At 37.6% G+C, this 144,179-nt stretch overlaps 2 protein-coding genes and 1 long non-coding RNA gene across 5 annotated transcripts; all 3 read left to right on the plus strand.

Annotated features, from left to right (window-relative positions):
* The first annotated feature begins 269 nt into the window (after nt 1–269).
* Nucleotides 270–96,317, plus strand: rasgrp3 (RAS guanyl releasing protein 3 (calcium and DAG-regulated)). 3 transcript variants are annotated; one of them, XM_040139675.1, is made up of 17 exons: nt 270–525; nt 32,957–33,094; nt 33,809–33,911; nt 48,107–48,169; nt 48,767–48,898; nt 49,331–49,478; nt 52,698–52,871; nt 57,813–57,929; nt 63,441–63,719; nt 71,196–71,276; nt 71,556–71,669; nt 71,796–71,911; nt 73,056–73,203; nt 73,524–73,560; nt 92,433–92,582; nt 94,255–94,643; nt 95,218–96,317. In XM_040139675.1, the coding sequence occupies exons 2-16, from the start codon at nt 33,025–33,027 to the stop codon at nt 94,641–94,643; spliced, it is 2,121 nt and encodes a 706-aa protein (XP_039995609.1). In that variant the 5' UTR covers nt 270–525; nt 32,957–33,024; the 3' UTR covers nt 95,218–96,317. The 3 variants fall into 3 exon arrangements, with proteins under 3 accessions (XP_039995609.1, XP_039995610.1, XP_039995611.1); XM_040139676.1 differs by having other exon boundaries at nt 94,255–94,631; XM_040139677.1 differs by lacking the exons at nt 270–525; nt 32,957–33,094; nt 33,809–33,911; nt 48,107–48,169 and adding an exon at nt 48,331–48,353.
* Nucleotides 96,318–103,456: 7,139 nt separating this feature from the next.
* fam98a (family with sequence similarity 98 member A) lies at nt 103,457–114,450 on the plus strand. Its single transcript, XM_040139195.1, has 8 exons — nt 103,457–103,635; nt 105,625–105,773; nt 106,178–106,312; nt 110,616–110,797; nt 111,203–111,283; nt 111,380–111,496; nt 112,365–112,532; nt 113,136–114,450. Exons 1-8 carry the CDS (start codon nt 103,598–103,600, stop codon nt 113,778–113,780), a joined length of 1,515 nt encoding a protein of 504 aa, XP_039995129.1. The 5' UTR covers nt 103,457–103,597; the 3' UTR covers nt 113,781–114,450.
* Nucleotides 114,451–115,013: 563 nt separating this feature from the next.
* LOC120796395 lies at nt 115,014–119,589 on the plus strand. The gene is made up of 3 exons (XR_005708378.1): nt 115,014–115,102; nt 115,746–115,805; nt 117,335–119,589. It is a non-coding gene; the product is annotated as an uncharacterized LOC120796395 (long non-coding RNA).
* The last annotated feature ends 24,590 nt before the right edge of the window (nt 119,590–144,179 follow it).

A 144,179-nucleotide genomic window follows, 5' to 3' on the forward strand; every position in this document is an offset into this window, starting at 1 on the left:
ATGTATTTCTCTGGACATTTACTGGTCAACTGTTGCTGGGATCTGAGACAGGAAGACACAGAAAAAAACATGAACGTGTGCAAAAGCATATTGTGATACATTTCCTTCTCTGCTCTTTTCCACTTTACCTTGTGTAGTCCCTATATTTAGCTCAGTCCAGGGAAACCAACCATCACAGGCAGGAAAACTAAGTTTGGAAAGAATTGAAGGAAGTCTAGTGACCATTTAGACAAACAACTCACACACACACTGGGATCAGTTCTGGCTGAATATGCAGCAGTGATGTATATGACTGAGAAAGACAAAAGGCCTGACACACAGGGCCTGAAGAAAGAGTTGGGAAATACTTTGATCCTGCACTTAGGACTGGACAGCTATGCTGGGTTTAATAACACCTTTGTCGATCCAGCTGGTCTTGGGTTTTGATGTGGATTTGAACAGACAAAAGGTGGATCCATATATGCACATGTTTAAAAGGTGGATCCATATTGTCTAGATCTTGGCAGATTGGAAGTCTCAGATGAGGTAAGGCGCAAAGTGGCTGCCTAAATGTTGGAATGATATTCAATGTATCAATTGATATTAAAAACCACTGTCATCCATAAATACTACCTGAATGGCTTTGTAAAATTAGGCCCAAAAATGTCTTTCTGATATTTGCTTTAATTAGAATTTTAACTTGCACTGCGCATATAATGACAATTTTGTGCTGGTTTGGAGTGACACTTATCATGTAAAAACGTGCCTGTCCTTGCACACTCCCATCTATCAGACATTTAGAGGGATAGCTGTCTTTTCTCAGGATTTACTGGGATTATACAACAGCTGTATATGTTTGATAGTCATATGGTACTGCAGGTGTATACAGGTATACCACATGATATGAGTACACAAATTACAGTTAGTGTTTTTTCTAAATCAAACTACATACTTGCACTGTAGATGACAGTATGTATATTTTGTGATGCACTTCATTGCATAGCTAGCTGTCTAAATTTAACATTAATCAGTGTGTCGCAGATGAGGAGTAAAATGGAGTGAAGTCCGTTGCATTCGAAGTGGGTAATTACCCCACTATACTCACAGTCAGACATTGGCAACACAACGCTGTTTCTTACTCTATAAACACAAACCTTCATGGCTTAACAATAACAATAAACTAACAATAGTTTTGGGTTTGGACTATTGATTGCAGTATAGTTGCTTTTAGTTATTTACTGTATATCTACACTGGTATACTTACAGTATATTTGCATATTTATTAAGGCTGCATTAAAAGACTTTGTCTTTAGTTGGCTCTACATGCATGTGAATTAGAAGCCTGAAATATTTGCTTTAATCTTTTAAACATTTTGCAGTTGTAAGAAGCTACCTTTCAACATTCAGTAGCACAGCAAATCTGTGATTTATCTATTACTATTTTAATTTAGTAAGTACTATACTCATAACAAAATAAGGACCAAATAAATGTTCTGTTTATGAGTAGTTTAGTTGGCTAGGTAAGAAGTTATACAGCAGGAATTTACAAGCATTTATATTTGCTGTAGGTGTGTAGGTTGGGGATTAGGGCAGGGTGGGAGAATATCTTATAAATACAGTGTGTATAAAGAGAAATTACCTGAACTGAAAGATACATAAGTTTTGAGGGGACCCACAAAAAGACTGCATCTTGTAATGTGCCACAAATATGTGTTTTTACGTGTTTCTGCAGTGTATGTGTTGCTCTGGCATCAAAATGTCAAAGGGGACATGGCTTTGGACAAACATTCTTTTAATGGGTGTTTAGCCTAAAGTGCTGTGAATAAGACATAATTAAAAATCTAATTGGCAGATTTGCAATACAGCACTTTTATCCTCCTTAAAGATTGAAGTCTCCATTTGAGACACATTATGACTTTCTACTACACCCATTTTTATGACAAAACATCAGTTTTGCACACAAGATATCCATAATCATAATACGCAGATTGCCATGACATTTGCAGGGTCAGTCATGTCAATGAATTTTAATGTCATTCATCTAACACCACCCTCAGGACAAAATTTTACACTTTGAGCCCTACTACTGGTAAGAATCCAAGAGCAGAATGTTGCGCATTGTGTTCAACACTGTAGGGTGTCATCTACAAAGTAGCCTCTACAGAAGTCAGAAACGGGCCTTTGCATCTACTTGGATCTTGTAACTTTTGGACGTGAACTAAATGTTGATCCTAACTAGGGAGCAGAAAACTTACTCTACTGTTTGTTTAAATTATAAATGATTCAAGCACTATCTTTGTGGTTGTTACATATACTGTACAACCTGGCCTTTCTTATTCTTGGGTATTTGCAGTTAATTTAAATTGCACAACTCAACGTTACCAACCCACATAGCTAAATTACAGGACTGAAAAAATTTGAAAAGGAGACAGTATGCACATTTACTGTAACTCTCTCTCACACAGACACATAAACATTAAAGCAGTTAGAAGTAACAGATGGCATAGTACATTGATGGACACTGTCATAGAGGCTGTGGCAAAGTCTCTGTTTATGACACTGCTGCATTTTCTAATTCAGAAGCAGTTTGTCGGACTGCTTGATTCATTCTCAATGGGGTTTTATGACCACAATTCTTTAATACATACAATTTATAAAGTATGTCTCAGTCTTAACATGTGTCCAGCTTTTGTAATAAAAAAAAGAAGCACTCAGTGCCTCTCTTTCAACACAATCCACAAGAGTTGCATACATTCATAACGAACAGCAGCACGACTGACACATGCAAAATCCAATTAGCATAATTATTTCATTGGTTGTCACCTGAGACTCCACAGAATAGACTGGTGATAATCTGACTGCCCCTATGAATGTTTAAAACAATTCAATTTATTCATAATTCCAATTACCTGGCTGCAGTTTGTCCACAGTGCAGTTACCCTTGGGTTTGATGAGTGACCCTCATTGACTGCTGCAGGACCACTGTAGCTAGGTTTCCATCCAAATGTGGTGTGAATTTAAGATGAATTTCAAGAAAATCGTAATTAATGGGCTTTTCCATACACTACCACTAAGCAAATATTAGGAGACAAACAGTTGATGGCACTAATTTTCCAGTCAGGTGCCATTAAACCATTGCAGAAGATGGCATAGAAAGAGGACAAAAAGATTTCCAGTCAAACCTCAAATCTTGAAAATAATGTAGAAAACATTAGCAAAGTATGGCATTTCTGTTTGTTTCATGTTTTAATTTGAGGAATGTTATAGTCTTATCATTTCTCCACACAGATCTCATGTTTTTGTCTGCCACTAACTTTTGTCTCCTAGTGGAGCAGATTCCTCAGTTGATGTTTAATTCACATGCTTCATGTACATCATGATTTATTAAGTACATACACACACACCATCAAAACGTACACATAAAAACTGCATATGGTCTATTAAGTTGATTTGATTGATAAGTTTAAGGTCACTGCTAACTGGTCAGTGTTGTAGATATTGTGGGCTGGGCTAACTGAGGCTGCACTCTGATATTGCTTACCCTCTATGAAGTTATGAAAAAATACAGAGACAAACAGTCAGCATTTGTTTTGACCTGTGAGTTTTCAGTGAGATTTAGTCTTAGTAAAATCTACTAAGAAGTTGATTAATGAGTTTTAGAGACCTGAAACTTGCTTGTGTTAGATAATCTGTAGCAAAATATTGTTGCCAAAGTTACATTGTTGTTGGAGACCTCACATCAGAAAAAAATGTCAGCTTTGGTAGTTTGTTAAAATACTGAAAATACTGTGTCCATGTGAATGATGAATGTTGTTTTTGATAATTACATCAGAATATAGCATCTTATTGTTAAAACACTATAAAATATAGGGAAGCAGTTGGGGTGGAGGCTGGTTTCATTTAACCCAGCTCAATAGCCGTCAGAATTATGTCCACATTGGATGATTGTGCACCTCACTATTTATGGCCATTGCCAATGTTCAGTGCTAATACAGGAAGCTTTGTGTCCTTTATAAAGTGTATCAGAAAATTAACTGTATGGCGGTCAGGGTGGTGGATATGTAGCGCATCAGCCTTTCATGAAGGAGATCAGAGCTCGTGTTCTCTCACAGAACTGCACCTAGCATTCGCTAAAATTTAATCATACATGAACCAAAGTTTATTTGTCACAAACAGTCTTTCCCTAACCATAACCGTACAGTAAATGTCATCTGTTGATACTGCAGAGAGTGAGAATTTTAAAAATGTTGACATTGGAAGTGAAAAAAATGTTGGCACTGAAAATAATCTATGGTTTGGCAGAACTGTCCAATATTAAGAATACTGTCTGGCAAAGAGGGATTTTTAACCATGACCAAGATTTTTCCTTAACGTTAACCCAGTAGTCTGAGTTGCCTAAACCTAAATCTGTGTTAAAGTAATGCACTCCAAACAAATATTGCTGAATCTATTTTAAATTTAAATTAAAATAAGTTGTTAACACAGCTGGAAGTGTTCATTGGAGTTCATTGGAGTTGTTTTTCTGGCCACCTGGAAAATATAAGTTCAGGTTTTGGTCTTTACACACTCCTGAGGGAAATATCTGGCTCTTTAGCTGCTAAATGCTCTACTATATTCACCAGCTAGTCGCTAACTCTATCTGTCTGTCTCTTTGTTGGTGAGCAGGTAGTGGACAGTGAAACTGTCATTCAGGGTCCAGGCTAGTTCCAGTGCATAAGTCCAGGGCGAAATTTCTTTTCCAGTCCTACCATTCGGTCTCCACCATTGGAAACCCTCACCGATGTTAACGCAGGTCTTCCCCGTCGCCTGATCATAGCCCTTTTTTCAACTTTTGTTTCTCGGCCATGTCTCCTTCTCTGTTGTTTAGCATGTTACCATACACTGGAATTTACCGTCTCTCTCACTTCCCTTTAATATTCCGTCCCCCTCCTTTGCATAAGCATGGTGCTGATTGGCTGGAATTGTCCGGAACACCGGATTTTTTTCAGCACACTTACTGAAGGGACAGCTACCATGGGGAGATATTCGCTGAATTTGACAAAAAGAATCTTAGATTAGAATCGCTTACTCTACCTTTAACTCAGATTTCTGAAACCTCATATCTTTGGCTGAGCTTTAAAATGCATTTTTGCTATGAGGATTGTGGATTTTGAACTTCTTCATTTTCATTAAAATTGCTTTAGGAAGGGATTGTTTCATGGCCAGTACAGAGATAAGGAATGATTACAAGGATCAAGAAATGTTTCTAAGTACATACTGTACTGTATGGGCATCTCTTTATATCTGATTAAAGAATAACTAAACGCAGTGATTAATGGTCAAAAGTTTCAAGCCTGTTTACCCTCTGAGGCAGACTGATGGATGTGGTCAGAAGAGTGCTTTAATGCACCTGTAACCACACCAAACAGTGATGTCACAGGGTCATGGAGTACATCTGTACATCGCTGAAGTAAGGTGAGAAGTTACTGGACATCAACAAGATATGATTTTCAGGGGGGTGTTAGTGTGCTCTTTAAATCTCAAGGTAACTGATATGATTTACATACAACAAGGTAGAAGTCCTTACTTTGTGGAATGATCCGAAATGGAGCCGCGAAAAATCTATCCAAACCCAACTTGCATAAATTAAGTTTCAAGAAAGAGTGCAGCCAGATCTGAACCAAATAGACCTGATCCAAAATGCGGCTGACTCGAATAGACCTAACAGAGAGAGAACAGCAAACAACAAATACTATGATGCCCTATAAGTGAATTCAATCAATTAACAAGCAGCTGTGGTGGAAAAGAGCAGCAATATAGTAATACTAGTCTCCGCATACTAAGGACCTAAACAGCTACAGCCGGTGGCACTGACATCACACCTGATGAAGACAGTGGAGAGGCTGGTTCTTGTCCATCTCCACCCCCTTGGTGATCATTGGAGGTGCTACATTTTGATTATCGACCTGGCATTGGGGTGGATGATGCTGTCATCTGTGTCCTACATACTGTCAATCCCTCTCTCACCTAGAAAAGGCTGAGAGCACTGTGAGAATCATGGTTTTTGATTTCTCCAGTGCCTTCAATTCCATACAGTCCACACTTTTGAGTGAAGAGTTGGCACAGGGGTGGACCATCACCTCACAGCATGCATCACCAACCAACCACAGTATGTGAGGATATGGGACTGTGAGTCCAACATGGTTGTCCACAGCACGGGACCCCGCAGAGTCCTGGCTGCCTTCCTTTTAACCCTAACCCTGCACTGGTCTGACAATACAAACACACTCTATAAGAAAGGCCATAGAAGAGGAGACTCAGCAGATAAACCTGCATCTCGACTGCTGACAGGAAGGAACTGAACAGACTGGTTAAGAATGCCAGTTCTTAACCCAGTGGAGGTGGTGGGAGAAAGGAGAATGATGGCTAAACTATCATCACTGATCGAGAACATGTCCTACCCCATGCATGACACTCTGACAGCACTTGGCAGCTCCTTCAGTGACAGGCTGCTTCAAACACTGTGTAATGTTAATATTTCCTAACTGCAATAATGTGACTTCAACCATTAAGTCTGTTTACTTTTTGTATTTATTTTACTTAATTATTTTACTGATGCTCCTGCTATTGCACTATCCCCTTTGCTGCTGTAACACTGCAACTTTCCCCACTGTGGGATTAATAAAGGATTATTGTACTTTATCTTATCTTATCTTAATCTTATTTTATCTTACTAATGTCCTAAGAAGGAATGTTAAGTCATATAAACTCAAATAATTTGTTTATAAGGTTTAAAGAAAAATGTATATAAATAACTGAAAGTCCTATTTTCACCTTCTACACCAACAATAAATTCTGTAGCCACCTGGTTGATAGATGGACAAAAGACTGTTCTAACCTATTTAATATCTATGAATCAAATTCCAAAAAACTGTCAATTCAAAGTGTAAATCTTGATGATTTCCTAAAACACAAGAAAGCTAGATGCATTGCATCCTTGTCTGATTTGGTTTAATTCCATTTAAAAAAAAAATCGGAACATACAGTGTTTGACATACACTTATAAGCCAAAGCATTAGAACCAGTTACCAGTTTTAGATTTAGATTTAGATTGTCTTCCTAAAGTATTTTTCAAGCAGTCAGGTGTGCACTGTTAAAGCATAATCCTCAAGAAAAAAGTTACACCTCTGTAATGCATTTTACATTGTTTACATCTGGTAGCTTAAAAGCACAAAGTGAGATTTGCTTTAAAGAGAACAACCGCAGGAATTCATTTGTACCTTTAACACAAGTGATGATCTTTTTATTGGCTAAAGTTGTATGGTATTTAAATTTTCATGTCAAAAGGAGGAAACCTGCTTTCTTGAGTCTTTATGCAGGATAAAGTCTGCACTACTCAATTTTTAATGGATCAAACTACTATGTGTAATGTGTTAATGGTGATGATGAACCCAAAGCCAATTATCACCAACACTGCTTTTCCCTTTCAACTCTACAGGCCTTTTAACCACTTTGAGATTGTTTTCACATTATTGTCCCTAAATTCCAGAGAATAAGCAGGCAGCTGTTTTCAGGGAAACAGTTCTTCTAAACCAACTGTATACTACCTGCCCAGTACCAAACAGCAGACTGACAGAGTTAGCACCTAGCTGATGAACACTGGGGCTTATTGGCTTCATGGCCGCATACAGTATTTTTCTCAGGAGTTGGTGAAGAGCTAAATGTAGAACAAGTTAAAAGGAGAGTGGCTATTGGACTTCTATTCGTCATTCCACCAAAAGCACAACTCCAAATGAATGGTAATGTTGCTCCATATCTGCAACTGTTTGCTAAAGTTGTGTTCAGACAGAAAATGAAACAATTTTTCACCATGCAACATCCGTGCGAATTTGACTTCTGGATTGTTTCTGCAGCCTGTGTTTATTCGCCCCTTACAGCCGACATACCAACTGCCAACTACAGATCTTAGCTGTAAGCTAGCTAGCAATGGAAGCACTGACTGTATGTGTGTTTGTTTTTAACTGCAAATTGAAATTGTGTTTTTTTCCCTACGCTTGAGTTGAAACATTTGCAACTTGTGCAGTTCTGTCTTACTTTAGGGTGATGATTTAAGATGAAATTGAAGTCACTTTCAAACTTGCTCATAAATAATATGGCATAATTGCATGATAACTGTGAACCCATGGCTGTTCCTGACTTTTGAATCCATTGATTGTTGTTAAACAAGAACTGACTTCTCAGTAATACAAATTGTGTAAGTGCCAGTAAATTTTCACTTGGTGGATAATGATTCCGTCTTAGCTAGGGAGAATAAATATCAATATTTCCAGCTTGTTCTACTGCAACCAAAAATAAATTTCATGCAGATTTAAATACGTCTTTTAACTAGCAGGTGAAAGAAAAACGGGTAAAAAGCATGGTTTTCATGGTAACATGATATCTACAAGGCTATGTGTAGCATTTGTAAAGTTAAGTTAGGATTATGATCTGGGTTAGGTGTTCAGGATGCAAACAAATGTAAACATTTAGAAAAAAAAGGATTTCAACTTCCTATCACAGAAATGTATGGATTGACCTTTGACGCATGAATTAACACTAATTGAAGTTATTAATGGTTCACAAATGTTAATGTTAAAAAAGGTTAAGAATCAGTAAAATGTTCATCTTACTTATAGATCACACTCAAACTATAGAAGATATATATAAATAAAATTATGAAAAGAAAATACCCATTTAATTAACGGTTTTTATTAATTTGTGTTCCTTTGTTCCTCCTCTGAAAGTGTTCAAGTTAGGATTTAAACACGTGCGTGTGTGTGTGTGTTTGTGTGTGGGTGTGTGTGTTTGTGTGTGTGTGTGGGTCACATGGCAGGACAGGCAGGACTGCTGCTGCTCCAGGCTGCTGTGTTTACCAACAAGAGGAGGAGGAGGTCATAGCATAGTATACGCTCCACTATGGGAGTCTCTCTGCTGGACAGCGAGTAGCAGACTGCAGCATTCAGCAGCAGTTACAATTATTTAACTGAAAAGACAGAACTTTAACTTGGATGGTTGCTGAAACGCTGCTGAATAAGGGTAAGATTTGACTGTTTTTGAAATATAGATTTCATAGTTTGTGTGACATTTATTATTGTTAGTGACAGCAACAACAATATTTAAAGGTTGGTTGTTGCCTTCCAAGACGAATGAACAACCTTACAGTTGACTCTTTTAGAAAATAGTTTTTCAGCTATGGCTTCATTTTGTGTAATTAAGACTAGTGTTAAGTCAGTGTTTGGCTGAACCAGCGTGTGTGGTAAGAAGTACAAGTCAACAACATTATATTACAGTTGTGTCTCTGACTGTTAAATTGGTATCTTGTGAACAACATTAAACAAACCTTAACATGAGGCAGGACTTTTAAGAACAGTATACTGAAATTGTGTAAATGTGCATCTTTGTGTGTGCACCTATGAGCAGTGTATGTCACTAAACTATGCATAAGCACACAATGATGCATCCACAAACCAGAGGCAGAGACACAGTGACCCATTGTGGAGCCAGAAAAGCACAAGTCATGCTAAAGGGCACAGCTGACTGTAACATGCACAGCTGAGCTGTGAAATTTAAAGGAGGAAAATCATAAGAATTTGTTAGTGTTTGTATCCCATAGAAATTGGCATATAATGCATTAATGTTTGACACACTGTGAGAGCAGAGTGATGTCCAAACAGATAAAGTTAAAGCGAACACTTTGAAAGTTTCAGAATGGCCTCTTTGTTGTTTGTGATTGCATGTCTGCGTCACACTGTCAGTTGCAAGCTGCATTAAGTGTCCTTGCTTCAATTGTGCAGATTTATTGTCCCTATTCCATAATTTTACTTTTATCAGTGCATTTGTTTAACATTTGATTTATAGTTAGACTTAGGACCTATTTGTCCAAGACAAGTCCAAGCACTGTTAAGCTCATGGAGTAAGAACAAGAGTCAGCTATATTATTCACTCAAGAAATTTCACTAGATTTAAATGTGTGATAAGAATAAGCAATCATAGCTGTTCTAGTCTATTGTGAAATTGTGAAATATTGTCTGGCTGGAGGGCCTTTCTGCTTGAATTTCTGTATGGTTTTCCTCTTGAGCCTCTGGTTTCCTCACATGAAACACACACAGACGAAAGACATGCAGGGTTTGGAGACTTCAAATTACACTTAGGTGTGAATGTGAGTGTGTGTAGCCTTGTGGCTAAAGACTGGTGACCTCGTTAGGGTGAACTTAATAGAATGAAGAATGAAAATGGTTAGGTAATGTAGAACTTTCTATGAACAAATTGCATACGAGCATGCAGCACATGGCTACTAGCATTATCGGAATGTACAGCCACTCATAAAGAAAATTTACTGGATTATTTGCACTTTATGTCTCCTCAGAAAAGCATAGACAAACAGGTCAAATTTACTGCTTTAGAATGGACATGGTTATGTAATGCACACCATGTCCTTCCAATGTTCAAAACTTCTTTTGGATGTGTTATTCAGTGCAGACATTAAAGGATTAAAGTTATGATGATAAGGAAATGCTTTCTTATCACTTGTGTATGGAACATATAGCATATGTTATGCAATGGCATAAGGCAGATGCAGTGGCCTTTTGTGGTCTTCTGTGTCACTGGCTTGAAATTCTTTATTCTTTTTCTTATACAGAGGTTTACGCAATTAAGTTGAAAGTGTTCCTATGAGTTTGAAATTATTTTCTGGTATTATACCACTCTTTTAAAACCATGATTTTGCATGATAGATGAAGTTTGATTTTATAATTTTTCAATATATCATGGCTTTTGCACTCATTTCCAATCCTAGTCTTTCACATAAAGTACATCAAGTTTTAAAGTTATATGTTTAGGGACCATAAATCTCCAAAACAAACGTAATTAGCCGCATTTATCAGCCATATTTTATATTATCTGTCTCTTCTCCTAACTTTGATTTACATCTACAATTATTTGCTTTAGTCAAAACACTATTGTAGTTGTAGTCCATGAAAAAATTTAAATTAAATCCAGGGTTGGTGTCTGCGTTGGTGCGTTATAAACTTTAATACTGAAAAGAACATGCTGAAAAAAAATTTGATGCCACTTGACAGTGAAAAAGGTCAAGTACGTGACTAAATCAGCTTCTGAAGAATAGTGTATTTTGTGGCTGGGAGGGTATTGGTGTTTTATTAATCAGAAGCATTCAATTTTATTAATGAGTCCAAAGATTTGAAAGTGAATGGTGACTGAAATTTGTACACTTGCCTGATCCACACTGTATAGTTTTTTCTTTGTTGATGAAAAGTATACTAATTTCACCATAGTTTTTCATGTTACTTTTTACTTTTATTTTGTCTTGTCAACAGTGTGGAAAAATGTTGACAGTAATCATTTTTCATTTGTTTTCTTGAACGCTAACTTGAGGAGGATGTTTTCATCTCCTCTGATGGTTGCTAGTGTGGACCTGTGAATAGACTGGTGAATGCTTTGACATAGATGGATTTGACAAGTGCTTGAATTTCTCAGCAAATTCTGTTGCAGGTGTAAATAATGGAAGGAAAATCTATTTGGAGCCGTCTCTATGCTCTTGGAGACATGATTCAAAAGTATGCCATACTCACATTCACATAACAAATTAAGTGAAGCCTGTGAAGTAGTTCAGGCAGCCCAACTTGAGTCCGCTGCTACAGATCACATTATATACTCTTCTTACTGCAACACATATCCAACACACTCTTTTAGTCATGGTGGTATTCTTAAGCCACCAGGGCTCTGGTCATTCTTTTGCTGCATGGCTTTGTAAACACTTACCCTGAAGATATGCCAGTGCTTGCTACATCTGCTGCTGCTGCTACTGACGGCATTTCATAGCCCCCCCTCCACCCCATCATTCACCTATGCAGTCTATGCGTAGTTGAGCTCTTTGTTTGCTTGATAGGAGCATCAAGGTTAAAGCCTAGACACGAAACATTAATGCTGTGCACATTCTACATTTACATAATAATATATATTCCACTTGAACTGGCTGAATGAACTCTTTTTTCTGGGATCATGCAAATTATAGAACCTTAAAACAAGGTCAAATACCAGAAAAGGCTGTAACCCTGACTTTGGCTGCTCCTTTAGAGTCCAGTGATCTCCTATTCATGTTACATGGCTAAACAAGGATTTGAAAAGGATGTAACCAGTTGATGAGAAAGGCAATGTCATCATAGAAACAATTCCCGTACAACCATCTAGCAAAGCCAGTCATTAAGATGAATTTTGTTCTTATTCTTTTAGTGTGTTTTATATTATTTGTTATGTTAAAAAGTGCTCTATAAATAAAATGTAATTTAACAGGAAAGAAGCAAAAACAGATTCACTTATATGACATAAGACAATATACATGTCATCATGCTTCTTACTTCTTACCTTCTAAGCTAATTAGCAGGTGGGCTTTTGAATTCATCCTCATAGTAGCCTGACTATAATATTTATATACCTTATCTTCAGAGAGTATTCCACATAACCCTCTAGCTATACGCTGGTGTCAGGAAACAGGATATACATAATATCTGTCTTAACAACCTTGCAATTGCTTATGGTTGGACTATGGAGCTTTAGTGAGCAATAAAGTGAATTGATTGATTGGTGAGATTAAATTTGTCACAAGCAAGCCAGACTGTGAACAACGCCAGAAAATCTGACAGCGTTTGTACCACTGTCATAACTGTACAGGTATATCTAATTATATGTCAGCTGGGATGTCCTCAGCTGATCCGCAAGAATGTTTTCAGAGCTGGTTAAGACTTTAATAATCCCAATGCTGACGATTATATAATGAAATTCAGGCATTTGTTTCCTACAATTTTTCAAAATTTTTCCCCAAAATTTTTCAAGCCTGTCTTAAAACAAAAGTCAGTTTCCCATACGAAAAATTGAAATATTTCGCTTGCTGTAATCATTCCTCCTTTCCATTCTGACCCCGAAGAGATCTGTTCCCAATCAGTTTTAGTGGAAGGTATGTATTGCTTTCAAAATCCAGAGTTGTCGTTCTGTGTAAAAGTACACTCCAAAGTTTTTCTGAAGCTAATATGAGGCTCCATTAGTCTGTATTAGACAAATCAAGTGGATATCTTCCAAAGTTTCAGTCTTTTAAGTACAAAATTCCCTCTTTGTGTTAATAAAACACACTGCAGCTCAGCAAGGAAAGGAAGGAAAGCAAGGAAAGATCTTTTCATGCCACTATGAAAGAGAAGAGTGATTAGAGTGAGGAAATCCTGTTGCAGTGTTCATACTACTACTACTTTTTAAAGACAGATCTCAAAAACTGTGAACCTATCCTTTAAAATATTCCTATTAAGTTTTACTACTATACCTTTAATGCTCTAATTATATATATTTATATATGTGTATTTTCCTACATATGTTTCAATGTGTAGGAAAATACACATATAAATCTATATAATTGCATATATGGATCAAGTTGTATAGAAAAATATAAAATGTAAAATTGGAACTTGGTAGCAGCAGATGCTTAACATAGTCTTAGGCCAGAATTTGATATGTAATAGTTCTGCCATAGTAACACGGTGGAGTCACATCTTGAAGGCACATGCACTTTTACATATTTCTGGTTAAAAGAGATGTTTGTGAGCTACAGAGCCCCCAAAAGGTCACGGTGAGATTTTTTTTTCTGAAATTTCTTTGCATTACCTTGCAATATGTTTTGCATCCCCTCTGATGCATAGAAAAAGGCTGAGCTGTATTGGTAAATGGACTGCACTTATATATTATTATTATATAGCTGTTTTCTAGTCTTATCAACCATTCAAAGTGCTTCACTTACATTCCACATTCACCCATTTGTACACACAATCATGCATACTGATGGCACAGCCATCATGGAGCATGGGGTTCAGTATCTTGCCCAACGACACTCCGACATGCGGACTGGAGGAGCCAGGATCTAACCAACCAACCTTCTAGTTAGTGGAAGACTTGCTGTACCTGCTTAGCCTCAGCCACCCTAAGTATTATGATATAGTATTTTGATATAGTATTTCGTATTGAAATTGGTACGTAATAGACTGCTGTTTGTTGTGACCACAGTGTTGGTGGACATTGAACCCTCGGCTGTAGTGGAGCAACTTTACCTAGCTCTCTCAGTGACTGCTGCTGAGGCTGATTGAGAAAGGCTGTAGCTGTGATCATGACTATAGCCACATGATGACAGCCTATGTTTGGATTGTGGCTGTAGACATGGTTGTGCTTTGGTTGTTATTACTGTGACACATTAGTTTATAATGAGTGTAACTTGGTTGTATGTGTGTGCAGTGAATTGACATGGTGGTGCTGGCAGAGAGTTGTATTGAATCTACTTTATTTCTGAACTCCTGTGGTGTATTGGTAACATGTCTGTCATACGTGATAGAAACACCATGAGGGAAAATCCTGTGTCGCTTCATGATGCTTTCTCTGCTAAAGTTAATAGGAGCAGTTAAGAGTAGTCACAGTACAGCTATTTTAAGCATATCCATAGCATCATATATTCAACCACAGTGGCAGATATTGGCAGAGCAGAAACCATATCCACAGCCACAGCTTCACCCAGCACAACCAGGCAGAGCAGCTGCACCCAGGCTCACAGCCAGTGACTTTATGTCAGAGCTCTGTCTTTTGAATGAAGGAATGAGCAATAAATGCATCATGTAAAGTGTCATATCATCTCTCCTTTCTGTAGTATCTGCAGAGTGTGGCAGCGTATTATAGCTGTTTTGGACCAACACATTAACTGTCACTATGGATTGATCGAATGCAAAAAATATTGCAAGGGAATGCAAACGTAATGCAAGGTAATGCAAAACCCACTGTGGGGAAACACAAAAGTAGTTTAGAAAAAAAATTGCCATGGTGACCCTTCACAGGCTCTGTGATGAGAAGTGGTGGAAAGTACATCTATTGAACAACTACTGTTCAGTTTTGAGGTATTTGTACTTTACTTGGATTATTTTATTACACTTTATACTCCACTACATTTTAGAGAGAAATATTGTACTTTATTTGAAAGTTATTGTAACTTTACTAATTAAGATACATTTACACCTGCAACTAATATTTTTTCCTTGCTTAATCAGATAATCGATTAATTGATTGTTTTGTCTATTATCAATCACAGTTTGCCCAGGGACAAGGTGACGTCTTCAGATCTCTTGTTATGTCTGACCAACAGTCCAAAATCCAAATATGTTAAGTTTACAGTGATATCAAAGAAAGAAAAGCTTACTGCTTTTGTTTCTTTCATATCATTGGAAAAGCTTTGAAAAGCTGGAACCAAAGAATGGTTTCTGCTTCTACTTAACAAATGATAGTTGATTATCATAATAGTTGCTTATTTAATTTTCTGTCGATCAACTAATTGTTTGATCTGAGTTATATATATGATGTACTGCTTGACATAAAACTACAAACAGTGTATAAAGTAGTTAAAAAATATATCTCCACCTCCACCAACATTAAATTACTGCTAATGTCTCATAAATAATAATCTAATGATAGAGGCTATTAAGAAAATTTATCTGATAATACTTAGATACCTCTACGCGAGTAACACTTTGAATGCGGGACTTTAATTTGCAGTGGAACATTTTTACATTCTTGTATTGCTTTAAAGAACAATGAATCTAAGTACTTCTTCCACCACAGTTTGAATAAATACAGAAAGGGAACATTCAGAACTGTATGATTGTGCAACAGAAACTGTTTTATTTGCTGGGAGGGTCAACAAGTTTCCCCTGAAAGTACGTCAGCACCAGTTCTTTTGCTTTCTATTTTGGTTAGCCAGCTGTATGCTGATATGATATGATGTAAGTGGCTGAAGCTGAGAAAATTGTAGGGTGGAGCTTTAGCAAGACAAAGGTCACAGTTCACATTACTGAAAACTGCAATAGCCAGTGATGGAATTTTACACTGACAAAGTCAATTTATTATGGGTTTGCTGACACAGATGAAAGGACTCTCATTTGATTCACTGTTTCAAACACCACTGCAGTTCCAGCAAAGACAGTGCAAAGAGAATTTGTTCTGACATGGTTTTATTGTTTGGAACACATGCCACAAAACACCCATTTCACAACACAACAACACAACAAACGACCACATTTCAGAATACAGAAAGGATGCGACAAGACTTCTTGTTTTTGATTGGACAGAACCCAAGTCAATAGTTTGTTTGCATATAATGTCATGATGGAGGGTAGGAAATGATTTTTGGGAAAACACTCAAACTCGCAAAATGCCTATGGTTTGCGTTGTTTATGGTTGTTCAAATTGATCAAACTGAAAACCACAAGGAGCTTTTATCAAGTACCAGAAGTTGTTGGTCATAAGTGCAAGAAATTGACTGAAAAGCTCTTGCGAACCTTCACCTGCGTTCAGGAGGAGCGGAGTTGGATAATGCTCGTGTGTGCAGTGACTTGTCAAAGGTAATGTAACTTATGTGGCTATGTTTAGTAGTTTGTAGTTAATTGTTTCCTTACTTTTTAACATTACACTTATTGTTTTTTCTTTGCTTTGTTGGAGTTTGTACCCCTATAACTGAAAAACAATTTGTAGCAACAATAACTACTGCTAGCTAACTACAAAGTGTTTTGCAAGGTGCAACCTTATTGCTCCAAGCTTTAAATTACGGTTTTGTTGTTTTCTTTTAGGCTTCCTGCTTTAAACGACATTGAGTCTGTAGCCTGGGCTCCTACAGTTAACCTCAGTTATCAGTAATACAAGGAGAGGAAATGATGAAGTCCGGAGACAATCAACAAAGAAGATACAGAAGGTGCAGAGGCCTTATTGGATCTCCACGAGTCAACTGAGAACCCAGAGCTAGAGGACATCATTGAGATGTTACATGATCGATAAAGCAAATGGATTGTATTAACAAGTGTTGCCAGTATCTTAGATTATAGTTGGGTAAGACAGACGTGATTGTAATAAAAATAATATATGTTAACTTTGAATCAAGCTTACACATTGTAGATAATTAAGTTCTAAACAGTGGTGGAAGAAGTATTCAGGCCTTTACTTAAGTAAAAGTACCAATACAGTAAAGTAAAGAAACTCCATTACAAGTAAAAGTCTTGCATGAAAAATTCTACTTAAATAAAAAGTACATAAGTATTAGCAGCAAAATGTAGTTAAAGTACTAAAGTAAATGTATTGGTTTGGTCCCCCTGACTAATATATTATTATATATGACATCATTAGATTATTAATACTGAAGCATCAGTGTTTAAGCAGCATGTAAATGTTGTAGCTCCTGGAGGCGGAGGTAGTTTATTTATTTTATTTTATTTGTTTTTTGCATATATGTATAAAAGACAGTTAAAAAAAAATTTGAACATTGCGCAGCAGACGTTGGGAGCCAAAAATGGCTTATTAAGATCCCTCCCCTATATATATATATCAATTGTCATACTTACACGAGGAAAAGGACAAAAACAAGACTGTGTAGTACTTCAAAGTTTCAAGAAGATACAAAATTAAGAGAAATGTACAATTTACAAGACATTTTATGTTTACAAGTTAAGATGCATTATAATTAAAAGATATCATAAGATTTTATAAATCTTTCTTGATTAGAATCCTTTTCAATTTTTTTGAATGAGGATAATGTAGATGTTGATTGTGGCGATGGAAGTATATTGTTTCAAAGAGAAAATTTGCAAAAACTGATCCTTTATTTCTGAGGTTGCCAAGATCACCACAAACCAAAGACATGGACTAAATCATCTAATGCTGGTATTTCCCACTATCAGCCTCTGATGACAGACTCAAGCACTTCCCTGAAAGTGGAACAAGTTACTAAGTTACCATCAAACAATGAACAGGGGAAGGAGTATTTCAGTGAATATTGATAAAGAGAAGTCTGCCAACATGGAAAATGAAAGTCCTTAGAGTGTTTTGGAGTATGATGGAATGTCTGAGGAAAACATAGAAAGATTCTGGAAAGCATTAGTTAAGTTATGAGTTAGAAATACATATTTATACATGCATACACAAGTCTAGTTCACATTAAAAATTAATAAAATTTTGTATTTTCTGAAGAGAGGAGCAGATGAGTCACGTCTTTCAGTAAATCTAATCATTTGCCAAAAATGTTTTTGAATTACGTAACTCTTATAAACATAACTTGGACATATGACAGTCCAAACAGAATTACTAAGTCAATATACAGGAATGATTAATCAATGAATGAACTCTACTGATGATACCAATTGACTTTATAGTCATTTTGCATACAAGGTCAATATGGTATTTCCATGTTAATTTTTCCTCTACTATGACTCCTAGAAATTTAGTATCAGAAAGTATAAGGAGTTATTTCTATTTGTCTATGATTATTTTAGCTTTTTCTTTTGTGTACTTTTGGGGTCTTTTTTGAATGAGAGTTTGTTAATTCAAAAAAAATTTAGAAATAGATTTAGCTCCTGAAAACCCTAGGTGTGTCATTCATGTAAATCAAAAACAAGACAGGCCCAAGGATGGAATCCTGAGGTACCTGAGTCTTGCTCTGTTTGAATTATGCTTATTAATAGATATGCACTGTTTTCTGTCCTTTATATGATCAAGCAGCCATTTTAGAGCAACATCATGAAAGCTATATTTTTGTAACTTTGCATAAGGATGTTTGAGATACAGTTGTGGTATGCAGTGTCTGATTCTGGTATATAGTGTCAAAGGCCAAATACCATATTGATGGCTGTACAGTATTTTGCTCTTATCCATGTTTTTTTTAATTCTGGAATATATATATATATATATACAACAGATACAGGACTATAATAAGCATGCTAAAATCACCTGATTTTAAACAGTGGTATGACTTTGGCTACTCTAAGATCATTTGGAACAACACCTGTTTTCGGGGATACAGTTAAAACACGGGTAAGCGGTTCAACGATATAAGTAGTTTATTTACAAGACTAGATCTGATTTCACCTACTACTTTATACTACTTTATATACAGTTTTATATACAGGAACACCAGAGAAATCTGAAGGTGCATGAGATGATTAATGGGAGAGGAAAGAGGAAAAAACAAAGTTCTGATATACATATCTGTTTTCAGGTTTTGGACTTTTTCTGTAATCTTTGATTTTTGGTGAGATATTGGATCATTTGAACATTTATTGAAATGAAAACATGTGAGAAGTTTCGAGAGAAAAAATACCATTTGGTAGAGCTTTTAAAAACTCATTTTGTAGGACGTAAGAAGCCAAAAAGGTTGTAAACCACTGGTTTAATCCTTATCAACGTGTTGTATTTTACAGTTTTTGATCAATACTTAGAACAATTTCTTAAACTATGGCACATTTTGTCAAAATTTAGCACACAAAATCCAAGGTCACACACACAAAATGCAAAGCGTCACAGTTATTGAAAAGAAAAGACTAAAACTATTTGACCTCTTGTCAAAATTGTATTTTTGCATCAAAACTCTACACACAAATAAGTGGCTGTTTCTACATGCCAATTAAACACTGATGTGATAAATGCAAAACACTATTAACTTGTGTATTTTGCATTTTCAATATGGAATTTTTTTTTAATACAAGGGGAATGTTTTTTTTAATTTTTTTTGCCATGAACAGTAACAGACAACACATGCTGTATATTAATAGAAAATAACAAAATAGAACAAAAATAGGTTTGTTACTGTGAACTTAAGGAAAAAATAGGGTGGATTCTGTCTCGTTTTTGGGTCTGGCCATAGCATGTCATAGACATCACAAGCAATGTTCTCTCTGGCCAGACGATGGGGGAAGTACCATTTGGAGTGATGTAGCGAGCCCTGGCATACTCCAGCATCAATGTCACCACAGGCCTTCTCCATCACCTGGAGAAGGGGCAGGCATGGTGGGGTCTCCGATCATAGACCATGCCATGCAGAAAAGAACTCTTCAATTGGTTTGAGGGATGGAGATTATGGTGGAAAGTGAAGGATCAAAAATTGTGTGTGGTCAATGAAACAATTGCGTACCAGACCAGCCCGGTTGAAAATAACGTTGTCCCAGACCACAACAAATCTGGCTGCTCTGGACCATTCCCCTGGTCACTGGGAAAAAGTATGTTGTGTAGGGTGTCAGGGAATGTCATGATGTGGGCAGTATTGTAGGGACCAAAAGTGGCATGATGATGAATGACACCATTCTGGCTAATGGCTGCACACATTGTGATGTTACTCCCAAGTTGCCCAGGGACATTGACAATGACACAATGTCCTAGGGTGTTCCTTCTCCTGTGCCTTGTTCTGGCAAGGTTAAAGCCAGCTTCATCCATGTAAAGGAACTCATTGTCCACTGCAAAAACATCTGCCTCCATAACTCTCTGAAACAGGCAAGACAAAACATTACACTATTGTATGACAGTATGAATACACATGAAGTTGTCAATATTGTGTTGCACAGTACACTGGAATACAGTACCAATGAGAGGATAGCATAGCTTACTGGCAGATATTCATAGCGCAGTTGTTTCACTCTGTTGGAGTTGCGCTCAAATGGTACCCTCTGTTTTGGTAATTGGTAAATGGGTGTGGCATTTGGCATGTCGGTGTCTTCCAAAAGAAACACAGATATTTACGTTTTGAATGCTGTGTCTAATGAGTCAGTGGTTTCAATAACTGTGCCACAAGTACCAGATTTTGTGTCTTAGGAATTGCAAAAAACTGTAAAAGCTTGTTATATTATCCATTGTGTAAAATATTCATGTTAAAAGTAACTAGTAACTAAAGCTGTCAAAAAAATGTATTGGAGTAGAAAGTACAATATTTCCCACTGAAACGTGGTGGAGTGAAAGTATAAAGTAGCATAACATAGAAATACTCAATTAAAGTAAAATACCTCAAAATTGTACTTAAGTGCAGTACTCGAGTAAATATACTTACTTTCCACCACTGGTTCTCAATTAACTCCCCGGGTTAAATAAAGATATAAAAAAATAAGAATCACATAACTTGAACCTTTTTAAGAATGTTGACAACTAAGAAAATAACTAGACAACAGCAATTCATATCATTAATAACTTGGAGAGAAATTTGAATAACTAGTCCCTCTCCCTACTGCCATATATCGTATGCAAATACAGGATGCCAGACAGACCTGAACATGGATGACATTGAGAGGATGGAGAATGTTCTGAAGCAAACAACAACAGAGCTGGGTGATCTTCGGACTAAAGCATCCGACACACAGCTTAGCCAAGAGTCTTTTCAGAAGAATGAAGACAAGACAAAGTTTTACGCTGGGCTCGCCAACTTCCCAGTTTTAATGCATGTATTTCAACTGTGTGAGCCTTATACCACCATATATATATAAATGTATATCTATATATATGTGTGTGTGTATATAAATGTATATAAATATATATATAAATGTTTATATATATTTGTGTGTGTGTGTGTGTGTGTGTGTGTGTGTGTGTGTGTGTGTGTGTGTGTGTGTGTGTGTGTGTGCATTCAGAAAGTATTCAAGTATTCAGTATTTCAGTATTTTATTTTTATTTAAAAAAATCTGATTTTGCTTCGTCATTATGGTGTACTGAGTGTAAATTGTTAATGGAAAAAATGAATTTAAATGATTTTAGCATAAGGCTACAACATAACAAAACATGAAGGGTCTGAGCCTTCTGGTTACACTGTAATTATATATATATATATATATATATATATATATATATATATATAAATTTGGGCTCCCCTGGTCAAAATTTCTGTTACTGTGAATAGCTAAGCGAGTAAAAGATCACCTGATTTCCAAAAGGCATAAAGTTAAAAATGACAAAGTTCTTTAATATTTTCAGCAGGATTACTTTTATTATTTCAATCTTTTACAGTTTCAAAAACACAACAAAGGAAAAGGGCCTGAACAAAAGTTTGGGAACCCTGCATGGTCAGTACTTAGTAACACCCTGTTTGGCAAGTATCACAGCTTATAAATACTTTTGTAGCTAGCTAAGAGTATTTCAGTTATTGTTTGGGGGATTATTGCCCATTCTTCCTTGCAAAAGGCTTCTAGTTTTATGAGATTCTTGGCCTGTCTTTCCACAGATTTTTGGTGATGTTTAGGTCAGGGGACTGTGAGGGCCATGGAAAAACCTTCAGCTTGTACCTCTTGAGGACTCATTGTGGATTTTGAGGTGTGTTTAGGATCATTATCCTTCTATAGAAGCCATCCTCCCTTCATCTTCAGCTTTTTTAGAGACGGTTTGATGTTTAATTCCAGAATTTGCTGGAATTTATTGGATCCATTCTTCCCTCTACCAGTGAAATATTCCCTGTGCCACTGTCTGCAACACAAGCCCAAAAGCATGTTTGATCCACCTCCACGTTTCCTTTGCAAACGTATGATGTTGGATGTTGTGGTGAGGACATAAAAAGGTTATCTTCTTCTGATGAAAAAGATAATGGTTATATATGTGCAGGTGTCACTGCACAGTCGAACAGTGCACCACCACTCCAGAGTCTGCCAAATCTTCCTTTTGCAGTCAAACAATTTGCTTGTCTAGCAATCCTATAAGCAGTTTTCTCAGAAAGTTTTCTTGGTCTTCCCATCCTCAACTTGACTTCCACTGTTCCTGTTAACTGCCATTTCTTAATTACATTACGAACTGAGGAAACGGCTACCTGAAAATGCTTTGCTATCTTCTTAGAGCCTCTTCCTGTTTTGTGGGCATCAATTACTTTAATTTTCAGAGTGTTAGGCAGCTGCTTAGAGGAACCCATGGCTGCTGATTGATGGGGCAAGGCTTTGGGAGTCACAGTATTTATAAAGCTTTGAAATTTGCATCGCGTGGGATTTCCTAATGATGACAGTGAACAAGACACACCCCTAGCATGTTAATTAAGGTTTGAGACCTTGGTAAAAGTTATCTGAGCGCTCAAATCTCTTGGGGTGTCCAAACTTTTGTATGGTGCTCCTTTCCTTTTTACACTCTAAAAATGTACAAAACAAATATAATGTTATAATCCTGCTTAAAATCTTGAAAGGAATTTTTCCCTTTAACTTTATGCCTTGTGAAGAGCAGTTCAGATCAGTTCAAATATAGTATAATGCGGCCACACCCATCGGACACATGGCAACAAAACCAGGCAAGTCATTGATTGAAAAGACTGGAGTTATTTGCTGTGCCCTGTCAAAATTATCAGTCTGTTGTCCCACTGGAGTAAGAAACTACGAAAACTAGAGAAACATGGCCTATAGGCTGGTCATGTTTGGTAAAAGTAATGCTACCAAGTGGTTGATTTGTCATTTCAAGGTAAAAGAAACAAAGCCAAGTAGTGCAAACTAATGTAATAATTACTGACAAAAGCTATGTAATAAAAAGAAATTCTGATCATTAGCAATGATTAATAGGAACTTTTCTGTCTAAGGAACATGCTGAGCTGAATGGTTGAGATGTAATGTCATGGTATAAAAGAAAATAAAATGACAATTGTTACGAAATAAATACACTTTGGACCATTACCTGCTGTTAATATGACTTAAATATATGTTATATAAAAATGTTGGTGTAATACTAACAGAATAATAGCAATATAACAATATATCTTGTTTTTGTGATATTTATGTATAGCCTATAAGCTCAATTAAATCAAAGGTACTGCGAAGTCCTGCAAAGTTACCCACATGGAAGTAAACCCCAAATTAGCTGTACTCAGTTAGACTGGACGAAGGTTGACAGGACAGTTGATCACAGCTCCAAATCAGAGCAAATACACAAAGCGCAAATCTCTGCTATAATCCTCAGTAACTTTGATTGAATCTAGTCCTAGGTCTGAAAAGTTTGGACTTTCATGAAATTGAATCCAATTTTTAGGTGCACACTGTTTTAGTTCTTGTAAATAAGAAACCATTTGTTGTATTATTTTATATCAATAAACATCTGGTTGCCCAAAAAAGATACATTCATGTTAGTCATGTGTTTTCATTTGCAAAAATACACATCGGGTACCTACAGTCAAGGAACAATACCTTAATTCAATCAACACTCACACACCAGGACAAACACACAGACACACGGATTGCTGATGTGGATGCAAGCATTAAAGAATAAATAAGACGTTGGCCATTAATGTCTTTTTCGCCTGACCAAGGTGATGGCAGCTGATTAGATACTGAGCCCTTAACAAGGTCCAAACCCCCCAACTCCCACAATGCAATTCTAATCCTCATAAAGCTGCCTGAATGATGTGGTTGGTTGCTGACTCTGCAATACAGATATTCCAAGCAGCCCAGTCAACAAACCACAGGATTAAATTGAGTGTGAGATTAATTTTAAATGTCCGAATTTTAGACTTTTTATGGAGACAAGACTAGATTTAATCCTGTAAAGGTTTATTTTCAGCAAATAGGTTTTTTCAACAGTGGCATTTGGGGAGAGAAACCAACCCTTAAGAGCATAGAGGTTTTGGTCCTTTTCTTGGTTAGTAATCAGGATTAATTCACAAATTGGCTTAAATTTTTGAGCTTTTTTATTGAAAATTTATTGAAATCTAAATAACATAAAAAAACTGAAAACTGTTTCAAGATGTTAGGTCTCATGTCCTGTTCTAAAATAGCTATATACTTAGAGAACACATTTGTGAGAGCATGTATGCATGTGGAGATTAAAATAGAACCAATTTAAAAACCAAGTATTGAAGTGGTTATAGAATGAAAAAGATGTATGTACACAAAATGAATTTTGTCATTTTTGCAGTCATTGTGTTTTCATAACAAGGTAATTGTCCGACCACGGACTAATCACTAGACAAAACTTCATGCCAGTATATAAGAAAACTTTTATATCACTTAATTGGAAAACATGATGATTGCCTACTGGTATTTGAGTACTGTCCTATTTGAACATAATAACCATGAACAATTTACTATTCAGTTAACAGAATACAGACATATAAAAAAGACATTGTATTAAAAGATATGGTAACACATTTTACAGTATGTGAAAAGTTGGAGTGAAATATTTGCAATGGCTTCAATTTTGTTTCCAAAATATATTGTAAATATATCTTTTACATTATATAAATACAGTACATATGAATATCGATTTCAAAATATATCTATGTCGTTTATCAAAACAAAAAACGTTTGTTCAACTAGCATGGAGCTCATTTGTCATCAAGTGACAGGAAGTTGTCTCCATGACAACTGAACCAACTCCATCCACCGTAAGACGAGAGGTTGCTGAAAGCTCTCGAAAAAAAGCTGTTAAGAGGACTTTGAGCAAAGATTTTTTTTTGTCAAACACAGAAAACAGGTTCATGTCTATATGTCAGCTTTTGATTAGAGTACTGTACGTAACTGACGCTTAAAATATGTAATGTGTGAAAACAGTCGCAAATGCAACGGAAAACCTAAAAACATAAATAAGCCCTCTATTTATGGAACTACTGTTTTGTCTATGAAAGCCAGATTCGAAACATCTTGTACAAACCTTGTTTCTTAACTGGATGAACTGCCAGTGTTGAAGAGGACACAGGCTTGTCTTTCCCCTGCACCTGTTAAAAGCTAACTACAGTTAGTTTAAATGAATGGGAAATGGAACACTCTGGGGTTCCCAGGAAGTATTGTAAATGTTACTGTTAGTGACCTTACAATTAAAAATGTTTTTTATTTTTATTTCCAGCACTGGAAACTGTAAATCACAAAGAAAGAAAAAAATATATTTATACTCTAGTAGGAAAATGTAATATGTTACTTATAAATTCCCTTATTGGAGCAAATGCTTTTCAAAAAGATTTTTATCTGACAGCCAAAAGCTGCTTCCACTACAAGGACTTCTTGAAGAGGACAGTTCAGCACAGCTGAATTATAATAGAAAGAGAGAAATGCAGAGAAAATGTAAATGAGTGTTTGAGTAAAACAAAAGATTAAACTACTGAATTCTTGTGTTATAATAAAAATAATAAAAAAACTGAAATTACAAAACTATTTGAACCCTTTGCTGTGGCATTCCAAATTGGATTCATGTGCATTCTTTTTGCTGTAATTTTCCATGAGATGTGTCTACAACTTGATTCGAGTCCACCTGTGGCAAATTAAATTTATTGGACATAGTTTAAAAAGGTGCACACCTATATCCTTATATATAATTGTCCCGCAATTAACACTGTATGTCAGGACAAAAACCAAGCCATGAAGTCTAAAGAACTCTCTGTAGACCTCCATGATAAATTTGTGGTGAGGCACAGATCACGGAAAAGGTATATTTTTCATTTCATTTCTAAAGCTTTAAGTGTTCCCAGGAACACAGTGGACTCAATAACGGCCAGGACTCTTCCTAGAGTTGGCCATCCAGCCAACCTGTGTAGCTTGCCAAGAAGGGCCTTGGTCAGGGAGGTAACTAAGAACACAACAGTTATTCTAACAGAGCTTCAGAAGTCCTCTCCAGATATGGGAGAATCTGCTGGAAGAACAACCATCTCATCAGCACTCCATCAATCAGGCCTTTATGTGGTGGTTAAACGGAAGCCATTAAAAGGCACATGACAACCCACTTGGAGTTTGTCATTTAAAGGTCTGAGAGCGTGAGGAAAAAGATACTGTGGTCTGATGAGACAAAATCTGTACTTATGTTGGATAGAGCTCCAACCACTATGTCTGGTGAACACCAGGCACTGCTCATCACCTGGCTAATACCATCCCTAACATGAAGCATGGTGATAGCAGTATCATGCTGTTTCAAGTTACATTTTCAATTTGCACATAAAAACACTGATTGGAAATGCTGCAAGTTTGAAAAAATCTTGATATATCGCAAACAAGTCTGAGGTGGAAAAGTTGGTATATCGAGAAAAGCAAAATGTGACAAAATGCAATTGAAACAGAGTAAGTGACTAAATCATGAAGTACGTGACCTAAATGTTCACTGAAGAAATTGAAAATAGCGGCGGATGAAACCTCATATCTGTGTGGAGTTGATTTTGAGACTGTTGCGTTCCTGAAATTGGTACAAGAAACGAATGAAAATACTATATTTCGATCATGATTTCTACATTGTTTTTCACCGTTTGAGATTTGACTTGCACTCTTTTAATTACGTCACCTCGTTTTCGTCTCTCCTTCTGCAATAATTTAATGGCACCTGACTGGAGCTATAGCGCCACCATCCATTGATCTTGACAAACCAACTTGTAATATTCACATAACAGTGGTGGATGGATACATACAACAAACCGGTCCCAATGTGAAACTAATAATATAGTTTATTTTTAATAAAAATAAAATAATGGCAAGTAATGGCAAGTGGAATCATTAACTGCTCTACACAGTAGACATTTTCACATGTTAGTAGGAAAAGCACAAGTGTACTTAATAGTAATCATGAGCTTGAAACAAATATTAGGGTTCTGCAGCTGTAAGTGCAGGAAAGTACTTATGTTAAGTACTTATACTTTATTTGAGTGTTTTTTATATTAATGGTTGAAATTATTGGCACCCCTGAATTTTAAGTACAGAATTTAGAATATCTTCAGAAATAAATGCAAATGAACCAATTTTGTATAATCAGAATATTTAATAAAATGCCCATATTTACTGAACAACAACAAAAAAGTTCCTAAAAAAAAAAAAGACTCACCCTATCTTAATTTCCACCATTCAGAAGACCTGAATTAACCAAGGAATGATCGTTTTACTGCATAAAAAGGGGCTGACTCTTTCCAGTCTCTTTTTCACAATTGCAAAGACAAGAGAGTAGTCTGAGAGCATCAGAAATGCTATAATCAAAAAACATAACAATTCCAAAGGCTACAAGGCAGTTGCCAACGATCTTGACATCCTTGTTTCAGACTATAGTCTTTATAGTTATATTTACAGAGACCCAGCATTCCCACATTAGTAAGCACTTGGCGACAGCAGCAAGAAAAAAACTCCCTTTTTACAGGTAGAATCCTTGAAAAGAGCCCGGCTCATGGTGGGCAGCTGTCTGCCCTGACCGGCTGGGTTGAGAGAGAGAGAGAGAGAGAGAGAGAGAGAGAGAAAGAGAGAGGGAGAGAAAGAGAGAGGGAGAAAAGGGAGGGGGGGGCATAGCACAGTAGACATGTGTAACAATAATGAGACTAATAATACAACTAATAACAATAATAATAGGTTGAATAATAGCACTAATAAAACTAAATATAATAATAGGTCATAATAATAATATTTGAAGCAGTGGGTGTTGAGCGGGATCATGGGGGCAGTAGGTGGTTTGCAGTCACATATCCAGCATCAGGGGCAGAAATACCAGTAGAAAGCGACAGGAAGAGAGAGGAGAGAGACGAGAAAGCACAAAACTACGAGAGAGAGAGGTCAAGTTAGTAACGAGCATTGCTGCCATATGAATGGGTGCAGATGGAGAGGAAGAGGAGGAGAGAGGAGCTTGGTGCATAATGGGAAGTCACCCGGCAGTCAAGGCCTATAGTAGCATATCTACGGGATGGTTCAAGACAAATCTGAACTAGCCCTAACTATAAGCTTTATCAAAAAGGAATGTTTTAAGCCTACTCTTAAATATGGAGAGGGTGTCTCCCTCCCAGACCAAAACTGGAAGATGGTTCCACAGTAGAGGAGCCTGATAACTAAAGGCTTTGCCTCCTATTGTACTTTTGGAGACTCTAGATTTTAAATTCTATTCTGAATTTTACAGGGAGCCAATTCAGAGAAGCTAACACAGGAGAAATGTGATGTCTTTTCCTAGTTCCTGTCAGCACTCACGCTGCAGCCTTCTGGATCAGCTGGAGAGTATTTAAAGATTTGTTGGGACAGCCTGATAATAAGGAATTACGATAATCCAGCCTAGAGGTAACAAAAGCATGGAATAATTTTTCAGTATCTTTTTGAGAAAGGATGTGTCTGATTTTTGCAATGTTAATTAGCTGAAAAAGAGAACTCAGAGATTCCTAAAATTGGTGCTGGAGGCCAGGGCAAAGCCATCCAGAGTAACTTTATCATTAGATAAGGTGTTTCTGAGGTGTGGGGCCAAGCAGAGTAACTTCAGTTTTGTCTGATTTTTACAGCAGAAGGTTACTGGTCATCCAGTTCTTTTGTCCTTAAGGCATGCTTGAAATTTAGCTAACTGATTGGTTTCACCAGGCTTCATTGACAAATACAATTGGGTATCAACAGCATAGCAAAGGAAGTTTATCGAGTGTTTCCTAATAATATTGCCTAAAAGAAGCATATATATAAGGTGAATAGAACTGGTACAGCACAGAGCACAGAACCTTGTGGAACTCCGTGACTAACGTGAGTATATGGCAGATTTATCGTTAACGTGCACAAACAGAAATTGATCTGAACCTAAACCAGCTTGGAGCGGTTCCTGCAATGCAAATTAAATGTTCCAGTCTCTGCAATAGGATATGATGGTCAATGGTATCAAATGCAGCACTAAGGTCTAACAAGACAAGTACAGAAACAAGTCCTTTGTCCGATGCAGTAAGAAGGTCATTTGTAACATTCACCAGTGCTGTCTCTGTGCTATGATGCACTCTAAATCCTGACTGAAAATCCTCAAATAAACTATTATCATGTAAAAATTCACACAACTGGTTGGCGACCAGCTTTTTCAAGGATCTCAAGAGAGAAAGGGAAGGTCAGTTATGGGTGTATAGTTGGCTAAAACATATGGATCAAGAGTAGGCTTTTTAAGAAGAGGTTTAATTACAGCTGTTTTAAAGGAATATAGGAATACATGGATCAATAGAGCTATGACTCTCTGTCAGCCCGGCTACAGTGCTGAAAAGAAACCGAGGGTTGTTTTTATTTCCCCTTTATTTCCCTAACTACTTTATCTGTACTAAGGACAAAACTTGATAAAAAAAAGACATTTACGCTCATTTAAATAACTGTAAGAGAACCTAAGAGGTCATATTAATGAGTACTAAAATGTCTGTGAAGATTTTCAGTCATCCAGGACATGCTTATTAAAGAAGTGTTGAATCAAGGGAACTGGTTTTTGTTGTACCTCTGTGGGGTTGTTATGAAGGCCATTGATGTCATTCAGTTTGAAAGTGCTCTTGGCTGTTGTAATGACAATGATGAATTGTTGGGGTCACCTGAGGCCAAGATTAAACATATAGTACATATACATATCATGAATAGAAATACCCTTGTTGTGGATAGAAACATCACTGACATGAATAGCCGGATCGCATCTAACACTTTGGAACAATAAGTAGGTAACATGAAATGGATTCAGTTAAGAAGTATAATCAGGTGTTGAATTAATTTTAATTGTTGTATCACATGAGGTGCATCACAAACATCAGTGCAACTAACTGCATCTTAACCAGTGTAGCTATTTATCTTGGGCAATGACAAAGAATGAAATAAAGGCTGTCCTACAAAGGAAAGACCGGATGATGTGGAAATTGTGGGGAAAAAAGGGTTTGCCATAAATAGTTTGGACATGGCTTGGTTTTTAAAACTTTTAAAACAAACTTTAAGAATGCATACCAGCTCAAACACAAGCAATCAGTAGAAATTAATCTGATCGTTAAATAGTGCACTTGAACTGTAAAGCCCAATTTATAATTTCTGCACCCATTGGGTGAGCGTTTGTGCTGCGCTGACAATTTTGAAGATTAATCCAGCTTGGTCTCACCAAATGGCGTATGAATAACATGCCAGTTCCCTTAAGTCATTTTGCATGCTGTCACCACGCATTTTTTGCTTTTTGTATGTTATTTCTTGCCACGTCATGTCTGCACTTACTTACCCCTAACTGTCCTCCTCCCCCTCACCTTAACCAAATCGACATTAAATGACATGCAAAAAGATGGCTTGGCTTAGCGGCCGCTACTCTGGATCCAATTCTTCTTCATAATATTATATATGTTTCTAAAAAGTGGGTTTTAGACAAAGCAAAGGGCAATTTTTTCCTCTAGAACACATTAAATGTATGGAGAATTATTAGGAAGATAGGGACTCAGGAGGATTCTCTTTCTGTCCTCAATCCCATTAATTTAAGTCTGGATTTCTTCCCTCGGTCTTGAGGACCGCACATTTCTTTTGTGGTCTGGGAAGGGTATCTGTAGTAGAGGACTTAGTGGCTACTAGTACTGTTAAATCTTTTAACCAGCTCAAGGAGCAGTATGACCTTCCCACAGCACACTTTTTAGGAACCTGCAGATCCGTAGCTTTGTTTTCTCGGAAGTAAGGTTACACTTGAGTGGGTTCTCTTGCTCTTCTGTAGAGGAGGTCTTGCAAGAGCCTGAGCGCCAAAAATTGACTACCAGGTTTTACAATCTTCTGTTCCCCCCGGCGGAGGGCATGGGTCTTTAAAATCTCTTTGGGCATGACCATCTCAGATGATGGACAAACATGTGGTTGTTTGTCCACCAACAAAGTCAAGGAGTTGCAATTCAAAATTATTCATAGGCTACAGATTACCACAGTGCTACAGAAATAACTTGACCCTCTATTTTCCAAATAATGTAATAAATGCAAGGTTTGTGAGGGAGTCATACTTCCATTGTAGTTTTGATTGTCCTCTTATCAAAAATTTCTGGGGAAAGGTTTGTAAAGAACTTTCTGAAATGTTTGGTAAAAATTTAGATCTTGTATTCTTGGATTACATTCTGCGCTGAACCTTAAACCCTATATGTTAAAACTGCTTGATGTTCTTTTGTTTGGTGCCAGAAGGTGCATTGTACTTCAGGGGATCTCTGACAAACCTTCCAAGCCCTCAAAATGGCTACAAGGCATAATAGAACTCATCCCTCTGGAAGCCATAACCTCAAGGCTCAAGGACAAAACCTTCATTGTTCTATAAAATTTGAGACGCATTCTTAAATTACATTGGAACAGAAAGAGCACAGACTTTGCGAGAGGCCTCTATGGACTTGTCTGGACAGATATTTCTAGAGAGGCCCATACCTGAGTCTTAATGAAGCAGTATATTAACACTTTACTGAATGGATATATGGTAATCCCGTTCAATTTGAGAGATTTTTTAAAGAGGACAGCAGCCAGCATTAGAAGCCAAGAGTGTCATCAAATTCAGTCAGCTGATCAATACTATGATTCTCCAGGTAATGTGCAGTTCCAAACAAATATTACAAGAGGAAAAAGGTAGAAAAAAAAGGTAGAAAAGACTTCTTCTCACAGGCCCTGTCTGACTTCTTCTCACAGGCCCTGTTCATACCTTGCATTAAAATGCATCTTGGGTGATCCAATCACAAGTGGTAAACTCTAATTACAGGTGTGAATGCACCAAAGACGCATTGAGGATGCATTGAGATCCAATTGCTCAGACCACATTTGGAGGTGGTCTGGGTTGCATATGGCCACATTCTTTTAACAATGTGTATACAAATGTGCCGTGGGCCACATTGAAGGACCACCTCTCAACTGACATCCTCTGCGTAAGCAGATGTACCTACTCATTCGCAAACAAATATAAGTTGTTCAAATCGCCTGAGCTGGCTCTTGCCAGTTAAAACCAACAAGGCATTTGGTCTTTGCAAAAGGAATTGATGTACGTGTTTATTTGCATATAGAGTGGGGAAGTAAGATTGTTGGCAGAGTTAGAATTCACAAGGTTCTTGCCACACCTCACGTGCCATCTTATCACTCTCTGATAGCGAGTCACTGTAGCTTCCAGTCTGCCCTGAAGAAGTAGCTCTGCTCAGAGGGCATATTGTATATAACCACTTATCTTGTAAATGAAATGATTGCTCAAGCTCTTGGTCAGCGACCATAACCACCACCACTCCCACAAGAGACCACGTTCGCCGGCAGAGAAAACTTACAAATAGCACCTTTAAAATGGACAAATAAAGATTGCATACAGATAACTGTTACTCTGAGGTTAATTGATCTACATAAAAAAGGATAAATGCTTTATTACTTCTTCACTTTAATAGTAATAGTGTGGTCAAACCACACTATAACTATTACCCAACTATAACAGAACAATATAACTTTTATTCCTAGCTCTGACTGATGGCTCTCTCTCTCCTGCTCCCAAGAAAATCCTGAGTGGTCCAGAACCGTGAATAGGAAGTGTTGACCTCTGCCCTTCCTCCAGCTTGGCACAATGGGATCATCAACATTGGGAAAGGCAGCATCTCTTGATGTGCTCTTAAATGAATGCCTTCAAGAATTTGGTAAGTATACAGAGTATCCAGCCTTCATCAATTTCAGTGAACATGGTATTATCTAAACCTTAAGAGAAAACTATGGTTTATTACAGCTTTGGGTTTTTTTTTCTTTGTTCCAGCCTTTGGTTTTACCAGTTATATCATGGTACTCAACAAATTAATTTATTTGATATTTTTCTTGTTGTCAACAAATCCCAGGAAAAGTCCAAAACCAACAATATGGTAGGCTAGTGTCTGTGGCTCTTAGCCTGTTAGCCCTAAGCCCATTTGTTCCAACTGAGCATATCAATCTTTAAACATGGTTCACAAACAATTAGCTTAATTTCTTTAAAAATACTCACTAAGTTTTCTAAAACAGCAGTTTACTGTAGTTTTTAGGAAATATTACTCAAACCAATGAATTGATAGCATGGGACTTTAGTGGGATTTATTAACAATTGGAAAAAAATGAAGAATATCACCAGACTTATCCTTTGGTATAAGTAAATCAATCCAATTCCATTCAATTTTATTTATATAGTGCCAAATCATAAAGCAAGTTATCTCAGGGTATATAGAGCAGGTCCAGACCGTACTTTTTATAGTTATTTAGGAGACCAATCATTCCCCCATGAGTTTTCGTGGCTAGGAAAATAACATGATTGCTTCCCTCATGATCATTACCATAGTGCTGTTACAGTTTAAATTTGGTGACATTTTTTGACTCACTTCTTTTCATAGATGACAATGGGGAGCTGCAGGCCAACCTTCTTCCTCGAAGCCTACTGCTGATGCATCGCTGGTATGTTACATCCTCAGAACTGGCGGGAAAACTACTGATGATATATCCCATCTGGTAGAATACTGCAGGAACTACAATGATTAAACAACAAGTGCTATAACAGTTTGTAGAAATACTGCAGGCTATTGTATTTTCAGCTGGCTAAAGACTTGAACTTTGAATTCAACTCACTATAGAGTGATGCCTTAAGGGAAATCCAACTTAAATCTTTTATTTTGCTAATGGAATTCTAATCAATCCCTTTCACTGATGATATCATAGCTTTTTATGTTTCATTTCTCTTCAGTGACTGTCTGTCCCTCAAGCTTCCTTTTGCTGTGGTAATTTATGTTAATATAAAATGAGCAGTATTGAGCTTATCTTAAATTAATATCCTTTCAGCTGCTCAGTAGGTGGTCTGTTGTGCTGTCAGATGTCGCAGGATAGCTTCCTTTGCCTTTACCTTCCTAAAGGTTCCAACAGTTATTACTATATTTTGCCAGCATCTAGTGTGAACAGGAAGGCAGAAAGAATCCCTTTACAGTGGTCTGTATCTACAGTTTACAAAGCTTGCACTAATCACTAGTATTTTTGCAATATTTTAAGGGATAGAAAGCTTATCTTATGACAATTATGTTTGTGAAAATTAAGGTCAGCAACAAAAATGATACCAATTCATAATTTAATCTATAGTTTAAGAGACAACAAACAAACAAACAAACAACAAAGTTATATAATATTGTCTTTTATTTCAGTACATCACTTTTGTTTTGTATGTATTCAAAGATACTACCCGAAGGGTCTGCCATGAGTGGTGAGAATAGTTGTAAAGACAAGTTTTCTTGAGCTCCCCCAGTGGGTGGATCGTCTTTTCTTTCCTCTGAAAGATTCACTGAGATTTGGTTGTGGGTTTGACCTATCTCAAACGTATTTCGCAGTTCTCTTTTAATGGCTGCCAGTTCTCTTTCTTTAATTTGTTGCTGGCAGGCCTCCCTAACCCTGTCCCTGTCTTTTGTTAACTGCTGTTGATCTGCTGGATCTGACTTTGATCAGCTTCTATATGCAGCTCATAGTTTTTGTTCTTCAATTTCAGATCATCTATTTCTTGCCTGACAGATTAGTTTGTGGGACTCATTGCAGGCTTTACTCACCTTATCAAGTCGGTTTTGTGTAACAGCTAGCTCCTGGTTGTGTTTTAGGAGCAACTGCTCTAAATATTGGTTTCTACCTTTACACTTAGTTTTTTCTTTTTCTGGTTCATTATGTTGAGTATTTAGCTCATTGATGTGTGCTTCGGCCTTAGCTGAAGACTGTTGAGGCGTGCAGTCAACACAACAGCCAGGTTACCTAACATTTGGTCAATGCCTCGTCTTCCGGGGGCTTAGTCAGGGACTCGGCTATGAGATCTGACATTATCGGTTTGAGTTCCAAAGGGTTAGTACTCAGGATTCAAGTTGCATAGCCAAGTATCAAGTCTTCAGTCATGTCCACCAATGCAATTACCAGGTTCTCAAAAGTATCATCGTGGCTTGACACTTCTGATGTTTGATTAACAAGGGGTGGTCATGTAGGTGGTTTGGTTAAAAAGCTTGATTTATTATTTAAAAATCAGAAAGAGAAGCAAAAAGAAAGCAACAAAAAAGTGTTAATTTCGCAGGCAGTTAGTGTTGAGTTCTGTGTGACTCTCAAGTTGTACACAACTGCTCAAAACCTGTGTGTTTCAATTGTTAGTCTCTTTGTTATAAGTACTTGAATTAGTAGGGTTTATGAGCAACCCAGTTTGAATTGTTCTTTGTTCAGCAATGTATTATGTTGGTGTGATAGCCACCAGAGGTAACTAGACCTGCAGTTGCCTTGCCTTACAATCAGCAGTCCCCAGCAGTGAGTAACTCTAAGAGAGTAACTCGAAGAGATGGAACTCAAAGTTGAACAGTTAACATTACTGTGTCAAAATAGGAACAACCTGTTGTGGGTAGAACTCAAAATTGACCAGGGACAGGTACAGTAACTCCCACAATTGGAATATCCAATTGATGGGGCCACCCTATAGTGTCGAAGCCGAGAGCAGTGCAGACTGAGGTGCATGGGCACCAGGACCAGTCACTCTTGAGGAGAGGATTAGTTAGAAAAGGAAGTAACTTTTGACACTACCATGCCACAATGTAATGCCTTATTACACAGTCAGCAGTCTCAGCGGTGAGTAACTCTAAGATGGATGACCCTCAAAAAGATGGAACTCAAAGTCTGACAGTTAAAGATCCACGTTACTGTGTAAGAATTGGAGCACCCTGCTAGGCTGTCACTTGTGAGTGGTTATCACCTTATGGATAGAACTCAAAATTGACCTGGTCCAGATGCAGTAACCTCCAAAATTGGAACATCCAATTGATGAATCCACCCTCTAGTGTCAAATCTGAAAGCGGTGAAGACTGACAAACTTAGGCAAAAAACTGGCAAGCATTACAGTGAAGTATAGGATAGTATAGGATTTCTATGTGGTAGGAAAGAAAACCAAAATTGAAAAGTTGTACAGTGTATCAAAATAGTTTCCTTAATGCTTTTACTATTTGTACTAGGTTTATAAAACCAACAAGCAGTTTAAAAACAATTTGGCTTTAAGTTATAAAAGATTATTACACAAAACCTTAAGGTTAACTGGTGTTCACTTAAAGTGTGTTGAAACTTCTGATGCAGCTGAAGCTGCCATGTTTGGTTATATAATTCAAGTGTGAAGTTAAAAATGTATTAGATTTAAATCTGTTACATGCAAACAATCATTGATTGAATATTTCAACCCTAAAACTCGCCAGATTTTTATTTTTGTTTGCTTTACAAAGCAGGGGAAGAGGAAAGATGGGGGAGGTGAGGTCAGTAATTGTGACCTTAGTATTGCTAACTGGAAGACCTCGACTACTCAGGTGGAAATGATTAGTCTTGCTCAGAACACAGAAAGTGCATCTTCTCAGCTCAGGCTTTTTGCCTTACCATAGGTCATGGGAGCAAGAGGCCCCAAGTATGTGCTCACTGAATGGGTGGTCCGTCGAATAAATTCTATTTTCCAACACAAGTTGGAAAATTGACAGCAACGGTGGACAGCAACATCAAGTTCACTCATTAAGATGTCAGTGGAAATAGCCTAGCCTTCTTGGATTGTGCGGTGCACATTGAGAATGACAGAAGCCTCAACATTGAAGTATACCGGAAACCAATACACACAGATCAATACCTAATGTTTGACTCTCACCACCCACTGGAAAACAAACTGGGGGGCATCAGAAGCCTACACCATCGGGCTCAGAAGGTTCCCTCAAGGTCAGAGGGGAAAGAGAAGGAACATAAACACATCAAGGAAACACTTAGAACTTGTGGTTATCCCAACCGGGCCTTTGTCAAAACCACTGCAAAAAACTGCAATAAATGAAACATTGTCATTCCCTACGTTTTTAGATCATCCAAAAGATTCAGGAGGATCTTCTACAAACATAACAAGCCCAGTAACACTCTGAGGCAAAAACCTGTCCACCGTCAGGACAAAATACCCAGGCACAAGCAGAAAAATGTAGTTTATGCAGTCCAATGAAGCGAGCAATGCACAGACCTGAACATTGGGGAAACTAACCAACTGCTACATAAGCGCATGGCACAACACAAGAGAGCCAGTTCTTCAGGTCAGGACTCAGCACTCCACCTGCATCTTAAGGACAAAGGACACTCTTTTCAGGACAGAGTGATGGTTTGAAGGAAGTGTGAAAGAAGCAATTTTTTTGCATAGTTCTTACATAATACCATGACCTGGATGACTGAGAATCTTCACAGACATCTTCCATCACAAGTCCGTTCTGGGAAGTTCAGTCAAGTACTTCAAGCACAAGGGGCTATTATCGTCCTTTTAGTAACAACAAATGTGGGTGTTGGACCCCACCACACACAGATATAAGCTCTCAGTGCTGCAAGCAGCTGCTAGCGTATCAGGTAGTTAAGCTAATTGGCTAGCGCACAGGGTCTGAAGCAGGCTAAGTTCTCCGGGACACACAGACAAATTACCCACACTCAGGGCAGGATAAGGACCCCTGGGACAGGCAGTAGCTATTATTTACTAACAGGCCTTTTCAATAAGCCTACAATCACACTGTTGCGATATTGTAACCCCAAAGGGATAGAAGCCTATTGTTTTTGTGTGGGTTTCTTCCTCTTCTTCTTATTATTATTATTATTGTTCAAGCCCAAAAGGGGCATTACCCTATTGTTTTTTGTGTTGGTTTATTATTATTATTATCATTGTTGTTTTTGTTGTTGTTATTATCATTTAAATTATTATTGTGCCTTACTCTGCATTGGTAGAGTCATGAATGGATATGTACTAAGTCATAATGGACATAAGGACTTCAATGAATGGATGTTGTGGCAGTGTAAAACTGCTGTTAGTGTCACAACATGATCTTTGGCAATTGCTTTATTGTTATTTGCCTTTCATATTTATGATTGCTGATGAATTGCACACACACAATTGTGAGGTTAATTCTTTCACAGTGAAAAATATGGAGACCAGTGTTGACTGGTAATGCATGTCGGTTTATTATTATTGGGGTTCAAGCCCCAAAGGGGAAGAACCTTATTGTTTTCGTTTTGTGCTAATTTATTATAAGCAGACATATTATTTTTTTTGAAAAAAAGGAGAAAAAAAAAAGCTTTTGCTTTTTTTTCAGGGAAATTGAGCCATTCCCCTGAAATGGCTCAATTTCCAGCGAGCTGCAATGAGCAGGAAACACGAAACTTGGCCCAATAACTGTAAATAATGTGCAAGTGCTTCCCAAGAAATATGAGCCCAATTGGCCACATGGGCTGTAATTAAGGCCAAAAAAATCAATTTTTGAAAGGCCAGGCCCTTTGCACCCTAAGTCGGATTGATTGGAAATTTGACACACAAGTCCAGCTCCATGTACTCTACAGAAAGCCTCCTGGACCTATAGACTGTATATAAAAATTCATGTAGACTCGTGGTCTGAAAAGTGAAGTCAAGTGCCTTAAAGTGCAATACCACTCCTTCTGATCAGTGTTCTGGTGGTCCTTCTGAAAGTGATTTCATAATTAATTAGATATTGACCTCAAAGAGGGGTCTGTTTGGGGGCATGTCTGGATTTGATTGACATGCCTGGTCTTGAGCCAGTCTGGAGTGACGGACAGACAATCCATTTGGACAAGGCCAGAAATGTAATTCACTGATGAACACGAATCGCGTACATTGTTTTGATTCATTTGTGTTGTAATTACTGCTATTACTCTATTTGTCAGTGGAGTAGGTGTTTTCTAATGACTGTTATTCTAATCATTAGCTTGTAATAGGTTTTCATTGCAGTTCACCGTATTTATGTCGTGTACTTTGGTTAGTTGTACCAACAGACCCTCCAAGGATTCTGGTATCCACTTTTTTCGGTAAGTAAATGTTTATTTTCATGATGGATTCCAATTTTAGTGCACTTTATATGCAATTTTGAGTTAAGTAAGGTGTACAATGCATCCAAAAAGTCGGTGCGTTTTTTTTCCTAGGTTGTTTGAACAGAGAAGGGGAGACAATTAGCGTCACAGTTAATGTGAATTCATGATGCACCTTGCTAACCAAGCTAGCTAGCGTTAGTTGATGATGGAAACTGAGGGACACGAGGGAAAGACAAGAGGAAATGAGGATGCTAAATAAGCAAATGGGATACACCATTATTTACTTAAATCATAGACATTGATTCTTAAGTTTGATGTAGAGCAAAAACCTATTCACAGGTTGTAAGACTTATTTACTTCACTGTAGACTGGAAGATTAAACATTCACAATATGATCAAAGTAGTGACTGACACTACAGTTAAATATACAATTTAAATTGCTGCACAGGTGAACTGGAGGAAAGAAAATCACCTTTGACCACCTCTTGGAAAGCTCAAAAAAGGAAATCTTTCCAATATGTCACTTTGAATTTTACCATTGTTGTTATTAATGTATTTAACTGTATCCTGTGTTACACTGATTTCTTTCTTTCACTTAGGTGTGTCTGATATTCAGTATGAGGGTACTCTTTTAAAATACTGTTCATTCACACAATAATCATATCACCAAAAAGTTAAAGAAGTGTTCTTATATACAATACAAAATGTATAGAAGAACATTTATCATTTAGGAGTTTGTTCATATTATACAGTAAGTTCATACATGATAGTCCTCAACTGAAGCAGACATTCATGCACCTATTCTGACAAGCTAGTATCTATATGTGATTCACTGTGATCCGCTATGTCTTAACTAATGTGTTTCATGTTTTACTGTGATTCAAAAGGAATCCACACTGTGAAAACTAAATGACCAGTCCCAGCAGAAGGAAGACCTCATGTATGGAGCACTGATTTGGTGCCATTCATCTGGCTGTGGAGAAGGGAGACTGCATGGACAGCATCCCAAGTTCTCAAATGGGTTGTGATGATGTTGACAGAAAATCACATCTAGTTCAGCTTCCATTGATGAAAGAACAGACCAACTTTTTAGAAGTTTATTATTCTTTGTCCTTAATATTCACAGGTTCAATTTCTTGCCTTTGAGTTCATTTCTGCTGTTGTTAGATAGATGATGGCAGTAACATTTTTAAAAACAGAATTTTAAAAATATTACACTGTAATTAAGTGATGGATCAACTCCAGCAGGCATCACAGGTGAAAGTGTTTCCCAATTTTACATTAAGAGTCTTCAGTTAGAAACCGCTGGAACTGGCCAACCAGAATTGCACCCAGGAGAAAAATGTGACTCCTACAATAGATGTCTACTACTCTTACCACTTTAGAAGTATGTTTTACTGAAAGAGAGTGTGTACAGAAGATTTTACAGTTAAATTCAAAGCAGTTAGGTTAAACAATTGATATTGCATGTCCTTATATGGTTTTTAATGTGATAGACTTCCAAAATGTAATTGTAGTACAGCTCATGTACATTAGTTTTATTCATAACTATAGTTATTGTAAATGAAAAATGTTTTTAGTTTGCCTTTGCAATTTGTGATCAGAATTTTCTATTATATTGAATTTTAAATAAACCTATCATGATTTAACGGCCCTGAGTGCATTTTCCATTAACTATAGAATGCTCTTGCCTGATTTTTACAAATTTACCATATGCCTCATAATGAATCTAACAGGACACTTGAAGAATTAGTGTTTCCAGTGTTATTAAAATTGATAGGTACATAAGGCACATAAGGAAAGCACAATTTCTAATATCTGTCTTTTGATCCTTTGTTGTCAATGTTCAAGGACAGCAGCATTTAATAAACATTTCTATTAAGTTGTTGGTTAGGGCAAACATAGCAATAGCCTTGTAATTGATTACAAATTCTTGGAAAACCTCAATCAATGTGTTCTTGCAAATTACAATATTGTGCATTTTGCTATTGTTAAAATTCATACCAGGTATACACCATAAAAACCATGAAGGGTAATAGGGTAATAGGGTAAAAGCTTCATAAAAACCTTTATGGCAAATTAGAAACTGCATTCATTTTAATAATTTTATCATAATTTAACAACACCAGAAAGGTGTATAAAGGAATGTAATAAACTGATGAATTAAATAACTACTTAACTTTAAAAAATAAAAAATGACAGCTGTGGATCAAGGTACAGCTGAACTTAACTGTCACAACACAAGTGTGCAGAGGTAATTACCTCTTTCAATTACCTCTAGAAAGAGGTAATTGAATCTCCAGTGCAACATAATTTTTGGTAACAAGTATAAATTACAGTAGAAATGCTAGACATGAGAAACCACACTATAAAAATAATACTTAATATATAGTTTACGGCACTTGGTGCAGCAGTCTGCACAATCTGAGTAAAGTCCAAAGCATGGGTGAAGGAATAAAAGCTGCCTTTACAATTAAAGTGGACATAGTGCAACAGTTTGTAGGTTGGCTGTAATGCATAGTTGAAGAAGCTATTGCAGCAGTCCATAAGCAATGGAGGTAAGGTGCAAATGGAGCCTTTATTCATCATGAGTCCTTGTGTGTGAGACAGTTGATATATAGCAGGCTCACAGCTTGGGCAAAGAGGCTGTTCTGAAGTCTATTCATATTTATCATTTCCTGGTTTAATTAGGTCATTATGATAGGGAAAAAAAGACATAGTATAGAGTATTTGAATGTAAATTTCCCCCAGTAACAACTCTCTAAATAAGTGATACACTTTGAAGGGCATGCTGAATATTGTCCTTTAGAGCATTTATTTGCAGAAAATGACAAATGGTCAAAATAACAAAAAAGATGCAGTGTTTTCAGACTTCAAATAATGCAAAGAAAACAAGTTCATATTCTATTTTAACAAACGATATTTATGTTTTAACTAAGGAAGAGTTCAGAAATCAATATTTGGTGGAATAACCCTGATTTTCAATCACAGCTTTCATGCGTCTTGGCATGCTCTCCACCAGTCTTTCACATTGCTGTTGGGTGACTTTATGCCACTCCTGGCGCAAAAATTCAAGCAGCTCAGCTTTGTTTGATGTCTTGTGACCATCCATCTTCCTCTTGATCTCATTCCAGAGGTTTTCAATAGGGTTCAGTTCTGGAGATTGGGCTGGCCATGACAGGGTCTTGATCTGGTGGTCCTTCACCCACACCTTGATTGACCTAGCTATGTAGCATGGAGCATTGTCCTGCTGGAAAAAACAATCTTCAGAGTTGGGGAACATTGTCAGAGCAGAAGGAAGCAAGTTTTCTTCCAAGATAACCTTGTACGTGGCTTGATTCATGCTTCCTTCACAAAGATGCATTTGCCAAGTTCCAGCCTTGCACCCCCAGATCATCACCGACTCTCCATCAAATTTAACAGTGGGCGCGAGACGCTGTGGCTTGTAGGCCTCTCCAGGTCTCCGTTTAACCATTAGATGACCAGGTGTTGGGTAAAGCTGAAAATTGGACTCAGAGAAGATGACCTTAGTCCTCTATGGTCCAATCCTTATGGTCTTTTGCAAACCTCAGCTTGGCTCTTCTTTGCTTCTCATTGATGAAGAGTTTTTTTCTGGCTTTACATGACTTGAGCCCTGCCCCTAGGAGCCTGTTTCAAACCGTTCTCGCCGTGCACTTCACCCCAGCTGCCATTTGCCATTCTTTTTGTAGGTCACTTGATGTCATCCTACGTTTGCTGAGTGACATTCAAATGAGTTGACGGACATTTTGGTCACTGGACAGTCGTTTTTGCCCTCTGCCAGTCTGTAGCTTTGTTGTCCCCAATGTCTGCTGCTTGACCTTGTTCTTATGAACCGCCATCTTAGAAATTTTAAGGATGGAAGCAACCTGACGCTCACTGTATCCCTCTGCCAGTAAAGCCAGAATTGAACCCTTCTTTTCCTCACTCAAAACTTTTCTTTTGGCAACAGCTATTTTTTGATTCCAATTACTTTTGAGGTACTACTAGCACTGTTTTTGCCATCCAGCTGGTCCTATTGCAAGAGGATAGTGATGAGCACAGCAGTGGTTTTTATACTTTTCCTCATTAAATAAGATTTGGTTCAGGTCATCACCTAATCAGTACCTCATTAAGAAGAATGAGGTGTCCTCGTGTTGGAATTCAACAGACACTGGAATGGAATGGCTGTCCTATATGTAGAGATGCTGATTTCAGAAAAAATTTGAAGTGGTCCGTTTATTTTTTTCAGAGCTTTAATTGAGAAATATGCCATATATGAACTATGAAGTCTAATGTTTAAAACTTTTCACAGTTTTTTAAAGCTACATCCATCATGAGGGCACAGAGTGTCAAAGACTATGTGGTGGGGTAAGACTGGGGTGTTAAGGGAATAAGAGTGGGAAGGGAATAGGAGAGGCTATAGGGAACAAGGAAGGGCATAGCTGCTAAGACTGAACAATGTTATGGCCACAAGTGTTATATAAAATAGAATATTAACAAAAATAACACTCTTCACATTAGGCATGACACTGTGGGCTATGTTCAGGGCTAAAAAAATCCATTAAGACTCAATTTTAACAGCAAACAAACTGTCATACGTGAACATTTTGCTGAAGTTAGGCTTTAATTGACTCAGTCAAATTGTTCAATCATTTCCCCTAGTAGTAAAATTAACTCCATTTTGCAAAAATATCCTAAGGGTATCAAACCTTATGTGAGGGTGATGTAAAAAGCTGCCACTTAAACAGTGAACATACAGTAAAGAGCCATAACACTATTCATAAACCTGCAAGCCTTGTCAGTCTTCCCCAGATTAGCACCAGCCTTCCACCTGCATCTCTGGGTCGTGCCAAAGAAGGGGATCTTCATATCTGGATACTACAGGTGAAGATGGTGTAGGTCCTCCTTCATTGCTGCATCGAGGTTGAGGCTTGAGACATCCCCCAGGTCATTCCCACCGTAGTGGATGAGGACGACATCCAGTACTTCTCTTCCTTGTAGGGACTGGTTGAAGAAGAGGAGAAGGCTCATCCACCTCAGACCAACCCACCTGAACCAATGGATAGAGATACCATCAACACCAAGGCTGTTCCCTATGGTGTCTGTAGCTCTTTTGGGCCCCATGCCAGAGATTGCTTTTCCCAATCATCCAGACCATGGCTGGAAAAAAAAAAACGTAATAGTGAGAAATATATCGTACTATAGGTTATAGAAAAAAAAGGCAAAAGAAACAGCACTCTTATTATCTGTGCTCCACACAGTTATCAGAAAATACATAAGTTGTAAAAAAAAAAAAAAAACAGTCTGGTGTACTGCTTTACATTAAATAGCAATAGAAAACGAATACTCACTTTGGTAGCATTTTGTGGGTGCAAATGCAATAATCAATCCCTGCACACAGTAATGTTGCTTATTCTGAATGAGAGATAAAGAAATTGCAATAAATGTTTTGGCGCCCGTCATCAATGAAATAAACAGGAGTTGCAAACAATATCCTTTCATTTGATTGTGAGAATACACATAAATAGTGTTCTGTGTTATAACGTTAACTTAGTTAAATGAGCTAATTTCCTCTGCTGGTTGTGGAACAAACAGTACGTTAAGACTCCAACAGTTAACTGTGATAACGTTATCATTTTTTAACCGTATCTTATCGACATTAACAACCTGATAACACTAATGTTAGGTAATGTAACCTTAGATTTTCAGAACCAATTTTAAAACACAATGTTTTAATATGTTTTAACCTTTATACAAAGTCTAGGGTTTTACCACAAGTTTTTAAACACATTTATCTTACGCCCCCTCTAACTTCAGCTACGATAACATTACAAGGTTACTCCTCATATATGTAACATTTGCCAAATGTGGATATGTGTGCATTTAGCTACTGTGAATACTTTAACAGCTATGAAGTTTACCTCGAGTTAGGGGAGCTAACTGAGTTAGCAACTCAGCACGACGCAGCCGAGAGCCTGGTGCACTCAGGTTGCCGGTATAGGCGGACGTTCATAGTGTCCTTGGTTTTTTGGTCAGATCCACCCCTCACTCCTCCCCAGTTCCACCCTCTCATCCATATTTGGTTACTTCTGGATCCAAAAAAACAAGATGGTGACGACCAAAATACCAGATTCGTGGCTTCAAAACGGCAGTTCAAAAACCAATGGGTGACGTCATGGTGGGTTTCCACTTGCTTGGACCATGATTTATTCTCCACCATTTAGAATTTTTTGTGTCATATTGATTGGTTCAAGTGGGCGTGGCTTATCATATATTTGATCATAACTCAAGATGCCCTTGAGCAATCCTGATTTAGAATGTAATTTTGTAAAGGCCATGCCCTTCGCAACATAAGTCCAATTGACTTAAAAGTTGAGGCACAAGTGCAGCTCAATGTGCTCTGCAAAAAAGCTTATTGGACCACAAAAGTCCACCACTATGAATTTCCTGCCATTTTGAATTTTTTGAATAACACATTTTTGCCATCTCCTCCTAAATTGTCAGTCCGATTACTACCACTACTACTTCTGTAGATCATAAATGGACCAAGCTCATCAAAAGTCGCATAAAGCTTGTTGATATCTTATTTAGTTTTCAAGATATTCACCAATAAAGTTCACAAGGGGTGGGACTTAGCAGGAAAAAGGCCATAACTCATTAAGAATTTGTCATATCCTAAATCTGGGTACATATCTTCAGACCGTGCTTGAAAATATGTTTAAGCAAAGCATTTTGAGCCTGAACCATAGTGGTTTTAACCCAGTGGTATTTTGACCCATGTATGGACTACAAAACCAAGGTTCACGCGGAGGTTCATTGGAATCTGGGGTGTTGAGTGTGTAATTATTGAAATGCTGGAGGCTTTGTGATGATGAAATAGTGTGTGATTGGTCTAACTCCTTTTTTAAACAGAATTAGCATTTTCTAGTTATCTATTAACAGGTTATGATTGTTATAGATTCCCTCAGATATCAACCATAGTAGCGTGTATCAGACATTCCTCATCATGGTAGCAATAATATGAACCGTAGGGGCGTACCAATGGCAGGCATACTGGACCTTTGTCATCATAGTAACAATAATATAATCCATGGGAGCACACCAGAAGCAGGCATACTGGACTTTTGTTGTTATGTTAACAACAATAAACACATTATTAAGGTTGTGGAACAGTCACAGTTTGGTTAGGTTCATGCATAAAAACAACTTAGTAGGGTTAGGAAAACATTGTTGTTTGGGTTAAAAAGTACTTTGTTAAGGCTGAAGGACCTTTGTCGTCATGGTATCAATAATAAACATGTGGTTAAGATTGTGGAATGATCATGGATAAAAGAAAGAGCGCTGACTATAATTATCACTTCCTCCTTTCCTCCCATTATAATTAAAAAGGCTGCTAGAGGTCAGCTAACAATAGATCACAACTATGGATCGTAATTTATCACACAGTTGATTTATGTGGTCACTTTTTACAGGACAGTCTCATTTGGAAGGAAGAGCAAGAGACTTAAAGGCTGCCTGTGAAGTAGTCAGTGAGTCAGTCAATCATGAGCAATGATTGGTTCAAGTTTTCATTTCATAATTTCCATCGGTAAATTATAAAATCATAGATACTCTAATCTATAAGGATGTGTAATATTCTGTTCAATTGAGCACCACAAAGCTGCATTACAGGACTTAAGCCTGACTAATACAGTCTAATGGCAAAACTCCATGCATAGAGCTCAAAATTTGGACGCGAGATACCACCTTCAGATTTGAACCTACTGTATAAAGTGTTGATATTTTAACCTGTTTCCAGATGCCCCCATTTTTTGCACAAGCACGAAAATAATGTATCCTAAATAAAAAGGTTACTGTTATTCTACCCTTTTGATCAAAGCCATAACCCTGGTCCTCTTTCAAAAGCTAAATATTTAAATGTTAAAACCAAAATTTTAAATATAAGACATACTGAACCAAAGTTACAAACACAAACATGGTAGAAATGCAAGTTGGTTTTGTTTGTTTGTTTTTTTGTTTTTTGCCTTGCCTGTAGTAGTATCTTTTGTGTGGAGAGGACTTAGCACTAGCCACAAGTCTGAAACAATTCTTTGTCAACAGCTGTTGTAGTGATATGGGGATTTTAAAATGCTTTGCACAGATAGAATCAGGAGACTTAGGACTATAAAACAAATTTTCATTTGTCAAGGTTGTGTGAAGATTGGGTATAGTACCGACCAAAACACACCTAAAGTAGCAGTGTGATGGCCAAAGCATCCCACGGGTGGCCTGCCGTCACAGAGAGGGGCAAGACACCATGAATTGTTCAAAAACATTCTTAGTGATGTACTTGGTTATACACACAAATAGTGAAAAGTATTTGTGTAAAAAGAAAGCTTGAAAGAGAAGTTCAAACCCTGCTGCTCTCTCACCGCCACGCCCTTGGCCAGTCACAGTGTAGACAAGGTGTGAGTGATGGGTTATTTATTTTGGAAAGTTACAAAAGCTTGAACAAACTCAGTTTATCTCTGCATGAGGATGTTGCTACACATCAGTCTGTCAGTCTGTCAGTCAGATTAGCATTAGCCACTGCTGAGGAAGTGCTTGGGGAAAGGACAAAACTCAGGCTACTCATAAGCTTGAAGACTATACAGTAGCAGCTGCAGTTTCAGCTGAGATGATTATGAATCTTGTGAAGAGGATAGCCTCCTATTAGTCAGCCACGGACAGCAGCAAATGAAGAATTTAAGTGTAATTAATTATTTCCTTAATGTGCTGATTTATTATACATTACAATGTATTAGTTTATCAAATCTTGTAAAAAGGCCTTAACTTAACCCCACGTACCGCGACTGCAAAGGTGACAACTGCCAGAGAACCAGACTGAAGATTTGTTATTTAATGAGGTAAGGTCCTACATACGCATTCATCCATCCCAACACATTAAGACTTTTCACACTGGGCTTCTCAGCCTCTGGGAAATCTGAACCCACGACCATAGAAAAGCCAAGGCTTACTTAACCCCACGTACCATGACTGCAAAGGTGACAACTGCCAGACAACCAGACTGAAGATTTGTTATTTAATGAGGTAAGGTCCTACATATGCAATTATTCTTTCCAACACATTAAGACTTTTCACACTGGGCTTCTCATCCTCTGGGAAATCTAAACCATAGACTTTGGAAAAGCCAAGGCTAAATTAACTTCATTTCACCTAATTTCATTTACTGTAGTTATTAACCGATAGCTTACAGTTTCACATACCATTTTAGTTTATACAGTATAAAGGTTTCACACTTGAAGATCAGAGGCAACAATTAGTTTTCGTCCTCACAATGCTCATTGCCTGTGTGCCTTGTTAAATTTTACAAGCTGTAGAGAATTTCATGCACCATACCATTTTTTAAATGTTTTCCACTCTGGCAGAGGTTCATTATATCACAATCTTTTCACAGTCAAAATGTTTGCTAGAAAAGTGTAATTTTGAATGTGTGTATTCAGGTACTGGATAGTGACATTCCCTGCAGAGTTCAACTTGGACTTGGGTCTGATCAGGATAACAGAAGAGTTTAGAGTCGTGGCCGCCCAGCTTGGCTGTGAGGAGCATTTCAAACTCATAGACATCTCCACCATGTAAGATTTTAAATGTGTGCAGATACACTTGTAGAACTGACAGGATCAGTATTAGCAAGAATTAGTAAGATACTAATTGTGCCAACAGTTTAACATTAGTCCCCACCTTAAAGTAAAAGTAATCCCAATTCCAATCTTAACCCTAAACCAAAGACCTGATCCTAAAAAACTACCATGATGAACGAGTGGTAAAATGTAAGCATACATAAGCCCATTTTTTCTTGTGTTGCAGCTGCTAAATATGACAGGACCTACAGAATTGAAAACCTACATACGGATAACTCAAACTACCCATAGCCTTAATGGACCAATCACCATAGTGATTCAGTTTTTAGTATTAGCTACAAATAGTTTATAATTCACATTTTCTAAAGCATATCATACATTGCTTGATTGATTGTGCTGATTGTTTATAAACTGTTCTCCTTGTAGTCCGTCATATGACTGGATGCGTAAACTGACCCAGCGGAAGAAGCAGGCTAAGAAAGGAAAGGCCTCGCTCCTGTTTGACCACCTGGAGGCCATGGAGCTGTCTGAACATCTCACCTTCCTAGAGTTCAAGTCTATCCGGAGGATATCGGTAGGTCTACAGACAGCTTTGCTTTTGTACAGCTGTCCAGTGATTTTATGTTTTGCCACACTAGCACTGGGGCTCAAGGGTCGATCAGTCCTTCAGTGGGCCTTACCACCACTTTGGTGCAGACTGAAATATTGCAGCAACTATTGAATGGATTGCCATGACATTTTTATGGCAATCCTTTCCATACATTCATAGCTTTCAGAGGATGAATCCTACTGACTTTGGTGATCCTCTAACTTTTTGAATTTTCCTCTAGCGCCACCATGATGTTGACATTTTTGGTTATGAGAAAAGGCCAATTCATGGTTTCTGCTTGCTCTTGGATGGACGTGGACTGTGGATGCAGACGCGCTTCTATTCATACTACATTCTAGGGTATGCGTACGCAGACACATTCCACACATGGGCACTAGAAAACATGATGGTGACCTTTTGACAGCAAGAATAGTTTCTTTGCTTGTTGTATTTGGCTGAACAACATAAAAAAGTTGGACCAAGGATGAAAAATAAACAGCACATACATACAATGCTCTAAATAAGTGTCCAGTTTACTTGTATGGTACAGGTGGACGTGTATGGCACAGGTCTGTGCACTCACAGTGTGGACAGTCTGGGCTGCATGCAGACTTCCACACAGAATCCGCACAGACCCTTGTGGACTTGGGCAGCTGACGGAATTTATATCACATAGACGCATGAATTGGCCTCAAAATATTTCCACAACACTGGAAGAAATTCCATGTTGGTACAGATATTAGTATTTTCCACACAAGTGTAAAAATTTTGTGATCCTATGACTTTTCATCTACGTCCCTCATCAAGGTCAAGATTTCAATTTGATTTATGATCAAATACCTGCAAAACTAATGACATTACCATCAGCCTCAGTTGAATTTTGTTTTCATAGCTAATTAGTATATGTTAGCATGCTAGCACGCAAAACTAAGACAGTGAACAGTGAAAACTTTAACTGCTAAACATTAGTTTTCAGCTCAAAATACTTAGACATACATGTTAGAGAAAAAGTAAGGAATCTTAAAGGTTGTTGCAGGCACACATTTGGTTTTGAATATTTTTACATTTATTTAATATATTTTATTTCCTTTGCTGTCGTCTAATGAAATATGTGTACATTGCTGCTTTGTAATAATTTTAATTATTTGAATAGCCCTAAATATATAGGTACTTTTACGTCTAAGGCTGAATCCACATGTGCACCCTCCAGATTTGCAGATTGAGCCCTCATTTCAAAGTGTCTTTCAGAATGGTTTTGAACAGTACTATCGACAATTTATGCATGATATGTGCAGGTGTGCTGCTTGAAAAAGTAGCCATAACAGATATGGTCAGAATGTTCAGTAAAATGTCTAAGGCTGAATCCACATGTGCACCCTCCAGATTTGCAGATTGAGCCCTCATTTCAAAGTGTCTTTCAGAATGGTTTTGAACAGTACTATCGACAATTCATGCATGATATGTGCTGGTGTGCTGCTTGAAAAAGTAGCCATAACAGATATGGTCAGAATGTTCAGTAAAATGTTCCCTTTATATGAGCTGCCAAACACAATATTATATCAACATTAAACCTTCAACTGACGATCCTGACACCATAGATGGACAAACAAAATCTTTGTCCATTTGGTTTTGCAGATTATAAGAAATCTGAATTATTCAGCATATTCATTGCTGTATGTGTAATATGAAGCCTTATTACATCAATAAACTTGAAAACAGCAAAAATGAAAACAGCAAATGTCTTAAAAAATAGATATGGTACATATAATTTATTTATTTATATATTTATTATATTGTCAAATTCATATTGGATTATGGGTAATTTTCCAAGCTAAATCTGGTTAAGTCCGCACCCTGTGCAGACTCTCTGTAAGACCAGAGAAAGTCCGCTTGAGGCTCCTTGTGGACTTGATGAATCGTAGATCTGGACACACCTCAGAACTTACAGACTTCCTGGGAACGCATCCATTAAGTCCGCAAGTCAGCGAGTGTGGTGAAGGCCAGATATTTGAATTCAGCCTCACATATTGTATAACTCAGCATGCAACCATTTACTGTTATGCAAGACTATGTAATGTTAATTTTGTTACTATGTGACAAGAAGATGCTTCCTCTTAAATGTCGAATTTATAAGAAATAAAATACATCCTTGTTCAGTTCAGGACACCCTGGGGTTTTGCTTCTACAGCCTCACTTGGTCTTTTATGGCAAGTAGCTTCTGGTGGCTAATGACTAATGGTAGTTAATGCTCGATAGATAATGCTGTGTAACTGATATTAGTGAGTCTGTTCTCCTACTTGGTTAGAACTAGGTTAAATACGTTGTCTTTCCATGAAGTTTTGTAAACAACATTTCAAAACCCTATGAAATATGAATTCTATAAACTATATGCAGCATTGATAAAAATGTTCCTGAAAGGCACATAGGAATTTGAAGACTTGCTGCCACACTTTGATGTGAAGCTAGCTGGCCTCTGGGTGAACATCCCTGTTTTCACTGGCCAGGTGGTTAATTGGTAACAACATGAGTAAGAGAATCAAAGTGTATAGTCAGGGAATTATTAGAATTGGGATATAAACATGAACTGATGAAATGAATATTTTTTGTGTGTACATGAATATTTGTCCTTGAATTGTGGAAAGATGCTGCTTCAATTCACAAGTAGTCATATTTTCCGACATTTGGCAAGATTTGCCAAAAAATCATTCACAATCTGAATTTCCAAGTGATGTGTGTGTGACCCCCTGGTCTGGCTTTAGTGCTACCATCAGGCCAACTTTCCAGTTGTACATAAGAAATATCAAAAACTCATTGGCAGATTGCTATGAAATTTACATCAAATCTTCTCACAGGATGAGTAATTTCCATTTTGGAAATTCCACTTTCCTCAAGCAAAATTGTCAGGTCAAAATATTAACTTTGTATAGAAGATATTTTACAATCTAACAGAGCAATGAAATCTAAAAAGCTCCCAAGGGGATAAATCCTTTTAATTTGGACAGCGTTTTGGACAGCTTTTCCTATACCATTGCCCTCAGAAACATTACTTTTTTAAACCATTAAGAAAAGCAAAGTGTTAGTATGGAGGAACTATCTTGCTGTTTTTAGCAGGCTTTAGGGGTCCTTTGAGCCTAAGGAACATATAAGACCCTATAGATTAATTTGAAAAATTAAATCTGATCTGTAATTGCCTCTTGTTCCTAGTTCACTGATTACCAGAGCTACGTGATCCATGGCTGCCTGGTAGACAACCCCACTCTGGAGCGCTCCATTGCGCTGTTTAACGGAGTCTCACAGTGGGTCCAGCTCATGGTGCTCAGCAAGCTAACACCTCAGACCCGTGCAGAGGTCATCACCAAATACATCCATGTGGCAAAGGTAAGACAGGGAGGAGGCTGTCCCATGCAGAGCATTTCCACCTTCAGTGTTTTCAAGGAGGGTTTCTTGTCCTAAAAACATGAAAGTTACATGGCTAGCATTCTGTTCATCCAACACTGTCAAAAGAAATATACTATATGCAAGGTCCCTGATGAAAAGAGAACTGAGGAAGCAGGCTGATTGGTTTTCACATGGTAAATGGCAAATGGATTGCATTTATATTGCGCTTTTCTAAACGGACAAAGTGTTTTACAATTTTGCCCCTCATTCTCCTATTCACAAACAATCACACTGATAGCGGTGCCATGCAAGGTACTAGCCTGCCCATCAGGAGCAACCATGTGGTTCAGTGTCTTGCTCACGGACACTTGAACATGTAGACAGGAAGATGTGGGGATCGTACTTTCGGGCCTGCAAATCCTATCATGAACTCCTCTCCGGCCAAAAAAAGAATCCTCCTGCCTAAAATGCACATGGCTCTGTTTACCTACACAAATGCAAAATTAAAATCTTGTTGTCTCCTCACAAAATCCACTAAAACAAAGTAGCTAGCCTCATTGATCTTCTCTTTTAGAAAAATTGGGACTCAATATGGAAGCAGATTGGATTCACAAAAAAAAGCATAATTTAAAATTTAGCATAATTATGAGATTATGAGATATGTTAAGGTTTTTAACAACCATCACCAATTGAAAAGACAGATAAGCATAATAATTAGTATTTCACCATTGCATTGCATTGCATCTTAAATCTTCAAATCTAAAATATATATTATAATTACGGCCTTGGTTATTGGTAATTGTGTTTGGGTATCTCCATCTTATGAGGGGGCCAAAAAGCTTCTCAATTACTCCTCCATCAGTATGGAAAGGAATGGATCAGTGTCCTGGTGACACATGCATAGTGAACCTGTCTCCTATCATAGTAGCATCTGTCTGCAGACAGGCTCAAGAATGATTTAACACAGTATTATTAGCTGTATGAGTGTGCTTTACAGAGTATTATGGACTGGTGTTTAAGACTGTTTTATCAGCTAAAATTTCAAGAGAAATTATGGCATTTATCACTGGTCTGTTATTCTCAATATCCAGTCTTTTGCTGTTGGCTACATAAACTCTATGAGTATTGTAGCATCATATTAGCCTTGATCAGTGGTGGAAATTAACTAAGTACATTTACTCAAGTACTGTACTTAAGTAAAATTTTGAGGTAATTTTTCCTTACTTGAGTATTTCCATGTTATGCTACTTTATACTTCCACTCCACTAAATTTCAGAGGACAATATTATTCCCTCTATTCCACTACATTTATTTGACAGCTCTAGTTACTAGTTAGTTTTCAGATGAAGATTAATGATATATTAATAATAATATAACAAGCTTTAAAATACAACACATTGTTAAAGATTAAACAAGTGGTTTCCAACCTTTTGGCTTCCAACGTCTTCCAACGTCTTAGTGTTTAGGGATCTCACTGAAGATGTCTATAAGTTATAAACAGCTCCACCAAATAGTAATTTTTTCTCTCTAAACATCTCACATGGTTTAATTTCAATAAATGTTCAAATGATCCAATATCTCACAGAAATTTAAAGATTATAGAAAAAAAAACTGTATAAAAACTGTATATACAGTAGAACAGTATATATAGTAGTTTAAACTCCAGCAGCTGTGTCAGTAACATGCTACTTACAAACACTTGGTACAATCACTTTCTTTCTTACCTGAAATCTTGATTTGTTCAGTCCTGAGTAGCCCCCTGGTCCAGAATCTGATCCCACATCTAATCCAATATTTGTTTAAAAATGTATGTATTTCTACATACCATTACAAAAACCACAGTGTTTTTGTCATTACAGCTTTCCTAATGTTCTTTAACATTTTGTATTATTTTCTGTCTTCTTTTGTGTAATATCTGTGAATAAACAGATATTATTTGCGCACGTCACTTCTTTGCTGCTATTGATTTAGTTTGTGCACTCCATAGTCCACTTGCTCAGAACCTTTGCTTTAGGGAACATTGTTTTAACAGAGTCTGATGGTGCATTTGATAGGTGGTGTACTCAGAGCATAATGAAATTATCAGAAATTGACTGAGCTTTATATACAGTCCTGGTTGAAATTCTTGGCACCCCTTAATTTTAAGCACAGAATTTTAATATCTTCGGAAATAAATTCAAATTGACTAAATTGTTATAATCCCAATATCTAATAAAATGTCAAAAGTTACTGAACAACAACAAAAAAATTAACTTTCATAGATAAGCCACAGTCTTTTTGGGATAATGTTCTATGGACAGATAAAAAGTAGAGCTCTTTGGGAATGCAGTGCCTCAGTTTGTTTATGGGCGACGAAATTAAGCCAATAAGGATAAGAACACCCGACATACAGTAAAACATGGTGGAGATTCTATCATGCTGTGGGGCTACTTTGCTGCCTCTGGTACTGGAAGCACTGAATGTATCAAAGCAATTATTAAATCATAAGATTACCAAGGAATTTTAGAGCAAAATGTTTTACCCAGTGTCAGAAAACAAGGTTTGAGGCTAAGGTCTTGGATCTTTCAGCAGGACAATGACCCAAAGCACACATCCAGCAGCACAAAAGAATGGTTGACAAGGAAAAGATGGAATGTTTTAAACTGGCCAGCAAAGAGTCCTGACCTCAATCCCATTTGAGAGAACTGAAATCTGTCATCACAAAAAGGACTCCTGCAAACTTTAAAGACTTTGAACGCATAGCAATGGAAAAATGGCAGAAACTACCAGCAGACAGGTGTAAGAAGCGTCTAGATGTCTACAAGAAACGTTTAGTTTTTTTAATTTTCATTTGTTCAGTAACACTGGACATTTTATTAAAATATTTTGATTATACAAAATTGGTTAATTTGGATTTATTTCTGAAAATATTCAAAATTCTGTACTTGCAATTCAGGTAGTCAATAATTCCAACCAGGACTGTAACAGATACTGATCTATCAAAAAGGTCAACCTACTTAACTACCTACCAGTGGTGGAAGACATACTCAGACTTTTTACTTAAGTAAAAGTAGCAATATCACAGTGTAGAAATACATAAGAAATATGTAAGTAATGCGTTAAAAATTTAACTTCAGTGAAAGTACAAAAATATAGTTAAAGTACCAAAAGTAAAAGTACTCATTATGCAGATGGCTCATTTCAGAATAATATATATTAAATTATTGGATTATATTAATTGATGCATTAATGTACGTACCACTTTGAAGTTGCAGCCGTTAAAGGTGAGGCTAATTTTAACTACTTTACATACTGCTTGGTAGTTTAATCTTTACCAATACATTGTAATTTATTTGTTGATTATATGTTGTACTAATAATGAATTTCCAAAGTAACTGGTAACCGAAGCTTTGAAATAAATGTAGAGGAGTTAGAAGTACCATATTTGCCTCAGAAATATAGTGAAGTATAGGTATAAAGTATCATAAAAATGGAATTACTCAAGTAGAGTACAAGAACCTCAAATTTGTACTTTAATGTACTCAGTTACCTTGCACCAAAACTACGTATGAACCTTTTCATTAGTTCAGGCAGAGCACTGAAGTTGTGCTCACAATAGCAGTTTAATGTCAGCTGTCTAATTTATGATCAGTATCATTGGCCTATTAATCTGTCCACCTGTCCTACCAGCTGACAAGTAACATCCAATCACATTCATACATGTACCAGGAGGACTCTATAAACTGTAAGTTCTAACTATTACACTATTATTGCTGATCCCTAATGCCGACACTGCTTGCTTCTGAAACTCTCCATCAGCCCATGCCTCTTCTTTTTGTGATTTAAGCTGTAATGTTCATATATATTTTCACCTAGGTAGTTCTGATTCTGTGTCATTATGTTTTTTGAGGATTAGTTCTCTCAGCAAGGTCCTCACTTCTGCACAGGTTCTTTGAGAGCTCCCTCAAAGAGCAAGGCCTTTCCCACCAAATCTAACCACCAGTAGTGGAAAAAGTACTCAGCTCCTCTACTTAAGTAAAAATGCTTTAAAAATACTCAATTACAAGTAAAAGTCCTGCACTGAAAATATTACTTAAGTAACAGTACATAACTACTATAAGCAGGATGTAATGGAATGATCAGAAGTAAAATTTTGCTGGTAGTGTTACACAAATATCAGGGCTATTAACAGCTACAATTGAAACACTCAGGTCATGTTCTCTAATTTTCCAGGGAATCTGGGGGTTTTAGCATCCTAAGGGAAGATTATACTCTAAAATTAAAAACTTAGACATGATGGGTATTTTATAAGCAAAACATTTAAATTTGCAACAGTTTTAAGGCAAAACTTGAGCTTTTTGTGTGTAACACTGGGTAAAATTAACCCATTGCCTATCAATACTTTGTCGCTATAATGACCCAAATTGAGTGAGTTTTGACCCATGCAGTGATCTTTTAATGTGTACTTATAGTCCAATGATTAAATAAATTATTTAGCATTTATCCAGAATTTTAGGCTTTGAAAAAACATTTCGAAATTCATGTTGGGAAATGAAAATGATTTTAAAAAAAAAATAGAATTGAACTGTACATAAAATACAAATATTCAAATAACTCACGACTTTGTAAAATTTTGGTTATAGCCCTGACTGTTCTTGGAGTATTGTTCTTTCTGATGTACTAATATGTAAGTACCGTGTCACTGTCGGGGTGAAGCTCATGTAACTACACTTGATGTAAAATTGCAGTCTTTAAAATAACTAATAACTATAGCTGTTAAATAAGTAGAGTGGAGTAAAAAGTACAATATTTCCACCTGAAATGTAGTGGAATAGAAGGATAAAGTGGGATACAAACAAACAAACAGACAAACACAAGAAAAGACACCAAATACTGTATGTTTGACAACATCAGCAGTGAAGAAGAAAAAGTTAAAATTTCAGCGTCACTCTCTCTCATCAGAAACTTCTGCAGCTGCAGAACTTCAACACTCTGATGGCGGTGGTGGGAGGACTGAGCCACAGCTCCATATCTCGACTTAAGGAGACTCACTCTTATTTGGCTCCAGAAGTTGTGAAGGTACAGTGATACCAGCTTTTTAATGCACTTTAATGTATATCCGATCCAGCAGTAATTTGTTTTTAGTTCAACCAGGCTTTGCCATGCTATGATAGTTGCAGTCTGATTTCTTTAATGGCCTTTAATGATACACTAACTTTTAGAAATAAATGCTGCAAATAATGCATTCCTTCAGTGTCATAAACTGCCAAATTTCAGTTCTTTGGAACTTTTTCTTCCAGGTAGAAATAAGTTTTCTTTGTTAGTGTAATGTGTGTCGAGGCCATTTCAGAAGATCTTTGTAAAATAAGCAAGAATTCAGCTCTTCTCACAGCTTCTTTGTACTGGCAAATGAAAGGCATGCAGGTATGCATGACAAAAGAGGTTTTCAATTCAACATTTTTTAGGAAGAACAGAGCATTGTTTCAATACGGTGTAGGCGTACCAACACTGTTTGTCATGTCTGTATCACAAAATAAACTAAGGATTTTTTTATAAAGAATGTTCAATATGGCAGATGTATGGTCAATCTATATCTCTGATTGGCTCTTCCTTCCCTAAGCGTACACATCAATCATGTGATCACTTGAGAGTTGCTCTTCAAAGTTACTTTTACACTTGGCTATAAGTAGGAGGAAGTCTTTTGATGAACGTGTCTTACTTTTCTACTCTTAAGTTGGTACTTTAGAACATTCTTAAGTGTAATTCATAGAAGCTTCATAAATGCAGGCCCTGGGGCTGTGCTCACAGAACATCCTGTCTACACAGAAGGAATTTCCGCTGCATTTTTCAGATACACTCCTATTTTAATTGATCAAGCTGTCTGCACAGAGTACATAACCACTCGCGTTGAACTCGTGCTATACACCTGTAAATGTGGCTCAAAGTGTATTTTCAGTCTTTAAGTCTATTTTCATGCATTTTACATACGTAACTACAGTGATTGTGTTGGGCTCTGAATGCTTCTAAAACACAGGTGACTTACAACTCAAAACACCTCCTGTATAGACATGCTATAGCTATTGTTGCTTCTCTGCTAGTGTGCTGCTCATGCTACACACTCTGTGTGTAAGGCTAAAAGTAGATCCTAACTAGTTAAAAGAAACTCCTAAGCATAATGGACTTGTCCTTCCTAACTTTTAGACTCCTAAGCTTTAAATCTAAGAGTAATTCACAAAGAATTTTAGCTCTAAATCTAGCTCCTAAGTCAGAGATAAGTTAGAGGCAGTCCACAGGACTCATAGGTTACTAAGACCTGCTCACAATTAGTCAAAGGCAGGTAATGAGCCTCAATACATCACTGTTTTAAAAAAATATAAGAATTAATGACCTTGTAAAAGTAGATTTTGATGGTGGTTGAGTTACTAAGAATCAAATCACCTCACAAACAAATGGAAACAATCCAGTAACACTGGAGATGACAGTCTGCATTCTACTTGGCTACTAGAAAAATGCAATTTGCATTACTAATGAACTTGAAATATATCAGCTAACTGTAAGAATTATTCCTCAAACCACAAAAAAAAGAAAAAAAATATATATATATATTTTTAAATTTGATTTAATTAAAAATTTTATTTACATTTAATTAAACTTGATTTATTTAATTTAATCAATGTTTTGTTTAAATTTGTTTTAAATTCAATTTTATTTATTTTTTTATTTAATATGTAAATACTTTGATTTCTTATTTATTTGTAAATCAATTTATTATTAAATTTCATTTTATGTAATTGAATTACAATTTACAATTTAATTTAATTTCAGTACAAAATAAAATTACATTTAATTTTAAATTGAAATTTACTTTGATTTATTTTAATTTATCTAATCTAATCCAGTCTAGTTCCTTTTCATGCTCTTGTGTATTGATGAATTTAATTTCACCATCACTGATACAGTCCATTCATTTGTCAAACAATCACTGAAGACATAAAGTTATTTCACAAACATGATGTCATCCCTAGTAACAGGGTCAACCCCACCCTTTCTTTTATTTCAGCAGTTCACTCAGCTCCTTCATGAAAGTTGGTCTCAGCAGCTTTGTGAAAAGGTCATAAACTCTTAGGTAAACTTTTAGGGCCATTAAGGAGGACTCTTAATGGTAAGATAAGAAACGGTGGGAGTATGGCCCCAGAACAAAAAGCCAACATTGTGTTTTTTTTTTCCTTGGTCTAGACCATCTATAGTTCAGTTGGTCTAGACCAACTGAACTAAAACTATAGATGTGAGAGCAACTTCAAAGGTGCTATATGTAAGTATTTTAGTTTAAAATATTCAAAAATTAACTGAAACTATCAACAGAATGTGAAGAAATTATCGTTTTGAGGTTATGTCAAAGACGTCTATGTTTTGTAAAGTAGAGATATCTACTGACGTTAGCATGATAACCAGTAGGCTCGACCCATCTCTAGTATCACAAAGTGATACTAGAGATGGTGATAGCCAGTCACTATCGCGTCCAGTCTGAGAAGATGAAGAAATAGCCCTGCCAAAGTCGTTATGGGCAAGTTTCGCCACTTGGCGACCCCTGGGCAATTATTTCAGTCTAACAAGACCAGGCCCCTATCTAAATGAATGGGAAGAGAACCACAACTTCCCCTTCAATGGTCACATAAACTTTCAATGGACATAAACACAGCATGTATAGAAGCACCAGTCTAATCTGATCGAAAAACAGCTTAATAAGATTTGTGACTTTGCCCCGGAATAAGGTTTAAAAAACTTTTTTCCACAAATTATACTTCTACTATGCATGCACATATATATGCAAATATGTGTCATAAGCCACAATCTTTGGTGTTACAGCTTTTTTTATCCAAATTCTTTGAGTGGTTTGTGTCCTCATGTATACTGTCTCTGGCGCTGCCCAGAGGGCAAGAAACATGTAAGGCAGCAAAGAAAAAAAGTGATAGAAATAGAAGCAAAACAAGAATTAACGTTGGTGTTGCTTTCCACCACTGGAGACAGCTCTTGGCGAGTAAAGTAATGAAGTTTGATGCTGAACTTGCAACGTTTCTTGCATGTCAGCATCAGACTGCAAAGCAGAATGGCTCCCAGTAACCAGTGTTGCTGGTTATAGAATGGTGCACACATGTCAGACACATAAAATGACACGTCCAGCAGCAGGTGGCGCTATAATCAAGGTGAGCGCATTTTGTCAAGTAATTCCCACATATTACATCACACATTCAAAAACCTTACATGCACGTTTCCTGAATTTAGCTGAATCTTGTGATATAGGCCACGCTCATTTCTGCCTATACATTTTTTTCACAAAATTGCGAAATGTTTGAAACCAACTCCTCCTAGGCTGTGAGTCCGATCAGAAGGAAACTTTGCAAATAGAATCTATGAACTCTTATGATCAAAAGTTGTTCAAAGAGCTTTGGTAATCCACATAATGCACAACTTATAAAGGAACAACTTCCTGCAAAGTTGAAAAACATGCAAAACCAACTTTTTCAGGCTCATCTTAGGTTGAAGTCCAATCTGCATAAATTGGTACACATAGCATCTAAGGACCCTCATGATTGTTGGATCACTTACCCCAAAACCTTAGGGGTAGGCACAACAGGTTCATTCATCCCCAAGTCTAGGGTTTATGCCAGGCTAGTTTAACCACACTTTTCGGATTACCCATCAGAAACATTCCAACCTTAGTGGAATGTTTTCCAATGTCTGTGCTGCTCTCAACCTGAGACTTGCATAGCACCCATGGGCCTGCAGGTCCGACTTGCAACACCTTGATGGGCTGCCGGTTGCAAATTGCGCAGGACTTGGACCCCGTTAACATCTGCCTGCAGGTCTAATTTATTAGGGGTCCAAGCACGAGGAGGCTGGGGGCCAGGCATGCAAAGCAGCGTGGCTCTCCAATGCACTGCAAATAAGACTATTGGACCATACACGTCGACCATGATGGATTTTCCACCCTTTTTAATTTATTGACATTTTCTCCTAAACCATAGGTCCAATTGCTACCAAATCTTCTGTAGATCATCGTTGGTCCAAGCTCATCAAAATTTGTGTAATTCATGTTGATATCTCTTTTATGTTTCAAGATATTGACCAATAAATTTCACAAGGGGTGGGGCATAGCATGAAAATGGTCATAACTCCTTAAAGATATGTTCAATCAGCATAAATCTTGGTAGGTAGCTTCAGTCCATGCTAGAGAACATGCCTACCAAAGCATTTTGAGCCTGACCCATAGAAGGTGCCACAAATACCAAAAGCATGTACCTCAAAATCTTACAGACAGAATCTCACCAAATGTGGTGAAAATGATGTGGGGCAATTATTAACCAAAATCTGAAATGGCATATTAATGGCGTGGCCTATCATATATTTTCTTATAAATCAAGATGCCTTTGAGCGATCCTGATTAAACTCACTGGAGACACCCTAAGTCTCATGACTATACACACCAAGTTTGGTTCAAATCCAATGAAAAGGGGGCAAAAGGTGGAACTGTGAGTGCACAATTATTTAAATGCTGCAGGCTTTGTGATGGCGAGTGTGGGACTGGTCTCTCTCCTTCTTTAAACAGAATTAAATTTTGGCTGATTGAACTGCTTCCTTCTATTGAGTGTAAAATGGCCTACCAATGCAGAAAAAAGCAACTCCGTTTATGCTCGCTCCCCTTCTGGATCTAGCTAAATGCTGATGTCAAGAACCGCAACAAGTTTATTGACATCTGCACACAGAACACCAGGCTGTCCACAACCAAAGTTCATTTCTCAGTGACTGTCAACCAGTGATTCTGCTCCTGTGCTCTTCTCTAATCACACATATAGAGCTGAACTTCATAATAACATTGTGGATTTATATTTCAAAGCTATGTATGTGTTCCTGGATAAGCAGGGCATCGCTTCCTCTGCAACAATGAAGTTAACAGGACCATGGCCTTGTGTGATGATCTGCGGGGAGGGGCTTCTCTCCTGCCTGTGTGTGCACTTATGTGTGTGAGTGTGTGTGTGTGTCTGCTTGTCTCTCTCGCTCTGTTTAGATACAACTGACAAATACAGTATGTGGAATAAGCACGTAATTTAAAAAACACAATCACAAAAAGCAGTGATACTACTTTTAATAAATATAGTGGATGGGCAATTTTTGAAATTTCATCATGTGGGGAAAAATCGTGGGACTTGAAACTCCAGGAGAACAGTGGGGAGAATGGCAGGGAAATCAAAATCATCACATAAAAAATGAAGTCGTTTGACATTATTATGTATGAAACTGCCAATCAGATTTATTTACTTTTTAACTGAAGATACCCGCCACCTGGGGGTAACGTAAACAAATTACAAAGTAACAGTCCTTGATGCGTAGAGGATTGATCGTCTTCCACATAAATAAAATGTAAACCAGTTAAAAATAGTTCCTGACAGGCCAACATGCTGACTTAATCTATTTAAAAGAATCTGTTGGTCTACAGTATCAAAGGCAGCACTCAGCTCTCATGAATTTCTTTACCTGACAACCTGTGTTTTGGCCATCATACTTACCCAAATTTTCCACTCCCTGCTTCAGATCTGGAGTGAGATGACAGAGCTGGTGTCTTCCAGCAACAACTACTCCTCCTACCGAAAGGCCTTCAGCGAGTGCCAGGGTTTTAAAATCCCGATCCTGGGTGTGCACCTCAAGGACCTTATTGCAGTGCATGTGGTCTTTCCTGACTGGGTTGACGACAGTAATAAGGTGAACCTGGTGAAGATGAATCAGCTCTACATGACCTTCAATGAGTTGGTGTCGTTGCAGAGTGCAGCAGCCCAAGTGGAGCCCAACATGGACCTCATTTACCTGCTAACGGTGAGGGATTACCACTCCAGATAACGCAGCTGTAACCTAGAAACTTTAAGTGAAATATTGGTCTAAAGTGAATAAGTGTTACTGGCCAAGTAAGTATACAAGGAATATGCCCTAAGTACTAAAGTTTGCAAAACAGATAAAAGAATCACTATTTTCCACACAACTGACCTCTTTACGGATTTATGTCTCTTTTGTTCCTGCTCTTTATGGTTTGTTTTCAGTTAACCATTAATAAGATTCACTAAAGCCAGTTCTCTGAGTGTTTGGTACAGTTAAGGTGCTTTCAGACAGTGAGTGGTGACACCGCCTCTGCTGTTTTCTGTGTAAACATGGCAGCACAGCAGCAAGGAGAGGGATGGTGGCTGCCGCTCACGTGAACATGCACACCATTTCTCTGCTGTTTCTGAAGTTTATGATGATTTGACCTTTTCAACTCACTGCTGTGGCTCACTGTGGGACCATGGCAACAACAGAAACTACAGCGAAGGAAACAATACACAAGCCAATTTTACCGTATCTGAGTTCACTGAATTATACACCTCTTCACCAGCAGAGAACAGACAAATCAATAAAGACAAATGGTATTGGAGCCACATCTGCATCAAAGTATGATTATCCAATCTACAACAATAAACATCATTTACGATACTAATTAGCAAAACCTGCTGTATTAATTGTGTCAAATTTATAACCATTTCCTCTATTTTAAGCCAGAGGTGTATAGCTGGTTTGAAAGGAGGTAGTTGGGAGCCATCGCTGTGGCAACCACTCACTGTCCGAAAGCATCTTAAGCAGAGACTGTAAATATCAGGGCTCTACAAAGTATACATTTTGGGAAAAATATCAAAACTTTGAAGAAAGTTCATGAACAGTATTATGGAGACGTGCCAGAATTTCAAAATCTATTGTGAGACTAAGTCGAAGCATGTTCAAGAATGTGAGAAGAGGAGTAAGTAGGAGTATGTGTTGTAATGGATTTACAGGCATTCTGGGGGCTTGAAAAATACACGTGCATTTCTTTGTATCCGGGGGAGGAAATAAAAGGTCTGATATTTTTGATATTTTTAAAGATTGAACGCAGTTTTGATTATATTCCTTATATTGTACTGTATTGTACATGGCTGCAAAGTTGGATCTGTGGCAGTTATAAGAGAAAATAAAATACAACAATCAAGGTTAAAGTATGGAGAAAGAAACATTCTTCCATTATATTTGTTACACCCTAAAACTCATCTAATGTGCATCAGGACTGTGTGGGTGTGGTTTGATTGACAGTGGTATGGCATAGGTTCACAACTGTTACCAGTTGGTGGGTGTATTGGTACAAAAAACATGACAGCATCACCTTTTTCTGAATGAGCCCCATCTACTTCAAACCAGTGAGAAGACCACAGACAAAAAAGCTCAAATAGACATTTCTCAAATAACCAAAACCTTTCTAACTTTGGCAGAAATCTTTTTCTACATCGCATATAGTCAGAAGCTGACTGAGAATATACAATAGGCCTTAATGCAAACTAGTTCACAAAATCATCAATCATCAATCAGAGTCCAGGGATTTGGCTTGTCTAGACTCCACACTTAAAACACCCATGTTGCAAAATCTGTTATCGTCTATAGTTGATCTCAAGTATGTTTTGTACTGAAAAGCTTCTTTAGTACTTAGCAGTACTGAGATGGTGACTGCTATTGTGCACAATCTAAAAAGCTCAAGAAATATCTTCAAACAGCTCAATTAATTTTGTCAGATCAACTATGCTAGTGGGGCTCACTATGCCTGCTTGTGTTTTCCTCTTCAGATTCTTTTCATCTCGTGCAATTCATGTCTGAGGTCTTCAATGTTGTGGACAGACACAAAGGAAAACAGAGTTTATCATTGCAAAATTTGGCACTTGTAGGATTCAAGACTTGGAGCATTCAGTTTAGGGGATGGCTTTTACAGTGTCAACAAGAATCAGATTAAGGCAATAAATGTTACAGTGGATATAAAAGGGAGAGAGTTCTTGCCCCAAATACATAGACTATAAATAGAAGTGCAATATACATAGAATATGAAGTTTATATTCTACTACATATCTCTCAATTATATGTAATATCTTTTCCATCTGCAACTTCAAAGATAGATTTCCCTTTTATAGCTTCTCTGTCTTTCTTTTTCACATCTTTGGTTTTATATGCCATAAAGGGCAAAAATTAGACCTCACTGATAAGGCTGGAATGCACCCATCTTTCTGTCTGTGTGTCCAGCATCTTGTTTTGGATTCGGTGGGTAGTGTATTTCCACTCTCCTTTCAGTTTATTTTTAACAGCTGGGTCATGGTTACCAAGAAATTCTAATATAGCAAAGAGGGTTCCCTCATTATCTGAATCCATTGTCTCCCTATGACTCCTTTGAGCAATATTTTGGGTAGCAGTTAGGGGCAGCTGTGGCTCAGGAGGTACAGTGGGTCATCTACTACCCGAACGTTGATGGTTCGATCCTTGGGCAAGATACTGAACCCCAAATTGCCCTGATGTATCATCGGTGTGTGAGTGTGTGTGTGTGTGTAGAAAGCGATGTATGGAAAAGAGCACTGTATGAATGTGTGTGTGAATGGGTGAACATAGTGGTCGATAAGATTAGGAAAGTGCTATATTTACCATTTACCACTAAAACTGCAGGTACACTTTTAGTATAATTATGATTTTCCTGTATCTGTTTGGTGTGCACTTTTAACAGTTTACTCTTTAAAAAGGCTTTAGTTTTTTCTTCTTTCTCAAATTCTGTCCCTAAAACCACACACAGTGTCCTGGCTCTGAGAGTCTATCAATGTGTGATGAGAATACCATGAGGTCTCTTCACCTGTCCCCCATGATTGTCCTCAGAAATACTGTAAACTATGGCTGGACTGATGCTTCAGCTTGAGATTTGGAAGACGAAATATAAATCATTTCAATTATACTTCTCAATGTATTTGTACTGTAGGTGCCAGGATATTAAAATCAGTCTCATAAAATGATTAACCATACATTTTGGAATTTTAATAATTAAAATTATTAAAATAATTGGGAAATCTGGTGACATTATTAGTGTCTGAATTTTGCTTATAATTATATTACAACCAGATCCATAATACCACAGATATAACAATTTATTATAGATAGTTGGAGTACTTTGTTGGCAGAAGATGGCTTCAGATATTACACCAAGAAAAACAATACAAACTGTTTATTAAAATATCAAAGGGTTTATTACACACTAACGTACACAGTAAAGTACTGTTCAGGTATAACAAAGAAAGGCACAAATGGTGAATCCTGGAAAGATTGGTGAGACTAAATAGGTGTGTGTGTGTGTGTGTGTGTGTGTGTGTGTGAGTGAGGGAGAGATAGAGCAAGAGAGAGAGAGAGAGGAGAGAAAGAGATTAAGAAAGGGTTATGAACATGAGACGGGAAACGTAATTTTCCAACCAAGCCTCAAACAAATATTTCTATATGCTCGCTACTAACACGGAGATCCCAAATATTTAAGTGTGGATTCACAGTCAATACCGTACATCCACAGGATTCAATTTATTTTGAACCAATAAAAGTTGGGCACGACGTGTTTAAAGGGCTATATCCCCCACACAGTTCTTTCTATATTGATGTAAACCTACTCAAATTAAAGCTGAGACTTGGAACTAATGTAATATCCATTGTTTTATTTCAAATTGAATGTGATGAAGCTAAGAGCATGAAGAACAAGACAAGACATGGCACAAGAAAAAGTTTAATTGTCCCAATTGTTCTGGTCTTGACGGTATGTGGCACATTAGTAGAGAGAAAGAGAGAGAGGGAGAATGTAAAATGTTGAAACACAGTATTAGCAATGAGCAAATCTGAGTTAAAACCCAACTTTAACAATGAGCAAAGTATCTAGGTAGTCAAAGACCAGACTAAAACACAAACTACATTCAGAAAAAAACTACTAATCATCCAGCATTAAAATGCACCCATTTAGCATCAATTTACTAACTTTGCCCAGCCTTACTTGATTGCACTTGCAGACGAACAGATCTGTGTCTGTTGTCCTTTCCACGAAATAGCACTGAGCAATTCCAGATCCAGATCCAGATCCAGATCCAGATCCAGCAGAAATATGCTGTTCTGTTTTTCCTGGCTCGTCAGCTGGCTCTGGACCTTGTGTCTTGTGTTTAAATTATTCACTTCACTTTTATTTAATTTGAAACTGTGTGGCTTTGTATTTAATGTTAGCCAGTTACAACAACTTATTACTACATGAACAATACTAGACTATTTTACAATAAAACTGTAGCTAGTGGTAATCTAAGAAAACATGGTCCTTTGTTCTTTGTCCTTGTTCTGTAAAAAAGGGGTAACTTTTTCACGCCAGTGTGGGGCACAACAGTGAGAGATGGAAGTTAGAGTGGCCGCTGGTTTTATTGATAAAATTATGTCATGGGTCATTGAGTTACTATACCAATGGCATAGGATTGTGGGAAACTGAGTCCATATGGACACATGTGAAGCCCTTGCAGTATGTATGCAAGTGTATGACTGTTGCAAAAGTCAGTCATAAACCTGACTTCAGTGAATGCTTCTCACTGAAGGCCGATTTGTGTTGTCATTCTCTTGATAATGCATATGAAGTCTTTCATCTGTACATACATGAGTTAAAATAATCATAGTAACAGATTTTGAGTTGATAAACATTGTTTCTTAAGTGGTTTCTTGAAATGTCTTCTACATCATTTGTTTAGGCGAATAGTAACACAATCTCTACAGTATATGCTGCATACAGTGGCATGAAAAGGCACCCCGGGTCAAAATTTCTGGAACTGTGAATACCTAAGTGAGTAGAAGATGAACTGATCTCCAAAAAGCATTAAGTCAAAGGTGAAACATTCTTTTTAACATTTTAAGCAAGATTAGTGGATTATTTTTGTTTTGTACAATTTTAGAGTGAAAAAAGGAAAGGAGCACCATAAGAAACGTTTGGGCACCCCAAGAGATTTGACCTCTCAGATAACTTTTTCCAAGGTCTTACACCTTAATTAGCGTGTTAGGGCTATAGCTTTCACAGTAATTGTTAGGAAATACCAGGTGATGCAAATTTGACTATAGCTTTCACAGTCATTGTTAGGAATTACCAGGTGATGCAAATGTGACCGTTCAAACCTTGTCCCCTCCTCTAAGCATACCTAGCAGTCCGAAAATTAAAATAATTGATGCACACAAAGCAGGAGATGGCAAAGCATCAAAGCACAAGGCAAAGATAGCAAAACATTTTCAGGTAGCCGTTTCCTCAGTTTGTACTGTAATTAGGAAATTGCAATTAACAGGAACGGTGGAGGTCAGGTTGAGGTCTGGAAGACCAAGAAAACTTTCAGAGAAAACTGCTCATAGGATAGGTAAAAAGGCAAATCACAACCCCTGTTTGATTGCAAAAGACCCTCATGAAGATTTAGCAGAATTTGGAGTGGTGGTGCAGTTTTACTGTGCAGTGAGACCTACACAAATATGACCTTCATGGAATAGTCATCAGAAGAAAACCTTTCCTGTGTCCTCACCACAAAATTCAATGTCACCTCACCACAAATTCAGAAGCTTGCATAGGAACATCTAAACAAGCCTGATGCATTTTTGAAACAAGTCCTATGGACTGATGAAGTTAAAAAAGAAGTTGAATTTTTTGAGCAAAGGTATGTTTGGAGAAAAAAGGGTGCAGAATTTCATGAAAATAACACCTCTCCAACTGTTAAGCATGGAGGTGGATCGATCATGCTTTGGGCTTGTGTTGCAGCCAGTGGCACGGGGAATATTTCACTGATAGAGGAAAGAATGGGTTCAATTACATACCAGCAAATTCAGGGAGCAAACATCACACCATCTGTAAAAAAGCTGAAAATAAAAAGGGGCAGTCTTCTACAACAGGATAATGATCCTAAACACACCTCAAAATCCAGTGTACAGTGGTCTAGCATAAGAGGCGCAAGCTCAGGGTTTTGCCATAGCATAGGAGGTGGAAACAGGACTTTGAATAATTTTATATAAATTTGTCTTTGAATTATTTTAGTTTCAATGACTTTATATTTGTTGCATTTTATGAAAATTAATGTATGCATATCGGATTCGGGTAGGTTTTCCATGGGGCTGTGGGTCCAAAATTTTGGACCAGTGAAGACCTCTAGACTGAAGTAAGGTGTTATCTTTCTCTTCTCTTTCCCTTCTCCCTGAGGTACAAAATGAAAGTATAGGCAAATTAACATTAATATGAAAAGTACAAGTAAAGTTAACCACACAAGCATGCCAATGAAATGTGAATGTGTCAGCTCAGCTGTGATTCACAGTATGTTACTTTGTCATTAAAGGCTTATTAAAAGACTGTGAAAGGCACAGAAACAATCATTATACTGTATGATAACTGTCGCGAATAAGGGGGAGCTGAGCTAATAACCTTATATATAACGCTTTTACTGTATAAGCAGGTTTTGTACTGAATTGAACGTGAAAGCTTTAACTAGCAAAAGACTGAACCTATTACTGAACTAAAGACAAAGTGGTGTTCCCTTACTGTTCTTACTGAAGTGCATTTTAACAGTTATGCATTTGCTTACTTAAATATGTGCATTTGAAACATTGATGCAACCATATTGCTTAGGAAAAAAGTGAAAAAAATACAAAGTGACTACAAATCTTTTATGCATTTGCTTACTTACATATGTGCATTTGAAACACTGATGCAATCCAATAGCTTAGGAAAAAAGTGAACAAAATACATAGTGATTCACTGTTTCAACCTCTAATATGGAATGTCCACATGTGTGATAACAAATTACAGAGAGACACAAAAAGCCCTGGGGCCACTTTCACCAAGATAGATTTGACTATGGTTTAGATGTCACTAATAGTCAGCCTTCAAAGAAATGTCTAAATTAATCTGTTGCACAAAGCTGTTTAGTTTACTTGACAATCTTAAGTGAAACAGTCTAACTTGCGTTAGACTAAATTAAGAACACTACAGAGCAGTCCAAAATATGTTTGTGATACCAAGAACCAGTTTAAAGCTGTGCTTGAGAACCCACTCACTTCTCCAACCTATTAGCCAGAATGTTTTTACCACACTAGGGAAGGCAGAACTTAACCCCAGAACACCAAAAACAGCGAGTTATCTTCAGTACTAAACATTGTTCAGAAATCGGATTAATACTTCTAAGAGATGTTTTTCTTCCAAAATTTTGCTGAGAGACTGCAGGTTGAAAACTGCTCCACGATATAGTGCTCTTTGGATTGCACTTATGGAGAAGGAGCACCATATCTCTGTAATACAAGAGAGAAAAGTCAGTAATGGAATATTCCATAGTGCTGTCAAAACATATGAGGTGATTTATCACAAATATTCAGTAGTCTATCTAACAAAAGTTTACTATGCCACTATCAACTTTACAATGATTTTTTTGAACTAATTATATCCATAATCTTTATATTTTTCAGCTTTCTTTAGATCTTTATTATACAGAGGATGAAATTTATGAGCTGTCATTGCTAAGGGAACCACGTAACCCTAAATCATTGGTAAGTTTCATCTGAGTTTGGTTTGTATTTTGTGGTCAGGTTTGTCCACACGGTGTATCCCAAGTTTCGACAAGCTTGATGTTTATGTTAAAAGGTTTTAACCTGCTAGAGACCCTTTTGCACTGTATCATTATACTTCTTTTTCACAACATACAGATATTTTTTACCTGTGCTGTCATTTGTCCCTATTGAACTATTTGTAGCATGGAACATTCTTACTTGTGGTGTAACAGATGGTTTGCTCATCTAATACCTGTGTATATATATCCTTCTTCATAGCCTACCTCTCCAACGACTCCCAGCAAGCCCCTGGCCCCACTAGACTGGGCCTCCAGTGTCGCCACCAAACCAGACCCCTCTGTACTCAATAAACACATCAGGAAGGTGGTAGATGTGAGTAGACAACATCCCTTTTCAAATAATGCTCACACAATACAGAAAAACAACTCCTGGTTTGACATGTTGCAGTGTGTATGAAATATTATTGGATTAATCTGTTTCTTGTCTGGCTCTGGGAAGTCTGTGTTCAGGAATTATGACCATGACCACGATGGCTATATTTCTCAAGAGGACTTTGAGAGCATCGCTGCTAACTTTCCCCTCCTGGACTCTTTCTGTGTTTTGGACAAGGATCAGTGAGTGTGGAAAAGTTATTAATATATGTTCAAATAATTAACCAAAGTAAATGTATTTTTTAGCTGTAATTTTCTCTGAGTCCTACCTACTCACAGCGGGAGGACCTGGCTTGCTAGGACAGTGTTTCTCAATCCGTGGTTGCAAACCACCAGTGGTATAGCCCCAGGCTGTCTGACAAATGACAAATGCTGGAGAGTAGCGATGTCAAATATAGCAACACTGCTAGTTTAACCACATTTCCCAATAGATTTCAGGTAGCATAGCTACTTTCACAATCATTTAACATTTCCAGTTGGAGGCTATTTTTTCCATTAAGTAATGATTTTCTCTGTACCACACATTCAATTCTCCACCATATGCAGATTCTGCATCAGCACCTGGAATCTCTGACAACCACATTCATTTGTTTTGTTGTGTTATAACCTACACCACAAAATAATAAGTGTAGTTTTTTAGTCACTTTACTTAACATTAGACGTCCCCTGTTGTGAAATAGCTTCACTTTTTAACTAACTAAACTACAGTGCAGTGCATTTGCAAATACACTGCAAATAAAATTCATAAAAACAGTAATTGAAATTGAATTAACTTGTGTTGTTAAAATTGAAAGGACATACAATTCCTTAATGTAAAACTATAAAATTATAATTTTACATTTTTGTAATATAAATATTGTTTAGTTTCTTTTGCATTGGTGCTCTGCACATACAACCTGCACCCTGCCTACTTCTTGCATTTAGAAACAGCTTGCACATCCTCTAAATACCTACAGTATCATACCTGAAAGGATCCAAAATCCAAAAAGAGCAATGTAATCTCCAACACAGTTGTGGAGATTTATTTTTTTATCTGATTCTGTTAGCATTGAGGTTGAGGTTTGTTTTGGCCCCATGTAAGGTGCAGGTGTGCTTAGGTGTGATCACAGGTAGTGAACCACTGTGATAAAGAAGCAACTGGAGGGAAACATTAGGGGAGAGCACACTACTTTGCTATAATACTAAATTTTTTGTCAAATTTTAGAAATTAATATAAAGATACATTTTGTCCAACTTGGTAGGACTAGAACACCTGTTAATGACTATCGTCTCTCTCTTTCTGACGGTCGTCCTTTCCTTTATCTCCCTTCCTCTGTCTTTCTCTCAGAGATGGATTGATCAGTAAGGATGAAATGATTGCATATTTCCTTCGGGCTAACCCACTGCTTCAGTGTAAGATGGGACCAGGATTCATCCACAACTTCCAGGAGATGACATACCTGAAGCCCACGTTCTGTGAACATTGTGCTGGATTTGTGTGTATCTCTAACATCCCGTCACTACACCGTTTATGCTTCTTTAATTTTCCTGCTAGCATTGAAAATTTACAGCGTAACTGACTGGCCTTTCTTGCGCCAAACAGCAGAACTGACAGTTAGGCCTAACTCTGAGCATGGCAGAACCAGACACCATGTGGTCATGTCCTTACAATAGACACAACAGGAAGAGGATTGTGTCCTCTGTATGACCCAGTCATGTTTGTCTTTAAAATATGTAGCTTTTCTTAATTGTCTAATATTATTTTTCATATTTTCTGTACCCACTTCCCCCCTTCCTCACATTTCTGGACCTGGAGCTCTGGGGAATCATCAAACAGGGCTACAAATGCAAAGGTACAGTTTCATTGGACTCTCCTCTGAAAGCCATTTAAATATTAAAAAATTAACATGTATCATTTAACTTAAACCTTACCCAATTATTTAAGTAACACTTTATATTAAGGTCCTTGTAATAAGCGTAAGTTAATAGGTAATAAGTATACATATACATCCTTATAAGATGCTTAGATAGTTAATAAGACTATATAAGTGTTAATAATAGCATAATAAACACATTTATTATTAGATTACAAGAATTCTTAAGCACTTGTTCATAACTGCTTAAGAATGTTAATGTAAGCCTTATGAAGTTCTTCCAATTGTTCTATAATAACATCACAAACACATTCATTGAGTTTAACAAACTTACCTATTGTGTCATTGTTAAACCTTTACTAAGCTTTTTTTTAAAGATACATACTTTATCATGCATTTATTAGCAGATAACTATGCACTTATTAACAATTAACTATGCTTTTTGCAGCTACCGGATCTAAAGCGAGAACATTGCCATCAATTTATTAAGGTTAATAAACCCTTCATTTTACACTTATTAAAAGTTACCTGTGTTTTTAGCAGCTCACCGATCTGGAATGAGCACTACATTTTGTCAAAGTTGATAAGATGTGAACAAAAAATTACATATAAATAAAATATTTGAGCAGTGAAGCACAAAAACACATTTTAAGACAGCTCTTTTGAAAAATTGTTTTTTTTTAACTTCTCAACACTTTCATAAATGGCAGCCACATGCAGCCACAAAGAGAATGTTCTATAAAACATAACCTCAAACAGGCCTTTGAAAACATTTTTTGGGGATTTGGGGTTCAGTGTCTTTCCCAAAGCCACTTCTATATGCAGACTCGAGGAGGTGGGGATCGTACCTCCGTTCTTCCAGTTAGTAGACAACCCGCTCTACCTCAGCCACAGCCTCCCAGAGTACCACAGTACATGAATGACTACAGTAGACGGACTCTAACTCAGTATCTCCTGAAGCTAATTCAACCAAGAACTCATGACATTAGAAATTTATAGACAACAGTAGTGGCTTGTTTCTAAATAAAGAAAGAATATAGAAATACAAAACACCTAAATGCATTTGTTTAACTGCACAACTTGTATAGTTCATACATACATAAATGAACAAAATATACTTTCACAAACATTCTTACATGATCTCAAAATAAATTTTTCATAAGAAAGTCATGAAATCACTCTCAATCCAGTGTGCAGCCTTCCCACTAAAACACACACACCTGAAACTCAACACAGCATTCTATCTCCCTAAATTAGGCAGAGGCATACAAAAATGAGAGGCTGCTCACTGCAGAGGCAATGGGTGGAGCTAGGCCTAGTCCAGCTCCACCTCTAGGTCCAGCTGCACCCCAGCTCAGGTCCAGCCACACCCCAACTCACTCATACAACTTGGTAGTGCTAGTTTAGTGAGTACCACATGGAAAAGAAGGCACACAGACAGATAGAGTCACCCCTATAAAATCTTTTGAGAATAGTTTATTCTTATAGTTTTAGGTTTCATGTAAAAATTCTTGGTTTTTAACGTATTAAAATTTTGTAAAAAATTAGTGTTATTGAAACTTAATATACTAAAATGAAATTTATTTTTTTTAAATTTCCCAGTGTTAATGGAAATAAAATAAATCCAGCAAAACTTGGAAGACAATAGAAGAATAGGTGACCAATAAATTGTTAATTAATGAACTCTTCCAGTCTACTCCCAAGTGTTGTTGGAGTGGTTGCCTCACTACCAGTCTCAGAGCACACTTGTCTTCTTGTTTTTGGCTGGACCACAACAGCCAAAAACATTGCGTGTATAGGGCCAGCACTATACAGTCAAATTTCTGTGACCCTTCTAACTGACTGACTGAGTGCATGATAAAGTTGGTCAGCTGAATGCCGCGTGAGTGAGGGCTGATGTTAAACCATTGGTTGACCGGACAAGTGTTGGAGTTTCCTCATTGGCTGTTGCTCTTTCAAAATGAATTGGTGCAAACAGTTTCTATTGTGTCATCAGGGGGGCATTACAGGCAGTGTTGCCAAGTTTTTGCCCTTGCCGCTTGATTTACTGACTTTTCACGCCCCTTTAGCGAGTTTTCTTCACAAAACCACCTAGCGAAAAATCTAGCCGCTTTCTGGACAAACCTTAACTACTTTCCGTAGAAGAGAGTCGCCAGTAATGCCCTCCGAGCGCAAGTTCTGGCTTTCCCCCCTTTCCGCCCTGCAAAGAGAGGCACACTTCTCTATGCATTTCATTTAACCGACCACACGTTTGCTGCATAGATGTGAATGAGCTTCAAACTTTCTCTCTGTGTGATCGTTTTACAAGTAAATATAGCCGAAATCACAGCACAGCCTCTGTTTTAACTGCATATGGTGATTTTGTCAGATGATTTTGCAGTTACAAAATCAGGATTTTTAATATTGCAGAGCAGCAGCTTAGAAATGGCTTTGAACGGACTGCTGGTTAACATGTAGTCTCATTGGGCCAAATTTCAGTAACTATTTTGTACTTGTTCCATTTTCTGACAACAGAAACAGAAAATAGAAAAAACAGAAGACAAAAACAGCAGACTGGCGTAATAATTTTTTACTTGACCTGCAATGGCAACTAAGTTCCAAGAAGAACAAAGTATAATGATCATACCAAACTTGTGACAAGTTAGCCAAGTAAAAAAAACATGAAATTAGCCAAATTATAACATGTTCCTCAAATTTATTTAACAAGTTATTAACAAATATCTTAAAATGAATTTTAAATTCTGTTTCCCTTTTATTCAGCCCCCCAAGATCAAATGTTGTACTGCCACAGACATTTTTATCTGAAAAGCAAATATCTTAAAATCTTTTTCCGAGGATGAAATGTTATGCTGCTTTTATCAAAAAAAATCTTAAAATACATTTTTGATAGTGTTTCCCCTTTGTCCACGCTGACAACCATATTGTCAGCTGAATGGCAATGCTCCTGCTGTTTGACTTTTTTGGATATGGTGAGCTTAAAAAGATTTCCACTTTTCCGGAAAAACTGTTACTGCCCTTGTAGGAGCTCTATAAGGAACCATGAACAACTGTCCATGGAATTGTCCATAAAATTGCAGAGGGGATTCTCAGCATTTACAAACAGGCAGTAAGCCAACCCTCCTATGATGAACTGGAGACCATCAAAGAAGGGTTCATTCACCTGGCAGGTACTCTTGCCTATGCCACGTAGCTTGGAGTATTGCTCACTCAATTCAACTACAGGCTATCTGTGACCACAAAGATCGCTTCATAAACATCTGCCTGGCTCTGCAACACTATTCTGGGTCCCTAGCTTCAGCTCAGTATTCATGCAGAAGTTGCAGACCACCTGGCTGGTACATCGTTTGTGATGGAGGTTATTCTTGCCTTACTTCCCCCATCTGTTTAATGACACCATATAGAAAGCTTGATCAGAACACTGTGCAGGCAAAGAACAGGCACCTGGAAAAAGTAGGGTGTGTAAGTGAGCATTTGGGGCGATGATGGCCCAGTGGAGATCGACCTTCTTGGAGGCTCTTGAGTGAAAGAAAATAAAACATATGTATGTTTGACATGGCATATGTGCTTATGAAAATTAATTATGCACAGAAGGACTAGATGTAATAGTCATGAGACCTTTGGTGCTCCCTAAGTAGGTATGCTGAAAAGCATGATTGTGTCTGTACACAGTTAAACAAGAAAAGCTAACATCTGCACCAGTAGATGTGACCTGCTGTGGCTTCCCTGCAAAACTTGTGTTTTTCGAATAGTAATGAGGAACCATCAGACCCAACAAACAAGTTACAATTGAGATCTATTCAACAGTTAAGGTTTTCATCAGAGCAACTGAAAGGGATCTTCTTGGCTTCAGATCAGTACTGCATATCACAAAGCTTGACAGTTGCTTAACAGCTAAGTGATACAGTGAAAACTCCTCTCACATAACCTCTGCTCAGGTCTGCATTTTGTAAAAGTTGTCCGAATAATTTAACAACAAGGCTGTTGCCTCTTTGAAAGATAACTACATGGTGATATCTACTGAAAAACAAATCTATTGCTTGGCATTTTAGCTTACAGCTCTGCTTATAGTTATCCCACACACGTGAATGGCTGAACTTAGCTTTTTAGCTTTCTAGCTAGCTATTGGTATGACAGTTAATGAAATAGTCAGCATACACAACTATGAGATGTTTCTATCCATCAGTGTACTTTATTACAACTCCAACTGCCCCGCTGTTCAGTGTTGCCCGCAGTGTGGTGGAGATATTATACACCTACAACATGTTACCAATCCACAAAAATTGGCAGGAATACAAAATCATTATTCATCAACCTTAGTCTTCTAGCTTAATTATACAATGCTCTGCTGACATTGGTAACTATTTTTGTATTTTATTGGCGTTTATTAGGATATTTATCCTACACACGGCAAAAATACAGACCTCAGCAGTCATTAGTTCCCTGGTACTGCCGCTTCCTTGTGCCTGACGTCTTATGGGAGCTCCGCACTCTTGCGTGTTCTACCCAAGTGGCGACCCACTGTGCCGTCACCAGTTGGTTTGTGGAATACCATTTTGAAGTCTTGAGTCTGGCATTTTGGCTGTCGTCATCTTGGGTTTTTTGGAGCCAGAAGTAACCATATTTGGAAGAGAGGGAGGAGCAAGGGGGTGGATCCAACTGAGGACTCTATGCACGCCCACTTATACCGGCAACCTAACTGTACCAGGCTCCAGCTACGCCATGCCAAGTCGCTGTTAACAGAATTAGCTTCCATAATTCGAGGTAAGCTTTATAGATAAGTTTCAAAGTAATTTTAGAAGCTAATTGCATACATGTCCACATTTGGCAAGCATTAAGAGGAGCAACCTTGTAATGTTAATGTAGCTAAAGTTACCATGTGTAAGTTAATGTTAAATTGTGTGCAACCACATATGGTAAAGCATATTCTAACATGTTTTAAAACTGGTTCTGCAAATCAAAGGTTACATTCACCCAGAGGTGCAGGTCGAAGGCTGGTGCCAATCCAGGGAACATTGACAAGGTACACAGGTTTGTGAACACTGTTACAGATACATACACCAATCAGCCATGAAAAACCATTTACCAGTTTTAATGTTGTGGCAGAATGTTGTATATATACACCATTGGTGGCATTAGTGGCTGATCGGTGTATACTTGTTTCTAAAAATTATGTTGTACTAGAGATTCAACTACCTCTTTTTGTTATGCAAATTTGTCTTGTGATAGTTAAGTTCAACTTTGCCTTGATCCACGGCTGTATTTTAATTTCAATTTATAAGTTACAGTTGATTGTAAATTGTGCACTACATTATATAATTCATCCACTTATTACAGTCTTTTATAAATGTTTCCAGTTTTTTTAATGGATGATAAAATTGTTGAAATTAATGCAGTTTTAATGCGCAATAAAAGTATTTATGAAGCTCTTGCCTGAAGTTTGTTGGTGGTTTTTATGGTGCATATCTGGTATGAATTTTAACAATAGCAACATGCACAATATTGTAATCACAGAGGAACACATTGAAGGAGGTTTTGCTAGAATTTGTAATTAATTACAAGGTTGTTTCTATGTTAGTTTTAATCAACAACAGAAATAATAGAAACCTTTATTAAATGTTGCTGTCCTTGAACATTGACAATGAAGGATCAAAAGATAGATATTACTTTGTGCTTTCCTTATGCATTTTATGTAGTTATCAATTTTATTGACACTGAAAACACTAATTCACCAAAGCGTCCTGTTAGATTCATTACAAGGCATATGATAAATGTGTAAAAATCAGGCTAGTGTTCTGTAGTTAATGGAAAATGCATTTAGTACCTTTTAATCACGATAGGTTTATTTAAAATAAGCGTAATAGAAAACTATGATCAAAAATTGCAAAGTCAAATTTGACAATTACAATAACTGTAATTATGAATAAAACTAATACACATGAGCTGTACTACATTGACATTTTGGAAGTCTCCATCAAATGAAAAAACATATAAAGACATGTAATATCAATTACTAAACCTAAATGCTTTGAAATCTAACTGTCAGATCTTCATTATACTCTAAAGAGAGTTGATCTGTCCTTGCATCAGAGGAAACTGAACTGGAAATGGTTTTCTGGCATCATCACCACAACGCATTTGATAAGTAAGGATGTTGTCCATGCAGTCTCCCTTCTCCACAACCAGATGAATGGCACAAAATACACTGCTCCAAACATGAGGTCTTCATTCTGTTTGCACTAGTCATTTAGTTTTCATGGTGTGTATACCTTTTGAATTTCAGTAAAGGATAAACACTTTAGTTAAGACATGGTGGAACACAATGAATCACATACTTACCAGTTTGTCAGAATAGGTGCGTGAATGTCTGCTTCAGTTGAGACCTATCGTGTATGAACTTACAGTATTACTACATGTTCTTCTATACATTGTGTATTGTACATAAAAAGACACATAACTTTTTTTGTGATATGATCATTTCGTGAAAGAAAAGCATTACTAAATAGAGATCCTAACGTGTCTATGAGTCATCTTAAAACAGTCGCCTGCACTAACAAAAGGTCCTCATACTGAATAGCAGACACACCAAAGTGTAACAGCATCAACAAGAGTGCTTAATTTCAAAGTAACATCTTGGAAAGATTTCCTGTTTTGGGTTTTCCATGTACTTTAAGAAAGGGCTGTAGTCACTTGACGTTGGTAAAAAGGAAAAAGTTGGCATCATGATCATCATAAAGGGTGATGGATGATTCAATTTAATATAGCTATCCACACATTCAGATACATTTTTTATTGAAAAGTCACCCCATGTTAGGTTTTGTTTAATTAAAATTTACTGGATCATTAGTGCATACAATAACAATGTACCTGTCTACCTTCTGGTCTGCAAAGAACTGCTCCTCCTCAAAGTGCGTACTGCACAGATGTGACGTTTTAAATGACGTCCTGTTCTTTCTCCTCACATTCATTTACCATTGCTTCAGCCTGTCATCATCACCTAAAGGAAATCTCTTTGGGGAAAAAACATTCACAGCATAAGGTAAATCATGCAGAATGGCAGCACACAAGCTTGTAGCATAGAAACACACAAAGCATAGCATAAACATCAATATGACAACACATCCAAAGCATTATTAACTTACATTAATGCAGCGCATTACACTAACACAATACACTTAAACTTGGTCACGTGCCAGAAACACAAAACAAATGTAGTTAACTTAACTTTGATTAAATTTAGCTTTTTATTTGTCTTATACTAAATAGCTACCATTACGTTGAAACATGAGTTAACAGTCCATGGTTAACACAGGTTGACAGCCTGGTGGGGCCAGGTACCATTACCATAGTAAACACAAAGTTATCAGCCAAGACCTGGAGTCTACATCCATTTTTATATACAGTCTATGGCTCTACCCTTAAGCTGACCTTAAACTGACTGCCTTACCTAATCCAAAAGAAACAGCTATTACCGCCCTAATTCCAAAAGCAAATCATACTACGTTATATAAACAGCCCAAAAACACTCTCTACTCATTGTTAACCTGACTACACCTCATTTAATGTTTTTTTTTTAAATCAAGACCTACCTCAGTTTTTAAGTTATGATTGCACAATTTTGTTGATGTGTTTAGATATAACTTTATAACTTTATAACTTTTTATATGATAATTTACCTCAAAATTGAAAGATACTGTAACTGTAATAATAATTGACCAATTTTTTTTTTTTTTAATCTGTTTAAAACTATATTTTATCAAACATTCTCTTTGTGGCCACTTTGGCTGCCATTTATGAAGATGATAAAAAAAAAAAATTCAATTTCATCTCAATCCTCTCATTTTTTTTTTTTTATATCAACCTTGACAACATGCAGTGCTCGTTCCAAATGGGGGAGCTGCAAAAAGCATAGTTAACTGTTTACATAACTATGAAGTTTTCTGAAGAGATTATAGTGGCATTGCTGGCTTCTGAAAAGGCTGACACTAAACTGCATTGCTGGCTGCTAAAAAAAGGCTGAAGTTGAGCTTCATTGCTGGAGATGCTGTAAACTAATCTGCATTGATGGCATTAATTTGTATGAAGGAGTAGATGAAGGCGTTTCAGTTTTTTTTTTTAATCGACATATCATTACTCAATTACCATCACTTTTTTTGGTTTACATTGTGAAATTCTATTTAAAAAATGTAAATTACAGATGAATAGCAATTGGTGAATGTGTGTGTGTGTGTGTGTGTGTGTGTGTGTGTGTGTGTGTGTGTGTGTGTGTGTGTGTGTGTGTGTGTGTGTGGAGCCAGGTAGAAGAACCAACTGAAATTGGTTGCTGAATGTCTCCTGACTGAAACTGTACCAAAACATATTTCAAGTGAAATATGTGGAAATGTGTGTCAATCCATGTGCCTTGTATTCATTGTGAAAACAGTATGTAGCAGGACTTTGACAGAAATGTCAGTCAAGTGACATCAGAAGTAGTCAACTCAACTGATCTGAATCAGCTATTGGTTCCCAACTGCACTCAGAGGTTGTCATGGCAATTTTAAGTGCTTAGTTTTTATACTGAGTGAGACTCAGAGATTTGGTGAGATTTGGCTCTCTCGAACTCCTGCTATTCAGTCAAAAACTGTAACTCCTATCACCAAAGTTTTTACACCGGGAACGCTATAAGAGAATTTTGTGTTCCTTTTGTCAATTATGTGGAAAATGCAGCATGCTAAAAAACAAAGGGTAATTTCTGTTTTTCTCTGAGAATTCGGTTCTTACTTTGTATTGCAGTCTATGGGGCAGCTGGACGATACTCAAATTCTGTAAGTCACTGTGCTTTGGTAGTCACATTGCCTGAAAGGGCACACATTTCCCTACGTTCTGGCAAAAAAAAAGATGTGTAAAGATTTAAATATGTGGCCAGGACAACGAGTTTAAACTTAAATTTTTCAGAACACTTTAAAACCTTCACCCACTCTGTTTGTGATGTCACCCACTCTAGCCTCTGAACATGCCGTCTATTGATTTTTATAGGGAAAAACTGCAGACAAACATCTAATATTTAGGAAATAATGAGACATATTGAGAAAAGCAATGCCCATCATCTCCCGATCAAGTCACACGTTTTAAAGTTTGAATGGACTTTCTAAGACAAACAGTGCAAGACTAGTTAGGTGCCAGAATAGTGAGCAGAAGAAAAATAATAACTAGAAATTGCATTTCCCAAAGGAAATGCTCTGTAAATATGTAAAATGGGATTAGGCTAAGAGACAGCGCTCAGACTCTGGTTTATCACTCAAAGTCTGTAATTCCTATCACCTAAAGTTTTAAATTGCGTGAGAGAGGAGACTCTGCTAAACGCAGTGATATAAAGTATTTCTTTCAAAAATGTGGGAGATACAGCGATTTTAAAAATGCCCCCTTTCTGTTTTCCTCATGATTTTCTGGTCTCAGTTCACTTTGGAGTCAGTGGGGCAGTTTGATGGTACTCCTGTCACTCAGAGTCTCCTGGAATAAAAATGTGTTAGTCTGTTTGCTTAAATAGTTACATTTTGTAAAAGAAGACAAATTTGTCTACATTCTGGCAACTGATGTGTGAACAGTGAAATTAGTGGCCATGAGGACAGTGTACAATCAAGGGTTGCTATAAAACCAATGTGCCAGACCCATGCCCAGTTGCAATAACAAATTGAAATACTATTTCAAACATAAGTGCAAAGTTTAGTTGTGTTTTGCACATCTTAAAGGCCTCTGAAATGTATTTGTAAAATGAAAATTGACGTATAATGCATCCAAAATTTCTGACTTCCTGTCTGGCAAAAAAATTTCCAAAGATTACGTATTATGTCCAGATTGATGAGAATAATGACTGCCCTGAATTTCATGCACGTTGGGAGTGCTGGCAGGATGCCGGTTGACAGAGTTTTGCACTTTTGCGACCATTGGAAACTGCATGGACATTTTTTATTAGTATCTGTGTCCAGAATGGGGCTCTAGAGAATTAGCATCAAACATGCATTATGTTGTTCTGTATCAACTGTAGAAAAGATATCAAACTTTTATGCAAATAAAATGATGATTGTCAAACAAGGCTTACTTCCTGTTGCCAGCAGGTGGTGCTATTACTGTGATTCAAGATTGGCCTGTAGATGTCTTCAGGCTAGGACTCTTATCAAACATGAAATTTGGGAAAGATCCAATAATGTGGATTTGGTTAACAACAGTTTCTGTTTACATGATAAAACATCGAAATTCGCTAAAGAAATTTGATTCAATGAAAATTCACACTCTGTACAAAAAAGCACAATCAAGTTCCTTAAGTTTTTCTGACCATGTTTGAAATGGATCTGGTCAACCTGCTAGGAGCAATACATTAAAGTATAAAACATGTCATTTCCTGTTGCCAGTAAGTGGCGCTATAACTAAAACTGAATATTGGCATGTAGATATCTTCAGGTCGGGATTTTTATCAAACATGTGAAGTTAGGGGCAGATTGGACAATGGATATTTGAGTTACATCAACTTCCTCTTTCATGCCGAAACATCGAAATTCACCATGCCACCACAGACACATTGTTCAACGAAAACTGAAAAGCTTTGCAATTAAGCATCACAAAGGTTTTTACATTGCTCTGACCAAATGTGAAGTCTATCTGATCAATTCTCTAGGAGGAGTTCACTAAAGCACAATTCCTTTAAAACACATAAACTGTGCCAAAATTGCACAGTAAATTCAAAATGAGTGCCTTCCTGTTGGTTTTAGAGTATGGCTAGACGAGGCTTTTTTGTAAGTCTTGGGATGTTACATGTGCCTACCACATTTCGTATATGTAGGTGAAATGTACTGCAAGGGCTACTTCATTGACATTTTGTAGGCGTTATACCAAGCCCTTTACAACATCCAGGCACAACACTCATAAAATATGTAAATTTTCACCACGTCTGACACGTGCAATGTTTTGTAAGTTTTCGAGTACCTTTAGTCCTTAAAAAATGTGATTCATTTGTCCTAATCATAATAATAATCATAATAATAATAATAATAATAATAATAATAATAATAATGATATTATTGAGCTGCCTCCATCATGTTTGACAGATGATGTGGTATGCTTTGGATCATGAGCCATTCCTTTCCTTCTCCATACTCTTCTTAAGTTAATGTTAGTTAGTCTTGGTTTCATAAATCCAAATAATCTTGTTCCAGAACTGGGCAAAGATGTTTTCCGGCAAAGTCTAATCTGGCATTTCTCTTCTTGAGTGTTACCAGTGGTTGCACCTTGTGGTAAACCCTCGGTATTTACATTCATGAAGGCATCTCTTGATTGTAGACTTTGACAAAGATATGCCTAGCTCCCCGAGAGTGTTCTCAGGTCAAGAACTGTTATGAAGAGTTTTTTCTTCACCAAGGAAAGAATTCTGCGATCATCCACTTTAATTGTCTTTCATGATCTTCCAGGCGTTTTAGTGTTGCTGAGCTTGCCAGTGCATTCCTTCTTTTTAAGAACATACCAAACTGTTGATTTGGCCACTCCTAAAATTGCTTCGTTCTGATAGGTCTGTTTTGTATCTGCACTTGCACCTCTTTGGACCGCATATTGAGAGTTCATATGATTAACTACTGTAGTAATAAAATACCCAGAAAAATACTCTGTGTGCCAAGATATATTAAGTATGTTAAGAAAATACTCAATACAGTGTGTTACAGTATAGACCAGAATGTATTGGACATTGATCAAATGCATTTTAATGATATTCAAATTCAATCATTAGGCCTGCAGTGAATAGAAGAAGTGTTATGATTAATCTGAGTTAACAAAAAGATTGCTATAATACACAGTTTGGAAATATTAAAGTTTTTTAAAAATATAGCCTAAGACGCCTTGGAAATAATGGTGTCAGGATATGCCCAGACTTTCCCAGGCAGGCCAGGAGAGTTAGGGGGTTTCCAACGGGTCTGACACAGTTGTTTCCAGGTGGATAAGGAGATTGTGACCAAATATGAAAAGTATGACACCATTATTACCTGAAGATGTGAAGTTAACCTTTTAGAAAACTAGGTGGAGAACCCACCAGCAAGGTGGAGTGAATTTAGGGTATAAAAGATGATGTCTAGCTATGCTTTCTTCATTTGGGTTCTGGAGCCAGCTTGGGTTTATCTCTTGTGAAAGAATAAACTCTGTTGCATTGAACTCTGATCTCCAGTGGGTCTTTGGAACTTTTTGAGACTCCAGGAACTCATCACTTTCGCTGAAGGTAAGTGTTGGAAAAGAGGTCCAGACTGTGGCCCTGATCTGGGCATCTTACCCTCCAACACTTCCAAATGCAAATTCAACACTTGGAACAACTCCAGTCCTTTTATCTGCTTAATTTATCATGAAATATTGAGGGAACAGGACATACCTGGACATAAAAGTGATTGTCAGTCAATTTGTTCAATTACTTTTGAGCCTCTGAAAATGGAGGGAGTACTAATGGCTGTAATTCCGAAATGGTTACTGTCATATTTCTGTTAAACCCCTTGAATTAACACTGAAAGGATTAAATCTTGATGGCTTTGTTTCAAATCCATTATGTCACCACACAATACCATTGTATCATCGTGGTGGTGTACATAGGCAAAACTAAGAAAATTTTTTCATGACAAATTAAGCAGATAAAAGGAGATAAAAGGACTGGAGTTGTTCCAAGTGTTGAATTTGCATTTGGTAGCTGTTTGTAAGAACTTTCAATATGCGTTCCAAAGAATTGTCACTGCAAGTGAAGGAGGCAATCATTAGGTTAAAAAAAAAAAAAAAGACCTATCAGACAGAAGAAATTTTAAGAAAATCTATTTTTCCTTGGTGAAGAAAAACCCTTCATAACATCTAGTGTTCTCGACCTCTCAGGGAGCTAGATTTATCATTGTCAAAGTCTAGAATCGAGACGCCTTCATGAATGTAAATACAGAGGGTTTACCTAAAGGTGTAAACCACCGGTAACACTCAAGAAGAGAAACACCAGATTAGATTTTGCCAGAAAACATCTAAAAAAGCCTGCCCAGTTCTGGAACAAGATTATTTGGACAGATGAAACCAAGACTAACTAACATTAACTTAAGAAGAGTATGGAGAAGGAAAGGAATGGCTCATAATCCAAAGCATACCATATCATCTGTCAAACATGATGGAGGTACTGTTATGGCAGGGGCAAGTATGGGAGCCAATGGAACTGGGTCACTGGTGTTTATCGATGATGTGACTACTAGAACAAGTAGCAAAATGAATTTTGAATTGTATAAGGCTAGAGTATCTGCTCAGATTCAGCAAAATGCTGCAAAATTGACATTTTCTTCAATGGCCAAGACAGTCACCTGTCCTCAACCCAATTGAGCATGCTTTTCACCTACTGAAGACAAAACTGAAGGCAAAAAACCCCACAAAGAAGCAGTAACTGATAGTGGCTTTAAATGCCTGGCAAAGTACCTCATGGGGGAAACTCAGCTTTTGGTAATGTCCATGTGTTCCAGAATTCAGACTGTCATTGTGTGCAAAGTATTTTCATCCAAGTATTAAAAATAATCCTTATATTTTTATATTTGGAGGGTGTGCTGTACAAGCAATCCCACTATATTTTCTTCTCAGCCCAAACAGTTTATTTTTATTTGTGTGATTGATTTGTAAGCAATCCTGGTATATGATCTTTTCAGGCCAAAAATCTTCTCTTTATTTTTATTCTTATATTTTCTGCTCACTTGTTGGCACTAGTCTGGCATTGTTTGCCAAAACTCTTCAAACGTCAAAACGAGTGGTTCAAAAGGGAGACGCTGGGCATTTCTTTTCTCAGCGATGTGTCTCATAATTTCCGAAATATTCAACGTTTTGTTGGCAATGTTTCTCTATAGAAAAGAATGGAAGGAATGTTCAGACACTAGAGTGGGTTACATCACAAACAGTGCAAAACTGTGTTAAGTGTTCTGAACAATTTATGTTTAACTCCATATCACAGCCACAAATTTAAATCCTCATAATTTTTTGCCAGAATGTAGGAAAATTTGTGGTCTTTCAGACATTGTGACTTGCAGAATTTGAACTATGGGCCTCATAGTGGCAGGAGTATCATCCAACTGTCCCATAGACTGCAATACAAATTAAGAACCAGACTTTCAGAGAAAAACGGAAATTACCCTTTTTTTTACTTGCTAATTTCCATATTTTTGATACCAGGAACACAAAAGTACACACATTTGTGCAGCAAAGTCTTGTAGTGCTCATGGTGTAAAAACTTCGGTAATAGGAGTTATGGTTTTTGACTGAAATAGCAGGAGTTCGAGAGGTGCACTGAGGCAAATCTCACTAAAGTCTGAGTCTCACTCATTAAAAACTAAGCACTTAAAATCACCATGGCATCCTCTGAGTGCAGTTGGGCACTAACTGATGTCCGTGGTGTTTATAAAACACTTGATTGACATTTCTTTTAAAATCCGGAATGCTCAGAGGCTATAGTGGGTTCCATTGCTCCAGCCACAGTGTCCTCTCCGCTCACGCTCCTTCTCCAGCTGTCAATCCTCCACAGATTCCTGCTCCCGATCTCCCCCGCCACCTGTTCTACAACTTTCTAGACTAGAGCAGTTTTCGGCAGACAGTGAAATGGATCAGGGATTCTCCTATCTCCTATCACAGGGTATTCTCCAATACCCTGTGCAAGACCTTCAACCACACCACAGTGGCTGGAACACCTCTTTCCTTCTCTCGCTTTCCACCATGGACTTTGCAACCCCATTACAGACCAGTCGGTGTCCATCACCCCCCTTATTGCCCTCAATATTAACATTGATAATTTCTTTAGGGAAAAAGAGAAAGAGAGGTACATTTGCACCAATTCTCCACCTATCCAGAGGGGGCACACTTCCGGCAACAGGTATCCACCACGAAATTCTCCACCACAACACATCAGACCCCTGTGTCCACAGCCCCCCCAGTTGTCCCAAAGGAGCCCTTGCAGCTCAGCCGCGTCCAACTCACTCCCGAGGAACTACAGTGCTGCATTCGGGAGGGCCAATGCATCTCCTGTGCCCAGTTAGGCAATTTTGTGGCATCGTGTCCAGTAAAAGACCAGACTTGCCAGTAAAGAGGAGGGCACTGATGAACCAAATAACTTCCCCCGCTTTCCCTTTCAAGTCTTCTCACACAAGTAAGGATAAACTCTTCTTCCTCATTCTCTGTCACAAGGTGTTATTGGACTCTGGTGCAGTCTAAAGTTTTATGGACTGCAGATTGGTAAAGAAACCGGGTGTAGTCATTACTCCTCTGCCCATTTCGTTGGTCATCTTCTTTGCAAAGTCACTCACGACACTCAACCTGTGGAAATAATTACTGCTTTTGTACATACAGAACAACTAAGTTTTCATCTTTTCAACTTGCCCATGCATCCTCTGATTCTGGGAATTACCTTGCTCCAGAAAGACAATCCCCACCTTTACTGGTCCACTCCTGGTGTAATGGACTAGGAAGAGGGTTGTGCTTTAACTTGTCTTTCTTTAGTCTGTTCCCAGAATTCTCCCTCTTCCTCTGGTCTGGCTTTCCGCTGACTCTCCCAAACCTCTGGACAGCCAGCTGTCCCGAATCGCCAAAACCTCCAGAGTGCCAGTTATCTCCCGAGTTCTTGGACAGGGAGTATCCAGATCTGTGAAAAGTGCATCTTTGCTATCACTACCTCCTAGAAGATTTCAGCAAGCCCCACACCACTTCTCTACCTCCTCACTGTGAATATGACTGTGCCATTGACCTGCTGAATGGAACATCTCCTCCTAGATGGTATCTCTACTCGCTTTCCATTCTAGAGAGGGAGGCCATGGAAAAGTACATCTCTGCCTCATTGGAAGCTGGTATTATTTGGCCTTCCTCATCGCCTCCTGATGCAGTCTTCTTTTTTTCAGACAAAAAAGACAAGTCTCTGCACCCTTGCCTCCACTATCGTGAACTCAACAACATAGCCATCAAAAACAAGTAGCCTCCCCCTCTAATTTCTTCTGACTTTGAACTCTTACAAGGTGCTAAGGTCTTTTCTAAGTTAAATATTAGGAATGCACCATCTGGTGAGAATAAGGGAGACTGCCTTTAATACCCCCAGTGGATATGCTTAACACTTTTGTTTTTGTCTATCTGAATGATATTCTGATGCACTGTCTCGCCAGTTTGTGTCTTCCACCTCCAGCCTATGCCCCTCCAATACTGCCTGTTCTCTCACAACCCCACCTCATGGAGTAAATACCTCATTTGGCCTGAGTGTGTGCACAACACCCTACCCTGCTTTGCCTCTGGACTCTCACCTTTCCAATGTGCTTATGGTTACCAGCCACCCTTTTTCTCGACACTGAAGTTGGTGTGCGCTCAGCCCAGGCTCTCATCCAGAGGTGACGTAGGGTGTGGAGACGGGACAGACAAAAGCTCAGCAGGACCGTGGCCTGATGAAAGAGGACAGCGGACTGGTGGCGGGTTCCAGCTCCCGCTTACCAGCCCCACCGCCAGACCCCCTCCGCCCTCACAGATCATCACTGCTTTCAGCACAGTGTCCTCTCTCACATGAAACTTTAGGCAATAGGAGTTAGAGTCTTTCAGTGGTGAGCCTGAGTTCGAGAGGTGTCTCTCAGCTAAATCCATGTCTCACTCAGAAATTAACAGCAGTTGGTGGATTCTTAACTGACATGTCTATGCAAACGGTTATAGGCGGCAATCAAAGTTCAAAGTTAAAACTTCGAATGTTGAGGCTTTAACGGAGTTTAGTTTCCACTTATTACTTTATTTTCCAGGTGTTCAGCAAGGCTTTGCCCTTTTCTTTTTTCTTTTCTCTTTTATTTTTAGTTTAGTGGCAGTTCAGTCCTCCTCCTAGTACTTAAAATCATCATGGCAACCTCTGAGTGCAAACAGCTGATTCAGATCAGTGGATTATACTACCACTCTGTGGTTTTCGTCAATCAGTTGACTGACATTTCTGTCAAAGTTTGTGGATTCCTAACTGGCATGATAAACAAACACACACAAACAAACACACACACACACACACACACACATACACACACACACACACACACACACACACACACACACACACACACACACACACACACACACACACACACACACAAAAATTGCTATTTCTGTGTAATTTGGACTCTAGTTCAATAGATTTTCACAATGTAAATCAAAATAAATGATCGTAATTGTGAGGATATATAATATGTAAATTTTCAAGCTTTCTGTATTTAAAGCTGGAACTGCAGAGTGTCCCTGAACACCTTCATTTACTCCTTCATACAAATATATGTCAATGCAGATTAGTTTCCGGCATTTCCAGCAATAAAGTTCAACTTTAGCACCCAGCAATACAGTTTAGCATCAGCTTTTCCAGAGGACAGCAATCCCATATCTTTAGAAATTGCATAGTCTAGTTATAATTATATTAGTTTGTCCAATTATGTTTGAGCCTCTTAAAATGAGGGACTTTGTATAAAAATGGCTGTAATTCCTAAATGTTAATGTTAATAAGTAACTTATAAGAATTTATAAGCGCCTTATTATGTAAAACCGATGCTTATTACAAGGACCTTAATGTAAAGCGTTACCTCTGGGCACAAGATGTCTCCTACTTCATTGAAGAGTCAGTTCTCAATGTATGTGCACTGAAGGCTTCAAATTTCCACATCACACTTGTTAAGTGTCATACTGGACCCTGATTAGCTCTAAACTAGTTTTGATATCACAAAATCCTGCTTGTATGTATTGCACATGTTATAAACTGAGATTTAAGATGCGCACAGAGAAACTTTCCTCCTTCAGATGATTAATATGAGAACAAACTCTGCACATACAGCACATCATTGTTCAAAGGGAACATCAAACATTCAGTTAAAAAACAAAAAGCAAAACACATTTCTGAGTGTTTTACTCACTTTTTGTGGAGCTTTCAACCATATCACCTAGTCTTCATCAGCAGATGTCATTTTCTCAGTTTCATGGAATTGTAGATGTTTAAACTTACCATGATTCTGAGCACCTTTAGGATTTCTTACCCATTAGCTTAAAAGCTGAGCTTGACAGTTCAAGACTGTCAATACCCTGTGATGAAGTCAAAGATTCCAGTACAAGAGAGTAAATGGACCTTGAATTAAGACTGTCTTGTCAGTTGTTGTTTCCAAGGTCAACAATGAATTCTCAAGCCCAGCATGGGATTGCCAGGTCACTTACCTGTTTTATTCTGCTCTTACCAACAGAATCTGCCATGCTACCTAAAGAAACAAAAGCATTGCTTTTCAAAAACCATTATAATTACTTGACAGTCTAAATTTTGGGCCAGTGAGACAGTTTTTGACTTGTGGACCAGCTTTAAAATACTTTTTGTTCATCTTTATGTAAATCAAAATTACATTCTCTTCACAAATAAGAGGTAGTTACATGTTTGCCAACTGTCAATGTCTTCACAAATTAAAACATAATAATACAAAAAGATATACATTCAATGCATGCTACAGAAATGCTGTGCTTCCTATGGAAAGCAAGATGTGCAACAAACTACACCTGGCAATATATATAACTATTTTACGTTGTAAAAGGACATAAATCACTTGACCAGGAAACCAGGTAATTCGCTCATATATCTATGCACATTACTTGATTACATCTGCTTAGAGTTTGAGATGATTTGGGTGAACTGACCCTTTTAACAAAATGTGAAAACACCTTTCAGCCTAACTACCATGACAATACAGATTCTTATATATGATCGCTAGAAGATGCTTCCCCATTCAGACAAAGACCCATATTAGCTGTGTGTCTTGAAGCTTGGAACACTTTTGGACTGAATGAAAGCTGATGTGTCTATATTTACTTTGCAGACTGTGGCATTAACTGTCATAAACAATGTCGGGAGCTGCTGGTTCTGGCCTGTAGGAAGCTCATCTGCTCCGGCTCTCTGGGGAGTGTTTCCCCTGCCAGACTGACTCACAGCTCACTGCCCAGTAGCCCTGCACTGCCCACCTGTACAGGTCATTTTCAGTTACAGTTACTAAACATGATTAACAAAGTACCATTAAGTGAATAATGTATTTGCAATGGAATTCATTTATGGATGGCTTATGTGTTACAGCAAGAGGCTACCAGCATAACTCTAATGAGATAAGTCAGTGCTAATTGGGACAGTAGTCAGAAATTGAACATGAGAAAAATATGCTGCCAGATGTTATGGATGCCATTACTCCTGGTCATTAAGACAATTTTATTACCTTTGCAGGGCATCCCCTGGGTGCAAACCGACTGTTTGTTCATTATTTTGCCATGTTAGAGATACATAATTCCCACACAAAGTTTAACAAAGTCAAGATAGTTTTTATGTATGCTAAGCTGAATTCAGCTGAATGCACTGAAGTTTCAGGAAAACGGATTCAAATGGGCAGACCATTGTATATAAAGACAAAGCACAAAAATTAATCGCATATACAGATGCGTTGCAAGTCAAACACAAAAATAGTTTTCTGGGGGACACTAAAAATGTATGTAAACAGTATGTAGGCCATTCATCGATAATGTTCAAAAATTTACTCACAATCTTTATTTAATTTTCACATTCTGATTACATGATTTCAATATTACTGAATATTGGCTTTACAGCTACCAACATTAGCCTTTTACTAATAAAAGGGGAATTGCTCTAAAAGTCTGTTTACAGATGAGGGGGAATAGGCCTACCACTGCATGAATGAAAAAAGTTGTGAAGTCTGATAAATGTCCTGAAGGATGTCACATGAGTCAGAGTCAATTTGGACTGAAGACTACATCTTAACATAACACACTCTCCAAATTAACTGTCGGTGGTTGATTTGCATTATGGGTAATGTAGGCATCAGGTTTTGACAGGATAGCAGAATGCATGGAGAAAAAAAAGATGATGCTATATCTCTGGTTCTGCTGCATCAGTTTGAATGTTTTTTTTTTAATGTATGGATATGCTTGAGTTATAATTATTTGCAGTGTTTTCTTTTCTACATGCTGACCAGATGTTGTCAAAATGTTGAAAATATTTTCTTCCACGCTTGTGTTTTCTCAAGTTACAGTGTGTTGAGCTTTCTCAACCACTATAGGAAGGCAGCTCTGCTCTGCTCTGCTCCTTACTTGGTACTCAACATTTTTACACTGAACACTACAATGTACTTTTAGCTTTAATGTCTGGATATGCTTGAGTTATAATTATTTGCAGTTTTTTTTCTAAATGCTGACCACATGTTGTATAAGTGGTGAAAATATGTTCTCCTATGCTTGTGTTTTCTCAAGTTACAGTGTGTTGAGCTTTCTCAGCCACCATAGAAAGGCAGCTCTGCACTGCTCCTTACTTGGTACTCAATATTTTTACACTGAACACTACGATATCAGTGACAACTTCTTTTACACCAAGTTGCACCCACTGTTACCCAGGAAGAACCTATACTGTTTCAAAGTTGTTTCTTCTTGTGTATCTTTTTATCACATTCATGTTTAAAAGACCAAAATTTAGTGCATTCAGTGTATGAGGTGAGAGATGGTGTAACAATGGTCAGCCACTTTCTAATTTATATTAACTTATAGATGATGTTTTTTTATATATTGAATTTTTCCTCAAATACACCAGGATGTATACCATATAATAATTAATTAGTTCATCATTTTCTGTGTTCCCTCCTTCAGATGAGGATGAGGTGTTTGAGTTCCCAGCTGTCACATCAGCAGGTCCAGCTCTGGAAAATCAGTCCATCACCATGATGACTGGTTCAGCCCAGAGAATCTCTGTACGCCTGCAGAGGGCCACCACCAGCCAGGCCACCCAGACTGAGCCCCTGTGGCCTGAACACAGCTGGGGGGCCATTGAAGGTCGCTCCCATACCTTCCCCAAAATGAAATACAGGACTCACAGGAAAATATCTAAAAATAAAAGTTTTGCCTTCTGGGATAACCAGAAAGATGGGCAGCACCAGGCGGTTTCATCAAAGTGCAGCTTGGAGTCTCGGGAGAAGTTAGATGTCTCGGGCGAGCTTGTACAGAATGGGATTACACTCAGAGGGGAGGTAATGGAATAGGTAGCTGTAGATTTTTATTTAAATATGATGCTTAACATTTTAATACCAAAAAAACATTGCTATATTCATCTTGAAATAACCGTAATCCGGTAATGACAAATGGTGAAATTAAATCTCTGGGGGTGGAATCAGTTACTTCAAACATGGGAATGGAAGTCCGTTCTTGACTTTGGCAATAGTAGCTTTGCCGAAATAATTGTAACTCAAGGTCCACTTACTACCTGTATCCGGAACTATCACCCTTTTCTCACAGTTCTCATCATTGAATGGTGTTGTCAAACTGTAAAAAATCAAGCCATCTCCATGAAAACAGAGCCAAGGCCATTCACTGCTGAGGACCGTGAGATCATTTTGTTATTTTGTTCCTGTCCAGGATATAAATATGCAGAGCAATTTCAGAAAAGATCATAAATGCTGTACAGGACATCATTATTCAGTATGTTGTCAGAAATTAATTTAAACACAATGAAACCAAGTCTACAATGAAAGACATGCAAGAACCATTGTTTAGTAAAAATGCAGATGCCAGAATACCAGATACATATGACTAAATGTCTCTCCTCTTCCCCTCCAGGACAGCTGACTTGGTGAGGGCCAGTCCCGAGGGTCCAGAAAACCCCTAGTAGCAGGGACCAGGAAGCTCTTCTCTCTGGGAAAGGTGCTGGGCTGCCTGAGGTCCCCCTTCTGTGACCCGAAGTTATCATATCCTCTCTAGATTTCAACACAGACAGAGCTACATGTGGACAATGTGTAGCTGCATCAGGGAGAGGAGCTGAGTTGATTATGGACTAACAACTGCTATGAATCACAGGGAATGACACATCCATCCTGGGGATCACCTAAGATGTAACTTAGGTTTGGGTTTTGGTCCAAGATTTAAGTAAAATCAGCACTTGAAAAAATGAGAAGAAACATATTTTAAACTTCACAGAAGTGTGGAATGGGTTTAGTTTAGTGGAACATTGCGGGCCAGTTACTTTACAACAGCTAGTTTCAAAATCCAGCTTCGGTAGAGTATGACGAACTACAATCCAGGAACAAAAACTATCTCCTGCTTGAGCTGAAGAAAGCAAAAAGGAAGGTTTTAGTGGTCACTTTCCAAGTTTGAACGATTAGAAAAAGCATGGTGTATGTCAGACAGTGTGTAAATATTTGTATGTGGAGTTGCAAATAAAGGGAAAGTCAAAGTGAAAGTTCATGTTAAGGGCATCCAACCTACAATCAGACAGCAAGTTGGTATTGGACAATTCTGCAAAACATATGTTAAAAGGACAATTATTTAATCTTTTGTCTTTAATAACTCAATTAACTGTTTTTCATTGTGACATGAATTTTTCATGCCACTTTAAAATCAAAATACAGGTTACCAACTGTCTGCTTGTTCAGCCTCCTGCAGCAAAATCCATCCCTTAAAACAGTTGATAGTCACTCACAAATGTAACTAAATGTACAGACAGTAGCACTGTCCCTCCTGCTAGCTAGCCCACAGGAATCTGTTTAATGTAAAAGACTGTCATGGCTGTCATTAGTTTGTGCAGGGAACTTGGTCCTGCTGCCAAGTGAACAGTTGATTGTTTTCGATTTTTGCATCAATGATGTGTCTTTGTCTCAAAAAGAAAAAAACTCCCTCTTAACTCTTGATGAAAACTAATCACAGTACATTTATGCTGCCCATTTATGCTGAATAAAACTAAAATACAATACACTTTTTCCTGTTGTTGTCTGTGTTGTGATCTGATTTTAATGTGGCATGGAAAATTCACATCACAATGAAAAACAATTTATTCAGTTTTTAAAGACAAGAAGAAATATAATTGTCATTTAACAAATGTTTTTCATTTAATTATTGCAAAGGAAATGTATACATAAAAAGCAAATACATACAAGAATGTGTGTGCTAATGCTTTAAAAAACAAAAATGTATTTTTGTGACTCAGGACTAAAAAGTCCAGGGGCTTGTTCCTATGTAGGAGAAATGTGGGACAATTTACATATCTTTGCCTAGGGACCCATTGTTTCATAAATTGCACACCTTTTCTAAATTTTTGCAGACAAATTAAAATTTCTAAAATGTCACCACACATTCCAGTACAGACAGTACACAACAAAACTGAGTACACCCATGTTCATTATCACTAAAATATTAAGTAATTTTAAATCCTGTCCTTTTAATACAATTTTATTTGAGTTTTAGCCAAAGCCCAAGAAGAATGAACAGTTCATTTGAAAAATAAAAATGTTTGACTAATTAAACCATAATGACAGGCCATGCTGGACCCCATCTGAGAAGACAAATTATTTTGGTGTCATCTGACCAAAGAATGTTCTCCCAAGATTCATCAGGCTTCTTTTCATGTTCTTTGGCAAAGTTTAATCATGCAGTTTTGTGCAATTTGTAAGCAATGGCTTTCCTCTTGGACACCGTCTGTAGAGTTTGACTTCATGCAATGTCCTAATCAGTCACGGAATCACCAATTTCCACAGATAATCTTTGTGCCAAGTAAGAAGCACTTACTCATCTGTTATTCAATGCAAGGTTATATATATATATAGCAAACTGTGCGTGGTGTCATTTTTCAAGGATGCCAATGTGCCTTCTGTACGACACCGTATAAGAACCATTATAGGTATATAAAAAAAAAAAAACAGCCAGGGGAGGGGGGGTGATATTCTGAGAAAAAAACTTTTTGAGATTAAAGTTGTAAATTTACAAGAAACAAACTAATATATTCTCTGAGATAAAGTCATATATTATATATATATAATATTATATCTATCTATCTATCTATCTATCTATATATATATATATATATATATATATATATATATATATATATATAGATAAAGTCATAAATTTGTGAGAAATAGTGGGGTTATTTTGTATGTATATATATATATATATATATCAAATGCTGAGTTTCCTCCCTTGAGATGCTCTGCCATGCCTTAACTGCAGCCGCCTTCAGTTGTTGCTTGTTTATGGGTCTTTTTGCCCTCGGTTTTGTCTTCAGTACGTGAAAAGCATGTTCAATTGGCTTGAAGTCAGGTGACTGACTTGGCCATTGAAGAATATTGCATTTCTTTGCCTTAAGAAGCTCTTGGGTTGCTTTCACACTATGGTTTTGGTTTATTATCCATCCATACTATGAAGCACCGTCCTATCCATTTTGCAACATTTAGCTGAATCTGAGCAGATAGTATAGCTCTATACACTTCAGAATTCATCCTGCTACGTCTATCAGCAGTCAAATCATCAATAAACACCAGTGACCCAGTTCCATTGGAAGCCATATATGCCCATGCCATAACACTAGCTTGACCATGTTAGACAGATGATGTGGGATGAGCTGTTCCTTTCCTTCTCCATACTCTTCTCTTCCCATCATTCTGGTACAAATAAGTATTGTTTAATGTGGCCAAAGAATCTGGTTTTCTGGAAAAGTATAATCTTGCCTTTCTGTTCTTGAGTGTTACCAGTGGTTTGCAACCTGTGGTAAACTCTCTGTATTTACGTTCATGAAGGCATCTCTTGATTGTAAACTTTGACAATGATATGCATACCTCCTGGAGAGTGTTCTTGACCTGGCTAGATCTTATGAAGGGATTAACCTCACCAAGGAAAGAATTCCACTTTAGTTGTCTTCCGCAGTCTTCCAGGCCTTTTGGTATTGCTGATCTTGCCACTGCATTCCTTCTTTTTAAGAATGTACCAAACTGTTGATTTGGCCACTACTAAAGTTTCTGCTATTTGTCTGATAGGTTAATAACTTTTTGCAAATTTATTAAAAAGGAAAAACTGAAATTTCACATCGACATAAGTATTCAAACCCTTTGCTATTACATTTGAAATTTATATCAAGTGCCTCCCATTTCTCTTGATCATTTTTGAGATGTTTCAACAACAAATTGATTCCACTTGTGGTTAATTCAATTGATTGGTCATGATTTGGAAAGGCACATGCCTGTCTTTACAAGGTCTCAAAGCTGACAATGCATATCTGAGCAAAAACCAAGCCATGAGGTTGAAGGAAATTCTCAGAGACAGGATTGTGTTGAGGCACAGATCTGCAGAAGGCTATGAGAAAATCTGTGCTGCATTGAACGTACCCAAGAGCACAGTTGCCTCTGTAATTCTTCAACGGACGAATTATGCCAAACTGACCCATTTCCCATCTTTATGAAGTCTCATGATCTGGTTTCGTACTTGTTTCAGCTGTTCCTTACCATATGGAGCCATGTTGCATTAGACACAACCCAGGCCAAAACTGAGGAAGCCGTGGTGTCCACAGGTTATTTTATAACCTTCTTCATGCAATTGGTCTTAACTGAGAAGCACAGGTGGTCAACTTTGTTGCAGTTATCACAGGTGTACTCGCTTTCGTTGTATTGAGGTTGTACTTTGGACCTGTATTTTCAATTTAGTCTATCTAACCTTATTGTTTTTAATTATACTTCAGATCAAATGCCTTTGCAGTGAGCATCAGGATACTTCGCTGTAGATGTACATGTGTCATTTGTGTAGATAATGTGAGTAATGACCGAAATGTTGCAGTTTTAAAAATGCCCACATTTGTGTTTTTGCTCATTAGAGGCAGAGGTCATTTAACATTGGAGTCTAGGGAGCAGTTGAAGGCTCAAAGGCTGACTATTCCATAACCGTCAGGCCTATTGCTTAGATAGTCACACTGTGTGAAAGAGCAAAAATTTGTATACAATTTGATGTATGTATTGTGTGTGAGAAAAGCAAGTTTTGGGAGCTCCAGAGCTTAAGTACACAATTTTAGAATAGCAGAAAAAAACTGAAGTTTAGTGGGTGACAACCTGCTTCTATAGACCACCATTATAAACTCAAAAACTGTCAGAAAAAAGCATATAATTTAAACTGTGATTAATCAAAAAACTTTACAAGATATCAAAAAGCTGAGTGAGAGTTTATTAGTTGAAAGTCTTATGACACGTTTAAAGCTGAAATGAAGTCTCTAGTTGAAAGTATGCCGAAGTAGTTGAATTTCAAAGTGGAGAAAGTTTTAGAGGATTTGAACATTCCATCCTTTCATTTCAATGGCAGAATTTTTTTAGAGAAAGCTGCATATTTAAAAAAATTTTACAGAGTGGAAAAAAGAAAACAATAGGAGAAATGTTAACCAACTGATTGGTTTCCCCAGCCTTCATTTACAATTACAATTGGGTGTCATCTGCATAACAATGGAAGTTTAAAGAATATTTCCTAATAATATTGCCTAAAGGAGGCACATATAGGGTGAAGAGAATTGATCCAAGAACAGAACCTTGTGGAACTCCATGACCAACTTTTGAGTATATGGAGGATTTATCGTTAACATGCACAAACTGAAATCGATTTGATAAATAGGACTTAAACAAGCTTAGAGCGGTTCCTTTAATGACAATTAAATGTTCCAGTCAGGATGTGATGGTCAGTAGTGTCAAATGCAGAACTAAGATCTGACAATACAAGAACAGAGACAAGTCCTTTGTCCGATGCAATTAGAAGATCATTTGTAACTTTCACCAGTGCTGTCTCTGTGCTATGATGCACTCTAAATCCTGCCTGAAAATTCTCAAATAAACTATTATTATATAAAAGGTCACACAACTGGTTGCCGACAGCTTTTTCAAGAATCTTAGAGAGAAAGGGAAGGTTTGATATGGATCTGTAGTTGGCTAAAACACCTGGATCAAGAATAGGCTTTTTAAGAAGAGGTTTAATTACAGCTACTTTAAAGGACTATGGTGCATAACCAGTTAATAAAGACAGATTGATTATATCTAGTAAAGAAATGCCAACTAAAGGTAAAACATCCTTAAACAGCCTAGTTGGGATGGGGTCTAAGTGACAGGTTGATGGATTAGATGGCGTTTAGATGATAGTTTAAGTGGGAGTCATATTGTACGAATGATCTAAAGTACCAGGAGAAGGGCTGAACTGCAACTAAGCTGCCACTAAACTAAAAAGAAAAGAAAAAAGGAAAAGGCAAGCCTAGCTGAATAGCTGGAAAATATTAGAATAAGTGGAAGCTAAACTCCGTTAAAGTCTTAACTTTCATAAACTGTAAAGTTTTAATGAAGTTTATACAAGTATGTAAGAATGCATAGGAAGAGGATGAATAAGATTGGGCTTGAAAGTTTGTCTTAGTCACTTCCATGGCAGCTAAAGTACATTGTTTCATATAGACCTGGAGCTAAACTGCAATGATTAACGGACGACTGGTGCTCTGGGCTCTTGTTATGGCGGTGCTAGTTTACTTGTACATTTAGATATACAAAAACCAACGAGTTAAACATAATTTACTGTGTCCACGAGTTGCATATTTGTATCATGCATTAAAAAAGGGACGTCCAAAGATAGTTCCTAAAATGGGCTCGAGCCCCTTTCTTTTGACCTTACACTTGACAAGCTTCACAATACAGCGTAATCAACGTCTTAGAGGTTTTCTGATCTAATGTGACATGGATCTGGTCAACCTGCTAGGACGAGTACATGAAAGTATAAAACGTCATTTCATGTTGCCTGTAGGTGGCGCTATGACTATGGCTGAATACTGGCATATAGATGTCTTCAGGCTGGGAGTCTTATCAAACATGTGAAATTTGGGAAAGATCTTATGATGTTGATTCGAGTCACAACAGTTTCTGTTTTCATGTCAAAACATCAAAATTCTCTGCACCGCCTGGGACAGTCCTTTCATTGAAAACTCACAAACTTCACAATAAAGAATTATTAAGTTCTTAAGGCTCTTATGACCACATTTGAGGTGATAAACATTGATGTACTGTAGGAGCAGTATATCAAAGTATAGAAACTATCATTTCCTGTCACCAATAGATGGCGCTATGAGTATTGGCATGTAGATGTCAAGAGGCTAGGACATCATGCCGTAGATGTCGTGAGTCAGAAACTCTTATCAAATGGGAAGTTTGGGGCGACTGGACAATGTATATTTGAGTTACAAAAACCTCCTCTTTTATGGTGAAATATCGAAATTTGACATGCTACCACGGATATGCTGTTCAAAAAAAACTGGAAAAATTTAGCATCGCAAAGGTCTTTAGATTGGACTGAGCAATCTGACTAATTCTCTAGGAGTAGTTCGTTAAACCAAAGCACCAGTAAATCACAAGAAATGCGCCAAAATTGCACAATAAATTTGAAATGGCTAACTTCCTGTTGGGTTTAGGTTATGGCTCCTGAGGCTTTTTTGTAAGTCTTGGGTTGTTGCATGTGACTACCAAATTTGGTACATGTAAGTGAAACTTACCGCAAGAGCTACTTCATTGAAATTTTGTAAGGGGCACTATTGAAACATTTTTGCTCAATAGCGCAAAAATTCCACAACAGCATGTTGGTGTTGAATAATAATGATAATAATATTACAACTGCAAGCAGCATTGAACGGGCCCTCAAACTTTGGGCCCATGGGGGGAGTGGTATACTAGATGTTAATGCAGATTGTATTACATTGCTCTGAATTTGCATGATCATCGGATACAAAACCAATGAGTTAAACATAACTTACTGTGTTCACAAGTTGCATATTTCTATCATGCTTTAAGGCAGGGAATTGCAAAGATAGACCATAGTGGCTTGGGCCTCTGTCTTATGACCTTAGACTTGTCAAGCTTCACCATATAGCATAATCAAGTTCTTAAGGCTTTTCTGATCAAATGTGAAATGGATCTGGTCAACCTGCTAGGCGGAGTACATGAAAGTATTACACGTCATTTCATGTTACCATGCCAAGACTCTTATCAAAATGTGAAGTTTAGGGCAGATTGGATAATGTATACTTGAGTTACAACAACTTCCTCTTTCATGGCAAGACTTTGAACAGACACACTGTTCAGCAAAAACTCATAAGCTGACTTCCTTTTGGTTTTAGGGTATGGCTCCAAGAGGCTTTTTTGTAATTCTTCTTCTTTTGTAAATTTCTTAAGGGGCGCCATTGAACCATTTTGTGATACCCAGTCTTGAGACCCAAATCAGATATCAATTTACACCACTTCTGATATTTGTACGAGGTTTTGTGAGTTTTTCAGCATCCCAACCCCTTAACAACAACTTCCTGTTTCATAGCGAAACATCAAAATTTGCTATGCTGCCAGGACAACACCCTTCAATGAAAACTCACAATTTTCAAGGAGGAGTTTGTTGAAGTACAACGCCTGTAAATGGCCAAAACTGTGCCAGATTGCACAGTAAATTCAAAATGGCCGGCTTCCTGTTGGGTTTAGGGTATGGCTTCAAGAGGCTTTTTCGTAAGTCTGGGGATGTCACATGTGCCTCCCGAATTTCCTACGTGTAGGTGAAATGTACAGCGTGGCCTACTCCATTGAAATTTTGTAGGGGGCACTATCAAGACATTTTGCCACACCCTTACGAAAATCCATACAACATGTAAATTTTCACGACGTCTGATGCATGTGCAAAGTTTCCTGATTTTTTTGAGCACCTTTAGTGCCACAAAAATGTGATTCATTTGTCTTTATAATAACAATATTAATGATAATAACAGTAATCTTAATGATAATAATGATAATAATAAACACAGCAATTTCAATAGGATCCTTGCACTGGTCGTCGCTTGGGCCATAATAATAACCTCTACAAAAACAATAGGTTCCTTGCACCTTGTGTGCCAGGGACTGTTCCGGTCCTCGAAACATAGGTACTCGGGCCCTAATAAACCGACATAAAAGCAATAGTGTTCCGACCATTTGGGCTTGGACCCTACTTGAATCACTTGAAAGAAACAGGCGTAGTCTTTTCACTGATTCACACTCCAGTGCAGTAGGTGGCGGTAAAGCTCTCGTAAACTGAGTCGCCAATAAATTCGAGAAAGAAATAGAAGGAGTAAATTCTGTATCAGCTGAGCTGGCTGATGTGAAAACCTGATTTCATAGTACGTGGTATTACAACTTAATTGTAGATTACAGGGATGGAGAATGACATTCTTGTCTCTCTTGAAGATTTAGGGTAAGTTAAAAATTAATATGTCTGCAGCTGTATGAACATTATGTAGAAAAGCTGACACTTTTATGACCAGCTTTAAACGTCCTTCCTATTTTAGCCAGCGCAATGCTATGTAGCTTGTTGTAGCTAAACGGCTAACTTGTTGTTGTGAGTAACGTCGGGATGACGGTGATGGAAATTCTCTCGACTGTTTATGTACATAACAGCTATCTATCTATCTGGGCATATCGGTATTAAGAGACCTTTCCAGGGTCATTTTATATGGTGTGCCATTAAGCTGCGTCAGCAGAAGCTGCTCCCGCCATGATTCATATCAGGACAGCTCCAACACATTCCTTTCTATTAACAAATTTTAGCCCCAATTTCTAAAAATGCACGATTTATTGGTTAAGTGTTTCTGGGTTAATTACGTAAATGCTGAGATATCCAGTAACTTCTTACACGTAATTGGGGGGTCCTGAGCCAATTTCTGTGGGGCATGTGCGTTTGGGAATAAGCAAGACTTCCTTAAATAACCAGATATTAAAAGATAGTTGGGCTATATGGGTGAATACTGTTGGTACTTGGTAAGAGGGCTTGAGTGTCAAAGTGCCAAACCTGTCTTTGCATACAAAACGAAACCTCAGTATTACTTATAGACACTGCCAAGGGCGTAGGTTCGGTTTTTATTTTAGTAGGGACTTTTTTTTTGTCTCACAGCCAAAATAAACAGTTGTACACACACACTATCTCTCCCTCTCTCTCCTTTCTCATTTATGTACACACATAAAAAGCCAGTTTCTGCAAAAAGTTGAGTTAATTAATATGTATTTGCTAATATAACTTGCCTTAAAACAAACTTCTATCATGATTTTTTAAAATCTGATTTTAACATATTTTACTTTTTTTTTTTTTTTTTTTTTGAAATAAATGAAAATAAATTGATTTAAAAACCTGTAGGGAGTGTGCTACTATGTCTCAACCAACTATCTGCTCTGAGCCATTTTCAAATCTTACCTGAGATATAGCTCTGTCCTATTTTCAGTTTGTTGATTTAATACTCAAACTAACTTTTAAATCATGTCATGTTTTCATTCAGCTCCTGAATTTATGGTAAGATCTTTCCATATGACATCAGAGCTCACCTGAGAGCCTGCACCTCACCTGTCTTTAGGTGTCTGTCACTCAGGGTCCTGCTGACAGGAGTTTGAGAATAAAGGGATGCCTGACATTAACAAACAAATCGGTACGACAAGCTGTGGCTAATTTACCTTATAAATAATGTTGATGTCTTAATGACCCATGTGCAGTAAAAATCTTCATCGACTCAGAAAATGGGAGGGAAACATTACATAATAAATATTTCTCCAGCTAATTTAAAGGAAGATAAAAGTTTGAATTGATTATAGATCATTAGTATTAGCTAAGATCAGCTGTTACTTACACTTTAGTTCTTCTTTAAAAATGACTCAAGGTCTCAATTCGTTTTGGGAGGCATTTTCACCTACAGTGATAAAGCTATTTAATAAAATGACACGTCTAAACAATAATCACAAATTAGATTATGTTTGGAATGTTTAAAAAAACTACAGATCCTTACCACTTCGGATTCATCACCATTCATAACCAACTCCACCACTGCTACTGCCAGGCTGCAGCTATTCAACAATTCATGAAACAGTTTGAAGTTGAGGGTTGCAAGATCATAATCAAGTATCCCTCATATCCAAATCTTTCACTCTTTATCACAATAACCACCATTATGCAGAAAGCACACAAACATGGCAACTCTGCATAGATCTAATCGGTATCACAACGTGAAGTTAAAATGGCAAGATCGGTAAAAATATCGCTTAGGAAAATTCAGCCACACCTTGATTTTGGTAAGGACATGACACTGCTGTCCATACCCAAATATACACCCATGGTCGCCACTTTGCTGTACTTATAAGGGAAGCGGAGAATATTGGCTCAGATTGAATTTACGTGTTTTTGTGCGTGTCTTCACTGCAGGTACCAAGGCCCTCTTTTGGAGGAAGGGGCTCTGGATTCTGCAGTGAGTGGAGGAGCAGGTTCACCTGAGTTTACTAAACTATGTGCCTGGATTGTCTCAGAGCTTAGACTCTACTGCAAGTTGGAGGAGAATGTCCACGCCACTAACTGTAAGACGTATTTTATCTCTATTAAGTAAAGTTGCCCCTGATAGGATTTAAGAGCATATATTGAATAGTTGTACGGAAATGGTTCTACTAGTATAATTTCCTTTTCTTGCCAGTTGAAAGTTGATAACAATGGCAAAGAAATGAAAATAAGTAAGCCATTAGGTTGGATTGCTAAAGTTTTAACTTACGGTAGAAGGGAATAAAATCTACATTTTGGACATTTTTAATCACCGTTGTCGCAAATTCCGCAGTGCGGGTTACTGTTTGAGGTCTGCCCAGTTGCTGCTAATACAACCAACTCAACTAGCTGTGTTGCATAGACTGGGTATGTGTGAGATCAAATCAGACTATTTGTCTGTCTTGTGACATCCTTTTTGATGTGTTTGTCCTTCTGCCCCTCCCAGGTCCAAGTGAGGCAGAGGGCTTCCAGCTGGAGATGAGTGGTTTACTGTCAGAGCTCGCCTGTCCTTACTCTGTGCTCACCAGCGGAGACATCACCCAGAGGCTTCTCAATAGGACAGACTGTCTGCTGCTCCTCAGTATGATAAGTGCTTTATAACATCTCTAAAAAGTGTAAATCTTTTATGGAAAAAAGCATTGCTGCATTGACCTGTGAGCTGAAAGGTTAAAGTCTGTTGTACCACACCCACCTGTGATAAAATGTTAGTCATATATTGCAAAGTGCTTTGTTGCATGTGGTGTGGACATAGCATGCAGTCACCACTAGATCGCAGCATAAGCAGCTTGTGTCCAGTTACCTTTTCCGTTCCCCTGTGCAACCACATGACACAGACACAGCTGTTGTCAGTTATACTACCAAAGTGACTGACACAGTGACAGAGGTTAAGCCCATGTTAGGGGTCTATCTGAATAGGTCAAACCACATCAACTGACCCTCTTTCATGACCCTAGTCCATCCTAGGTTTGGACCTGGTTTGGATGTTGTCCGGCTTTGGTGAACTGGCATTGATACCAGGAATAGTAATTAATTAAATTAATTAACACCATTCTCATGCTGTGTAGGGCCTCCATTTGTGCTCAAAACTGTGTCAATTCTTTGATGCATGGATTCAACAAGATGTTGTAAACATTCCTTTGAAGTTATGGTCAATGTTGACATGATTGCATTGTGACATGTTGTGTTTTCATGCTGGAAATAGCAATTAAAAGATGGGTCAATTTTGGCCATAAAGGGATGCACTTGGTCAGCAACAATACTTAAATAGACTGTGGGATTCAGATGAAGATTGATTGATATTAAGGGGCCCAAATTCCCCACACCATGACACCATGACCACCAGCCTGGACCTTTGGCACAAGACAGGTTGGGTCAATAGATTCATGCTGTTAATGCCAAATTCTGACCCTACCATCTGCGTGCCTCAGCAGAAATCAAGATCATCACACCAGGCTATGTTTTTCCAGTCTTCAGCTGTCCAGTATTGTTGAGCCTGTGCCCACTGCAGCCTCAGATTTCTGTTCTCGGCTTACAGGAGTGGAACACGATGTAGTCTTCTGCTTTTGTAGCCCATCTGCTTCAAGGTTCGACGTGTTGTATATTCAGAGATGTTTCTCTGCTCACCACAGTTGTAAAGAGTGGTTATCTGAGTAACCGTAGATTTTCTGTCAGCTCCAACAAGTCTGGCAATTCTCCTCTGAACCCTCTCATCAACAAGGTGTTTCCGTCCGCAGAGCAGCCACTCACTGGATTTTTTTTGTTCGTTTTTGGCACCATTCCAAGTAAACTCTAAAGACTGTTATGTGTGAAAATCCCAGGAGATCAGCAGTTTCAGAAATCAGACCAGCCCATCTGGCACCAAAAGTCATGCCACAGTCAAAGTCACTAAGATCACATTTTTCCCCAATCTGATGTTTGATGTTAAGATTAAATGAAGCTGACTGCATCTGCAAGATTTTGTGCATTACAATGCTGCCACATGACTGGCTGACTGGATGATTGCATGAATCAGCTGAGGTGTGGCTGTGCCATGGAAGGCCCCACACTTGTGTCAGAATTTTCTTTTGTATAGTTTAAGTCGGTGTCGGTCTTTGCTGTCAGGTTGAAATGGGTGAGGTACCTTTGCTACTTTATTTTAGTAACTAACTAACTCTGACACTGCCCCTCAAGTCTTTGAGTCTCAATAATGAGCCCGGCCATTAATTTTAAGGTATATTCACATTACACTTCTGCTCTACAAATATCCATGGCCTGTCCTGGTCTTAAATCATTCACAGCAGAATGATTCAAGCATTTGTTCCTGTCAAGAAACTCTGATGTGCTGTATTTGGACATATAGAAGTCTTTATTTTAGCATGTTCCATCACCATGCTCAGGACAATATTCCACTATCAGACTATGGACTGCAGCATTGCTCTTACAGACTGTTTACAGTTTGTGAAACCAATGTTTATAAATAACCTAGGCCAGAAGATATCCTTTCAGGGGGTTGAAATCTGGACAGTTGCTGAACGGAAGCTTAATGTAACTGTACTTTTACATTGTCAAGTTTGGTGACCTCACTTAATTCCCAGTATAGCTCTCCCCAACCTCCACCTGAGTAGATGTACTGATAACTGAAAACTCAGTGTGGCCAGGACCTTTAAAGTACCACGCCTTTTTTACAGCAGACACCTTGGCTGTTTATAGCAGGAAGAGCATATGTAGATAATACCATTAATGATGGCACTGTTCCTTTTAATGATTCCAGTGAACAAGCATGCATAATACCCAGACTCTTGAACTCACACATCTAAATGGAACACAGCCATCAATTTCATTATTAATTGCCTCTGCTTTTCCCACCATTACATTTCTTAATGTCTGTTGTGATAAAGACCTATACAACTTTTAAACAGGACAACTATTAGTCGCTAAAGTTTCCATTTTAGATTGTGAGTGACAGTGTGCCACTTTTATTGCCTGGTTCTGTTTCAGGTTTATTGTCATTTCCACACATATGTTTGACATACAGTTAGGTACATGTTTACATGTACCCAACTGTACAAACAAGTATTTGGACATTAATACAATTTTTGTAATTTTGCCCCTGTACACCACCACAATGAATTTGAAATGAAGCCATCAAGATATAATTTGAAGTGTAGAATTCAGCTTTAATTTAAGAGGGTTAGAAGAACAGTTGCATTAACTGTTAAGTAATTACAGCCACTTTTATACAGTCCCTCATTGTGAGAGGCTCAAAAGTAATAGGACAAACCAACATAATTATAGATATAAGGATAATTTTTACTGCTTGGATGAAAATCCTTTGCAGTTAATGACTGCCTGTAGTCTGGAAGCCATAGACAACACCAAAATGTCCTCAGTAAATGAAAAACATACTCAATTGGGTTGAGATCAGGTGACTGACTTCGCCATTGAAGAATATTCCATTTCTTTGCCTTGAGAAGCTATTGGGTGTATTTCTCAGTATGTTTTGGGTCATTATACATCTGTACTGTGAAGCATCTCATCTGAGCAGATAGTATGGCCCTATACACTTGAGAATTCATACTGCTACTTCTGTTACCTCATCAATAAACACTAGTAACCCAGTTCAATTGGCACCTGTACATGCTTTTGCCATAAAACTGCCTCTACCATGTTTGACAGATGATGTGGTATGCTTTGGATCATGAGAGGTTCCTGTCCTTCTCCGTACTCTCTTCTTCTCATCATTCTGGTACAAGTTTCATCCGGCTATTTGAATCTTATTCAAGAACTGGGCAGGCTTTTTAAGATGTTTTCTGGTAAACTCTCTGTATTTACATTCATGATTTACATTCATTTCTCTTGATTGTAGATGATGATATGCTTCGGGAGTACTCTTGACCTGGCTAGTTGTTGTGAAGGGGGTTTTCTTCACCAAGGAAAGCATTCTGAGATCGTACACTTCAGTTTACTTCCGTGGTCTTCCAGGCCTTTTGGAGTGGCTGAGCCTGCCAGTTTTGTTTTTTCCACCTAATGATAGCCTCCTTCATTTGCATCGACACCTTTTTTGGACCACATATTGAGAGTTCTCCTGAACATCTACCAAATGCAAATTCAACACTTCGAAATAGACTCCAGACGCTTTATCTATTCAATTTGTCATGAAGTAACGAGGTGACAGACCACAACTGGCCATGAACCTGATAGTCAGTCCATTGTCCAATTACTCTGAGCCTCTGAAAATGAGGGTATAAAATGTATAAAATAGCTGTAATTTCTAAATGGTTAATGCGATATTTGTTTTGAACCCCTTGAATTAAAACTGGAAGTCTACACTTCAGTCGCATGTGATGGTTTCTTTTCAGAAAAAAACTTAATTGTGTCACTGTCCAAATACTTGTGTCCCTGACTGTATATCAGCGTCATCTAACCTTTACCTGCTTGCTCTCAGGTCAAGTTTCAGATTAAAGAAATTTGACAAGCAAATCGTGGCAAAAGGCTTGAAATCTGCACTAGCCCTTACTCTCACACCTAAATAGAAAAAGCTACCATTAATGTTGTTATTTACAGCTGTGGTTTTCCTTCTGTGACAAGTCAAAATGTTTGGCACTGGACATACAGGTGGCTTACCTTTTACAGACCATCTACGACAGTGTTTATGCCTTAGCAAACACAGCTGGATTTCCTAACTCTGAACTAAATTCCTAGCAAGTTTTTTGTAAATTTTTTGCTTTTTTCATTTGCTGTTTTCACTGACAAAGCAACAGTTCTTGCCAGATTTCTCAATTTTTTTCCCAAGTTGGTCTTATTTAATTCCAGATAGCACTAACAAGATTTTAAGTATGACTTTGTGAAATATAAGCATCCATTAACAGCAATTACAATTTAATCAAATACAATTTCTATCTTAGCCTTTCTGGTATCTGAGTTGGAGGCGTCAAGGATGATCCTAGTTAACAAGCCTCAGAAGAGAGCCCAGGAGTCAGGCAGCCCTTTGTTCCAGGAACTGAAGGGCATCTGTATGGCGCTGGGCATGTCCAAGCCTCCTGCCAACATCACCATGTTCCAGTTCTTCAGTGGAATTGAGAAGAAGGTCAGTTGGTATGGTGACAGAGAGATTGGTGTACACTCACAACAAGAACTGAACAGCATCTAGTAAGGTTAAATCTGTATTTCATGCTGGCCATTCGCATTCAGTTCCTGACAATGGCAACCAAGTTGGATTGTAATGTGTCCCCTACCATTAAATCTGGATTGTTTAACACTGCAAACCCCACACACATTTTTTGTAATCATAGTTTTTGTTATGCATTTTGTATTTCATGATGGTCTGTATCTTTTTCACAGGATTGTTTGTTCTCATAGTAAAAACCTTTTTTGTTGGAATGTTCTGGCATTAATATATATACATGTAATGATGTGCAATTTATGCACAAAGTGTTATCAGGTTCAGTTGTTACCTATGATTTAATATGCTGGATCTATCAATTTTTGTTAGCTGAAAGAGGCCATAAGTAGAGTCCCACCAAATCACGTAGGAGAGCCTTTGATGAAGAAGGCCCTTGGACCTGTGCACCTGGTAAATATTGAAAATGATGAAGAAATATATACAATTGGGGAATACTGCAGAAGTGGATGACTCATCTCTTGTGCTTTTTTTTCTGATTTTTGCCAGGAAAAAATTGAAGCTATAAACCAAGCACTAGTAAATGAGTATGAAGTGAGAAGGAAGATGTTGTTGAAACGTCTTGATGTGACGGTGCAGTCTTTTGGTTGGTCTGACAGAGCAAAGGTACGTGGAAACTTGGAATTTTCCTAAATCCCTTTTTATATTTAAAAAAAAAAAAGGGGGCACAATGCACTGATGAAACAAAGTATTATAAACAGGAAGTCTTTGTACACATTTGCTTCAGCAGAAGTTTTGCCACTCTTATCCATTTCAATGTGTTCTTTGCCCTGCTGAGAGGAGAAAAAAAAGTAGACAGTTGAGTTTGTCTAACATGGAATGGATTGGAATGAAAAGTGAAAAGGGCCAAACATATACACTGAAAGCTTGTTAACACATTTTCTAAAGAGAATTTTTCTTTTCAGGTGTGTGAGCAACACCACATAAGGAATGCTATATTGAATCCATCTCTCCATCCCCAAATTGCCCCCGATTTATCATTGATGTGTGAGTGTGTAGAAAGCGCAATATGTATAGAAAAGAGCGCTCTATAATGGTTGTCACAGTTTTCTAGAGTTTTAGGGGACACCATCAAATGGCTTTTTTTGTCTGACCAACTGTCTAAAATCTAAATATATTAATTCCATTATAATATAATTGAAGTAAAAACAACAAATCCGCATAATTTAGAATCTTTACCTGTCAAATATCATTTGTGCTTGAGAAATGCCTTAAAAGATTGATCAATTATCAAAATAGATGCTGACTAATTTTCTGTCATTTGACTAATCAGTTAATTGACTAATTGTTGCACTTCTAAAAATTATCATATTCTGACCTGAGTACAGGTCAAGTGTACATATTCTGACCTGTACTTGGGTCAGGGGGTTGTTTTTGCTACTAAAAGTATTTTGTTTTGGCATATGACTGATATACTTGAAGTATTGCTTTCCAAAAATTAATCCAAAACTTTGTTTTGTATCTCTTATCACAGACACATGCTGAAAGGTTGGCCAAAGTTTACCAGCCTCTGCGTTCTGCCCTCTGCACCACAAGTAAAATATCTGTTGCCCATCTTCTTGCTGCTCGACAAGACATCTCCAAAATCCTACGCACAAGCAGTGGCAAGATAAGAGAGAAGACTGCTTGTGCTATTAATAAGGTGGGTTAAATACAATGTAGTTACAGCTATTTTTTTGTTTCATATGTTATTCAGAGTGTCTGAACACTGCTTCTGTTTATAAAGGATGTGCAAAATTCCATGTTCTCATTACTGTTTTGTGTTGTCTAAACATATGTTTGAGTATTTGATGTGTGCTAAAACTTGGAGGCTATAGCAGAGGCTATTTTGAACTAAATGTTACCATTACAGATGACTCGTATATTTTTAGCAACGGAGGTGGTAATTGTGAGTTTTTATTTATGTCACAGTCTCTCTCTCATACATACACACACGCACAAACACGTGTACGTGTTTATATTATAAATAATATAACCAGTTACTGGTTTTAATGTTGTAGCCTAGTGGTGTAGTTTCATATTTTCAAGATCTGAGCACCCCTTAAGGAATCCAGTAATGGAACCCCTGAATAATTGACGCACCAGCCTCTGTTAAATTGTTTTATGGCCCTTTCCTTAATACATCATGTTTAGAGAAACAGACAGAAACTTAATGTCATGCCAACAACAACAAATAAAAGTGGTATCAAATTTGGCCAGTGAGAGTCCTTCTAACCATATTTTTTTTAATGTATCCTTTTCTCAGGTTCTAATGGGCCGTGTGCCAGACAGGGGAGGCCGACCCTGTGAGATTGAGCCTCCTCCACCAGAGATGCCCACCTGGCAGAAGCGTCAGGATGCTCCTCAGGTTGGAGGACACCATGGCGGGGGTGGGCACGGAGGCAGCAGGGGTGGCTATGATCACTACTCCCAAGGTGGCCGTGGAGGCTATGAGAGAGGAGGAGGTGGACATGGAGAAAGGGGAGGTCGAGGAGGAGGTGGCAGAGGGGGGAAGGTGCAGGGAGGCTGGGGAGATGGAGGGAGAGGTGGTTACAACCAGGGCCACTATCAGGATGCAGGAGGTCATCATGGCGGAGGAGGGAGAGGTGGTTACGGAGGAGGAGGGAACAACCAAGGAAGCTTCCAGGACCCTGGGTATCATGGGGGAGGAGGCGGTTACCATGACATTTACCACCAAGATGGAAGCTGGCATCAGGAGAGAGGCGGCGGTCGAGGAGGTCGTGGGGTCAGGGGAAGGGGAGGCCGAGGAGGAGGAGGACAAGGGGGAGGCTGGGGAGGAAGAGGGGGCCCCAGTTTTAACCAAGGAGGACAGTTTGAACAGTTCTTCCAACACGGTGGGCAGCACTACAACCAAGCTGGCTTTAATCAAGGCAGACACTACACTAGTTGAAGACAGTGTGGGGCATTGCAGCAGAGTCCACACAAAGATCAACTACTTATCATGCATGAACGGATTTAAAATTCCTTATCATCCTATCTTTAATTTTCAGCCTCTTTAATAGTTGACTAAAATGTTAAATGAGGAGTTAAGACATACAATCGTACAGATACTGTATACACTCAGTATAGACTGTTTTGGAATAATGTCTTTACTTCAAGAGGGTAGTTCTTTGGCTTTTTCATCCAGGTGTGTTAATTTTTTCTTTGCTTCCTATGTACAAGTATTCAAGCCAACAGCTCTGCTATAAATGGTTAGTCGATAAGTTGGACTCTGCTGTTTTGACCTAATTTTGCCACTTGATTAGCCTTATATTGGACATTTTTTGATAGCCAGGGGAAGGTTCCTAAGATTTCAGTGTTGGTGCACGTACTGTGTATCTGACATAAGTGGAAAAGCATCATTACATGTAAATGTTGAATTTGACAATTACTTGAAAACAGCTTCATTTTTCCAGTCTTCATTTTGTTTCAGTAGATTTGACTGGAATCTCCTTTTGTTACTTATTTAAAAGATGTCATCTTTTACTGCTCATGGAAGATTGTGTGCATACATATTGGATGTTGGAAGGCTTGCATGAATGTATAAATAAGCAATAAAATCTAAAATGAGAATATCACTTTTTCATTCAGTCGTCTGATTATCTGAGTCTAGGAACTGTAAAATGCTATGTTAAGGCCAAATTTAGAATTCTGTAGACAGTTCATATAAATTATGACTGTACAAAACAGAATAATTGAAATAACAGACACCAATTCAAAAGTAAATATACAGTATACAGGAGTACTTTAGTATCAAGTCAAAAAGCATTGGGGCAAATGGTAATTATTATGACTTTTCCAAATTTTATCAAAATACTGGAGTTTATCTAAGCATACATTTATTAGGATATTAATTAAGAGTACATTGATTCATTCCTTACAACACACAGCTAAAGTAATTGCATTCTGTCACTGAGTGAATACAAGGGAAAACTCTTGTTTTGAGTGGACCTCTATACGAATATTCTGTCCAGGGATATACTAACTCATTACATACTAACTCCTGCATATGAATTGATGTTGTTGATTATATAAAGTAGTCTTAAAATATATCAGATTTATCTTCGATGACTGACTAAATTCCTGAGAAAACGTACCCCTTTATTTTGAAATAATTGCTCCGGATGTTTTTCTATGTCACTGTTGGATATCCGGTGGTAGCAACAGTCACTGTACACAGTGGAACCAAACGGGTTATAATAACGCAAACATGAGTAAACGTCGTAGACCACTGTGAGTAGTAGTTAGCTACAAATGTAGCTACCAATTGTAAACGAGGAATAAACTACGGAGTCCCATTAGGGTCACCTGAGTAAAAAAGGGGTGATGTCTGAATCTATACTCTCGGTTTATGAATCCGTGCGCACTTTTTATGAAACGTGCTTTCGGGTTCTTAATCGATGCGCACGGATTATAAACTTTGATAAAACAAAACAATACTAAAGTTACCTTCCAGTTCGCCGCTTCAAATTTGGAAAACGACAGATCCTCCGTTTTCTCCATGATTTTACTGCTTTTATTCACACCTACACAACACAGATTGGACCAGGTCCAGATCAAAAATCCCAATTCTTAAACTGATCAAATGCTCAGAGAGGCTAAAGATTTTTTTAAGACATAGTTTCGTAATTGTCAAACATTTATTCAATTTGTGAAAATACAGAAGAAAAAAGGGAGAAGTCACTGCTTTCTTCACGTCTAGATGACATTGGACCCGGTCTCTTTCAAAATCCACAATACCTACACTTGTCAAATCGGGATTTGATTATCCCAGAGAGGCTAAACATTCTTTAAAATACATTTTTTGAAACTTTTATTCTATTTATGAAAATGTAAAAAAGGGAAATTTCCTGGCTTTTTTTTTTTTTTTTTCCAGTGCTCCAGAAGCTAACTTTTGCGTCGTGGGTGGTGGGAGACATTACCAAGAAGTGATGAAGTAAGCGCTATCTACTGAAGTAATCATTCACATTTTTTGTGAGTGATCACACTGTGGGCCATACAAAATAACTCTGGTAAAACAAGACTTATAGCGAATGGATTTGAACTGCAATTTTCTTATCCTCCGACTGCCATCTGACAATGTAACAGCAATTGGCTGCTTACCCAAATTTTTGTCCCGTTGGACATCTGCAGACAACTCACTTTCCCAGTGGCTGCTAGTCAGTTGACTGAGTTACTGTTTAAGATGATTACCTCTGAAAGACTCACTATAGATGGACTCAAAAACACTCACTAGCCTAGCAACATAATAAGGCTACAAATAACCCATAATGCAGTAGCCTTTAAAAGACCGTATTTACACTAGTTCTCTATCAATTCAAAAAGAAAATCTGTTGTAATGAATTAATTTGTCTACTCGTGAAATATAAGACACCCCCCCAAAAAAAAAAAAAAAAAAAAAAAAGTTTCAGAAAAAAAGTTTGTCTTATATTAGGGTCAATATGGTAACCATTCTCTCCAGAGCAGTAGAGAACTTTCAGCATAGTTTTTTCAGTTTATTCCGTTTTGGCCCTAAATCTTAAAATTGTAGGGAAAACCCTGACATTGAGAAACTGCAAAACATCCAACACCCATGACAAACTCAGGAACATGTAATCGTCCCTCCTTCATGAAGGCTTTGATTTCCTCTCTTTTCTCTTGAGAACATTTCCCCTGACAAGCCAGTACATTGCTGTAAAGTACATCATATACTGCTTCAATTTCCTCCAAAAAGGCACAAAACTAGTGGTGCTGTAATGCCCTGGATCTGAAGAAATATGTATTTTACCACAACTTACTTAACGTGAAATTTCAGGCACTTAAAACCATTTGTTTTTGATTAAACCATGCAGAAAGCCCCTGATTACTGACACAAATACGACCCAATCTGTATGACCAAAGTAGCTGAATGTGGCAAGATATAAGTAAACTATACTTACAACTTAAGTATAGACACTTAAAACAGTGGCTACAAAGGTAGAGAGTGCTGTTTGCAGCTACAATTGAATTTTGGTCCCCTCATACCACAGAACCATTGTTATGCATGCGACTTCATCAGCATCCTGTCTACCGTGCAGTTGCTGGCAGCCATACTGCAAAAGTCATTTGACGACATACAGTGTGGTCAGATTTGTCAGCACAGAATGGATCAGCCACTTGCATGGGCTCCATGGGTTTATGTAGCTGCTTTACATCAGAATGGGTAAGTCAGCAGAGAAAAAATGTTTGTTTTACAGAAAAAGAGACTAGATTGTTTGTTTTCCATGCTTTTTCCATGCCACATATTATTACATAGGTCTCAACTATTATGCATCCTAAAACTTGCTAACTACTTGCTAGTTAGTAATTAATACATCTCTTCTATTAATGTAAAGTTATGTTTTTGCTTCTTTTTTTGTTACTGTGATACATATTTTAATGAATGTAATATCTGGTCAGAAGTTCTCAACAGGCAATGTCCAGCATGTTGTTTCCCATATTTTGCAGTGAAAAATATGAAGGGATCAAGGATTGGCAGACCTACTCGACCACACAGAAAGGTGTTTGCAGCATCCCCCTATAGCTGGAAAAAGAGGAAGGAACTTGTGGATGCACAGAAGAAACTACACTTCTGATTTACTGTAATTTGGATTTATTTACATCACTCTGGACAAAAGCTTCTGCCAAATGGATACTTGTGGTGGCGTAGAAGTTTACAGTCAAAAGGAAATACTTACGTAAAGTGATATTATCTTAAAATTGCACAGTAATAGACTCTATTTACATTTGGTTGATTTTGTTGCATATATCAACATCTTTTATCATTTGAGAGATTTTTGCATTTTTGGGAGACAAAGTGTTCTAATAAATGAGCTGCAGAGCTGCAATAAATGCACATGGTTTAGTACAAATTTAGAATCTCCAAACTGCAAATAATTGCATGCACAGTTTAGAAATACATCTGTTCATACTCAAGGGCTGAATGAATATGAACTAGCATGTAATTTTTTCGAAACAATTCAAATGCAGCCCACGGGACATATTATAACCACCCATTCTCCTCCCACCCCCCAACCCCACCCCCGCAGGTGTAGTTTATATATTTTCCCGAGTGATGTCATACAACTGGGCCACATATCTTTGCATATAAATCTTGCAGTCTTATCTGTGATAGCCTTTTTATAAGCTTCTGACAAGGGTCATGAGGATGAGTGTGGCAAAAAGTAGGCAGGCAGACGAGGTCCATCTATTTGATTTATGGTACTTATCTATTCGATTTGCCTATGTAAAAAAACCTAAGTGTACATTGCATGACACATTTCTTTGAAGTTATATTTAAGGCTGACTAAGGTTTTCAATTTTGGATGTTAAGGTCTACATACAATTTCAGTTTAGTTTTACAAAGGCAAGTAGTGTCATGCCAGCATTTTCTTTCTTTCATTTTTAGCCACACCAGCAGCATGACTCTAAAGGCCTGTTCACACCAGATACTTGCAGATTGAAATTTATTTACATGTCTTGATGACATAGGAACTAATTTCAGATACACTAATGAAACTAACTTAGATGGCAAACTTGCCGCTACCATGCTATCTAGTTGGAAACATGCAAGCATTAAGTAGTCAAAACGGCTTGCCAAGCTTTTTTTCTATCAGAATTCTACATTATGTCATTCAATTCAAGAACTATTTCAGAGGGGGATAAAATTCTCTGAGCTAGTGAGCTTGTTAACGTTCACTTGATAAGCTACAACAGCTTCCTCCATTTTAGGCTCTCTGGCTCTCCATTCCCTTAAAGGTCAGCACTGTCAAGACGACTTGAAGTTGTTCAGCATTAGGGCTGTGTATTGGCAAGAAACAGGCAATATGATACTTATCATGATACAGGGGTTACGATTCAATATATTGTGATGAGGTGAAAACGCGGGTGTAATGATACTGTAAGCAAGGCAATATATTGTAATATTTTTATTGATCTAAATTTAGGAAAACTGTCATAGGATAAAATACACACCACTATATGCATAAAATCTGAGTTAAAAGAAGTTTACTTTTTTATGCAATCAGAACAACGGGATCTTCATTTGTATTTATCACAATCCCAGTAACATCCAACATCATATCACTACGTTTTGTGCAGTCTGAGCAAAAGAATTAACATTTGCCTATGTCAGTAAAAAAAATTAAATAAAAGTGCTGACGCTACTTCCAATTTCAGTCTACGTTATGTTGGAGTGGAAGAGTCAAATGGCTGCAGATAGATTACAAAGCTTTCTAGTGGTCAGGAGTTTAAACACAACACAAAAAACCCCACTGTTGTCCACAAATCTTTGCATGTAAACTATTAATTAAAAATAGATTTTTAGAATTGATAGAGTATCACAAAAACATTATATTGCAGTACTCAAATACATTGACATTTTTTTTTTTTTTTTTACAAATTACTTCATTTATCCTAATTTTCATCTCTGAAGGTTGATTTCGCACTTTAACGCTGCACTAGATTTCTAAATGCTAGGAACACAGCATATATCTTTTCGATCATGTTTGTAAATCAACGATCTGCCATTTTGTGACTCTCATTGGCTCAGCCTTCTACGCACGGTTCAGTAACATAGCTTATGAATGGAAGTGATAAAGTCAATATGGCAGCAATCAGAACTTAAATGATATGTGTTAGCCTATGGTAATGTCTTCCTGTTGCTGTATTTTGTTGTATCTCATACAGGGAACATTGTACAAAATACATCCGTTTTTTAAAAATAAAACCTGTTTACAGTCTTTCTTTGAGCTGGTCCATTTTGTCTTTACTGTGGTTCTTGGTGTCAGCACTGGCAACGTGCCACACATTTTGGAACTGATCTGTAAGAAATACTGCCACTAATGAAAATACACACTGTGCTGTTGCTTATCATACAACACTATAGGGATTATGTTAAGTGTGGAAAACTATGATGTATGGCAAAAAGGGAGTACCATTCTCTGACAATCATACCCATAAACTGGATATGTTGATGTGTTTTATGAGGTTACAGCATAGCTACAGACCCTGTGTGCCTAGCTGCCATGGCTACATCATAGCTGATGTGCAACACCTCAACAATGTAAGTACACCTCAGGGCTATAGTGTTTATGGAACTACTTTGTGGAGACAACTGTGATTGGTTAGCTTGGGCTGTTTTTCTTTTCTCAAGTATCCAATGCTGGTAGAGATTGGTTAGATTAAAGACGACGTGAAGAAATTTGTCTAAAAGCTCAGCAGTCTTCTTTTAAGCAATTCACATTTAACGAAGCTTTTTCCACATTATGTTATTCTGCAGCTTTATGCTGAAATCGTTGAAATATTTTTTTCCCCTCATCAATCTACACTCAATACCCCATAATGACAAAGTAAAATCATAATTTTAGACATTTTTGTGAATTTCTTAAAAATGAAAAACAGAAACTCAGACTCAGACCCTTTACTCAGTACTTAGTTAAAACACCTTTGGCAGCAATTACAGCCTGGGTCAGCCTGGTCAGTCTTGGGTATGACGTGACAAGATTTGCACACCTGGTTTTGGGGATTTTCTGACATTCTTCTCTGCAGATTTTCTCAAGCTCTGTCAGGTTGAATGGGGACTGTCTGTGGACAGCCATTTTCAGGCTTCTCCAGAAATGTTTGGTTGGGATCAAGTCAGGGCTCTCGCTGGGGCAGAAAGAACATTAACAGAGTTGTCCCTATGCCACTCCTGTATTGTCTTGTGTGCTTAGGGTCAAATCACCTGTTGGAAGGTGAACCCCTCATCCCAGTATGAGGTCGTAAGTGCTCTGGACCAGGTTTTCATTTACGATTTCTCTGTACTTTGCTCCATTCAATTTTCCCTCAACCCTGACTAGTCTCGAAGTCCCTGCTGCTGAAAACCACCGCCATGCTTCACTGTTGGGATAGTATTGGGCAGGTGTTGAGCGGTGCCTGGTTTCATCAGAAATGACCCATAGAATTTAGGCCAATCTTGCTTTGATCAGACCAGAAAATCTTGTTTCTCACTGTCTGAGTGTCCATTGCTCCGTCCGGTGCTTTTTTGCAAACTCCGTGCAGGCTTTGACATGTCTTTCACTGAGGAGAGGCTTCTGTCCCTTTTAGAAGTTTCTCCCTTCTCCACACAGGATCTCTGGAGCTCAGCCAGAGTGACCATCGGGTTCTTGGTCACCTCTCTTACCAAGGCCCTCCTCCCCTAATTGCTCAATTTGGGCAGGTATCCCGCTCTAGGAATAGTTCTGGTTGTTCCAAACTTAGTCTATTTAAGAATTACAGAGGCCACTGTGCTCTTGGGAACCTTCAATGCATCAGAAATTTTTTTGTAGCCTTCCCCAGATCTGTGCCTGGACACAATCCTGTCTCTGAGCTCTGCAGGCAGTTCCTTCGACCTCATGGCTTGGTTTTTGGTCTGATATGTATTGTCAGTTATGAGACCTTATATAGACAGGTGTGTGCCTTTGAATTGAATTTACGACAGGAAACATCTGAAAGATGATCAAGAGAAATGCATCTGAGCTAAATTTCAAGTGTCATAGCAAAGGGTGTTAATACTACTTCAATGTGATATTTCAGTTTTCCTTTTTAATAAATTTGCAAAAAAATTTCTAAAATCCTGGTTTTCACTTTGTCATCATGGGGTACTAAGAATACATTGATGAGAGAAAAAATGAATTTAAATTATTTTAGCATGAGGCTTCAATATAATGTGAAAAAGGTGAAGGGGTCTGAATACTTTCTGAATGCATTTTACTGTGACAGTCACATGCTCAAATACATCTACTTAATAAAAGGCTTTATAAGATTATCTTTCTTCAAAATTAAGCTTCTCCTTAAACAAAGTGTCTCAGGAGAGCTGTCAAGTTTAATTGGATCAAACAGTTATTAATCAAGTCCTCCTGAGTCTCCAGAAATTATAAGTTCACATACAGTTTACATACTTATCTTATAGACAATACACACAGTGAGATAGCGTTTCCGTTAACAACAATGGACAAAAAAATAACTGAAATTTTATGAAGGATTTGTTATTAACTCTGCCAAGGAGGTTATGTTGTCACCCATGTCTGTTGGTTGGTTTGTTTGCAAAAAGTACTGAACCAATTCGCACCAAACTTGGAGGAGGGAGGGGGCATGGGCAAGGGAAGAGTCTATTAAATTTAGGTGTGGATCCGGTTAAAGGGCTCCAGTAATCTTTGGCTAGTCTGCAACGGTGGGGCCATCCCTATAAAGGCGAATGTCCATGACTGACTGACCATTGGTCAGCCAAATGCCATGTGACTAAGTGCTAAAGTTACACCATTGATCACTGGACAAACGTTAGTTACTTTCAGTAGAAGAGAGTTGCCAACATTGTCCCACAAGCACAAGGTTGGGCTTTTCTCCGCAAGCACACCTTTCTATGCGTCTCATTCAATTGACCACGTACCAGCTGAAACAGATATGAATGAGCTTCTAAAATTCTCTCTGAGTGATCATTTTACAAGTAAATATATACCCGAAATCACAGCAAGGCTGTTGTGTTTATCTTATGTGTACAGTGATTTTTTTTTTTATACAACACTGTGGTTATAAAATCAGGATTTTAGCAGTGCAGAACAGCATCTTGGAAATGGCCAGGAAGTGACTGCTGGTTAACATGCAGTCTTAATGGGCCGTGTTTCAGTCACTATTTCATACTTGTTCCGTTGTCTGAAAACAGAAACAGAAAAACATGTAAATGAGAAAATTTTTAAAAAAAAAGCACAGACAGTAGGAGAGAAGCCAAGAAATGGTGGTACAGCCACATAATAGGTTCCCTTAACATTTCCAGATGGGGCAGTTTTCAACATTTTCATCAATATTTGGCCTTGGCGGAGGTATGTGCTCACCTGACTGCCCTTCTAGTTTAGATGTGTATTGGATGAAATATAAGATGACCCTTATTACAAGACAACTTTTGCCTTTCACTACCTATATATATACATCTTGAAGACACTTTCAGACTAGTCCTGTTGGGAACAATTCTCTTGGATACTGGCAGGGACTCCTAATCTTTTAAACTTTTATTCTTGCAAAAAGTGAAGCATGAAAAACAGCTTTATGCAAAAGTTTGGGCATTATACATTTTGTTGATTTTTGAAATGAAAAGAAGAAAAATACAACGCCTGCAGTAAACAGGCATTAATATGAGGCTTTCTTCAAATGTGAAAGCAATGTTACCTTTTATTTCATGAACTTAAAAAGAACTAAACAGTAACTGTGGCTTGATCAAAAGTTTGGGCATCCTACTAATGTAGTTTGCAGTACTTAGTAAACCCCCCTTGGCAGATATCACAGCTTGCAAACGCCTTTTGTAGCAACTAAGAGTCTTTCTATTTTTAATTTAGGAATTTTCACCCATTCTTCAATCACTTAAGGTCTGATATCATTGTATGCTGCCTTGCATGCACAACATGTTTAAGATCTACCTGTAGATTTTCAGTTATGTTTGAGTCGGGGGACTGTGAGAGGCCCTTTCAGAAGCATCAGTTTGCTGTGGATTTTGAGGTCTACTTTGTATCATCATCCTTTTGTAGAAGGCAGACTCTATTCAGTTTCACTTTCTTGCCTGACCTCATGACATTTGCATCTATAATTTTGCTGCTGTTTAGTGGAATCCATTCTACCCTCGATGCGCAGTGTTTCCTGTGCCACTTTGCTGCCACACCAGCCAAAATCAGAATATCTTCACCCCCATGTTATAATAGTTCTAACACACCTTAGGTGATGTGGCCAGAGGGCTCAATTTTAACTTCATCTGTCCACAGAACTTGTTTCCAAAACAACTTTGGCTTCTCCAGATGTTGCTTTGCAGACTTCATACTTTGAGTTTTGTGATGAGGTTAGGTTAGGTTTCCTTCTGATGACTCTTCCATATACAGTACACCCTGTTTGTACATGGATGCTGCACAGTGGAAGGTGCACCACCACGCCTGTATTACCTACAACTTGCTGCAGCTAATAAATATGTGGGTTTTGCTTTGCCTGTCTGCCCAGTAGACATGCAGTTTTATTTGAAAGTTTTCTTGGTCCTCCAGGTCTTGTCTTTACTTCCACAGCTCCTCTTAACTGCCATTTTGTAATGACATTTCAAACAGTGAAAATTTCAAGCTAGAAGTGCACTGATATCTTTTTATATCCTTCCCTGCTTTTTAGGCATCAGATAGCTTCATTTTCAGATCCCTACTCAGTTGCTTAGAGAAGCCCATGGTTGTTGAGTATTACCATGAAGTTTGAAGAGTCAGAGAATTTATCAGCTCTGGGATTGTTATCAGCTGACAATTCCTAATGACAATCCTTGACCTGCCTCACAAGGCATAACAAGTTAATGAAGATCTGAGACTTCACGGTAGTCACATTGTTGTTGTTTTTTAAGTTCATTAAATAAAAAGTAACAGTGCAGAACAGAAGACAAGCTCATCTTAATGTCTGTTTGCTCCCGGAGTTGTATTTACTTCTTTTCACTTCAAAAATCAACAAAATATGTAATTTGACCATAGATGGCAAAATTTTTGCATACAACTGTATGTTCATAAAAGCAAAACATAAATCCCACATTTGTGTAGCTAGTTAAATACTCAAAATACTCAGTCAGACACTGAATTGGTTGGAATAATTTCCTCTGGCTGATAGCATTTTTGACTATTTTTTTGAGCACCTCATCAAGACACCCTGTGATGAGAATGGTAATAGTAATTGTTGGGTGTTTGACAGATGATTCCATCTCCTATCCATTTCTGCAGTAAATACAGAGTGAGACACGTTTCTACTTTTCAGGAATTAATTTCCTCCGTGGCAGAAAAGCTATTATACAAGCTGTCAGAAACTCCTGTAGGCTAATCTGGGCCATTAGGTAGGCCAGCATAAAATCAGTGACCCAAGCATCCTCATTATTTCTTACTCTACATATTATCTTCATTGTTACTGAGCATTTTCGATCTGTTGTGAATACAATCCTTGGGAAATTGTAAAACCTAGTTTACATTTTACATTGCAGGTCTGTCTTGTAAAGCACTATAACATGAATTCTGAATACTCTCAGCCCCACTGTAGCAGCTTCTCCATAGACCATAGTACAGTGATTGCTTTGGGAGGCAGCCAACAGATCGTCCCTCATGCAGAACCACCACACCTTCAGTTGCCACAGTGGAATCCCACTCTTGTAGAACATCGTCTTCCAGACAACAGGTAAATGTGTTAATAAAATGTTTTGTATACATTAAGTCTAACCTGGAACAGTTGCTTTAATGTACATTTTGTTTTTGCTGGTGTTTGAAACACACATGTTTATTTTCAGTGACCGAGCTGGTGAGGAATTCTTGAGGTGCATTGCAGCCAACAAGCCTCTCCCAGACTATCTGAAAAGGAACATGGCATACAACCTTGCTGATGCATTTAAGTCAGCTAATGTCTTGAAAGATGCAGTAAAATCAGACCCTGACTTCCAGAAACTTGTGACCAGCAGCAAAAGCCGTAGTCGAAGCCGAAGTCGTGGCAGAAGCCCAGTACGCAGCCGAAGTAGAGGAAGGAGCAAAAGTCGGGCTCCTGGCAAGAGTCGAGCTAGAAGCAAAAGCAGGGCAAGAAGCGACAACAGGGCTCGCAATATGAGTCGGAGCCAAAGCTGAAGCAAGAAGAGAAGTCATGCACAGAGCAAGAGCCGGGTCAGGAGGTCCAAGTCACGAAGTAACAGTAGTGAAAAGAGCTGTGGTAAAGACAAAAAGAGAAAGAGAAGCCCCAGCCGCACCTGCAGCAGCAGTGTTGACAGCAGTAATAATCTGAGAGGTAAAAGTCTGTTAGAAGGACTGAAGCTGGTCATGAACAGCAAAGATCTGGAAGAGAGGTTGCCCACCCTCAAAGATGCCATCCTCACTATTCAGGTAGAGCTTATCATTCATTTTACAAAATGTCTTGTTTCAGTGGGTTATCAGCATAAATCTCCACAAAAAGTGTGATTCTTGAAGATAGTCTATTTGGTCACACCAAGGGCATGTCTTTTGTCTACACTGTTACAATTCCAAAAAAGGCATACATATTATATAGTAAAAATGTCTATATTTACTGATTAACACAATTGTTTATTTAGAACAGTTAATCACATACTTGTTTTTAAACAAAAAGCTTCATCACTTATCACTTATCATTAGTAATTATTTAGTAAGAGATTACAAAAATTTTGCGCACCGGAACTTTGATACATTTTATTTTTTAGTTTTTTAGCCAGCAGAGCGTTTCGGTAAATTCATTATAACAAGCTCCCACTGTAAACAAAGATTTTAGAAACATTGTCGTTTAACAGGAGTTTTTCAACTAATTATTTACTTAGTCAGTTATCAAATACCTTATGCAAGCACTAGATACAATACTTTAAATTGTGGTTAGTGTGTGGGTTTCATGCATCTCCTGGGTTTCAGATTAGACTGAAGTTTAACTGCAAAGACTTAAATACATGGGTGAACACAGGCAGCTAAAACTATTGCATGCATAGACTGTATCTGCTTAGGCTGTACCTCATAATTTCCCCAAAAATTTCATTATTAGCCTAGCAAGATAACAAAGTGAACGAGCTAGCATCTGTTAGATGTATAGTTAGATCCATAAGTATTTGGACAATGACACAGTTTTCGTGATTTTGCCTCTGTACACCACCATGATTGGTTTGAAATGAAGCCATCAAGATGTGATTAAAGTGTAGACTTTCAGCTTTAATTCAAGAGGTTTAACAAAAATATCACATTAACCGTTTAGGAATTACAGCCATTTTTATAGTCCATCATTTTCAGAGGCTCAAAACTAATTGGACAAACCAACATAATTATAAATATAAGGATTATTTTTAATACCTGGATGAAAATCCTTTGCAGTCAGTGACTGAAATCTGGAACCCATGGACAACCCTGAGTTTCCTCCCTTGAGATGCTTTGTCAGGCTTTTACTGCAGCCTCCTCCAGTTGCTGCTTGTTTGTGGGTATTTCTGCCTTCAGTTTGGTCTTCAGTAAGTAAAAAGCATGCTCAGTTGGGTTTAGATCAGGTGACCGATTCTTTGCCTTAAGAAGCTCTTGGGTTGCTTTTGCAGCATGTTTTGGGTCATTATCTATCTGTACCGAGAAGCACTGTCCTATCAGTTTTACAGCATCTGGCTGAATCTGAGCAGATAGTATAGCTCTATACACTTCAGAATTCATCCTGCTACTTCTATCAGCAGTCACATCCCTGATAAACATCAGTTACCCAGTTCCATTGGCAGCCTTACATGCCCATGCTATAACACTGCTTCTACCATGTTTGAAAGATGATGTGGTATGCTTTGGATCATGAGCTGTTCCTTTCCTTACCCCTACTCTTCTCTTTCCAACATTCTGATACAAGTTAATCTTGGTTTCATCTGCCAAAGAATCTGGTTCCAGAACTGAGCAGGCTTTTTTAGATGTTTTCTGGAAAAGTCTAATCTGGCCTTTCTGTTCTTGAGTGTTACCATTGGTTTTCTACTTGTGTTAAACCCTCTGTATTTACATTCATGAAGGCTTCTTTTGATTGTAGACTTTGACAATGATATGTCTACCTCCTCGAGAGTGTTCTTGACCTGGCTAGATGTCGTGAAGGGGTTTCTCTTCAACAAGGAAAAAATTCTGTGATCATCCAATTTAGTTCCGTGGTCTTCCAGGCCTTTTGGTGTTGCTGATCTTGCCAGTGCATTCTTTCATTTCAAGAATGTACCAAATTGTTGATTTGGACACTCCTGAAGTTTTTGCCATCTGTCTGATGGATTTATTTAGTTTTTTCAGCCTAATGATGGCTTCCTTCATTTGCATCGAAAACTCTTTGGACCAAATATTGAGAGTTACCACGAACAGCTACCAAATGTAAATTCAACCCTTGGAATCAACTCCAGACCTTCTCTCTGTCTAATTTTTCATGAAATAAGGAAGGAACATGCCACATCTGGCCATTAAACTGATTGTCAGTCCATTATCAAACAGTTAATGTGATATTGAATTAAAGCTGAAAGTCTACACTTTAATTACATCTTCATGGCTTTGTTTCATATCCATCATGGTGGTGAACAGAGGCAAAATCATGAAAATTTTGTCACTGCCCAAATACTTATGGACCTAACTGTATGTTATTGTTGTGTTCTTCTCCGTACAGGCCTCTGATGAAAGCAAAAAAGTGCAGCGTGTGCCGGATGATTACAGACATCACCAACATGACAGTCAGAAGAATTCAGCATCACTGGAAAATGACAGTATGCTCCTTCCCCATGACAGAGTGGGCAGTGATTTTTCTTGGCTCCAAGTACAAAGTCAAGAGGACTCCACAGTCCAGAAAGTTGATGAGCGTGACGATGAAGAGTCGTTCTTTTATGGGAATGAAGACACTGAAGGAAAACAAGCCAATAAATCCGCTGCCACCCTTTTTGCAGCGTGTTCCCAGATAGGAGAACATTCCAATCTACAAGAAATTGATGTTTCTGTTCTTTGCAGTCAACAGCATCATCAGACCAAGTCCATATTCAGTAGCTTTGGGGATCTGCTTGATCTGAAGCAACCCCTTCAAATGACATCCTCAAGCCTAACCTCTGACAATCTGGACAGCAGTGAGTGTGAGAAGATCAAGAACATATTAAGAAGTCTGGGTGCACCAGACATCCACAAGATCATGGTGAAAATGCAGGGGCAGAATGAGGAGAAGCTGCTGCCTCCTTCACTTCTTGGTTCAGACCCAAAAGCAGCAAGCTTGGCATTGCCAGCAATGAATAACCCTAATGTACGGCAAGCTCTTGAATCTCTACAGTCTCTGATCAAAGGTGAGAATCCTTTATTGAATGAAAGATTCTACCTAATCATCCAACTTGTTGAGTATTATTATTTTATTTTTACTAACTGTATATACCCATTTTTGTCAACTTTGTTGATTGGTTTCATTATTGTGGATGACTTTATGTCAAAGGTTAAACTGTATTATTTAAATATGTGCAGCTACAAATCATAGGGACATGGATTTTTTTACATTTGTTAATCATTGCATTTAAAAAATGATTTCATAAATGCAGTGATAAGCAAGTTACTTGAAAAAGCGTAATCAGTTACTGATTACATAAATACTATAAATATCATTTAAAAAAAACTTTTTTTTATAGCTGCACCTTTAGAGTATAGGGCTGGCAATATTCTATATTTCTTCAAAATACCAACAAATCACATGAAAAGACCAAAAAAAACAATGAATTGATCCAACCTGTCCTGGGTGACATGTTCCTTCATTAGGATGAACTGCAATTTATTTTGCCAGTCCCACATTTAACACCCTGCTGCTGTAAGTATTTACTTTTCAGAAAATTTGTATTATTCTGCAGCCGAATAAGTCCTGTTCAAGTACTTTTTGCTGCATAGCTCAGCTGTTCAAGAAAATTACTGAGCCTTTCTTTTTTTATATGAAATTATTTGTGACTCATTATGTATTTGTGAAAGTGCTTGAGCCTAAGTGCTGCAGAGAGCGTGGAATTTAGAAAGTATTGGAAAACAAAGTGTTTTTTGTCTTTTTATGGGATTTGTTGACAATAACAGTAAGCCTACAGGTATTGCAAAAGCTTTAAAAAGTTTAAATCAATTTCCTTTAATAAGGCCTTAGAAGGTAAGGTAAGTCTAAGGTAGAAGGTAAAGTCTTAAATTTAATTTACAAAAGTTTTAGATTATTTTGCTTTTATAGGCAGTAATGTTAGTAATAAAACATTTTTGAATGTGATTGCGGGCTGTCTGAGATATTACGTACCTATAAAATTGGGATTGTTTTGAGTGGATGTGCGCACAGGAGGCTCTTCAATCCTTTTTGTGGAGTTGCAGTGAGGACTATCAGACTCAGGATCATGAGTTTAACTGAATTAATAATTTTCAATTGGTTAATCCATCCATCTATCCATTTTTTGTCACTTATTCTGGTCCAGGTCACATTAATTTAATCAATTATGTCATTATGAATCATTGTTATAAATTGCTGGAAACAGACGGAAAAATGTGATATAATGATAAACAATTCTACGCAAAATTGTCCCTACTGGCTTTCCATCATGCTTTCATCCTTTGGTGGGTATAAGATGAAACAGGTATTACATTGCATTCTATGTGGTATTAACAAGGTCTTTAAAAGTCTTAAATTTCACTTGGCGAACCCTTAACTCTAAATAAAAAAAATACAGAACAACGGCCAGCCTTATACTTTAAGATGACCACCTGGTGTAAACAAGGATGGCACTAAACACAAAAGTCTCCACATTTGTAAAATCCATTGTGGAGGTATGGTTGATGTCTACATTTCTATAAAAGCAGTTTTTTGCATAGTTTATATTTTTTGCATTTACTTGCCCATTTGTATTCTTTTAAAATGATTTGTCAAGTTGATTTGTCAGCTGAACTTGGAGGTTATCCAGTCAGTTGGAAACTGATACCATCAGGCCTGATGATTTATCTTCTCTATCTATATTTGTAATGCTTTTAATTTACAATACAGGATTATATTATTCTTTCCTCATTTAGCTACAAAGGAGAAGCGGGCAAAAAGCGATGGCAGTGGCACATCTCAGACATCTCAGACCTCTGATAAACACAAGGTAAAGGATTTCCAAGCTGTCAGTCCAAGTCATTGAAAACTCAACATCTGAGTATGAAAGGTGAACACAATAAAGGAAGTCTAAACCCCTTAGTTGCCAACTTGTAACTTGTGTTTCCTAGGCAAGTGATGATGAGGAAAGGAAGAGAGAGAAACAAGCCAGAATAAGTAGAATGGAATCCTTAATGAAAGAACTGGAAGGAATGTTGAAACTGGATGGTACAGCAGTTTTTCCTCTTAGTTTTTGTTCTTTATTGTCTTACACACACTAAAATAATCCACGTGCTTAACTGCTTTTCTTGTCCATTTTCAGGATTGAGTTTCCTGACACCAGTGATAGGGTTTTACTGCCAGAAATGTGAGGAGTTCCTTGGAGATTTGAATTGTGCTGAAAACCATGCACCCATCCACCGACATAGTGACTCTAACAGTGTAAGTACCTCAGTACCTCCTTGTGGGTAGAGCTGGTGATATTCTATATTTTTGTCAATAAATCCCATAAAAAGACCAAAACAAAAAGTGGATTTATCCTACTAACAAGTATTGTGTGTGCATCCAAAGCCTGATATATCTTATTCCTCTGTGCCATAAAGCTCCAATGCTATCCACAAAACAATTTAAACACATAAATGAGCTATACCGTTGCATTGGGTGACATATTCCTTTATTTACATGAAAACACCGCCTATAGTTTATTTTAACTCAATCCCACATACACCGTCCTGCTGCCCCAAATAGTCAGTAGTGTAGCAAGAACTACTTTTATTCAGATTTATTAAATAAGCACTCATTTAGGGCTTCACCAAAGAGGAACTTACAGTGAATCCAATCATTCGAATACTAGAGGCTGTGATTTCCTTATTCAATTGATCTCTGCCCTCTATTCCAAAGGAACACACAAGCAACGGCTGATTCAAATAAAGAAAATGTATTTAGTACCGTTTACTAACACAGGAAAAATGTAATGACTCAATCGAAATGAAAAGTGGAGCAAAAGAACAATGTTAATCAATAGCTGATAAAATTTGATAAATTGGGCAATGGTGGGAGACAATATGTTTAGGTTAAGTATTGTATGACCATACCAATAACAGATCATGAGAAGTCTGTGAATGAAATTTAAGCATTAAAAGATGTTACAGGTATTCGACCTCAACCCAGTCATTAGCATAAAAGACAAGATGGCTTTGCCTAAATTAAGTTGACGATCTGGAGACTCTCAGCTGGAACCCAAAGCAGTTTGTGGTTGCAGTCGGTAACCTTTACTGCGAACTGCAGGTGGATCCTTCCGGAGGCGTCGTGGGTTATCTAGGCGACACAGCTCCGCCAATGTCTCTGGGTTGTTTCAGTTTTTGGAAGTCTGCCAACAGACTTCTCTCCTTTGGCACCACTGTTGATTTCTCAGAAGGTGGTCAGGCAGGCGTGCAGCAGCTGTGTGTCTCTGACGAGTTGATGGTGGACTAAGAGCAACTATTCTAATTACTGTACTTAACTTTCACTAGATAACTTTAGAAGGGATTGGCATGGGACAGACATAAAACTTTCAAAAATCTTCAAAGCAAAGCTGTGGTAACAATTGAAAGGTTATAAAAATATACTAAGGCACTATATTTTGACTTGGTTTACAAAATACAGGAGATACAGGTAACATGTATTCACAGAAACGTACACAGAAAACACGCGGAGAAAGAAAGAACAAAAGCTGCGGAGGAGCAGCAAACAAAGGACAAGAAGTGCAAAAATGGCAAAAAGCACCGAGCACAAAGAAATCCAGTTGTTTTATTCCTGAGAGCCCTGCGTACGTCTTAGTGGTGGTACCCCCGGTTCTCCCATTGTTTCACCTGGAGAAACGAGTAATTCCTATATAAACTTTTGAATTGTTCAATCTGGAGTTTACTTGCAAAAGTCACACATTAACCTACCAACATGACCCATTAAAACAGTAAACAAAATTATATATTTACTAATGCCATGATTGGTGACAAAAAAAGGAACCATACAAGTGTGGATTTCACATCAATACATCATTTACAAATCTTAAACATAATACAGTTAATTGCCTACACAAGAGAGTCAACAATTTTTAATAGTATCAAGAAATGAATCGGGATTACACAACAGGTCAGCAATAATAAAAACGCAGTTAAGAATATCTGATGCCTGTTAACTTGTATGGAGGATGCTAAATTAGACATTGTGATTAGTTGGCAGTGTAGTAGATATTGGCTAAGACCTTACAATACACACCTCAGCTTTCCTAAGGCTTAGAAACTTGAGAATTTCACCAAATTGCCTGAAAACACTTGAGAAATAATATTAACTAGGTTAAAGAAAAGTTGGACAATTATTTTCATATTAATTGAGACGTGTTGAAAAGAGGAAAATATCAGTTTCCAGTCAAGATTGGAATGCAATATAATTTATGAAAGGGGTCTGTAATCTGCCATTTGGGACCGCTTTAAAAAAGGGGAAAGGGGAGGACTGTAGTATTTGTGTGTGATTCCAGTGGGTCCATAGTGTGAAAAAGGGTTTACACTTCAGTGATAATTAAAGTCCTTTCATGTTACCTTGTTTGTGGGAAGTATAGTCAAATATTAATCAAAGATGACTCCTATTGTTGTAGGATGAACTCAGTTTCACTCTGTGGAGGTTTTGCTTGTTTAATCCCATTTGCTTTGTATCCCTTTGACCATGGGCTGGTAATATATCTCTCTGATGTGCTAGATGCTGGTCTGTCTTTGAAAGAAGGATCCTCTTGTTTCTGTTTTTTGTCAGTGTGATAGTTTAATTGAGGTAGAGCAGGAAGGGAGACCTTTTGGGTCCATAAACTCTGAATGTCCTTACTGTGATCTCTTAATAGCCTGCGACTGATGCCAGGCCAAGGATGTCTGCTACACTAGAGCACCAAATATGCTGCTGCTGAAAACAGTCCCTAACAATTGTGCTATTTTCCAACTGTTTGAGTAATGTTTGCTAAAACCGCAGTGTCCAGCAGTTTTAGGAAACTACTGAACTTTTTTTTAGAATGAAACAAAAATTTTTTTTCCTGCTTTTCAAACAATTTTGTCTTCAGTAGGGACCGAAGGTGCTGAGTGCCACAGACACAGAAGGGAAATCAGAAACTATTGAAAGACGGAATAACACATCGATGATTTTGGTCCATTTATAGGATTTGACGACAATAACACTGTGTCTACACAGGAGGCATACTATGATCAGCACATGAGCAGAGCAGCAGCAGCTTCAGAGCTCTCGCTGTATGATGTGTCTATACTTTAGACCTCAGTATGCTTTAAATGAGCTAGACTGTACAACTTGTCATCTGTATATGTCTAAATGAAAAAGTGTTTGTACCTGCTCAAAATGATAACACTCAAAGGTGGGGTAAAAAAGCCTGCCTTTTTCGGAACAATGCCTACTATGGCAACAAGATACAGGGTAATGGCGAATGCTAAAATGTAGTGTAACCATAGCACAAGTAGAGTCTTAAAATCTTAAAGTCAGCAAACTGACTCAGTAATATAATAGCCTTGTTTTGATAAGCAGTTTGCCATAAATTTGTTGTGCACAATGATTCTCCAACGGATATAAATCCTTTAATTTCATCAAACCCATAGCTTTTCTTTTACTCTCAGGAAAAACTTTGCATTTTAGCCCCATGACTGACAAGGCCTTATGAAAAGTACAATCTGTTTTCAAGCGCTTTCACATAATGGGGTTTGGTTGGGAAAACTCCTCAGTCTTTAGGTGGCCACAAACTCTCCAGTTTCTTAATCTTCACATATCAAATTATTATTATTATTTTTTTTTTAGAAAGTGCATAAGGGCAAGCATGCTGGAAACAGCAAAGGACAGTCACACTATTTTAGCAGCAGCAGTAGCAGACACCCGCACCCCTTAAACAGGAGAGATCACACGGACTATGGCTACCATAGAGATTCAGGAGAACACAGAATTCACAGAGACTATCAACAAGACTGGCGGGGTGAGAGAGATGACAGAAGCAAACTCAATGACGACCACGGGGATCACAGGGTGAGGCAGGAAAACATCACCTTGAAAGAGGAGATGAGTAAGGAGAGGATGCTCATAACGGTGCCCTGTGGACTGACACCTCCTCCAAACGTCAGAGTCAAGGAGGAGGTGAATAAGGAGCAGACCATTGGAAGCTATAGCAAAATCAATGTGGAAGACACAAACAAGGACAGCAGAGAAAAAGATAGCAAAAAAGATGAAAGCAGTGATGGTAGTGACAACAACAAAGGAAAAGCACCTAAAGTAAAATCACCTAAAAAGAAAAAGAAGAAGAAGGAGAAAAAGAAGAAGAAGGAGAAGGGGGATAATTCCTAATTGTTGTATTATGCTTGTCAGTATCAATATCCATATCACACAGATGCCTGAAATAATGTCAGCTGCTTCTTGTTGTCCAAATTTCTAAACTTCAAGTCCAAGTTTTATCATTACACTCCTGGGAACCATGTTATTGTTTTCTTTCGTCTTACCCGTTAATTATTTTGTTGGTTAGATCAGAAGTCTGGCATGATTCATCATTGTGCTTAAAGGAACAGTCTGACATGTTAGGAAGTGCACTAGTTTGCTGTCAACCATATTCAAAAGAGAACATTAATATTAATCTAATCTTTGTGCGTCTAGTACAGAGATGGGTCTTACCTATACTTAGCGAGGAATATGGAAGTAGGGATGTTTGAGCTGTTGGAAGTGTCATTTTCCACTCTTGATAAAACTGCTTCCAGTGTTTTTACTAACCAAAGCTAAACACGTACCAGATTGAGACACAAAGAGGAAATGGATATAAAGCTTCTCTTTTGGTTGTCGCTACATTTTCAAACAAGTGCATTTTCCAAAATGTCAACATGCTCCACAGATTTTTGCATGAAAAAAAGATGTTGATGTTTCAAATATGTCCTCACATCCTGGTTTCACATTTTAATTAAATGTTTGAAAATTTAAGCAGTGAGTTATTTTTATCAATGCATTCATCATTCTGAGTACCATTTGCAACTGTGTGTATATTTTCCAAGAACCAACAGCATTATAGTGTTACAAATGTAATATGTATTATGAGTTGAGTTCCATTTACTTTCATTTTTATCTGAAATATAAGATGACACACGTGTCTCCTGTGGTGACATTCTAGATGAAAATACAGAAATATATGTACAATTTAATAAAAGATAGTAAAAACTCATCGTATTAAAGTGATCAAATGAGTTCTTCCTCTTTGCAGTGCATTGGCCATGACCTATTACTAAAAAGGCAAAATTTAGAGGTAGGCGGAATCCTGGATAGCTAGTGTGATAGAAAATAACCTGCCGTTCAGGGTTAAGCTGAATTTTCTACCCAACTCTACATTTATATACAGTAGACTATGAAACACTTTTCTTAATTACATTGTTGTGACAAACGTAATTGCTGTCAGAGGTAATATTTTTCGGAATAAAAAAAGTGCTACATTTATCTATCACACAGGAGTTGCGGTGAGGAGGTCAGGGTGGATGGTTGGTGTTAAGGACCAGAGACCAAGGTGTGCATCTTGTGTCCCACTTGTGGTTAGGTTTTGTCAACATAAGCTCTTTGGTTGTGGTTAAGGTAAGACTATTGAATGTTGACAGTCATGTTGTGTTTTGTGATTCTAGTCACTGTTGACTACTTCCTAAACTCTCTAACCTTAAACATGAGTGCCTAAACATAACCAAAAAAGTTTAACAAGACTAGGTCAAAACCTACTCTATGGCTGAACTGCCCTTTATCTGTTTGCTTCTCTCCTACACTCTGTGCTTACATCAACACTATTTTAATACAACCGAATTCCCAATAAAGCAGTTCTCATTCTCAATCAGGCTGCTGCTCTGCATTGCTAAAATCCTGATTTTATGATCGCAAAGTTGTCTTACAAAGTCACCATACACATTACTTTAAGAAAACAGCTGTTCCGTGATTTCGGCTATATTTACTTGTAAAATTAGCTTAGAGACAACATTAGAAGCTCATACATGTCTATGTAAACTGCCCTGCAGTCAACTGAATAAGACCAGAAAGAGGTGTGCCTGTGGAGAGAAAGCCCAAAGAACAAAGGCTCTAAGATGGCAACACTGCCTGTAAACACCCCCCTGATGTCATGTTAGAAACTGTTTGTGCCATTCCATTTTGAAAGAGCAACAGCCAATGTGGCAACTACACCACTCAACCAGCCCACCAATTGTGTAACTTCAGCACTCCGTCACGTGGCATTCGGTCCGAACAATGGTGTAACTTCAGCAGTCAGTCAGTCAGCGACATTAACATTTATAGGGCTGGCCCTGCCTTTGCAGTCCAGCCAATAATGTTATAGTCACTATGGGTGGATATTGTGTTGCTAGAGTAGATATAATAATAGAATAAACGAAAACATTTGCTTTTCCTGAAGAAAATGTGTATGATTGCTGCATTTGTTGCTGTTGCCTAACAATTTCACAGTCTTATCATTTCTTTTTTTGCATTATTGATGCAGGACTGCGGCTCATATCGGCCTGAAATCTCATAATAGGAGAAAACTTATGATTGCCTAAAAACAAACAAAATAGTTTTGTAAGTGGTCACACTTGGTTGCACTATCACAACAATTTTTGACTATGTGAAACATTTCACCAGTGGTCAGCTGTCAGCCAAAGTTCAATTCTGTAGCTTTTACACTTTTCGAGATATTAGTGATTTTATGCACTCCACATTAAAAAATTAATAACTAATTAACTATAAGAGAATCAAGGTCTTTACAAGCTAATACGGCCTTGTCATGCTTGACATTTTAAAAGTGGAACCCTGTTTCTAGCCATCACTACCTAGGAGTAGTAACTATTTGTATTTAGCGATTTTCTTTTTTTTTAAAACTATATTTCAATTTAATTCATTCTGAACACTTGTGCCAAACTTGGTTGCAATTGGATGAAGCATTCAGGAGTTATACTAGATTGATCTGATTTGACCACACCCATAAAAGCCAGTCATGAAAAAATGATACACGATATCACAAATCAAACATGAGGAGGGTTCAGGGTCCTCCAAACATGGCATGTATCAAGTTTGGTGAAGCTTGGATGAAAGATGTAGGATATGGAGTCAAAAATATGTCTTGCAAAAATTCAAAATAGTGGAATAATGTCAATAATGCAAATAGGCGTGGCCTATATCGGTGTCTTCAGCATCATCCTCTGAATCCATACTAGATACTAGAATTTTTCTTCTACACATCACAGTTACCAAGATATTAGCAAAACATTTTGCAGTAATTGTTAGCTAATTTCTTACTACGTGGTGGATCTATTGCTACCAATTTTAAGGATGTAATGCATTGAAGTATGGGGAAGCTGTTAACCAAGTTTCAATCTTGTAGCCTTTATAGTTTTTTAGATATCCATCATTTTTTCATCATGTTTCTCTCATGCCCCATAGAAAACCATTTAAAAACTTCATTTAAAAAATTCATATGTAATAAACCATTACAGATATATAGAAAGCTGCTGCTTTAGCTGCTATAGCTGAGCATGAGAATATATGGCATGTTTCCACACTCCAAACAAAAAAGAACATATTGCAAGTTTAAGAATTGGGAGGCTGAGGAGAAAGTCAGTCTGCAGTTTCTATTGCGATGAATGAGAGCTTGACGGTGGGTTACCTATCAATTAAGGTTTACTGTAAACCCCAAATTCGAAAATCTCAATTGAGTTAGATGTGGCAACATTTTGATGCCTATTATGTGCTTATGGAGATAAATCTGTGCTTTCAAGAGCAGTTTAGAATTTCTTTTTCTGATCTCAGAATACCACTACTCCATACTCAGGGTGGTCACATGACACACTGATGAAAACTCCAGAAAGCCGTAAAACCCTGCTCTTCTGATGTAAAAAATCTCCTAAACATCTTAAACAGAGACACAGTACAACATTGCAAGATCAAGGTCTTGTGTGTATTTTAAACTTGAATGGAGGATGTGGCTGCACATATGTCAGAGCAGTAAGCTTTTAAAATTAAGAAGGTTCGAAGAAAGTCTAGTTTGTACTCCCATATGATCATTCATTTTTAAAATCATAAAATTATTAATATAAAATCAACAATGAAAGATATCAAAAGTCATAGTAGCATAATGATAAACATTTTATTCTTGTAACCCATGTTTGTAGCTACAAGCGTGTAGGACTAGTAGATGGAAGAAAATGAAATAAAATGGAATAATAAAGAGCAAAGAAAACAACTGCGCTCAGCAGTCACACTAATAAAAAGTGAATATAACTATAGTGTGATTGCTGCATTGAGAACACAACTGAACTATATACTTGGCTCTTCCAATTCAGTTACTACGCTTGTAGGTAAGACATCTGTTTGCAACACAGCACTCAACCCACTGAGCCAGCAAAAATACGAATTTACATTCCAAAAGCCAGCGGATAGTAAAGAAAACATTATGATACTTAACTATTTGCAGGACTGGAAAAATGATTACATGTCCATATGTCTGCTAGGGGCCTGAGCCTTATGAATACAAAATGATAAAGGAGATTCTTTCAAATGTGTTTATACCCAGTGCAAGATAACAATCATAGGTTGATGTTATATGCTGATCAGTTGATTAACAAAATGAAAGTGGTCTTGTCTATCCTATTATAATCCAGTCCAACTGAAATAAGACCTCCAACACTGCTGGATAGAACCTACATATCCTATAATAATTCCGTAAAGGTTTATGAGATAAGGAAACAAATACTGACATCTCGTAAGATGCAGGTTTTTAATGCTTGAACAACTCATAATAAAGAAGCTGTTTTACTGTATGTGTTTTGAACCGATATAATTTATAGAGAGTCTAAATACAGCACAATCCATCATGCTTGACAAACATTACAGTGAATCCAGAATCACTTTTTAATAACACAAAATTACCCATCTTAAAGTGCTCTGAGTTACTCAGTTGTGGAAGAAGTACCACAGTGTAAAGTTTTAAAAAAAAAAAACTGTTATAAGTAAAAGCTTAGCCCTGAATTACAAGTAAAAGTCCTGCATTCAAAATGTTACTTAAGTAAAAAATAGATAGGTGTTATCAACAAAATGTACTCAAAGTATCAAATGTAAAAGTACTAGTGCAGAAAAAAAAAGTGCCTGTGTGTGTTTTTGTAGTGTTGATACTATTAAATATTAACATTAACATGTAAGCAGCATTTAAATAGCATAAATGAGATGGTCAAGGTGAATCTGATTTAACAACTTGATATGCTGTTGGGCAATTTAACATAGAGCAAAGCATCATGTTTTATGAGGTTATCGCAAGCCTTATATGTAAAATCTTCTTTTGTATAGAAACTGCAACTGTCAGATAAATGTAGAGAAAAACATACAAAAATGTTTGAGTATAAAGTGGCCTACAATGGACATACTGAAATAAAGTACAAGTTCCTCACATTTGTACTTTACAGTACTTAATTAGAGTTCTACAGTATTACTGTGCCTCAACTGACCACACAGGCTCCAAAACCGGCGCTACTTTACTGACACCATAACCTCATCAGAATTGTTTCGAATTTACCATTGCCTAGGCTATTAATTGCATTATTTAATAGGATTCCTGATAGTTATTTCACTAGCTTATGGCCTATTGCATACAGCCAGAGAAAGAAGTGAAGCATAAGCCTAATCACAAAATGCTTCATGATTTACTGTTGAATTTGAACGGTCCAAAGGGATACTGTTATACAGTCAAGTCATACACTATGTGGAGTCTCAAATAATATCAGTTTAGACATAAGGTTACAAATTTTTTGATTTGCAGCAGTTAAGTTAATATTTTCCATAATTTGGTCCATGGTCTGCCACAAGGCCATCAACTGCAGCCCATTGTTAAGATCACGAATCAAAATCTGTACCTGCACATACAAGTAAGGCACAAATTAAGAGTTTGCTTAAGAGTGGGTGTTTAAGTTAAAAAAGGACTTGGGACCTCCTATGAGAACTGCAAAGGATGGATACTGAAAACAGAGAAATGACAACATGGGAATGTTAATTAATGGGGCCAATGAAAAAGATTTTAAAATTTTAAATATTATTCTGTTTGAAAGATACAGAATTTTTCACTGACTTAGAATTGAGATTAATTAGGACTTTTTCCTCCAAAGGTACAAATGTATCTTGACAATAGATTGAGAGAAATGGCTCATGTGAGAGGTATGTTTTCAGTAATTTACCAATTCAGTAACACATTATAAAAAGGGTACAAAACACATACCTAAGTAATGCTTAACTAATGCACTACTTGGGATGATTTAATGTTAATGATTTTGTAGATTTATGAAGTTCAGACATGAATTCATGTTGCTTTCCACTAACAAATGAACAAGTCACTATGATTTTATGTGATTAGTTAACTCTTTATAGATCATCAATTAATTAATTGATTTGCTGGATTCCAGTAGCATTTACTCAGGGGTTGAAAATTAGGGATTCGTTTATGTAGTTATTATATTTGTTTAGCATTAAGAAACCATTTGCAAATGAATATCACAACATGGATTCATTTGAGGGGACAAAAGTCAGGTAAGTAATGGTGATCTCATATGTGAAGTAACAGAGTAATTATGAACAGTTTCTTATTTATAATCAGTTTATTGGGTTCTTTTTTGAGCTTAAACACGTCTCTCGATTCTCCCCTGTTATATCAACAACAACAAACCTTTATGATATGATATGATTAATCAAAACCTTAAGTTTCACCCACTAGCTTGTAAATGTGACAATAAATGCTTCATATTTTATTGAGAACAGGTGCAATCTTGCTTTCAGAGACTGATCGAATGCATGGGTCTGAAATGTCCTTTTTTTGTTTAACTAGAATCAAGCTAATTCAGTGGCATATCAGTAAATGTATAAAGTAACAGTAATTAATGATCAATAACTTATGATCTATTATTGGTTAACTAATCACATAAACTAATAACTAATAATAACTGGATCATTAATTAATGGCGAGCAACAGGAATTTGTCCTATAACATTAAATCATCGTGGCATGAGAGTTGCCTTGATCAAATCAGTGTTTGTGTTTGGTCAAATGTTTGTGTGATTGGTGTTTGACAGATAGTCATACAGACAGAAAACAACGTGTCATACTCTGAAAACCACATCTGCTGGAAGGGAAAGCAATCAGCACCACAATATGCAACCATGGGCTGAAATGTAAAAAACTAAATTCCTGTAGCTGGATAAAAACATTCGATTTCACTATGTCAGAGGATTTACTTTAGCACCGTATGTCTACCAGAGAGGAAAATTTATATTGACAAACTCAATATTAGAGGTCTGCCTCAGTTCTCCTTGTCCTTACCTTGCTTTTGTTGGAGAAATGATCCCACTGAATGGCTAGAAGTAAGATACTTTGATAGTACTTACTTACTTTAATCAAATCATCAGGTAAGATCATCATTTAACCCAACAAGGATCATAATCAAGCCTTGCATAGTTTGTTAGCTTCGACCTCTTTATTTAATAATAATCAAGGCACATAGCCTAAGCTTTATGAAACTTACATCCCCAGTGTTGTAACAGAACTAATAAAAGCTTGGCATGAGAAGAAAATTCAGTGAAAGCATACTGCTTGTTCTTTGTCTTAACTTTTTTTTTAGGAATTTAAACTCATACAACAATGAAAAATGATTGTTCTTTGGATGCCCACAACTGTTTTGTTAGTGGATGGTTGCAAGTTGTGTACCACCATAAACCAGCATACACAATGCAAAATCAAAGGAAAGCTATGAATTGTTTTCCCCTCCACTGCGGGTGGGACTTAATTGGGCTCTGTCTTTATTGCCAAGCTAATCAAGCAGTTAATTGGATATTTCTCTGTACCATCAATTCGGGATGCTAGTTAAAATCATCTACTGGGATAAGCAAGTTGAAAGCCACCAATAAGGTAAGCCTTGACAAAGAATAAATTAAGTATGAACCTTTTTTTGTTAGAGAGTAATTCTTGTGGATTAGCAATAGCAGATAGAGAGAAAATATAATTAATTTAGCCTATTTTTAAATAAATTTCTAATGTAGCCTAATTACATAGATTTTCATTCAGTGAATTAAGTTACAATAACCACCAAAGCTAGTTAGTTAATGTTACATAAAGCTACCTTGACTGAACTAAACTTAGTATCTAACGTGGCTCGGTAGCTAAACAAAGTTTGTTAGTGTTTACATGTAACGTATTTTTCTGATGAAAACCGCTGCTTAGAGCCAAATCTGGTAATCGGCAGCTCTATCTTGAGAAACATGAAGTTAGTGACATCAGGAGCCATAGTGAAATGTATTCCTGGGGCCAGAGTGGAATCCTATTTAAAACTGCTGGCTGAGGATAAACGTAAATACAGTAAGATTGTTATTCACGTCAGCGGTAATGGCACCCGATTACACCAATCGGAGGTCACAAAAATTAATGTTGAGTCGGTGTTTACATTATGAAAGACAATGTTGACTCCATAGTTTTCTCTGGGCCCCTGCTAAAGCTGACCAGTGATGACATGTATAGTCGCATTTCACATTCAACCACTGGCTGTTGAGGTGACGTCCAGCAAACAACATGGGCTGTGTAGATAATTAGCGGACTCTCTGGGGAAGGCCTGGTCTGATTTGGAGAGATGGCATACATCCCACGTTGGATGTAGCAGCTCTCATATCTAGAAATCTGAGTTTATTAGTAGACCAAAACCATGACAACCCAGAGTTGAGACTAGGAGGTGCAGTTGCAGTCTTACACACTTCTCTGCGCTGCAATTAGAGCAGTCACCCACTCAAAACCCCCTAGTAACTGTGTCTGCCCCCAACCACCTTAATTAATTAAATCAAAAATAACAGAAGAGGAGTTGTACATAAAAACCTAATAAAATTTAAGACCACCACTACAAAAGTATAACAAAATGGGAGTATGAAATGTGGACTAAACATGAGATCACTCTCATATCAGATCATCATATTGATTTATTTTGTCTTACTGAAACCTGGTTGTCTCATGAACATGTTAGCTTATATGAATCCACTCCCCCCAGACATATTAATATTCACATTCCTTGAGACACTGGCCGAGGAGGTGGAGTTGCAGTCATTTTCGACTCAAGCCTGTTACTTAACCCTAAACCTAAACTCAATTGTAACTCATTCAAAAGCCCGGTTCTTAATCTTACACACCCAACCCGGTAAACATTAAAGCCTATTCTATTTGTAATAGTGTACCACAATCCTGGACCTACTCTTGAGTTTTTATCAAGTTTAGTCCCTAGTACAGATAAAGTTGATCAGATTACTATTATTATTATTAGATTTATTATTGGCCCTATTATTATAATTATTAGTTTTATTATTAGTCTTATTGTTATTCATCTTTATGTGGAATCTGCTTTGTGCTATGTTCTAAAATGGAGTCTACTGTCGCCATGTGCCTGCACATGGGGGAATGTTGGGTCTCTGAGAATGGTCTAGACCTGCTCTATATGAAAAGTACCCTGAGATAACTTTGTACATATGTATTACATTATCTACAAATTAAAATTAGATTTACAAATGTGTACAACGATTGGTGACCACATGGAGTCTAATATCTCTCCATATCTCTGATCCTGTTGGGACTGGTCAGCTCTCCTAGTTAATGCAATCCACATATATTTTCATTAAATCTCAAACATGTTATA

The sequence above is a fragment of the Xiphias gladius genome, chromosome 11 (genome assembly GCF_016859285.1).
Source record: "Xiphias gladius isolate SHS-SW01 ecotype Sanya breed wild chromosome 11, ASM1685928v1, whole genome shotgun sequence".
In the NCBI taxonomy this organism is placed as follows: Eukaryota; Metazoa; Chordata; class Actinopteri; order Istiophoriformes; family Xiphiidae; genus Xiphias; species Xiphias gladius.

Excerpts from the sequence above, each read along its gene's own strand:
- fam98a (XM_040139195.1), top strand. The coding sequence starts at position 103,598 with ATGGAGAATGACATTCTTGTCTCTCTTGAAGATTTAGG. Across the intron at positions 105,774-106,177 it reads GAATGTCCACGCCACTAACT|GTCCAAGTGAGGCAGAGGGC; the intron begins GTAAGACGTATT and ends TGCCCCTCCCAG. Across the intron at positions 110,798-111,202 it reads TCAGTGGAATTGAGAAGAAG|CTGAAAGAGGCCATAAGTAG; the intron begins GTCAGTTGGTAT and ends AATTTTTGTTAG.
- rasgrp3 (XM_040139675.1), top strand. The coding sequence starts at position 33,025 with ATGGGATCATCAACATTGGGAAAGGCAGCATCTCTTGATGTGCTCTTA. Across the intron at positions 33,912-48,106 it reads GCGGGAAAACTACTGATGAT|GTACCGCGACTGCAAAGGTG; the intron begins ATATCCCATCTG and ends ACTTAACCCCAC. Across the intron at positions 63,720-71,195 it reads ACCTCATTTACCTGCTAACG|CTTTCTTTAGATCTTTATTA; the intron begins GTGAGGGATTAC and ends TATATTTTTCAG.